Consider the following 143,049-nt stretch of genomic DNA (forward strand, 5'->3'; position numbering starts at 1 on the left):
CACGCAAAGGGAAACCTGATTCTGAAAAATCTGTTCTTCCTTCTGTTTTGCCAGAGTGGAGCTGAAGCTGGGAAGTAATCAAATACTGAACCAACCAACACTTTTGTATGCCAGTGTGCCAGGTGCAGACATCACCCAGAGGGCGCATGTTTCCTGGCAATGTCTATTCTCTGAGAGTGCAGTCTGCACCCCCACTTTCCTGCCCACTTCTAAGGGGGAGGTGCCCCTCACACCAGCACACGACAGTCCCTGGCAGGGGCCACCCAGCATGCCGGAATCATGGGCCTAGGAAGTGTGTCCTTTGAAGGAAACCCAGATGATTCTGTCTCTGAAAATCCCTGCTAATTTTTTTTAATGCAATGTCTACTTCATGTATATTTTGAGGGTAGAAAATTGCAGAGGTTCTGTTCACTGTTCTCATTTCTGTTCCTCCTCCTCCCCTGGCAAATGCATAATCGCTGTTTGGAAACTTTTATAAAGGAAGCGGTTGACTTTGCAGCCCATACAAGTGCAGGTGACAAGAGCTTCTGGTCAAAATGATTCAGCAAGAAACCATCCCGACCCGCACCTCCCCCATCAACCCACCCCACCCCCGCCCCCAAGCAGCACCCAGCCCCAGCGCGGCCGGCCCCTCCCGGCTCTCCAGCGCAGCCCTGGCCGCAGGCCCCAGCAGGCCCCAGCAGGCCCCAGCACCGACCCGTGGGCCCTCCGCTCCCTCCGCTCCCTCGGCTCGCAGCCATGCGGCAGGACGGGCAGCTGCTGCTAGCCGTGTGCGGCCTGCTTTGGAGCACCACCACCGGGGGCCCTCCTGCAGGTAAGAGCAGGCTCTCCCTGGGGCGCTCCACGCGGCGCTCCCAAGGCAACGTCCCCAGGTTGCCAGTGGTGGGGAGTGGCCTGAGCCTCCTGCCTGGGTCCCCAAGGCACACTGCTGGCTGGCCTGCCCCAGGTGACCTCGCTGTGGCAGGGGCAGTTGCCTGTGCGGGGCCCAGGGAAGGGGCTCTGGGACCTGCCTGGTGGCAGGGGCGACAGAAGCCTACTTTCTCCCCACCCCAGCCCTGTTCCCGAGGCTTACACAGGGCCCGGGAACCTTCGGTCCCAGGAAGGCTCCCCTGTGGCCCCCCATGCCGAGGGCTCTGGGAGGCCCGCGGTTTGTCCGTCTCTATCTGACGTCTGCCCTTCCTGCCCACAGACGGCTGTCCTGTGACTTAGGCTAAGTCCCCAGAGCCTAAGGATCAGATGCTTCCTGCCCACCCACCCAAAGCTGGGGGACAAGAGGAGGGAGGGTGCTGTGGCTGTGCTCCAGGAAACTGAGGCACAAGGACACTGGGTGTCCTGCCCAAGTTAGACAACCCAGGAACACCTGTCCTCACTAGAGCACAGAGGGGCAAGTGATGCCCTCCCATCACTGGGATCACAGGTGGTGGTTGCTGGTGGAGATGTAGAGAACCCCACCCCACCTCCTTGAACCTCTCAGCTGCTGGAGGGGTCACATGCTCTCATGGAGACACTTGCCTCTGGCCCCTGGATTGTCCCGAGTGGGTGCTGCACTTGGCCATCACAGGGAAAGGACACCCTGCCTCCTCTCTCTCCCCAACCCTCATTCTTTACTCTCATAGTGAAGATACCCCTGCCCTGCCTCATGGAGGCCTCTCTTCAGGATACCACTGTCTTCCTGTGCCCACCCCCATACCCATCCCAGGGGGACAAGTCAGGGGAAGAAGCTGGATGTTCAGAACAGAAAAGCACACTCCTCAAAACCTTAGTGAAGGCTCTCCTGGACACATGTGGAGCCTGCCATCATAACGGCACGGAATTTAATTATTAACACTCACTGTCAACTACTTTGCCAAGTTCCTTCTGTTTGTCTCCGTTTCCTCACCAGAGTGGGAACTGCATGGGGAATACAGAGACAGGTGGCACTGGACAATGGTTAGTGTCCTCTCAAGGGCAGGGCTGCCTCCCTCTGCGGCCACCTACTTCTGGACCAAACCCTCTCCAGTCCATGCCCACATCAGAGCACCTGCCCCATCGGAAGGTGGCGGAGACAGGCTCTCCCCGAGGCAGCAGCCCTCCCCTGCTGCTCTCAGACCTGCTCTCTGCCACTGAGAACCAGCTACAGAGTCCAGGGCCCACATTCACATGCAGAGACCCTTGGGGTACCACAGACTCCTCAAATCTACTAGCTGTGGAACCTGCAGCCTCCCTTAGCTGCAGGGTCCTCATCCATGAGATGATGGACGGTCCTCAGCACCCTTGGGCCTTGAAGAGGTCTGCCGGCAGTGGCCTATAGAAAGCATTCTCGCTGGGCTTGGGGTGCTTGGGAGCCACTTGCCCACATCCCTGCTCCAAGTATCTGCCACACTGGTAGCCTTCCCCCACACCCTACCTCTGCCCCTCCGAGGCAATCCCTTCTGGTGCTTCCTTCATTTGACAGATGCGGACCCCAGCAAGGGCCTGAGAAAGAGGGGCTTGGAGGCCCCTCTGGTGGTTGAAAAGAGATGGGAGCTCAGCCCAGAGCCAACTCTGTCCCCATGGCTCCCACAGCCTTTCCCTTCCCTCCTCTGAGAAGAGACCCCAGTGCCTTCCCGTGGTAGGGGGGCAACAGAGCCCCTGATAGTGGTGCCCTCTGGGCATATGAACCTCCCCATGCCCAGATGCTAAACTGCACTCATCTAAATGCAGAGCCCCGTGGCATCTTCCCTCCCTAAGCCCGTCAGGATTTCGGAAGTTGCCACATCAGTGTCCTCAGCCCTTTTATGTTCGTTGAAACCTTAAAGTCCTTCTTTCTCAACCTGTTACCTTCCCTGGGAAGCTCCACTGGGCTGTCCTGTCACACCCTGCCCCCTTCCCCTGCCCCCAGCCAATCTTGCAGTGGCCCATCTTCTCATTACAGGCCTTTACAATTAGTTGAACCTGGTTTAAACTCACCCTGCACTCTTCTGGGGTCCCAGTGTCTCCCCTGTAGAATGGGGATGCACACTTCCCCAAGAGTAGTGACAAGAAAGGAACAGCTCTAACTGTCCTGCTCCCCAGACTTCCACTGTGCAGCACATGCCCCAGACCACTCCCTCCATCCCTGAGGACAGCCCACGCCCCCCTAGTGGGGTTGGGACTGACCCCTGGCAGGGTCCCTGGGCCAACCAGCCCATGGTGTCTACTCAGCACCCACTTGGTGGCTTCCATTCTTTCCTGAAGGAGCTTCTTTGGGATGTTTATTCTCCAGGAGAAGGGTTTCCCTGCTGATTTCTCTTGAAGAATCCTAAAAGTAGATTTCACTTCCAACTTTTTAAAAAAAATTAACAGTGGAGCTTTTATTGTTTGTTTAGACAACTGCACTGATGAAGCTTTACTGACATGAAGCCCCATTTTAGGAAAACATGTAGTCAGATAAAAATAAACCAACTTAAGTACTTTCCCTAAACTTTTGGTAACATTATTAAAATCCTTAGGAAGTGACATGGGTTCCAACGAGATACGCATCTGAGATTCAGCCTCACCTACTTTCACTTCATTTTTTTTAAAGATTTTATTTATTTATCATGAGACACACAGAGAGAGGTAGAGACACAGACAGGGGGAGAAGTGGGCTCCCTGCAGGGAGCCCGATGTGGGACTCGATCTCAGGACCCTGGGGTCATGCCCTAAGTCCAAGGCAGACGCTCAACCACTGAGTCACCCAGGTGCCCCCCTTTTTTGAAAGAGAGACTGTGAGAGGGGCTGAGGGAGAGCAAGAGAACCCCAAGCAGAATCCCCCTTCAGCAGGGAGCCCAAGTTGGGGCTCCTTCTCATGACCTGAGCTGAAACCAAGAGTCAAACGCTTAACCAACTGAGCCACCCAGGCTCCCCTTTCATTTCATTTTTAATCTTGTTCAATTCAAGCTAAATTACATTTAATACATTTTATTTTAAAAGTCATTAACAGTGGTTACTAAGAGTGATTTCTAATTTGGGATACTAAGAGTGATAACTAATTTTGTTATACTTTTCTGTATTTCTCAGATCTCCTACCAAAACAGGTAAGCTTGTAATCAGAAAAACCAATAAAGGTAATTTATACAAAGCAAAAAATAAAAGCTATCTTGATCCCCAGTAGGGAAAGGAGGGGATCCTCTACTCTGACAGCAGGAATACACTAGAGGTCCCATCGCCTTCTGTGAAGGTGGCTTCTTTCTTCTCTGCCATCACTACAGTGAGGAGCAGAAACCAAGCTTGCAGTTGTTTGTCCAGATGGTTTTTTTTTTTTTCAACTATAAATCACACTCATCTTGGTGTGGCAAGCCGGCACAGGTGCTGGAGGAGCAGCCCTTGGGCCAGCCCCTCACTCCTCATGTTAAGGCATCTGTGCACCAAGGCCAGGAGACCCCCGTGCCCCCACTTACAACAGAGCCACGTGGGTAGTTGGGGAAATGCAGGTTCCAGGGCCCAACCCATCCCAAGAGCCCAGCTGCTAGCACTCAAGGAACACAAGCAGCTTTCCTTGTTTCCATCTCTGGAGACTCTAAGCAAAGACTCTCCTAGGGAGGGCTGGACTCTCACACAGGAGAATCCCAGTGCTGGTCAGGGACAGAGCTGTGAGGGAAACCAGCAGATAGCCATGACTGCCCATGTTGAAAAGGGTACGAACAATATGCTGTTTTCATTGGGGACAGAGGACCAGGTCGTGGGGCTGTTGAAGCTGAGGGAGGCTTGCCGAAGAATCATGAGCTTAGTCTTGATGTTTTGGCTTTGAGCCCAAGGAACCAGCTGGGGGAGACCCATTTGCCACGTAGGGCCCTGCTGGGTCAGGCTGGCCCTCCCCAGACCGCAGGACACCCTCCAGGGTCACAGAACGCACACAGACCCATGCCTTCTCTGCCCACTCTCAGTGCTCCGTCTGCTGTACCACACACAGGGGACACAAGACCACCCAGCCAGGTGCCCCCAGCCCTGTCCTGGTTCTCACCATCGCAGGGGCACGGCACACAAGGCGCCACCCTGCTAGGCAGTTCCCTAGCCTTGCCAGTCCACTGGCCCTATCTGACCCTACCCCCCATATCAGTGACGGGTATTTCCCTCAGCCCCCTCTGTCAGCCCCCATGAGTGGGGGATTCCTTGTCCCCAGTGGGACATCCCAGTGCAGGTTCTGTTAAAGCTCCCATGTCCTGTTGAATTCATGCTGCCAGCTTCCTCCCCTAAAGTGGAGATTTCTTCCCCAGGAACAGCTGGTATCTTGCCTCCTCCAAAGCCTGCATGCTTGTCACCTTTACTTTCCACCCCCCAGACAGACTGGGGTGTCTCTCAGGAGGGGACAGGGCAGGGTGGGCACAAGTCAGCACCAATATTCTCCCCTTACATATGCTCAGCCCGGAAGCCAGGTTACCACTGCCACTACCCACACACCCCGAGTCTCCACTTCCTGCTGCCTCAGCACCTCTGCCTTGTGCTAAACCCAGACTGAACACTAATGCATGCATAAAAGTATACCCTCACAGCAGAGAGAAGTCCCAGGGCAGTGCAGTCCCATGGGGCCCTCTGCAAGGACAAGGCGTCCCTACCTGCACTGGCCGCCACGACCACGAGTGGCTCCCAAGCACCTGGGATGGGCCGTGCCAGTGAAGACCTTGCCCTTCACATTGTTTTAGTTAATGAAATAAAGCGGCTCAGCTCTGGATCAACTCTGGCACGCTAACGTTTCAGGAACATCTGGGAGAATGTCTTCATCAAGAGAAGCAGTTTACAAATCTAAAAACCCTCTTCCCCTTCTCTCTCCCCCCAGTTTAATTCCTCCCTCCAAAACTTTGACTTTTTGTTATTTTTTAAAAGATTTTATTTATTTATTTGAGACAGAGACAGAGCACAAGCAGGGAGAGGAGGAGAGGGAGGAGCAGGGCTCGAAAACAGGACTCTGGGATCATAAGCTAAAGGCATACGCCTAATGGGCTGAGCCATCCAGGTGCCCCTCTTTTTATGTTAATACATCAGTTGTCTACTGTAGAAAAACTGACCGAAACATAAATTCACCATGAGTCTCCAACCAGAGAAGGCCATCATTCACTTGTTGCTATGTGGGAAAGTGGGGCTTTTCGCATTCCTGTTTTCTTACTTCATCTGCTGCTCTGGGGTTTCTCTGGCCTATTTCTTTACTGGAACATGAGCTCCAGCGAACATAGGCCTCTACACCCCCTGAGCCTGCAGGATGAGGGGGGCTCCCGAAGTGCCAGTGAGTGAGCTGGACAGAGGAATGAAGTCAGGTTCTCCTTCAGGGGGCCTTGGGGTGTGGCCAGACTCTGCTTCTCTGGGGCCTGGGAGCAGAGTGTAGAGGGAAGAGGAAGGGTATGAGGAACCCTGGTTCTGCCTGGCTCTGTCAGACACCGGAGGACCCAAGTGCTGGGGAAGAGGGCCCTCATGTTGCTGACCCAGCTTTTATCCAAATATGGGCCTCCTCCGAATAGGGAGAGCATGGAAGGATGAAAGAGAACCACTCATCCCTCTGTCCACCACGTGCCAGCTCTGCCATGGAGCTGTGCGGGGTGAAGTTGCCCAGGCCTGACCCCCATCCTCATACTTGCACCCAGAACAGCATGGAGTCAGCACGTGAGGGGCATTAGGTGCTTTACTGCTGCCAGGTGCTGGGGCCTCCTGCAAGGGTGTCCCTGGGAGCTGGGGCCCCCTGGCAGGCCAACCTAGAGCCTGGAAGCTGGGCGGATTCTGACAAGAACCACTGAAGCAGAGGACGGCACCAGCATGCTCACAGTGAGAGGGCAGGATGGGCCTCTGGGCACTTCTGCATGGCCCACTCATTGAGGCCACACTGATGGGCTGGGTCCGGATGACAGCGGCCTCAAAGGCCAACCGGGATGCCTTCCTCCAACCCTTGGAGCCGCATCCTATCCAGAGGCTCCACCACCTGAAGACATGTTCAGGTTTTCTTTAACACGTTAGAAATGACCCTGGGTTCCGAAAAAGACTATGTGGTAGGCACAGTAAGATGGGACTACGCAATTCATCACTGTACCACCCACTGTGCCTTGTCCTCAGCTCTTAGTAGGGAGCAACCATGGGGAGGCACAACAAAGACACTGCGGGGTGTGGGGCATGGGTGGCTGGTTGAGAGGTAGGGCGATGGCCAGGGGCCATACCGGGAGCAGGAGAACCAAGGTGTGAGGTGCAACCTACTAAAAGCAATGTTCTTGTCTGGTTCTGTGCTTCTCTGTTTCAGAGTTTTGTTCCCAGATCCTTAGCTCTGATGTGAAGCCAGGATTTCCCAAAACAATAAACCCTCATGATCCCGGAGTCCTCCAAGCAGCCAGACACAGCGTTGAAAGGTTCAACAACTGTACAAATGACATCTTCTTGTTCAAGGAGTCCCACATCAGCAGGGCCCTGGTCCAGGTGAGGGCCAGGGACACCCCTAGAGGCCAGGCTGCAGTGGCTCCCATCTTACCAGGGACCAACCCACTTAGTGCCCATCCACCTAGGACTCAGGCCCAGGCTGGGATGGGGACAGCAGCGGCCACAAACAGTCCATGAGTGGCCAGAGCCAGAGGCACCCAGGGCACATCTAGAAGGTCCAGAGCCACCTCTTAGGAAAGCATGCCTCTCCCGGGCCATCAGCACACCTGGAACTGAACCCAGGAGGGCAGGGCAGGAGAGGGCCTCTGCAGCTGGGTGAGCTGTGGGCGGGGGTGGGGGTGGGAGTGGGGTGGGGAAGCAGCATGCTGGCCCACAGGAACCCCTGGCACCGCCTGTCAGAGTCCCCACCCTGCACCGCAGCCACGGAGGACCTCTTGTCGTTCTCCGTCTGGGCCCCATCATCAGAGCTTTGCCCAGACCTCTCCCCCTTCCCCACATAACTCCCTCAGGAAAGATGGGTGAGGTGTCCCATTCTAATGCTAATAATTTTTACACATACTGATATTGGTTACCTCTGTGTAACAGGATTATTGGAAATTCTTATAATCCTTATTCTTTTCAAAAACTGCAAACTTTTTTTAAGAGCAGCCTATTTTTATGATTAGGCAGCATGTTGTAGAAAGGCAGGTTGGTGTGTGTGAGCTTGAAAAGCCTATTTCCCATGGAAATCGCCAGTGTCCTGTCTCCAGGGACTCGGCCCCAGGGGCCGTGGGATGATCCAGAGCCAGGTTTGCACCTCCTACAGGAACACAAGCCCCTGATGCTGTGCCAGGGCTCAAGGGCCAATGAGCGGGGGGGTAGGGTGTTACCCCTCAGTGATACTGGGGATTACTTTATTTCATCTGGTACTTGTACAGTCGAGGCTTTATTGAGAGACCACAAATGACAATCAACCAGGTTGCTGGTTCCACATGCAAGTGGAAAAGGTCTATTCTGAAACTGGGAGAAAAACAACCGACCACCGTTGGGGGGTAGGGTGGGGCAAGGGAGCAGGGCAGGGGGTACAGCAGGGCAGCACAAGCCACAGGTGGATGTTGGGCCTGGAGGGAACATCACCTCACCCTGGTGAGGCACAGGGGTCGGCCCTGCTCATGGAGAATTCTGGGTGGGAAGGAAATGTCCTGAGGACAGACACAGAGCCCCAGGCTCACCTGGGGACCAAGAACTGGAGCCATGAGCAGGAAGGACATGAGTGGGTAAGAAAGGAAGGGGGGACCGGGGACCCAGCAGCGGCTTCCCTCCCGGTTCTCTAAGTCCCAGACAGGCCTCCACACCCTCGGCCCATCAGGGGGGATATCCCAGCATCTCTGCCCCCTGCCTCCATGCCTCCTCCTGCTGGTGGAGGAGCAGCCACCCTAGCCACCCTGCTGTCCTGGACCAAGTAACACAGGTAGGGCCCTTTCTCCCCTTAGATCGTGAAGGGCCTGAGGTACATGCTGGACATGAAGATTGGCAGAACTTCTTGCAAGAAGACCCAGCACCCTAGTCTAGACAACTGTGACTTCCAGACCAACCAAACTTTAAAACAGGTAAAGCAAAGGGGTCTCACCTCCCTACACCCACTCCCCAGGGCTTTAGGAGACATCCCGTTATCACCTCCCTGCCTGCAAGGTTCCAGGTCTCACCGACAGCATCCGTGCAGTACCCACGGACCAGGGGCACACCCCACATGCTGGGATGGGGCAGGGGACGTTAGAACAAAAACAGCTTCCAGAGAGTTCACAAGCTACAGACACACTCAGGGAGAGAGCAATGCGACAAAGCTTAGTTTGCAAATGAAAGTGAAAAGCATATATTCCCAGATCTCTCTCTCTCAACTTCTCTATAGAGGTGAAATTTTCCAAAATACCAACTTGGGGTGGGAGGGCCATCATCAGGAAGAGGTGCATGCACACAGGCCCCAGCAGCGGCTCAGGGGACTCAGCCCCTGCAGAGCGGGGCAGGAGGGCCCCAGCAACAGAAGAGTCTTAGCGTGCCCCTCTTTGTTTCAGACTTTCAGTTGCTACACTGAAGTGTGGGTCATCCCCTGGCTCCAGAGGTTCGAGGTGCCCCTGCTCCACTGTCACTGACTCCTGCCTCTCAGCCAGGGGCACCTGTGCTCTGGACCATGCTCCGTCATAGCTCCGCCCTGGCTGTCACAGGCCCTCGGACTTTCTGGAAGTGGTATCTCCCCAGGGAGCAGAATGGAAGTGCCCATGGATACACTGCAGAACAGCTGGGGTGGAAGACCGACACTGCCTGGGATTATGTTATGTATTTCACATTTTCTTCTAAATCTAATTTCACTAATGCTCTGATGGGAATTTATCAGATTCCGGACCCCTGAGGGAGGCGTTTTCCTGTGCCCTCCCACCTGACTACCCGGTGGTCCCACATACAGCAGTGAAAGCCCAGAGATCTACAGCACTGGGCACGGGGATCAGGTCAGCTGTTATGCATCTGGACTTTTGAGGATGAATAAAATTATGAATAAATATGAAGAACTGACCAATCTCAAAGCAACAGCTATTGCTTTTGCCTGTTAAAGGGACAGTCGGGAAGGCAAGGTGAGTGTTGTGAGGGATCCCCCTCACTGAGTGGTCTAATGACTCCCATAAAGCCCCTTGGAGGCTTTTCCAGCCTTTCACTGCTAGCTAAAAGATACTAAAGACAGAACAGCCAGAAATAGGCCAGCCTGTGTTCACATCATGAACTGGTGGGGCAGGGAGCACCCCACCCAGAAGGCACTCACCTCCAGCTAGGCTTTCTTCTCACCAGGAGCCATACACCCAAGTTCTCTCCACTGCCTTTGAGGCTCAGCACGTGCAGAGATGTCCCCAGGCAGATGGGGTAAAGCAGAGTGCTAGGACCCCCCACACACACACAGCCCCTCAGGAAGGAGGGGCCCAGGTTTCAGGTGTACGTGCCGTGCCTGGGAAGAGGACGAGGAGACTACTGTGGGCTGGCAGGCACTAGCATCCTTGTAAAAGACAGCGCTCGAGCTGGTATTGTTAACAGTGCAAGGCTGGGCCACGGACATGCCCAGGAACCTACAGACAGAGATGGGCTTCACTCAGAGAAGACACTCGGCCTGCTACTGCTCCAGTAGGCCTGGGTTTGAATGCGGAGCCTCTCACTTTGGACTTCTTCCTCTCCAGGCCTCTTCAAACTATAGATTAGTACAAAATCCACTGTTACCTTTTAAAAATGTATGGACTTGGGGCACCTGGGTGGCTCAGTCGGTTAAGCCTCTGACTCTTGATTTCGGCTCAGGTCATGATCTTAGGGTCGTGAGATGGAGCCCAGCTCCACACTCAGCAGGGACTCTGCTTCAGATTCTCTCTCTCCCTTTCTCCCTCCTCCCTTCCTCTTTCTGTCTCTCTAAAATAAATAAGTCTTTAAAAAATATGGTCTTGATAATTCATAGGAAACAAAATCAGTATTAATATGTATAACAATTTAGTATGCAGTTGTAAACTTGATCAGTATGTACAAGCCAAAATGAATTACCCTTTGGCTTCCTTCAGGGAAGAGAGAGCTTTAATTCCAAATATATTCATTCATTTTTGCTGGCTCGAAAAATTTCCTCGTCATTTAATTCAGGGACATTGGTGACAACTATGCCAACTAGGCCACAAGAACTTTATTTGATGATTCTAAAGGCCATCCTTTCATTACGATAAATGAGTTCACCCAGCACTGTTGATCCCATACACACATACACAAGGTGACAGGAGCACCAGGAGTTAGAGCTTCAGAGTCAGATGGGCCTGGGACACAGCTGAAGAGGCAAGACTATGCAGCCAATGAAGGTTGGAACCCATGCTAACTCCCAGTCAGTGCTCATTAACATTTCAATACAGCCCAGAGCACAGGAAGGCCAGGCCTCTCCTTAAAACTTACTTAGGCCTCCAGGCCTGTGAGGCCCATTTGGCCTCACCTGGCCTCAAGGTCAGAAATGAGAATGCACACACAGGTGTGGGGGAGGGTAGCCTCACCGCATTTCTGCTCTGAGCTGAGTTGCATATGAACTCCCCCTTTGCCCAGCCAGGAGCTAGGGCTGACCTTCCCTCTGGGGACAGAGAGGGAAACCTCAATATGAATCTCAAAACTCTCAGTTTTCAACCGTAAATTATGCCCACAATATTCAAAACATCATTTGGGGTCAGGTATCTAAAATCTCTTCCTATAAAGTAAACAGAAATCTTAGAACTAAGGCTAACCAGCTACTGCAGAAGCCAGTTGACCATGTGTCCCCCAATCTCAGGCTTCTGCAAACCTTCTGCAAATCTTCTCTACATGGGGGCCTCGGGCCCTGAACTCTACTTTAAAATACATCAGCTGCTTTATTATTCCCTATCTGCTTTATGTACTATACCTCACAGATGACAATGCTGGACTTTAAATAACTCTTATACCAACCAGTGACACCAGAAGGAAAGGAGCTGAGCCAGTGAGCAAGGGTGGGGCTACTCTGATTTGTGGAAGCCAACAGCTGATGTGCCCTGTCCTCCACCGAGACACATCTACCAACCACACTACCACAGACGTTTTGCTACAGCTTCCTATAGAGCAGGTCCTGTGGGCACGCTGCTTGTTCTATCTATGTTAACTTTGCTCCCCATGAAAGACTGCTCTCCAGACTGAGCACACCAAAATCCAATCTGGGAAGAGACTGGCCAGAGAGCCACCTTGTAGGATTCAAACAGATGAAACAAAATGCCCACATGGTGATGGTATAACTTACCTAGGTAGCAGATATCAACCAGTGACATGAAGTCTAGCATTGCCAACCCAATTTTACCTATTTTAAACTTAGAGCTTCACCCGGACTCAGAGGGAAAGACTCTGACCCAGAGGGAAGCTGTGACATCACCTAATGTTAGTCTCACTGAGAAAATGTAAAAGTTAAGTACCCAGGATTCTAAGACCTACCAGAATCAGGACTGAAGAGAAAAAATAATAAAGGTCTCAAAAACTGAGCAAAACCAGTCAAAATTCTAACAGTCTTGCCCAGAGTGTTCTAGAGCTTTCCCTGGCCATGTCCCATACCTCCTCAGTAGCTATACACAGACCCTCAGGGATTCAGCTCTACTGGCCCTCCTCCAGGTATCCACCCAGCTTAGCCCCTCTTTAGGGTACAAGTGGGCCCCAACAGTGATGAGTGCCCCACCACTGCCACAGGGACCGCTTGTGAAGCTTAAAACCACAATGATGCCAGGCCACTCCAGAAGACTGGGAACCCCAGAGGACTTTTTTTTTTTTTTAAGATTTTATTTATTTATTCATGAGAGACACAGATTGTGAGGCAGAGACATAGGCAGAGGGAGAAGCAGGCTCCCTGCAGGGAGCCCAATGCAGGACTCAATCCCAGGACCCAAGGATTGTGCCCTGAGCCGAATGCAGAGCTCAACTGCTAGCCAGCCAGGTGTCCCACTCCAGGGGACTTGGATGTGTAGCCAAGGTCCAACCCCTGGGCTGGGCAGTGATCATCACAGAGCCGGGTCCTGGGAACACCACCCTGCCTCATCTCCCAGCTTCCCCAGCAGATTCTGAAGTCAGAGTATGGGTCCTGACTCAGCAGTGTGCTGGCACTGTGTGCCCAGGGAGTCTGGGCAAGTCACCCTCACCCCCAGCCTCAGTTCCCCCCTGTAAAACAAGTTTATCTCCTCCCATCAGTAAGAGGTCAGTGTCTGTGAAAACACTTTCTAAACTACAGACCACTCTGCTAATGTATGTTGATGATAAACATCTTAAAACGCAGTACCTGAGTCCCAATGGAGTTTTTGTAATAGATAATAAAGAAGCACACAATGAATGAATCACTTGATTTAATTTTAAAAGCATGTTAGTAATTCACATTAGAACAAATCTGCATGATGTTTACAACAAAAGCATATCACATATTTAAACCTAATAAGGCTATACTTTGCACCTCACCATGGCAAATTACCAGATAAAACATAGGAAATGACACTGAGACAGAAAATCAACATCTTAGTAAAAATCAAGACTCCTTTGCTGAACACTGTGAAAAGCAACTTACCAGCTTCTTTGCATTGGTAAAAAGCAAGCACTAAAAGCAAAGCCCTTTGTTCTCAATCAAAAAGTCAACTTATATATGCTCCACACACTTTAAATCGTTTTTTATGACAAAATGATCAGGTTTTACCTTATTCCTGGACAGCTGATATATGGGTTGCACCATTATCTATTAAAAAGTATTTAATAATCTATATTCAACTTTTTTTCCTCTAAAGTAACATAAGTAACATTGAGTCATCCACCTAATACATTCTGGGTCACATCAACTGGACTGAAGCTGATCTGAGTCTGTCCTACTGCTACTGCAAAATAAAGGCATCCCTGAGCAGGCAAAACAACAAAATGAGCCAACTTCCAGATCCCAACTCTTTCCCCTAAAATGAGGCCAGATCAGCATGGGGGAGGGGGATGGCCACTGTTGGGAAAGGAAGCAGAGGGGATGCTGCCAGCCAGTGCAACCTGACACACACAATGCAGATGTTACCACAGCTATCAATCTTCTCCCAACTGTAGTATCATTACCTACATAAAATATTTCCTTATCAAGTAACTGAAAACCATTCCAGACACGCTGTCTTCTGGGCTCTCACAAACACCCAGGACAGAGAGGAACAGATACCAGCCCCATTCTGTAGGCTGGAACAGGAACGCAATATAGTATCAACTTGCCCAAGGGCGAGCACTGCCAGGAGGTGATGGCCAGAGGTGGCTGCCCTGTGAGGGACCCTGAGCAAGCCAGATGGACTGAACTGCTTGTCCCTAAGCAAGGTCCTGGTCAAAATGATCCTCTCATATCAGCCCTCAATGGAATCAAACTCCAGTCACAATTCATATAATTACATTACAGGCAACACCATCCAAAGAGGGTAATGAGCAAAGTCAATTTAATTATCATTATTATATGAGTCCCCTGACAAAATCAGGACCAGTGTGTAGACATACTTATCAGAAAATACAGCAACTTCAAGCTTGTGACACTCTAGCAAACGACATTAACATGTGCATCGTTCACCTGTTGGTCTAGAGGTAAAGAGCAAAGGTGTGTCAACAGGACTCCCCTAGATTCTGCCCTGTAGTACCCAGCTGCTGGGTGGTAGATTGTTCAACAGAGAGAAGTCCGGCAGGTCCTCTCTGAGCTGATGGGATCAACATGCTTCTTTGTTTTTTTTTAAGATTTTATTTATTTATTTATTTATTTATTTATTTATTCATTCATTCATTCATTCATTCATTCATTCATGAGAGACACAGAGAGAGAGACAGAGACACAGGCAGAGGGAGAAGCAGGCTCCATGCAGGGAGCCCAAAGCAGGACTCGATCCAGGACCCTGGGATCACACCCTGAGCAGAAGGCAAACACTCAATCACCCAGGCGTCCTGATCAACATGCTTCTATGCACTTACTCAGGTCCTTGCCTTTAAATGGTTGATAGGGACTCAGGAGTCCTGAAAACCCTCTGGTTCAAAGTGGGGCTGAACTGGAGTAAGCTGGAGGGTATGAGCTACGGAAGGGAATGTCCATGTCCCACATAACTCTGGAGAATACAGCTCTATCACTTGCACAGCTCCACCCACTGGCCTAGACACATTTCTGCACTGAGCTCTCCTTGCCCTTACTGTGCCACTCCCCCCAAAGACCAGTATTACCCCATTTTATAGTAAAGATACTGAGGATGGCAGGACAGGCCAGTAGCAAAAACAAAATCCCTGGACATCTCATCTACTGCTCTATTTACCAAACCCTGAGGCCTATTATAAGTGCATGGAGTCTCCTAAGTCCTAGAGAATCACTGTACTTAGAAAGGTTTTTTTTTAAGGGAAAATGGTTTAACATGGACTTATTATCCTTGTGGCATATTATGCTTCCATCTAAATGCAATATCCAACCCAAGTGAGGGATATCCTATAGGAGCCCAGATATCCACAGGGTCTCACCATCCACTTCCAAGGACCAGCAGGTGCAGGTAGAAAGGGCTGTGTGCATGGTATCTCCTGGACCAGGAGTGGTGCCCAGTGTGAGGACTCCTGGCACAGCCACGGTCAAGGCTGCTAGACAGACTTGAGGCTGAGTCTGCAGAGGAAGGGGGCCCTGAAGGAGCCCAGGTATAGGTGCCCGTTGTACTCGTGCACTTCGCTGACGTAGGAGGCCACCTGCCCAGTGGGATCGTGCAAGCTTCTCCGGAAGGCCCCGCTGTTGCTGAGTTCTAGTACGAGGCTGTACCGTGGTACAAACTTCATCACAGTCTCCTGACTAAACAGCTGGGAGGGAAGCACAGTGTGAGGAGAGGTTAATTTCTGACCAAGAGAGCAGCGTGAGCAGATCAGGCCTTTACTCAGTTGAATTTTGTTTTTCACAGATGCCATATCCCCTCACCATCTTGTTAAGGACCCAGCTCCTCCAGTGACAGGAAAGCCGCACAGAACAGAGCCAGGTTAAACCAGCTCCCTGCCCCTGGCAGAGGGCCTGTTGCTCTGCAGGCCTCTCCCACTTCTGCCCCCAGGCAGAGCAGGCCAAGGAGACTCCTGTCACCTGCATCCAGAGCAAGGCAAGCCCAGCACAAACTTTCCAACAGTCCTCTCCATGGTGCCTACCAGACCCAGTGCAGATGCCACTCTGGATGACCTGGCTGAACTGAGAGAAGGATTTAGGGCTCCTCACATCCAAGGAAAACATAACATTGAAGCCAGGGCCACAGTGACGTGGACCCCAGAATGCCAGGTTAAAACCAGCACAGCCTAACCAGAATAAACGCCAAGCCCTCAGGCTAGATATAGAATATTTCATATGTGCAAGGTACAAATGATGGAGATTGTGAGAGTGGTTCATGTTAAAGAGAAAAGACCTGGACAGGTTAAATGAATGTGTCCTTGCCCTCCACCGCTTCCCTGCCGCTGATCCCTGGCAGCTCTACCTGAAGCCAATGTAGAGATAGATGGAGGGAAACACCTCCATGCTGAGCGAGGCACCCTCTAGGAGACCTGTGGCTCAGCTGGGTCAAGGGACACACAGGGCTACTGAAGGGTTTTAAGGAGAGAAACCGGAGAGTGAGATATGTAATTTCCGACAGAGCAGGACACCCGGGAGGAAATGATGACAGTATGCTACTGCATAAGGCCAATGAGTGAAAATTAATAGGCAGATGTCTACCTTTTAATGTAAGAGGAAACAGCCAAACAACTGTAAATATCCAATGAATAATGTCTCCTAATCATTGGAAAGGTCTAAACAGTCATACAAGTTGATTATGTTCTAGAAAGTTCTATGGCAATCAAAGTTGATTATAGCTTAAAATACCCCATAAGGCTTCCCATAGCCCATGAAATGCCACCTATTTCAGTGCTAGGTCCTCTCTTCTCTGCTCTCCCCATCTTATCCCCTAAGACATCACACCCTTTCTCCTAGGTTTAAGCTGCTTTCCCAGAAAGCTCTCAAATCTCCACCCCAATTTCCAACCCCTGGTACTGACCCATCTTCACTGGGACTTTCTAACAGCTCTTCAAACTTGTCAGATACCTTGGCTAGGGAGACAGGGCCCCTGACATCATCTGCTGATGCTGAGAACCCAGCCCTCATGCCTGATCCCTTCTCTCCAGAACCTGCCAGCCCGGCACCACAGGGTCTTGTCATGTGCTATGTATGTACCACCCCGCACTCCAGGCTCTGCCTCACCACCTTTCCTGGCTGCTGCAGCCTCCTCCACACCAGGCTCTTCATAGCCAGAGAAGCCATGCTATAGGCTGCCCTTCACATACTGGTCTCTTTAAAACTTTGTGCTACATAATGCCCTGAAGTGGCTTACAGGGCCCAGCAAGGTAGGTATGTGCAGAGGCTGGAACCACTTATGGCCCAGACCACAAGTCAGTCCAAGCAGGGTTAGGGAGAGTACACACTGGGGGAAGGGAGAGGGCAGTAGGGCAGTGGCACAGAATAGGGCCACAGTGGGGTGGCCTGGCACAGGCTGGCAGAGCCCAGACAGTGTAAGGAGGGTGTTTACCTGGTGCCCGTCAACGCAGCCATCAATGGCCTCATGTGGTTGAGAAGAAAGGCCCAGCAGGGGATGCTAGAGTCCTAGCAGGGGCCTGTGATGGGGGACAATGGCCACAGATAGGTGACGTTCAGGAAATCTGATCAAGCAGGTATGAAGGATAATAGGATCTAGATGTTTCACTATCAGAGAAGGGAAGTACTAATATGGAAGTGAAGAAAACTAGAATCCCGTAGTATGGAACTGGAAGCCAAAATAGCATCTATTATAGTTTTCAATTAAAATAAACAGATGATGAATAAATGAACATGTATAAACATGTGTATGTACACCATATATATATTTGACCCTTGAACAACACTGGTCTGAACTGCAGCAGATCTACCTATATGTAGATTTTTTGGATAAATACAGTGCCATAAATGTATTTTCTCTTCCTTATAATTTTTTAATAATATTCTTTCTCTAGCTTACTTTATTGTAAGAATACAATATATAATACACATAACATACAAATTATGTATTAATCAAGTGTCTGTTATTGGTGAGGCTTCTGGTCTACAGTAGGCTGTTAGTAATTAGGTCTTCGAGGAGTCAAAGATTATATGCAGATTTCTGACTGCACAGGGGCCAAATCCCCTAACCCTCATGTTGTTCAAGGGTCAAATGTATTTTTATATCTATGAATATATGTGCATATGTTCCCGGTTTTTCTGTTGAGGGGGGCTGGGGGCAGCAATACACCAAAAGCAGTGTGCACGTGTAGCACTAGATCCCTCTAGAAGGAACCAGGACTCCTGCAGAAGTGGTCAACTACAGAGCTGAGGCATGATAAGCCTGAACAATGAATGGTGCCAGAGACTAAGGAACCACTCCAAAACTGGTAGGGACATGTGCAAAGCTCAAGGACCACCCTGAAGAGACTCCCACTGGCCACAGCCAGACAATTTGAGCCTCAAAATAAATAATGGCAATAACAGCTTATAACCCACTGAAAAAAGGATAGGCAATCATGAGATTATACTGATATTTACTTATTTAAAAAGTACCTCCCCACAAAATACTTTTTAATTACAAGTGCAAAAAGAATGACTTCACAATGGGGAAGCCCGGTGGCATTCAGCACTGAATCAGGTGGCCAACACTGCCACCACCAGTATGGGACAAGCTGACATCACATGCCTCCTGACAGGACATACTGAGAACACACATCACTTCTGTAGTCTTGCCACCACAGATGTAGAACCTAAATCTAATCATGAGACATGCCAGATGACCCAAATGGAGGAACATTGTACCACATAACTGACCTGTAATTTTGAAAAAGATCAAGACTGAGGAGCTGTCCAGACTGAAGCAGAATAAAGAGACATGACAACTGAAGGCCACACCTCATCCAGGTCAAATGCTCTGTTATAAAGGATATCACTAGAGCAAGTACTTGCCCAAACCCTAATGATGACAGGGCACCAGGTTAGCAACTTATTTGCAAATACTTCAAGGAAAGAAGTTCTTTGTATCCTCTTGCTACTTTTCTAAGTCTGATACTGTCTCAAAACTAAAAACAAACACAAATCCTCAATAATTTCAATTACATTTAGGGTAAGATCCCACAACTGGCCTGGCCTTCTTCAAAATCCCTGTCCTAAAACAAACAACAACAAAAAACAACAACAACAAATCTGAAAAAACTCAAAAAAGAAAATCACCTCACCATTCTGCCTCCTTCCAGGTCCCAGTGGGAACAGATGCTGGCTCTCAAGCCAACGAGGCAAAAAGAAAGGATGAATTATTTTTGAACAGATGGGGATTTTCCACAGTGACTCACGGAACTTGAAACAAAAAGGAAAGCCATGGGCCAGCCTGACAGAGCAGGTGCCTGCAGCCCCTCCACAGGGCCTAGACACAGGGCCCAGCACTATACAGACTCAGTAATTGCTGCCTGGTACCTTCAAGGGCCTTAACTTACAATTATTTTAATATCTACTCAATATTCAATATCCAATACCAATTTCACACATCTATTCAGCCTGTGAAACGGAGCTTGTTGGAAATGAAGATTTCTGGATAATGGAAGTACCTATACTGAGAGGCTCCTCATCCACAGTGTAAAATGTGGAGTTACACTGGAAGTCACTGGGGGAAAGGCTGTGTTAAAGGGTCTGAGTGGCTGGCCATTTGTGAGGGTGGGTGATTTTTTTTTTTTTTTTTAATGAAAACGAGTTTGGTGTGCTAAGAAGTAAAAGGTCAAGATCCTATGGGGGTGGGGGTGTATGGCTGACATGAAGGTTTCAGAAAGCAGGAGGAGCCAGGGTGGGTTGGGGGCCAAGGACAGTGGTCTCCATGTGAGGCCGCAGGAAGGCATGCTTGGTAACATTTGAGGAGCACAGCAGTGTGGTGTGCAGGGCCCCATTTGAAGGCCAAGTTGCAGGGTATATGCAGAGGGGAGAAGGCCTGTGATAGCCATCACAGAGGGGCACGTGTGATTGACAGGACATGACGGTAAGGGTGATGGTAAAAATATCCAAAGAAACCAGAAGGGCAACATCAAAGAGTTCAAGTGTTTCCATTTACATCTCAGGCTGAATCATAAAATGTGTTTTAAAGAAGTCACTAAAAGTGGGGTGCCTGGGGCTCAAACGGTTGAGCTTCCAACCCTTGACTCTGGATTTCAGGGTGAGGCATGATCTCAGGGTCTTGAGACTGAGCCCTGCATCAGGCTTCTTGCTGGGTGTGGAGCCTGTAAGATTTTCTCTCCTCCTCTCTCCCTCGCCCCTCCCCACTGCTTGCTCACACACATGCTTGCTCATTCTCTATATTAAAAAAAAGTCACTAAAGTACAAAATATAAGCAGCACAAAAATTTTTTAGAGCTACAAAGTTCAAAAAAGACGTAATCAGATGCATTTTTATTTTGTGTTTTAGAATTATAGTTTTCATAGTTACCTTAAAAATCATTCTTTTAATATAGGGTCTCTCAGATAAGAAATCCAACATAGAAAACCCAGGGTTGGAGCGAATGGTTGCCATGCCGACCCAGTACCCTCCAGAGCTGCTGGGTCTGATGTTGTCTGGAAATCCAGGCAGGTTCTCCAGGAACAGATCAGCCCCTCCCTTCATCAGGCCTGACACGTAGAATCTGAAAAATTCACCCAAGCAAGTGGTGAGCAGTGGCCCCCCAACTTAAGGAAAAATTTTAGTCAAGCATCAAAATGGTCTTGGTTTCCAATTGATTTACAACTGTAAATGTGTCCACCCTGAAGGAAGGTACAGGATGCTGAAAGAGGCCCTTACCAGCCTGGGGCACAGCTAGAAGCAGTAGCAGGGAGACAGTCCACCCCATAGGGAAAGGGACCAGGATGTGTGGTCAGCATTAAATCGAGACTCTCCCAGGCTACAACTTTCAAGCAGGCTGAGATGGGAGAGAAAGAAAAGCCATCCCTGAATTTTACTGCCTCCATTGCCACACAAAGAAGGTGCCCTGCCCCATTTCCCATCAAGTAGCTCAACATCTCCTAGCCCAAAACCTGGCCGGGCCAGGGCAAGCAAGCTCTGGCACGCTCCCACAGCTCGGCAGGTGCCGCACGCACCTTCTTATCCTCGCCATTGTCGTCTCAGCCACCAGGACAAAGTCCTCCTCAGGAGAAAGCTGCACTCCGTTAGGGAACCGCAACTGGTCCAGTAAAACCTTCACTTCCTTGGTCTCCATGTCATACTCTAGCAGACTGTGGGGTGCCAACAGCAAACACTCAGGCGGGAGAGTCCAGGACCCCTGCCAAGTTGGAGCCTCGCTCCCCTCTGAGCCACAGGCAGTGTGCCTGTGAAGGGGATCCTCACAACCCAGTGACAAGGCCTCTGGTGCTCCTCTGCCCAGACCTGACTCCAGGCTGCCCCCTGGAGGCCTCTCCCATGCAGAGCAGACCCTAAGCATCCTCTTCCAGAGACATGCCCCCCCTTCTCCGGGCCCCAGTCCTTTTCCTCGCTGAGATGGGAGCTGGCTTAGCACCAGGGACGGCCCTCATGGCTCCAGCCTCAAATATGTCCCCCTTGGGAGAGATGCCCTGAAACCGAGGCCAGCCTGGGAGGTGTCACCCAGAGTGCCTAGACCACATGCTCAGATGCACTGGCCTGTTTTAATTTCATTTTTTCAAAGGAAAGTGAGAGCATCTTGCTCTGTTGTGTTGCATCCATCACCTCTTTCCAGAAGTCATGAAAGTCCTACCTCAAAAGCTGCAATATCATGCTCAGAAATACTCCAATGACTCCCACAAATAAGCTGTGCCGAAGTCACCCTGCCTGATGATCTCACTGAGTAGAAGATCTAAAATGAACACTCACCGCCCATCATCCGTTCCCTCCATAACCAGAAGCAGATAATCTCGTCTCTGCCATTTGCTGCTAGAATCCGTAAAATAAATCTTCTTCCCATCCTGAGTGATTGTAAGATCATTCACAAAGGACATTTTCCTCCCCTCAATGGGTGTCTCAGAGGAGATGAGCAGTTTCACTTCACCTGAAGTAGGAAGAAAGGAAAGGAGAGGAGAGAGGAAGTGTGGGAGGAGCAAAGAAGAAAAGAAAGAATGAAATAATGGAAGAAAGAAGGAAAGGAGGGAGGAAAAGACCCGTTTTCATTCTAAGAACCTGTATGTCAATAATTTCAAAGTCTCAATCAGCCTACCTGATTTAAAAGGAAAAACTAAAATGAGCTTCTTCCCCATGTCATATGCCAGTAGATTTATTCCCTCTCCCAGTAACAAAGTGTCTTTCTTTCTTTCAGCTGTTAAGTGATGAATGTTTTTACATTGACTTCATTAAGGGCAGAATCCTTCCTGTAAAGATGAGGCCCTCTTTCTTTTATTGAGACCAACTGATTTTCAAAAATCTATTAAAAATCTTAGGTGAAAAAAAAAAATCTTAGGTGAAAGGCAACTGACTATCTTTTGGTTTGCTTGAAGGAAATACAAATTGTTCCATTTACCTGGTTTTAAATACAGAAATAGTGACAGCTTTTAAAAATAGGAGAATAAGAGATCCCTGGGTGGCGCAGCAGTTTAGCGCCTGCCTTTGGCCCAGGGCACGATCCTGGAGACCCGGGATTGAATCCCACGTCGGGCTCCCGGTGCATGGAGTCTGCTTCTCCCTCTGCCTGTGTCTCTGCCTCTCTCTCTCTCTCTCTGTGTGACTATCATAAATAAATAATAAATTTAAAAAAAAAAAAAGGAGAATAACCATGTATGGAGTGCTGCGCTATCTCTATACACAATCTCATTTACACCCTCACAGAATCCCACAAGGCAGGCACTACCATTAGCCCTGTTTCATGGATAAGTAACCTGTGCACAGAGAGGTTAAAGCATCTCCAGGGTCACACAGCCAACAAATCACAGAGCGGTGCTACCCAGAGCCCCAGGCACCCCCCAAGATAACAAATTCTCCTGCTGAAGCATGTACAGAGAGAAAACTAGGAGGACGTGGACAAAGAACAAAGGAAAAGACAGACACAGAAAAGAAACAAGAAGACAAGACAGAGAGAGACACCGAAAAATAAAGACACGAAGAGGAGTTCTAACCAAACATTTTGAGGAATAGACCCTGTGGCTAAAAAAACAGGAAATTAGGATATTGACCAAATGCAGTCATGAATTCCATGGCCGCTGATATGTGCAGACAACACTTCCGGTACTATTCAATGGATTAAAAAATATTAGAGAGTCTCCAGTAGTCTGAACAAATTCCATTGGATCCACTTATGCACTTATCGTTTAAAACATCTGAAATCATCACAGAAGAAAATAAGGCATTGTTACATACGTTTCCAAGGATTTACTTCAAATAGTCCCTTATATGCATCAGCCACAAACAGGGTTCCATTGGGTCCCACCCGGATACCCAGGGGCCTCCCACAAGCAGGCTCATCATCTCGGGTTTCTAGGGAAACAAACGGGTAGGAATCAGTGGCTGGTCCCAGATTCTACCTATGCCTCCAAGTATTTCATCGATCCCTTCCCAAATACACATAGTGCTATTCAAAACAAAAAAGCCCATGACATTAGACACAGACCCACCCCCTAGTATTCCAGCCCCCTCAGAACTCATGACAACTGCCTGATGGATCCAGAGGGACCACCTGAGAATATGGATCTGAACATATGAACGACAGCTGGTACCCAAGAATCGCATTCCCAAGACTTGAACAGTTAACTCAGGGACTTCACCAGGAGCCAGGGCCCAACTCTAGAATTCCCCCAGGGCCTCAAGAAATGGTGAGTTTATTTTTTTTTTTTTTATTTTTTTAGAAATGGTGAGTTTAATCCCAATAGTCTGATCTGAACACTGTGCTCATTTAGGGTCTTAGCAGTTTTCCCTCCACCTGGCTTCAAGGGAGAACTACTATTTTATCTCTCAAATTACTATCTATACCCTTTTAAACCTGTGGCAATACGAATTTATTATAGGTGTGTTTACTGCAGGGCTCTATATGCAAGGGTGCTTATGTAAGCTGCAGGGTACTTTCTGTGGGGCACTTACTACAGAGTTGCTTACTGCAGGGTGTTCAGTCCAGGGTGCTTTCTACAGAGGTGCTTACTGCAGAGTGCTTTCTATGGGGTGCTCACTGCAGAGTGATCTAGTGCAGAGTGCTCTAGTGCAGGGTGCTTACTGCACAGGTGCTTACTACAGGGTGCTTACTGCAGAGGTGCTCAGTGTAGCATGCTTAACTGCAGGGTGCTTTCTACAGAGGTGCTTTCTATGGGGTGCTTACTACAGAGTGCTCTAGTGTAGGGTGCTTTCTGCAAGGTGCTGACTGCAGAGTGCTCAATGAAGGGTGCTTTCTGCAGGGGCACTTACTGCAGAGGTGCTTACTACGGAATCCTTACTGCAGGACATTTATAGGATCGGTAAACTCCCAAAATAGAGTTGAAAAGGCAGCTTGAAAAAACGAATATAGAGTATGATTCCACCACAAAACCACAGTACTCATGAACAAAAAGAGATCTGAAAAGCTATGCACTAAAATGAAGACTCTGAGGTGACTTTTAACTTTCTTCTTTGTACAGTGAAAATGCATCAGGAACAATGTTTCCGCATGCAAGTAATAACATAGCCAACTAGCCAACTACTCTTCCATAGCAGCACTCTGACAATAGCTATTAATCTTCAAAGTTACCTCAAGTGTGTACACAGGCCACTATGGAATGGAGGGGAGGAGGGGGTCCATAAAGTAACCAGCAGGTGTGGGCCACTGCCTGGCTGGCAAACTGTACCTGCACAGTCACAATCAGGTACCATGAGGTCCAGGGACCACATGGCAAATGAAGAGCTGGTGGTAATGCCCAGGTCAGACTCTATCTGCTAGGTGGTCAGGAGCTCTATTTCTCCAAGGGTGAACCTGACTTCTAGCTCCGCACAACCATTCAGCACCTTTCTCAGTGATGGCAGACATACATGGGGGAGGGTTGGCAGTCACTGACTTACTGCATGGGCCCGAACCAAACCGGGCGATGGTCTCTACTTCACCATTTTCAAGTTTTACAATCCGGCCATCTGCCGTACCAGTAAACATCACATCTGTTTTAAAAAATAAAAAGGAATAAGAGAGTTACTAGATTTGCCTAAGAACTGTGATCATACTGCCTTCTACAACAGAGGTGGCTTGTTTGTATTTTTCGTCTCTAAAAGAAAATGGCAGCTCTGAAGATGAAGGAAAAGTGATGCCTGAGTCCTTAAAGCACACAGTGATAAAGCCATGGGGGCCTGGGGCACTGGCATGTGGATTTGAACCTGACACTCGAGCAAGGGTACAGAGATGCCAGTCTGAAGAAAACTGTGAGGATTTTCCACTCTCAAAAGAGCATGGACTCTCAGGGTGACACTCAGCACTCAGGGAAATGTGTTCATGTCTGCCTCAGGCTGATGTCTGCTGCTGATGCTGATTATATACAACTAAAGGGGAAGAACTGCTAAGAAGTCCCTTGGGATAAAACTAAAGCACAGTAAGTGCTCAGTTTATCAATACATATACTAGAACTGGAACAATATAGATATTAGCATGTCCCTGCATAAAGATGACATGCAAATTCATGGAACATTCCATTGTTTTTGAATGTATATGGGCAAATTCTATGGCAACTAGTAAAACAATTTTTTAGAAAAAAGTATAATTGATATGCTAAACAAGAAGGCAAAATGGGATCATAAAATGGTCAATTAAAACTATAAAAGTTAGGGCAGCCTGGGTGGTTCAGTGGTTTAGCGCCGCCTTCAGCCCAGGGCGTGATCCTGGAGACCCGGGATCGAGTCCCACGTTGGGCTCCCTGCATGGAGCCTGCTTCTCCCTCTGCCTCTCTTTCTCGCTCTCTGTGTCTCTCATGAATAAATAAATAAAACCTTTAAAAAAAAACTATAAAAGTTAGCTATACTTGTGAATACAGCATCATGTCCAAACTTGTCAAGTCACTAAGTTGTACATGACACAATGTAACACTCTGTGTCAACTATACTAAACAACTATAAAAGGCAGAATGTGAAGACAAAAGTAGGAACAAAAAACAAAGGAATAGAAAATGGTAATAATTATGGTAAATGTTAATCCAACTGTATCAATTATCACTTTAAACATCAGTGGTCTAGGGACACCTGGGTGGCTCAGCAGTTGAGCCTCTGCCTTTGGCCCGGGGCATCATCCTGGAGTCCCAGGATCAGGCTCCCTGCTTCTCTCTCTGCCTATGTCTCTGTCTCTGTCTCTCTCTCTCTCTCTCTCTCTCTCTCTGTCTCTCCCATGAATAAAAAATCAAATATTTTTTTTAAAAATCTATAAACATCAATAACCAATTAAAAAACAGAGACCGGGATCCCTGGGTGGCGCAGCGGTTTGGCGCCTGCCTTTGGCCCAGGGCGCGATCCTGGAGACCCAGGATCGAATCCCACGTCGGGCTCCCGGTGCATGGAGCCTGCTTCTCCCTCTGCCTGTGTCTCTGCCTCTCTCTCTCATTCTGTGTGACTATCATAAATAAATAAAAAAAAAATTAAAAAAAAAAAAAACAGAGACCCTCAGAGTACATCAAAAAACAAGACCCAATTACATATCATCCACAGGAAACCCACTTTAAATGTAAGGACACACTTAGATTAAAAATAAAGATAGAGTAAGATATGCCATGCCAATACTAATCAAAGGAAAGGGAGTAGCTGTATTAATCTTAGACAGATCCAACTTCAGAGAAAAGAACATCATCAGAGATAAAGAAGAACATGACACACAATAAAGGGTCAATCTTCCTAAAAGATATAATAAGCTTTAACATGTATGTGCCTGATAACCAATCATCAAAATCCATGAAGCAACGCTGATAGAAATGCAAGCAGCAACAGATAAATACACTATGAGAGTTGAAGATTTCAGCATCTCTCAATCAGAAATGGACAAGTTCTATAGACATAAAATCAGTATGTACGTAGTTGAACGCAACAGCATCATTGAACTAGATACAATTGACCTCTATCTCCTACTCATCCAAATACAGCAGAATACACATTGTTCTTAAGCTCACATGCAACATTCAGCAAGACAGACCACAATCTGAGCCATAAAACACAACCTTAACAAATTTAATAGAATAGATATCATACATTGCTCTCAGAATATAACAGAATTAAAATACAAATTAATACAGAAAGATGGCTGGAAGCTAAAATACTTGAAGATTAAACAACACACTTCTAAATAATTCACAGTTCAAAGAAGAAATCTCAAGATACATTGCAGAACATTTTGAACTAAATGAAAATGAAAATACAACTTAGCCAAACCTGTAGGATGCAGTGAAAGCAGTGCTTAGGGAGAAATTTATGCAGCATTGAATGCATATACTAGGAAATAAGTAAGACCTAAAATCGATCACCTAAGTATCCATCTTAGGAAACCAGGAAAAGAAAAATAAACCCAAGATAAGCAGAAGAAAGAAATAATAAATAAAAACTAGAGCAGATATCAATGAAATTGAAAACAGGAAATCAAAAGAGAAAAATCAACAAAACCAAAAGGTGGTTCTTTGAAAAAAATCAATAAATGATCATCTTTTTGCTAGGCTAAGTTAAAAGGAGAAAAGATACAAATTACTAACAACAAAAATGAAAAAGGGAACATACTTACAGACCCTGTGGACATAAAAGTATAATAAAGGAATATCATAAATAGTTTTATGCTCACAAATTTGGTAACCTAGATGAAATAAACCAGTATTTTGAAAAACACAATCAACCAAAACTCAAACAGGAAGAAACAGACTATTTGACCAGGCCTGTATCTATTGAAGAAATGAGTCAGTAACTAATAACCTTCCAAAAGAGAAAGCACAAGGCTTTCACCAATGAATTCTACCAAACAATTAAGGAAAAAATGACACCAATTCTCTACAATCTCTTCCAGAAAATAAATGGGAATACTTCCTAACTCATTCTATGAAACCAACATTATCCTAATGCCAAAACCAGACAGTCATTACAAAACACTACGACCATAAATGGGTGTTGAATTTTGTCAAATGATTTTCTGCAGCTGTAGATATGATCATGTGACTTTTCTTTAACCTGTTGATATTATGGATTTTAAGTGATTTTCAAATGCTGAACTAGCCTTGCATGTCTGGGATAAATCCCACTTGACTGAGGTATACTTTTCATATATTGTTAGATTTGATTTGCTAATATTTTGGTGAGGATTTTACATTTTTTATTAAGATTTTATTTATTTATTTGAGAGAGAACATGAGCATGAGCAGCAAGGAGGGGCAGAGGGAGAGGGAGAGGGAGAGGCAAACTCCCTGCTGAGCAGGGAGCAGAGTGTGGGGCTCAATTCCAGACCTGGGATCATGACCTGAGCCAAGGCAGACACTGAACAAACTGAGCCATCCAGGTGTCCCAGATTTTTGCATTTGTGTTTATGAGATATCTTGGTCTGTAGTTTTTCAGCAAATTAGAAATAGAAGGGCACTTCCTCAACTTGACAAAGAACATCTACAAAATACCTACAGCTAACATCATAATTATTGGTGACAAACTTGGAAGCTTTCCCACTAAGATGAGGAGCAAAACCAAGTATGTCCTTCCTCACCACTCCTTTATAATATTACGCTAGAAGTCCTGGCTAATGCAATAAGAGAAGGAAGAAATAAATCTGTCTTTGTTCACAGATAATGACTGTTTATGTAGAAAATCACAAAAAGTCTACAACAAACAACAACAAAACTAGAATAAGTGATTATTATAGCAAAGTTTCAGGACACAAGGATAATATGCAAAAGTCAATTTTTTCCTATATACCAGCAACAAACAAGTAGAATTTAAAATTAAAAACAGAATAGGGCAGCCTGGGGGGCTCAGCAGTTTAGCACCACCTTCAGCCCAGGGTGTGACCCTGGAGACCCGGGATCAAGTCCCACATCAGGCTCCCTGCGAGGAGCCTGCTTCTCCCTCTGCCTGTGTCTCTGCCTCTCTTTCTCTCTGTGTCTCTCATGAATAAATAAAATCTTTTTAAAAAATAAAATAACATAAAAAATAAAAACAGAATAGCATTTACATCAGCACCCAAAAGAATAAAATATTTAGGTCTAAATACAGCAAAATATATATAAGATCTGTATGAAGAAAACTATAAAACTCTGATGAAAGAAATCAAAAAACTAAAATGGAAAGATATTCCATTTCACGGATAGGATGATTTAATATTATGAAAAGGTTAGTTCTTCCCAACTTGATTTATAGATTCAAATCAATCCCAATCAAGGTCCAGTAAATTATTTTGTATACATCCTAAAACTGATTCTAATGTGTTTATATGGAGAAGCAAAAGATCCAGAATGGCCAACACAATACTAAAGAAGAACAAAGTCAGAGGACTGACAGTACTTGACCTCTGGACTTATTATGCTACAGTAACCAAGACATTGTGGTAATGGCAAAAGAATTAGAATAGTTCAATGTAACAGAATAGAGTCCAGAAATAGACCTACATAATCAGCTGATCTCTCAAAATACAATCTTACACAATATACTGCAATACAATGGAGCCATTTTCCACAAATAGTGTTGAAACAACTGAACATCCACATGCAAAAAAATGAATCTGGACACAGACATTACACCCTTCACAACAGTTAACTCAAAATAGATCAGAGACCTGAATGTAAAACATGAAAGTATAAAACTCCTAAAGGATAACACAGGAGAAAATTTAGGTGACTTTGGGTATGGTGATGACTTTTTAGATACAACAGTAAAGGTATAATCGATGAAGAAGTAATTGTTAATTTCATTAAAACAAAACAAAAAAAACTGCTCTGTGAAAGACACTCTCAAGAGAATTAGAAAACAAGCCACAGACTGGGAGAAAATATTTGCAAAATATATAAACAAAATAATACAAAAAACTCTTAAAATAAACAATAAGAAAAGGAAACCAATTTTTAAAATGGCCAAAAGCCTTAGATACTTCACCACAAAAGATATGCAAACGGAAATTAAGCATATGAAAAAGATGCTCAGGGCAGCCCCAGCCTGGTGGCGCAGCGGTTTAGCGCCGCCTGCAGCCTGGGGTGTGATCCTGGAGACCAGGATGGAGTCCGACGTTGGGCTTCCTGCATGGAGCCTGTTTCTCCCTCTGCCTGTGTCTCTGCCTCTCTCTTCGCTCCCTCTGAATGAATAAATAAATAAATCTTTAAAAAAAAAAAAAAAAGAAAAGAAAAAGACGCTCAACATCCTACGTCCATTAGGGAACTGCAAACTGAAACAATGAAATATCACTATACACCTATTAGAATGGCCAAAAAATTTTAAAACACAGACAATACCAAATGCTGATGAAGATGTAGAGCAACAGGAACTCTGATTCACTGCTGGTCAGAATGTAAAATGGTGCAGCCATTTTGGAAGACAGTTTGACAGTTTCTTACAAAACTAAACAGTTTTACAATCCAGCAATTGTGTTCCTTGGTATCTACCCAAATGAGGTGAAAACATAAATCCACACAGAAACCTGCATGTGGATGTTTATAGCAGCCTTATCCATAATTGCCAAAATTTGGAAGTAAACCAAGATGTCCTTCAGTAGGAGAATGGATAAATTGGTACATCCACACATGGAGTATTACTCAGCAATAAAAAAGGAATGAGCTATGAAAGCCAGAAAAAGACATGGAGGAACCTTAAATTCATATTACTAAGTGAAGGAAGCCAATCTGAAAAGGCTACATGCTACATGATTCCAATTATATGACATTCTGGAAAAGGCAAAACTATGGAGACAATAACAAGATCAGTAGTGGCAGAGGTTGCAGGATGGATAAGGTTAAACATGTGGAGCACACAGGATTTTTGAGGATTTTTAGGGCAGTGAAACTACTCTATATGATATTATAACAGCAGATACGTATCATTTGTACGTTTGTCCAAACCTATAGAATATACAACACCAAAAGTGAACCCTAAGGTAACCTATGGACTCCAGATCATAACAACATGTCACTGTAGGTTCATCAATTATAACACATGTTCCCCTCTGGTGCAGGGTGTTGATAATGGAAGAGGCTGTATATAGTGCTCAGAGGAAGTCTTGAGAGAATAAATGATAAATCTCTGTACCTTTCCCTCAATTTTGCTATGAATCTACAATGCTCTAAGAAATAAAATTTATGGCGTACCTAGGTGGCTCAGTTGGTTAAGCATCTGCCTTCAGCTCAGGTCATGATCTCAGGGTCCTAGGATCAAGCCCCAAGTTGGGCTCCCTACTCAGTGGGGAGGGGAGCCTACTTCTTTCTTCCCCTGTGCTTCTCTCCCTGCTGGTGCTCTATCTTTCTCTCTCTCTCTCTCTCAATAAATAAATAAAATCTTAAAAAAAAATGTTAAAGAAATTAAAGCATGTTAATTGGTGATTACTTTCTCCTCATACCTTCCTGAGGCTCCAATGTCAGCAACATGCCAGCCATCCTCCAGGACAACTTCCAAGTGAGAAGTTGAAAGCAGCAGCCCCCTGGGGCTTCCCTATGGTTCTATGCAGGGGGCATAAGAGGCCCCCACTGTGCCTAATCAGAAATGTCACAGAGAGAATAACCAGTTCCTTTAAGGGAAAAAAGGCAAGCCGTGATGCCATGGAGCAATAAGGTGTCAGCCCAAGGGGAAAGGGAAAGGACAAGGAAAACATTCTCTTTGATAGATAACAAAAAATATTACTGTAACTCCTTGAAGTTCTAATTTTAAATACCAGTATTTGTTCTTTACCAAAAGAACAAAATTTGCAAAATTTATTAATAAATGTCAAAGTCAGGGCACCTGGGTGGCTCAGTCGGTTAAGCGTCTGTCTTCAGCTCAGGTCAAGATCCCAGGGTCCTGGGACTGAGCCCCATGTCAGGCTCCCTGCACAGCGGGATCCTGCTCCTCCTCTCCCTCTGCCGCTCACCTTGCTTATGCTCTTTTGCTCTCTCTCCTGCCCTCTCTCAAATAAATAAACAAGTCTTAAAAAAATAAAATAAAATAAACATCAATGTCTTTTGAAGTGAAACTTGAAGTTCTATCATGAAGTGCCTATCCCTCTTACAGTAATTTTGACTCTGCCAGCCCAACAAACCAACTGCCAAAGAATGCACCAGATTTGGTTCCACATCCAACAGGAGGGGAAAGAGAAGTGGTCTGTGCCACTGGGGGACCACCTGCCCTGCCCAAAGTGAAAGAGCACACAGGACACAAAGTCCACCACCGCTTCACAGAAGCACACCATACTCCAGGATGAGGGTGGCCTGCCACAGTAAGCTGCTCAGAAATCCTCACACCATTTTCAGTCCTTCAACTTCTCATTAACTATGTCTTTTGATCCCTGAGGTTCATCTTCATTCTAATAGGCAGAAAATGCCTATTGGCTAGAGACTTAAGAATTAGAATCAGACCCATGTCTAATTCTCAGATTTGGGCAAGTCTGAAGCAGACAGTTAAGTTACCCTTAAACATACCCATCAAGGTCAGCTTCAAACAAAACAACAGTGGAAATACTGAGAATCATTTGTGTTCTTTTCAAAAATGGAACCTACACAAAGACAAACTGAAAGACAATATCTTATCAAGTAATACTTGCCTTTCATAAATGATCTAAACAACATGTTTTTCCTTTCAATTTAATGGGTCCAACACTTTGAGCAGAATCAAGTGCTTCACAGACAAGAACTCAAAACCACCCAGTACTGAAATAACCTATAACTCAGAAAGCTGAGGGTTGTCTGCTCGATAAGCACGGCGCATCTGCAGCTGAGGACATCCAGGGCCCCCCACCCAAGAGCAGGGTACATCATGGCTGCTCCAGCAGAGTTCCCCCTCAGGGAGCCTTGAAGTTCCAAGGGTTTACTTACCCCCAATATTTGCTATGGACTCTGGTCCAATAAGTTGATTTTCAAATAGCCTTTCCGCCTGTTGTAACTTCGTATTTGGTTGGAGAACACCAAGCAAGAGAGGGGGTTCTTTGAAGCTGTAAAATAATGCAATTATAGGGATTTGTCTATAAGAAATACATAAAGAGGGAATCCCTGGGTGGCTCAGCGGTTTAGCGCCCACCTTGGGCCCAGGGCATGATCCTGGAGACCCAGGATCGAGTCCCACATCGGGCTCCCTGCGTGGAGCCTGCCTCTCCCTCTGCCTGTGTCTCTGACTCTCTGACTCTCTCTCTCTCTCTCTCTCTGTCTTTCATGAACAAATAAATAAAATCTTAAAAAAAAAAAAATACATGAAGAAAGTGTTTACTGAGGACCTTCATGCATAACTCCCCATTCTTTGACAAAGAGGGCATGTTGCAATAACATCTTCAGTTGCCAGAAACGTGAAGGTTAAAGAAAAAAACCATTCTAGGATATCAGAAAAGGTCATAGTATAAAAACAATCAAAATATGATTAAGACTAAGACAAAAACTTTGGTAATCACTTAAGAGCATGTGGGGCCTCCACTTACCATGCTCCAGTCACAGCCCAATGCTCCAAGACAGGTTAAACCTCCTCTCACTCTGATTCACATGCCCTGGCATTTATTGTCCCAGTGTCTGTCCAGTCACTAAAATCTAACTGAGACAAAGGAGAGTGGTGTTGATATTTCATAGCTGACAGCCTTGCTTCCTGCTTCACAGAGAAGACAGGAGAAATGAAGGAGTCCATCCTGGGGCTGGCACCACCAGCCCATCATCCAGTACAGGTGTGGCTCTGCCTCCCACCCTGTCCCTCTTAGGGCCCAGCCTGACTTCTCTCTGAAGCCAGCTTCCACTGGGCCCTGGAACCTTGTCCTGACAACAGACTCAGCTCAGAGATCGTCCATCTCTGCTGGTCCTTCCCATCTACACCTGCTTCTCCCAACCCATCAAATCCTGCTGGTCACACCCTCAGAAGACAGACATGGTTAAAACCCTTCTCCCCATGTCCTCTGCTGGTCCAGGCCACCATCTTCCCACACCCACTCCCTCCCTTGTTTTCTACAGTGTATCCTCAACTCAGCACCATGCACCTTGCGAAATACAATCAGATCACAGCATTTGCCTCTCACAGCCCTGCAATGGCCCCATCTCAGCCAGAGCCCATGACCTTGCAGGGATGCCCCTTCCCCTGCAGTCTGGCCAGTCACCTCTCTCTGCTCCTCTCCCCCTGTTCACTCTGCCCTTCACAGGCCCCTCCCTGTTGGTTCCTGACCTAAGAGGCACCTCTCACCTTAAATCCTTGGCACCAGCTCCTCTGTGCTCTGCCTTCACCTTCTCAGGGAGGCCTCCTCTGACCATACAATGTAATACTCCAGACATCCCCCAAAAGCCCAACTCGCTACCCTACTCTGCTTTTTCTATAGCACTTGCCAGTTTCTCATTTCTCTATTACCTATATTGTCTATCCATCCCCACTAGAACACAAGGCCCATGGGATCAGGAATTTGTTTGTGTTTTTCACTGCTGTATCTCAAGCACCTGACATGCAGGAAGCTCTCAGCAAACACTGTGGGAGGGAGGAAAGGAAGGGGGAGGAGAGAGGGAAAATATTTCCCAATTCCCTCCCTACCTTGCCCTCAAGCAGGACAGTTTCCTAGCCAGCCTACCAGAGTAGGAGAGCCAAGAGGGAGGGGATGGCTGAGGCTATGAAATGATGATGAATCTTCGCTACCTTGTCCAGCAGAGCACTTCACTTCCTATTGCTTCCTCTGAGTCAGGCATGTACTTAGGACATAGCACAATTTCCTCTGAATTAAACACTGCCCCCACCCACCTCCTCACTGCTTCACTCTGCCCTGCCTCCCAATTATGGCCTTCTGCCTGCTTTAAAAATATATTATTGATTTAAGAGTTTTATTTCCGGGATCCCTGGGTGGCGCAGAGGTTTAGCGCCTGCCTTTGGCCCAGGGCGTGATCCTGGAGATCCGGGATCGAATCCCACGTCGGGCTTCCGGTGCATGGAGCCTGCTTCTCCCTCTGCCTGTGTCTCTGCTTCTCTCTCTCTCTCTCTGTGACTATCATAAAAAAAATTAAAAAAAAAAAATTTTTTTAAAAAGAGTTTTATTTCCAATGGAACAGAGCAGGACTGCAAACCTGCATACTTTGGTGAGAAAAGCCTGGGATATGGAGATGGACGACACAGCTGGGTTGGAACTCTGACCTCGGGAAGGTCAGCCCTCCCAAGGTGCATGTGAAAACCGAATGACACACAAGCATATACAGCCCAGGGATAGAGGACAGCACACCCTCTGCCCCTCCTGCCCAGTCCTTAAACCTTGTCTAATTCCCTACACAAAGGAAGTCCTCAAGAAATATTTGTAGCTTCAACCTAATCGGTACATCATGCACTGTCCCTGCCAACAAGAAGCCTGAGTATGATCTCAATAGGGAGCCAAGAAGAAAACTCATATGAGAAAATGCAAGAAAGGGACCACATTCCTGAAGCCTAGGCAGCAGAAGCATCAAGGAAGAATGGACTCAGAAAGTCAAGCCAGGCCACATGGACCCTTGCGAAAGCCTATGACCTTGTAAACTCTTATTAACTCCCTGTTAACTCCTAAGTCCTGCTACCTCATATTAAGTCCCATTAACTCTATGTGTCAAATGTATCCTGAAAGAACTGACCAACATTCTCCAGAAATCAGAATGTCATGTATGTCATATCTACCACAATCATCCCAATTTCCAAATAAGGAAGAAGAGGTTGCATTGTATGGCAGGTTTTTGACAAAGCCGTGTGACCTTCCTGGTAACCGCTCCCTAGAACTGAAAGCAACTGATTAATACTCCATTCTGGAAGGATGTCTTTATCTTTGTGATTTCCTGGTGATTTCTAAGTGTGGTCTGAGCTCTCACAGGAGGTCAAGTACACCCGAGGGAGACTCTCTGAGGCACTTCCATCAGTGGTCCTCCCACCGAGCCAGTTGGCCTTCCTGTTCTGCACCGCACCTGCTGGCGGAAAAAAGAGAGGTGCAGCCAAAGCTAGTAGCTCTGCTTTCCTATCATAGTCAATACTACAACCACTTACTTACTCCAGACAGCACATTTCCTCCTTCCTTGCTCTTTTTGCTCTGAACAGTTTGAAAGAAGCCCTTTTTGCTGTTGTCCCTAGCATTTTCCTCCAAACCTCAGGTCATTTCTGTTCTTAGACCAGTCTTCTGCTCTTGTTCTGCATTTTGGGGTTGCCCCTTCCAATTCTCAAGTCTGAGCATGGCAGAGATCTCTGTCAGCCACCCTGATTTCACTGGGCTTCTCCTCATGAGGCTCATTTACTCTGTAGACAGACACACTTTGTATAACTTCAGATACTTAATGGGTCACATTCCCTTTCAGTTTCTGGTTAGGAGCACACACTTATTTTTCCTTTGAATTACTTCAAGCTTTCCACACATAAATTCACTTTTACTGAGATCAAAGGTCTCCAGTCACTGAAGCTCCATGTTCCTCTGCTCTTTCCACTTTCCTGCTCTTCGCCAAGGCTAAACTCCCCAGCCCAGGTTTTGATCCCCAGCTGTGGACACAGTTCACACTCCCACCTTAGCCAACTAGATTATCCAGGAAGTCCAAGGTCAGTTTCTATGTGGGGTGGGCTGAGCCACATCCTTCTGCATGTTGGCAGGGGTTGGCAAGAAAGAACCGCTTTACCCCCCAACTGTGTCCTGGGGGCCCCACCACCCCCAACAGGACACCCAGTATGCTCTTGGGCCCAGCTCAGCCAGAAAGACATGCAAGGGTCCACTGACACACCAGGAATAAGAAGCCAACACTCGCATGAGCCCAGAATGCCAAGGCCTTCACCCAATCTCAATCTTATGCAAGCTAATTATTTTTAACAGCACCTTGTATCTTTACTAATTCTAAATCCAAAAACAAAAGGTTGACTCTTGTATATAAATGTCAATTTAAAGTAAGAACTATGTCCTCTTTGTATCTTTGTAACCAGCTGGGTACCTACCTCAAGCATTCTAGATGCTGAACACATTCTCAGTGAATTGAGTCCAATATAAAGCCCTAATTTTCATTTATAAAACACCAAAACATTATTCAATGTTATATTCACTTATAATGGGACATAGTTTTGTTTGAAGTTTTTTAAATCACTTAAAATAAACTTCCAAAAGCTTCACCTCTCTGGAAAGTTTCAAGAGGAAAGGGGAATCTACTTATTGAATCAGACTGCACAACCCTTTCGGCATAAGCTGAACATCAGTGTCACAGATCATCACACCAGTAAGAGCCTGGCTCTGCATTACTATAATTATAAATGTGAATACATTTCATGGGGTCCCTAGGTATGCATTACTATAGATGCCCGCTGATGAAAGGTAACTTAGGAAAAATAGAATCCTCTTTACAAGGCTTCTGAAAAATCTGTACTTATAAAATTTAAACAAGGTAATTTAACCTTTGTTAACCTTTTGTCACTTCAAATGAATTCATGCTAATTAACACATAAGCTTCTCTTATTTGTGATTTTCTGGTTTTTATATATGATCTGTACAGTTTTGTTTTTGAAACCGTATCATGAACAGTATCATTCACATATTGTGTCAACATCTGATTCCACACAAAGCTGAAGCACTAAAGAAACCACAAATCTCTCTCTCTCCTAGTAACTTACCTTTCAGAAAAATTTGTTACCCGAGACACCATCCCACCTACCCTATTTGCCAAGCAAGCCCTCCCAAGAATGGCCAGGATAGCTCACCTGAGAGGCTGTGGGTCTATGGGAGAATCCAGCAGCAGCATGGCTCCGAGCAGGGGAACGGTGAGAGAGACAGCCAGCATCAAGAAGGTCACTCGGAACACACGGCCACTAAAGGAGCTGCCAGAGATGGAATATACAAAGGCGATCAGCAGAGGCTCAGCCAGGACAAGTTCAGCTGGTCTCAAAATGGTCTCACCATGAGACTGCTGACCTCTGTGGCTTGTGATGAAACTTCAGGAATCCTAGCAAACATGCTTTGTTCTTTTTAATCTTCCAGCTGTATGGGAGATGCTTATCAGTTATTTGCCAGATTGTATTATAAGCTGTACCTTCAATCATCTAGCGGAGTCTCAAAAAGGGCAAATCAAAGAATTAATAAACACAAAAATGGAAGAAAAGAGGTGCAATGAGGTAATGGAGACATACTCATCTACAGAGATGATGTGTTTCCCAAAAGCCACTATTTCCCGGTACATGGATTCAAAGCAGCACCACTCAGTCCCTAGGATTCCCAGCTTTGGTGGATAAAAGACAGAGACAAGTTCATGAAGCAAAGGGAACACAGAACAACTTGCTGAGTGTCCAATTCTCCAATCATTTTGCCAATAGCACCACACCTTCAAGAACTCAAAAGCAAATCCCAGCTCTCTACCTGGTAGAAGTCTGACAGACACTGACAGTTACTTACAAAGAATCTATACAATCATAATTCCAAGTTATCACTACTAAAGCCTTGGGAAGATCTAAAAACTGTCTTGGGAATCTTGTATGACATTTTTGGACAAATGGCCAACGGTAACTAAAATATCTCTCAAGTGATCCTCACATACATTACTCATCTGATAAATAAATGAGCATATTTAGCCTCTTGCTACATCATAGGATCATTACTTGCTTTAAGTGCATTCAAATTTACTAAATACATCAAGATTAACTTAAAGAAAATAAAATCATGAGCTCCTAATGTAGAGAATCCTTTTCTATCCAAAAAAAGCTGACTTAAAGAAAAAAAAAATCAAGACTCATACTTAACAAACACTTCATTGAAGGGCAGTGTTTTGTTTGACTTTGGACAGGCTAGTCTTCTGCGGTATAAACCTGATTCCAGGTATAGTACAGAAATGTGGGGGACTAAGGGCCAGTCTTAACTTTCCCAAGTCAGCTACGCCACTTCAGCCAGGTTTCTTCACACGCCTGGGTTCCCCACTATGAAATGGTGTTTGGGGTAGAATAACCTCAAAATCCTACCCAATTTGAATATACATGACTTCAATAAATCAATATAGCAGAAAATGCCTGTTTCTACTGGGTGGAAATAAAAGGCAAAGGGAAAGAAAAAGAGGAAAGGGAGGGAGAGAGAGCAAGCAAGCTTTCATTGCAGACATCTGGACATCTTGCAGACACCTTGCAGACAACGGGACAACACAACTGAAGAGTGTTTGACTTCCGCCAGCAATGTGAATGGAAGGAAATAGATTCTCCCCTAGTGTCTCCAGAAAGGAACTTGGTCAACTTGATTTCAGCACAGTGAGACCTGTCTGGGACTACAGATATCCAATACTGCAAGTTAATCCAATTGTGTTATTTAAGCCACAAAGTGCATGGTCATTTGTCATGGCAACCATGGAAAACTAATCCAGTTTTCTAATTAAACTATTTTTGTTGCCTGGAAGTAGGGTATTGCTGTAACAAATACCTAAACATGTAGAAGTAGCTTTGGAATTGGGCAGCAGGTAGAGGAAGGAAAAATATTGAGAAGGAGGATAGAAAATTTTGTCCAGATTTCCTTAAACAGTCTTAGTAGAAAACCAGATGTTAAAGACTCTGCTAGCAAGGGCTCAGAAAAGAGCATGGTAGAGAATGCCTAAATTGTTGGGAACAGATGGACACTGAAGTTGCTGCTGGTAAGGGCTCAGAAGGATGTCCAGAACAAGTTACTGGAAACTGGAGGAGAGCAGATCCTTATCATACTGTGTCCTGTAGCAGTGTAGAAAGCAGAGCTTGTAAATGAGCCAGGACACTGAGCTAAGCCCTTTCCAAGCAGAGTGAAAACCTCTACCTCCCAGCCCTGTCTCCAAACCCCAGGGCCACACAGTCTTCTAATGCAGCTGACTGATGCCAGTCAAGGGTGCAAGAGCACAGTACATGAAAATGCAGGTGCGACACAGATCAGCTATGAACCTGACATGACAACAGGCCAATGCAACCTGCTGAGAGGTCTGAAGCAGGGGAAGGAGTAAGGGCCATGAGAACAAGAATGATAAAAGCAGTGACAATAAGAACATGCCATGAAATGTGCTTTACACATGGGTAGCTAGGTAGAACTATGTATCTCTCAACTTTCCAAAGGGAAAGTGGTCAGAGAAAGACAAGTGGGCCCACAACCCACTGCCAGAAGTGGAAGAGCAAAACAAAGGGCCAGGTCTGATTCTACGGCTGCAGTCACCATTAACAATACCACCTGCCAAGAACAAGCAGAAGGGGAGAGAAGTCCAGACCTAGAGCCCCTAGAGCTAGGGTTTGAAAAACACGGCGCAACTTAATCGTGACATTATTTTGGATATTTCATATATATGGGATCATATGATAAGTGACTTTTCATGAATGGCTCCTTGCACTCAGCATATGTTTTGAAGTTCATCCAGGCTGCAGTACATATCAGTACTTTGTTCCTTTCCATGGCTCAATATTCCACTATAAATATATAAATATATATATATACACACACACACACACACATATATATATTTACAATATATATATTTATATACTTAAGCTTACTTCATTTTACTATGTTTCACACATGTGGCTTTTTTTTTTTTAATAGGCTAATGGTTCAATACTTCAATGGAGGAGGTCACTGCTGATGTGGAAATTAGAATCAGAAGTGGGACCTGGAGATGGGGCTGAAATGTTGCAATCTCAGGATAGAACTTTCACAGATAAAGAGTTGCTTCTTATAGATGAGCCAAGAAAATGATTTCTTGAGATGGGATCTACTCCTGGTGAAGAAGCTGTGAAGACTATTGGAATGACAACAGAGAATTTCAAATAGTACATAAACCTAGTTGATAAAGCAGTAGCAGGTTTTGAGGGGATTGATTCCAATTCTGAAAGTTCTGTGCGTAAAGTGCTATCAAACAGAAATCATTGTGAGAGGAAGAGCCAATTGGTGTGTCAAATTTGACTTATTTTAAGAAATTGCCACAGGCACCCCAGCCTTCAGCAACCACCACCCTGATCCGTCAGCAGCCACCACCATCAAGGCAAGACCAGTAGAAAGATTAAGTCTTGCTAAGAGCTCAGATAATGGTTAGTATTTTTAGGCAATAAATTATTTTTTTAACTTAATGGTATATGTACATTGTTTTTCCAGACATAGAAAACCATTGCACAGTTAATAGAATATAGTATAAACATAATTTTTCTATACACTGGGAAACCAAAAACTTCATCTGATGCACTTTATTGAGATAAAAGTAGTCTGGAACTGAACACACAATTTCTCAGATATATGCCTATATCACAATTTGTTTATCCACTAATCCACTGATGGACATTTGGGTGAAAGAGAGAAATAAGGAGTGACAACTTAATAGGTACAAGATGTTCTTATGGAGTGATGAAAAAGTTTTGAAACTAGAAAGTGCTGCCCAACACTATAGGTCACTAAACTGTATATACTCTAAAGCAGTTAAGTTTATATTATGTGAATTTCACCTCAATTTTAAAGAATATTAACAGTGATGAAAGTGTTCTAAACTTAGATTGTGGTGATTGTTGCAAAACTCTGAATACCCTAAAAACCACTGAATTTAACATTTTAAAATGGGTGAATTTTGTGGTGTGTGAATTTTATCTTGTCAATGACTCAACTATGCAAACTGCCACTGAGGCTAGAACTCAGTTACTCAAGTGATTTCTTTTAAGTGTCCTGAAATCCCAATACAATAGAAATAAATCCCAATACAATAGAAACAACAAAGTATCTATATGGTAAAGCAAGGCTGTTTACAGGTGTAAATGACAGAAATGACTAATTGTGTGGTTTTTTTAAAAGCAAAATCCCAAAGAGAGAGAAATGCAAAGGCGGATGGTGAAAATATGTGGCTGGACTGCACAAATCATTTGGGTAAGGTCCAACAAGGAAGTCCCTGTCCTTAAAAGGAGGCTGATGTAATCACTCCTCTCCCATCTCCTCCAGTAGAGAAGCAGTCCCTTAGGGGAAACCATACTGTAAAATCTTTCACCACAGAGCTGTCCTCAATACAAGTGGTGACACTCTGGCCACCGTGCTACCTTACCTTTTCCTTACCTAACATGATTCTACATAAACACAGCCTCCTCATTTGTCTACTGTAAACTCTCCTATACCACACACTGTTGCATATGTTTTTTAAATCTCAATTTAGTCATCCAACTCACAGATGGTGACACCCCGCTTGAATACCTGGCTGCCCCTTCCCCACAAGAGTAAAGGCTCACTGGTCCCCAGAGGAAGTAGCCCAGCCAGAACTGAAAGCGGGTGCTTCTGGCTAGAAAGGCAGCCAGAAATTGGGAGCCCATCCCTGCCAGGGTTCCAATGAATACCCTCTTGCAATCAGTCTAAAAAACTGAAGAAAAATTCAGAGGCCAACCAGTCCACGGCTCCCAAAGGTGGCCAGTCCCTGGACCACCTATACCAGATGAATGGGGCAACTTCAAACAAGGCCCAGAAATTCTGACTGGCCAGGCCAGCGTGGACCTGAGGACACTTTATCTTCTCTAGTGCTCCCCTGCTGTCCCTGATGTGCAGCTGGATAACTATCCAACTCCCTGCCCAGTGATGGATGTCCATCAACAAACCCCCACCACCACCCCGCCCCAGCTGATCATGAGACACAGCCTCTACTGGAAAGTTCTGTGGTAGGTTTTATAAACAACCACTTAAACTCCTTGAGCAGTGCTGTCCAACAGAACTCTCAGCAATGCTAGCAATGCAGCAGCCGCTAACTCTGTCTGGTAGCTGAGCACTTTGGAACAGGACTAGCATGTTACATAAATGAGTCAAAGGTGGCCTCCATGTATTGGCCCTATATAGTCTCTTCCCTGCAGGCTGAAACCCATTACCTCCAAAGGCCCACCAGCACCAAACTCAAACTTTCACATACCTGGTTATTTAAAAAATAGTCAAATAAGCACATTTTCAGCCATTTAGATGAACTGTCTGCTTTGCATATTCTGTAAACCTCACCAACAATAGTTACCCATCGGTAAGTTTCAAGGCCTTGAGCTGTTGCTGCTGCTGCCCCAGAGGTTCACCTGGATAGAGGCTCTTCTCCTTCCCCCCCCCCCACTCCCCTCCCCTCCTGGGCTGTGGCCCCCTCTCCTGCCACGAGAGACTGCTCCAACATGCAAACCTGTCCAAGTGTTGCCCGATAAAGCTCGTGTGTGCCACTGCCATCTCACAGGCATCTTTTTCCTTGATCTGCCCCCAAATCCCTCAAACCCCCTACATAGTACAAATGGGAAACTGAATTTTTAATATTAGTCCAGTTACTTTAAATAGCTAAGTATTGGCAAGTAGCTATATCAGACAACACAGCAACAGTTCATTTAATAGTCCTTCGCACACAGCACTTAGTAGTCAAGTATATACATGTGCCAGGTACTATCCAAGACCTTAGGAGGATAGCAATAAAAAAAGTTTCCTGCCTTCTGTATATTCTAGTAAATAAGCAGATACCAGAAAGTGACACATGCAATCAACCACCCTTCTAGATCAAAGAATCTCCAGTCCTACAGGTGTCCCTCAGACGGTGGTGGGGCTTGCAGAACTTTCCTGGTTGTTTCAGTTTGTCAAAATTTCCCATAAAATGTGGTGCCCAAAACTCAAAGCAAATCTCTAGTCTAAACCATAACTGTCACTCCACAAAATGGCTTTAATCATCATAACTGAAAAATATGATGGAGTTTTCACATAAAAACCTGGGTATCCAGCTTCTCTTGAAAAAGCAGAGATCCATAAAACCTAAGGTTGCAGGGCAGATGTTCATGGCTTTCTACTCTTCAGACAGATACACAGGTCCTCTTTTCCCAGTCCCACACCTGCCATAGGCCTTTACCACAGCAAGATTTTATAAGAACTAAACAAAGTGACCAATGTACGTGCAATGCTAAGACCAGGGCCTGGAACATCAGAAGTGCTCCATAAACAATAAGTAGCAGGAATGCTGCTCTCCTGGGAGGCATCTGAATCTGTGACTGCCTGGCAACGGGACTTCTGTACCCAAGCTCTGGGCAAATTTATTTTGGCTCAAGGTTCATTCCTGCAGACTCACAGTCACTTATAATTCTGCCTTTCCTGCCTGTTTGTCCCCAGCCTCTGCACACCTGCCTTACATTATCTTTAAAAAAAGGACACTCCATGTATCCCTATCTATTTTCACAAAGTGCTGCACATTCTCGTCATAGTCTCTTTCCAATCTGTGCTGACACATCCAGGAAGGTTGGCAACTTCCCTTCCAAATGCAGTTTTGCAAATCAAGTTGTTTGCTCCAATCTCTTGAAAGTGCCCTAAGCAATGCCCTCCTTGAGGACATCTGCACCCTGAAATTTCCTACATTTCTAAGAGCAAGAGAGCAATCATGGTGACTCAACAGGATTTGGCAACTACTATTGGCTCAGCCATGTTTTGCAAAATCCTCTGTAACTTCACCAGGCAAACCTAAAAGGTGTTCTCCATCCCCTTCTGCACACAGGACATCAGGGTCTTGAGTTGTAGACTGAAGACTCTATGAGATCAAAAACAATCTGTGATTTTGTGGGAAAACCTATGGACCAGAGCCCCAGGTATCAAGGTGACCCTTGGAACCTAAGGAGGTCAAACAGCACCAAGCCCGGTCTTTCAACTGATTGCACCTTGAATTTGTTGGTTTCTCACTGGGGCTCCCTGACTGTAGATGTCTTCATTTTAGCAATGAAAACAAGTTAAAAGAGCCATTTGAAACACACACCTTGGGGGAGGGCTGAGAAGAAAACATTGATTCCTGACTCCTCATTACCACAACTTTATGATGGTCCCATCTGTCTCTCCATCCTGCCTTCCTTACTTTTCGGTCTTAAAAAGTGAAAAGGAAAATGAACATAGTACAGACTTTTAATTAGCTTAAAATCCTTCAGAAGTTTATTGAAAAAGTAGCTTCTATATTTTCAATGTATTCACTCGTCAATCCTTAACATTTATATAGAGACATTAAACAGCCATTCTCTCTTCCTAGACTGAATTATTCCAAAGGAGAAGGAGTATCAGTGTTATTATAATCATGCTGATAGAGTTTATAAAGCATTTGGAGAAATTGATGCCAAATAATAAGCTTGCACTAGTATGTTAAAGTGCTTAGCTCATCTATATTCCACACTGAATAAAGGGATTTAATGACCACATTCCCCATTATAGCTTAAACACAAAAATTCAAGAGCTTTGCCATAAAAACTTGTTTCCAAAGCATAATTTTAAGAATATGCTTCTCAGTCATTGCCCAGCTGCCAATGCTATCCTTATTCATTCATTTCTGCTTGTCTTTTGACTCCATTACTCTAACTTTATATAAACCACTTCACTCACATAGACCTCAGTGACTTCAGCAGCCAAGCAGAGCTAACATCACATTTCATGGCAAGAGTCAGGAGACAACCTAAAGTATCACTAGGTGTCTCTTCCACTAAAATCTACTGACCTACTTCTGTTCTCTTGATTGAATAACTTATCATCCAAGTTCATGGCGGTTTTTTCCTGCTTAGCTCATCTAAAGTTTATTCTATACTTCAGATTGCTTTACTTCACCCACTATACACAATGCTTTCCTGGCTTAAGGTGAACCCTCAACTTTTAAGGTAAATCTAGAAGACAATGAGGTAATAAATGATCACAAGAGAAATGAAAAATAGAAAAGAATCACATCAGAAAAAAGAAAAACAACTACAGTGTCACAATAATAAAAGTAGAAAAGGCGAGAACTCACTTTGAAAAAAGAGACCATTAACAGATACATAGAAACGGGATCAAATACATAAGAAGAGAAAGAGTTTAGTTAACACAGGAAAATAAGAACAATGTTCATCGACAGGGAAGTCAAGAAAATGTCTTATGTAAACACAGTTTTTTATAAAAGGCAAAGTGGAAAAGATCAGCAGCAGATGATGATTCTGAAACATCCAATTAGTCCTGCCATTAAGTCAGAAATCCCACAGAGGAACTGAAAAAATAATGTACTTAAGTCTGCCCCTGTGCCGTGCAGCCAGGAGTTGGGCCCACCCAAGTGTCCTCAGGTGCTGTATGCCCTGATTTTCAACACCCTGCACCTCAGGGTGAACTCACAACCAGTTGCTCTTTCATTTCTCAGAAGCGTAGGAGAAAGCCTTGTTTTCATGGTTTCTGTGGTAAAGCACTGCCAGTCCTTACATATTCATTCTAAAAGATTCCTCAGTCATCAGCAGACCATGACTTCACAGTATCCACAACCAGTAAAGTGACCAACTTGTCCTGGTTTGCCCACGGTGAGCACTGAAGGTCCTCCGTCCCTGGAAACCTCTGAGTTTATTCAGTATATTCCTTACCTTTCCACTGGCCCAAGGAGTCAAATATTACCAAAATCTCTTCTCTGCAAATTGCCTTTCTGAAGTCAAAGTGCTCCTCTTTGCGACAGCCTTCCTTCAAATGTGGTCCTCTTTTTTTTTTTTTTTTTAAGATTTTATTTATTTATTCATGAGAGACACTGAGAGACACAGAGAGAGAGAGAGAGGCAGAGACACAGGCAGAGGGAGAAGCAGGCTCCATGCACCGGGAGCCCGACGTGGGATTCGATCCCGGGTCTCCAGGATCGCGCCCTGGGCCAAAGGCAGGCGCCAAACCGCTACGCCACCCAGGGATCCCTGGTCCTCTTATTATCATTAGTGAATATTCAGTCTGTTCCTACAAAAACTAGGCCTTATTATGTACCACACCCCTAGGCACACCAATAAATATTTCCAGTATTTCTATCAACTTGTAAGTCAACCAGTTCCATAACTTTGAGGCTGGTCTACATGGGGCCTCTTGGTCCTTCCTAAAAATTCTCAGGAGACAAAATTAAAGAGAGAAACTTAAGTACATAAGTATATTTTTTAAATGTATGTTTAAGGATCCTGTTTCGGACTGTTGGGGATTTACCCCAATGATTCAGATGCAATGAAACGCCGGGACACCTGCTCCCCGATGTTTCTAGCAGCAATGTCCACAATAGCCAAACTGTGGAAGGAGCCTCGGTGTCCATCGAAAGATGAATGGATAAAGAAGATGTGGTTTATGTATACAATGGAATATTACTCAGCCATTAGAAACGACAAATACCCACCATTTGCTTCAACGTGGATGGAACTGGAGGGTATTATGCTGAGTGAAGTAAGTCATTCGGAGAAGGACAGACATTATATGGTCTCATTCATTTGGGGAATATAAATAATAGTGAAAGGGAATATAAGGGAAGGGAGAAGAAATGTGTGGGAAATATCAGAAAGGGACACAGAACATGAAGACTCCTAACTCTGGGAAACGAACTAGGGGTGGTGGAAGGGGAGGAGGGCGAGGGGTGGGGGTGAATGGGTGACGGGCACTGAGGGGGACACTTGACGGGATGAGCACTGGGTGTTATTCTGTATGTTGGCAAATAGAACACCAATAAAAAATGAATCCATTTAAAAAAAAAAAAGATCCTGCTTCGGTTTTTAGCTAACAAAACATGGTATATTTAAATTCTGGAAGGTTGGGAGAAGCGAAGGCCAAAAATCTGAGATTTCTTTTTTTTTTTTTTTATTTTATTTTTTTATAAATTAATTTTTATTGGTGTTCAATTTACCAACATACAGAATAACACCCAGTGCTCATCCCGTCAAGTGTCCCCCTCCGTGCCCGTCACCCTTTATTTTTTTTTTATTTTTTTTTTTATAAATTAATTTTTATTGGTGCTGAGATTTCTTTATCAACTAGTTTCCTATGCTTCTTCGTCCCTATCAGGAAAAATCTGCAAGCCTGAATTCCCACAAAAGTTGCTTAACGATGACACTTTTGCTCCTTACTTTTTCCCGAAAACCATTGTGGACTCCGGCCGCGAGCGATGCGCAGGTGCGGGGCAGCGCTTCCCGGAGCACCAGGCGCTTTCGCAAGAGGCCGCGAGCGCGGGACCGGGAGGCCCTGGGACCCTGGCCAGGTGGCTGACCCCGGGATCCGGTAATCCAGCAGGAAGGTCGGGACAGAAGGGGCGAGGAGCTGGGGACAGGCGAAGGAGCAGCTGCTCTGTACACTGGGAGGAGCAGGGGCGGGAGGAGACGGACTCTGAACCCGGGAGCGAGAAGGAACTAAAACGCGGCGCAGGGTGCATACGGCCGCGCTGAGTCTGTTTCCTCCTCCACTAGAGGAGTTCCGCCGGGGGGCTTCGGGGATGGCGCCTGCAGCGCGTCCCCGGGGACAGAGAGTGGGGCCGGCCACCCGCCGCCCGCGTCCAGGCCCCGGCCCCGGCCTACCTGCCGTCCTTGGCCGCGGGGGCCTGGCCGTCGTCGGTGACGATCTGCGGCCGCAGCGGCCGGCGCTGCCGCAGCCCGTCCCCCTCGCTCATGGCGTGAGGAGCAGTGCGGACCCCACGGCCGACCCCGGAGAGCAGAGCGAGAGCCGCGCGGGCCCAGCGGATCGCCGCCCCCCGCGGATCCCCGCCCCCCGCGGATCCCCGCCCCTCGCGGATCGCCGCCCCCCGCGGATCGCCGCCCCCCGCCGCGCGCGGAAGTGACGTCGCTGCCCCGCCCTTTCCGGCGGCCGGCTGGGTGGGCCCCCGGAACCGCTCCGGGCTCTTCCCCGCGAGGTAGGGGCTGCCGAGGCCGGGTCCCTGGCCGGGCGCGGGGCTCAGAAGCGATCCCCGAGCCGGTGCGGACGCCTCCGAGGCCCCGGAACGTGCGGCCCCTGCGCTCCTGTCGGCGCTGGCGCTGGCGCTGGGGCCAGAGGGGTCGTTGAAGAACTCCGGTGCGGGCTGCCTGTTACAGGACAGAGGCCCCGGGTCGCCCCCCGGGCGGGCGAAAAATACCGAGCTCGTGTTCCCGGAGGCCTGCGACGGCGGTAACACCCACCCGAACAGCGGCGCTCTTTTGTGAGCAGGTCCCGTGAAGGGGAAAACGCGGGACCTGTGCTGCCCTTTGCATTAAGGCCATTGAGTATTAGGTCTTTTTGTTGAAACAGAACTTTCATAAGGCTTGTGAAAGGGTTACCCCCAGAAGTAAAAGCTACGGTCAGTCACCACAAGCACGGCCTAAGGAAGCGCGGAGCACGTCCGGCCGCTGGGAAGTGGTGCTGAGCAAGCCACGGACAGGCTCCCGCTGGAACCAGTGAGAGGTCATTTTAAAAAGGTCGTCGTCTATCATGAAGGTAAGTGTGGACGTGAAATATGACATTAGAGGGGAGTCGCACGGTCTTGTGAGAGCGTTTGTCAGATTAAGGACCTGAGACGCGCCTGGGACTTTGAGAAGAAACAGGATTTCCAGGGGGAGGAGACCAAATGCAGTGACCGTGCGTCGTCCTCCGGAAAGGCATGTTCGAAATGAAGTATTAAGAATCGATTTCCTTACTGCACTTAGAGGCGTCCCTTACCACACAAGCCACTCATTGCCTTTCTTAGTGTCAGATGGCACTAGAATTGCACAGGACTGTTTTTTTTTTTTTTAAGATTTTATTTATTCATTCATTCATGATAGAGAGAGAGAGAGAGAGAGAGAGGCAGAGACACAGGCAGAGGGAGAAGCAGGCTCTGTGTCAGGAGCCCGATGCGGGACTCGATCCTGGGACCCCAGCATCGCGCCCCGGGCCAAAGGCAGGCGCCAAACCGCTGAGCCACCCAGGGATTCCCCACAGGACTGTTTTCGATGAGACATGAAGAACCAGCATGAGGGCAGTGAAGGGTTCTGCAGGAATTCCAGGCCTGGCCCAGATGCGGTTAAGGCCTCGGCAGTATTTTCTTTCATTCCCTGTCTAATGCCACCAGTATGGCTGTTAAATCCGGGATTGTTCAGACAGCACTGCATGACCTGGCCCCTCCCTGCCTATCTGGACCAGCCTCCTGCCCTGTGGTTCCGATGCCCAGTCAGCATCGCTTGCTATTCCTGATTCTGTGCCTTCCTGCCTGTGTCTGTATTACTCATTCTTGTGAAAGTGCTTTCCTTCACCACGTGGCCAAAATGACTTTTTTCATTCAGGACCCACTTCAGGTATCCTTGCTGAAAACTCTTCCCCTAATTTCTCAAGCAGAACATCTTTGAGTCTAAACCACTTTGAACATGCCCCAATTATAGGACTTAGCTCATTGCATTGGAATTATTTGTATTCCGTGCCCAGTTTTAAAGCCCACCAACCAAAAAGCCAGGAACATACCTGTAAAAAGTTGAGTAATGGTAATAAAGTTAGGTTTATTGAGCTTGTTGCAGCAAAGAAATTCAGAGGACTTGTCAGGCTCCTCAGAAATGGGAGTTATGGATGGGTCCTTGAGTTAAACGTTTGTGACAGATGGTCTTGGCAGGGATGGGCCAGCATTTGTGATCAGGAGACTCATTGGAGGAGTCAGACCTGGGACACATGAGTCCGTATTGAGTTATTGGGAAATCAGCTTGTCTTATCTTGGTGCAAATGATCTGAATAAACTAAATGCAGGGGTCTGAGCTTACATTATTTCTGTGGAATGGCACAGTTTAGTACCATTTTTCACAGTGAGATCCACATTGCTGGTTGTGATTTATTTCAGTTCTCTCCCCAGGCTCCAGCCTCGCTGCCACCCAGTTCTTAGCAGGGAGATGGGACCTGTGTAATTGGTTAGACCAGATTTCTCAACCTCGGCACCACTGATATCTCGGGCCACATAATTCCTTGTTGGAGATGGCAGGGAGAAGCTCTCCTGGGTACTGCAGTATGTTTGGCTGCATCCCTGGCCTCCACCCACTAGATGCCAATAGCATCCCATCTAGTCATGATAATCAATAATGTCTCCAGACATTGCCTTGTGTCCCCTGGGAGACAAAATAGCCCCTGGTTGTGAGCCACTGGGCTACACTGACCAGAAGCCACCCCCCTGCACCCTGAGAGTAGGCATGGGGCCCACTTGCACTGAAACTCTGGCTCATGTTGAAGGCATTTATCTCAACAAGTCACAGTTCCTGCATGGAAAGAGAGGCACTGATGCTGAGCAAGCAGCCAGTAGTGTGCCTCACAGCTCAAGGTAGAAATACTCCCTATTTTCAGTCCAGTGCTTTTTCTCAGTCCCATGTTGTCTCCATTTCTTTTGCAGATATCTCCTGTCAGGTGCTCAACCAAGTGCGGTGACAAAGGTGAAATAAAGTGAGCCAATGTGCATACATATTATAATCTCGGAGATAAGCATGATTGCTATAAAACAGTGCAATGGAGGAACCACAGTGTATTGGGACCACAAAGAATAAGTCCCATCAGGTAGCAGTGCCCAGAGAAGGTTTCATGGAGGAAGTGACCTGTGAACCAGGCCTTGGATAAGTAAGATTATAATGGGCAGGTTGAGGGGATGGACAAGGACAAGAAACAGGCTAAGAGGGAAGCATGGGGTATCCATAGATTGGTCAGCACAGGGGTGACAAGGTAGACTGCAAGATTGTGAGTAGTCAAGAAGAATAAACTAAAAGGTGTTCTAAAGGGATCCCTGGGTGGCGCAGCGGTTTGGCGCCTGCCTTTGGCCCAGGGCGCGATCCTGGAGACCCGGGATCGAATCCCACGTCGGGCTCCTGGTGCATGGAGCCTGCTTCTCCCTCTGCCTGTGTCTCTGCCTCTCTCTCTCTCTCTCTGTATGACTATCGTAAATAAAATAAAAATAAAAAATAAAAAGGTGTTCTAAAGAGGTGAAGGAGAGCTGCAGTAGACAGAGCCCTTCTCCCTGCCCTGAATCCAGGAGAACAGGAGTGACCTGCTCCAGACAGGCTTCAAACGAAGTTGTTGTGTTGGGATGGGAAAGTCTGGTGTCAGCTCAGGTGGGACAGTGGAGAGTGTAAAGTGAGAGAACGTAGAGTAGCTTGTTCAGAGTAGAAAAAGTATCTTAGAGATCATCTAGTTGCCAGACACGGAGATCTACAAAAGCCCACTTAAGATGAAGGAGGGACTTACAGAAGGATATGAGGGTATCTCGTGGAACTCCAACACAGAAAATACAGCCTGGCCTCACAGGGACTGGTATGAGGACCTGGATAAACAGAAGCAGTCTTCCTCTCAGTATCCCTGGTACCTCGCTGTGTTTTTTTTTTTTTTTCTTCTCCTCTGTGATTCTGTGGCAAGCCTTTTTATGTCGCTGCCCATCTTCTTCTTTGCTGCCCTCTATTATAGCTGGATACAGTGTCACATTTCCAGCTGTTAAAGCTAAGGTTAGATTCTGGCCTTGAGTTAAAAGCAGAAATCTAGGGTTTCTTTTGGCCTCTAGGAAAAGTTCCTGGTTTTCCAATAAAAAGGAGAGAGAGGGTCCTGCCCTTTCTTCTGCTCTGAACCCCACAGTTATGCTTAGAATGGCAGTAGCATCTTATGACTGTAGGAAATCACCCTGAAGTCTAAAAGACAATACACCGAGAACAGAAAACCTAGGCTGCTGACCCATGCCAGCAACCACATACCCCTGGGCTTCTGGGTTACATGAGGAAAACAACCCCTTGGGCATCTAAGGTCTGGTCAGCTGAGCACTTTGTGCTTGTACCTGAATGTATCCCATCTGCTGTGTCAGCAGTGTCCACTTGGACATGCCCCCATGTCAGAAAATTGTTGCCTCAAGCCCAGTTAGTTCTCCATGACTTCCTGTTTTGGGTATCCCACCAGCTAACTACAGTCTCTTTGTCTTAAGTCCAGCTCCCTGGACTGAGACTCTGATACTTCCAACTTTGGTGAGGTGCTCAAGTCTGATTGCTGTGTTAGAAGACAGGATCCCACATTCCACTGCACGTACAGGGCAGGGAGGAACAAGAGCAGAGACCAGGCAGCATAGGCATGAGCAGGGCAGGCTGCCACTCTGTCTGCCCCAGTGAAAAGCAGGCAGGGGGAGAGGTAAAGATTATAAATAAGTTGACTGGAGAAAACTGCCTTAATTACCTAAATGAGGATGCTAAGGTCAACCCTGACTTGGTAAGAAAAGGTGCTCAGTAGGAGAGACATTGGCCAGTCAGCATCTGCATGGACACGGACATGAACATTCATTATTGTTACCTCTGTTGGGAAGTGAGCTCATCTGCTTCATTGCTTCCTTGGGAATGTTAGCACTGACATTTCCTGGTTGGCACAAGTCACTTGTCAATCACATTTCATTACACCCAGAAACCATTTCTTGAAAGCAACTAGTTATTTCCCTTCGGACAATTTCTGCTCTGCCTTTTTGAGCAAACGTATGCAAACTTATAAGAGTGAGGTGTTTCCTTGACTCAGGAATACAGAGATGTGTGGTTGGGCTGAGATGATGTCCTTTGGGAAAGAATCGGCCCAAAATGTCTGTGCATCCAGAAGGCTGCTCAACAGTTTAGTCTGCAGGAGCAAGGAGACTAGGCATAGTTACCTAGTTGGTGGCTCTTACCAAGAACATCCCAACCTGTCTGCAAAAGAAGTTGGCAGGCCACCTATTCCAACAGACTTTCTAAACTCCTCAGTACTTACCAGTTTGTTGATGATGTCCTAGGACAGCCAGCCCCAGGTTTCTTCCCCTTTGCTCTTTCTAGGTTTATTTAGAGTCAGATTTTTGCTCACTGGATTGTCACATCCTTGGCCATAGTTGGTACCCTTTGGTGCAGGTGCCAGGGGCACTAACCAGCTCCTTCTCTGCTGTTTGGAATAAAGGCTAGTACAGGCAGGAACTTCAGCTTCACACTTAGCAAAGGCCTCCTGTTGGTGCGCTTGGAGGGTCACAGCTTGCCTCTTGCATGGCTGATTGGGAACAAATTTCAGGGCATCCTTGTCCCTATATCCTTAAGGCCCGGAGAAGAGGAATCTGGGAAACTGAGCAAAAGAGTTTAAAAACAGGCTTTTTTTTTTTTTTTCTTCCCCTCTTTTCTCTCCAAAGAGTAAGGTAAGAGAACAAAAATGATACTCCAGTACTTCTAAGCCAGGGCAGCAGGTAGAAAGGGCTTTTTTTGGAGACAGGTTCAGGGAGCTGAACCCAGTGAAGAGACCCACTTTATCCTGAGTACATCTGCAGGTTCCAGAGGAGAAAGTTATGAGGCCATGCTACGTTTAAGACAGCTTGTTCTGAGTTGGGTCAGAGACCTCCTGATGAACATTCCTACTGAGTGATTCTATCATGTGAGATAGAGTGCTGGCTGACCCAGCACTGCGCCTGCTTGCTTGGTTTTCCTCCCGTATCACAGCTCCAATCCTCACACCTGTCCTTGGAGTCACATTCCTAAGCAAATCATCTGCATGCAAGCCCTCATCTCAGGTTCTGCTGTCAGGTGAGACCCTGGAGATGAATGAAAGCAGTAAGCAATTTAGAAAATAGAAGGTGAGAAGTTCCAACATATGGGAAGTTTGGGATCCTTAAAAAAGAAAACCAAATAGGCAAAAACTATATTTGAGGAGATAATGATTGAGGTATTTCCAAAACTGATTAAGATGGGTATCAAGCTACAGATCCAAGAAGCCTGGATGAATAAAGAGCCCAAACAGGATGAATAAAAACAAGTCAATAACAACAAAAAATAATAATACTGCAAAAGCCAAAGAAAGGTCGTATTCACAGACCCAGAAATTACATATTTGCTTGATTTAATCCTGTTTTGTAGCAAAATTCCCAAAGTGGTGAAGGGAAACTCCAGTGAGAGGTCACTAAAACTCAACTTGGCATCACCCATCACCACTCCTCCAAAAACACTGTCTCAGGAAAGCTTCCTCTTGGCCTAGCCAGGATACCAGTTCATAGACCTACTCAGAGGTCAACAGTAAAGTACCTTAAAAAAATAATAATAAAAATAAAATGCCACTGATATTCTTCAAAGCTCTTGGAAAAGGGGCCACACCTTTGGTTTGAGCGCAGGGATCAAGAGTGGAGCCAGAGAAGCTCCAGCCACACCCCAGCTGTGCCTCTCCCCACCTCTGCCTCAGAGGGCCATGCACAGAGGAGATGAGGGGATGGAATCCAGAACCTTCTCAGGGCTTCCTTACACACAGTGCCCAGCAGTGTGACCATTGCTGCTGCTCTTTTCATGTTGAGTGTCCTGAAGGTGGTTGGTGCAGTGGGTGCAAATCAGCCCTGCAAGGACTAAGAGCTCACATTAATTCCACAGCCAAATCTCTTCTCATCAGTCAGGCCCAGGAAACAGTGAGAATTCACACTCTTTTGTCTGCACCGTGAACTCACTGCTCTGGGTAAACTAGGGATGAGTGTGCACCTGAATCAGCTCATAACTCCTCTTTAGATAAACACTGTGCACTTATGTCATGAACATTAGCCATGATTTCTTTTTTCCGTTTTTAGATTTAATAGGGACATTTTCCCTTTAGGAATTATGTTGAAAAGCTGAATTTTCCCTTTGAGCACAACTTTTGTTTTCTTTTAGCTACTCTAAATGAGAGTTATTCTTCAAAGATACCCCATACTGCTTCTTTTCTGAATCTGAATAAAATTTGCCTCTGGGACTTATGGTTATTAACAAGTTCATGCTGGCCTGGAGACACAATGAACACTGAGATTAGCCGTCTCTGGATCCCAATCCAACCCTGTCTGTTTCCATGCCATCAGAGGTCTCCTCTTTGCTTTCACTGTAGCTGCCTGCTCTTCTGTCTGTTTCTCCATGGCCCTGACTTGGCCTTTGTCAGGATATCTCATTTATGACAGAAAATCCAGAGCAAAAAGTGATGTTGGGGTCAGGGCAGGCCTGATACAGCTTGACTAGCCTGTGCACCTCTCCCTCCAGGCTCCCATTTTTTTCTGTGCTATTCTGTTCTCAAATAGGCCCTGCCCCCAGGGCAGCCAAAAGCCTCCACATCCTGTCTTGTGGCTACAGACTATTCCTGTAAGAGAGTAATCATACCATGACACCCCACCACATCCTGGATGCAAAAACGTCTCTGCACAGTGAGTTGCCTTTCCATGCATTGGCTCAGGCCCCTGGATATCCCCCCAGTCTTCCTGCCACCATCTCCAGAGCACAAGAGCAGACCCTGTCCCTGGGCACAGCCATTCCCAGCTCGTTTTGTATGCAGCAGTTGGTCCAGTCTTTGGGAGCCACCCAGACTGGGTCCTCTCATATCCCACCTGCCACCACACCAGTTCAGTGCTATTCTCCTAAAATCATCTTTTCTGGTCAGTGAAGGACATAAACCTCATCTACCCACATCTAAAAAAAGGATAACTCTGTATCATGGGATGTCTCTCAGGCAAGCCTATGCTGCTCACGGATGCAGTCTGTGACACCAAGATTGTTTCTGCTTCCTCGTTCTTGTCGGTGTTCCAGACTAGCACCCGCCACCAGAACTCTGTGATGGGAATGCTGTTGTCCAATCTGTTAGCTTTTGGCCATGTGCTACTGAGCATATGAACTGGGGCTTCTGGCACTGTGGAACAGAATATTTTATTCCATTCTATATATATATTTTTTACTTACACTTAAAGTGCTACATATAACTAATGTATTGGATGCACAGCAATCTAGACACAGGTAGGTTTACCAAGTAATAATCTGAGATAAGTGAGTTCTGAGTGTATATTTCTTCCCTGTAATGAATTTCCTCCCCAGTGGATTTTTTAGTGTTCTCTTTTGAATGAATAAGCCCCTTCCAGTTTTGTCCTTAGGATCATATTCAGCAACAACAGGAGCATTATTTGATCAAAACATCACCACAGAAAGAAGAGAGTGAACCAAATAAAACTTTATTTGTACTGCCCTGGTGACTGTCCAAGTTTATGTCCAAGCCATTTCATAGTGTCATAACCACAGTCAACCAGGTCCACCACATATGCAGTAGGTCCAAATGCATGATTCTGTGTTGCTAAGCACTGCTTATTGCTTCGCAACAGAGAGCAGATCATCACTCTCTATATCTGTGGGCTACAGCTAATAGCCATCCTGTTGGTCACAGGCATACTCACCTAATCAGAGAAGCAAGCACAGCTATGACCCACAATAGGTGTTCAGTACCCCAGACACCCCGTGAACACCTACACAGCTGCAAGGCACCATATAATATGGGGTATAGATAAGGACAACCTTTTCCTGTTCCCAAGGACCCAGCTCAGTAGGCTGCCTTCACCTGTACTTCATGCCATTGGCCCCTGCATGCTTGGCTAGTAAAGAAACACTTTGCAACCTAATGATTTATGTCCACTTGCTAAGGTTCAGATGACTTAAGGCATACTTTAAAAAGCCTTGATTCAGAGTTCCAAGTCTCATCCTTGAACATCTGTGGTTCTTCCCACACCAACCACAGAATGAAGGACAGGCAGTTTTGAAAGACCCATTTCTACCCAAATTAGTGCCCTAACAAGGAGTCGCTTGAGTTTTCATAAGCTTCCCCTTAACATCCCCACATATGTGGAGCGTGTTGACCTCCAAGGTATCCAAGATGGAGAGGGAAATCTTTCCACATCTTAGCTTGGAGAAACAATACATGAATGGTTCTAGAGCTAAAATCAGAGCTCATTCATACCTTCACTTTTAAGAGTTAGGTTTCATTACACATAAACCAAAGGAAATAGAAATATGTATCAAAAAAAGGATACTACAAGCTTGAAAGTCGTCAAGATAGCTATATTTAGACAGAGATACAGACATTTCCAATACAGATTCCTCAGTATGCCAAACAGTAAAAATTCATCCTCTGACCTCCACATTTCCCCATAAGCAAAGGCACAAAAGGAGATTTTCATAACACTAAATGTTACAAAGAACATGTACATATAAATCTACACACTACATGTGTGTATTTGCACATTCTTCCAAAATTATAAAAGTATAAAAATAAAATTTCTGCCTTTTTGTATCTAGAAACATCCAGAAAAAAACATGATTGCTTCTAGTTCTGTGATCTAAGCAGACATGCTTTACCAGGCTTTTCACCTTCCTGTGCTGTCCGGAGGCAACAGAAATGGAGATGACCATGGCTTTTCATTCCAGGAAACCAAATTTGGGACAAGGGGAACAAATTGCTAATAAGAATGTCTAATAGTACCTCTTCATGGTTCTCAGCAGAAAGAAGGCAAGGCTTAGCATAAGCTTCACATTGGGGCAGTATGGGTTATGCTCTGGAGAGTACTGCTTCTAAGACAGCAGGAAATAAGCAAATCTGAGAGCTACATTCTGTTAGGGGTGTGGACACTGGGTCTTGACCAGAGCTCGTCACTGAGAGGCAGCTTGCTTGTCTTTGTGTTTCTGGTAGGCACTCAGGATTTCTGTGATGACACTGGGGTCCTCCAGGGTGGTGATGTCCCCCAGATCTTGAGTTCTGCCTGTGATTATCTTCCTCAGGAGCCTCCGCATGACTTTTCCAGACCGAGTCTTTGGAAGACGCTTCACTACCTGGAAAGGAAGGGGTGCACTTTCAAGTTTGGGTGGTGCCCAGACTCCCTGCAGCATCCAAGTGTATTGGGATAAGAAGGGCTCTGCCCAGGGGATGACACCCTCACTAAGGACTCAGGAATGAATGACTGAGGTGCCGGACTCACCCCAGAGATGATGGGGGTCCGTGATTTCTGGTTTTATCTTCCCACAATCTGGACATAAACTGAAATCTACCTGAAGGTCAGAATCAACCATATGTCCGATTTTGCTGAAGCCCTCATTCAGGCAGGGTCTGCCCATACCGTGGTTACCTCACTGCCGATACCTCTGTCTTCCGTTTGCTACATTGCTGAGGGCTCCCAGGTAGCAACAGAACCAAACAACAGGCCATGGCAACTTGTCTCCGCCTACGGGCCTGGACCAACACTGCTTTTTGCTGACATAAGAGATAAGAGCTACTTTAGAGAAAAACGTCTTGTTCAGCGTTTGAACAGTTTACATTTAACATTTTCATACAACCACAGCCCCTTTTATGTCAAGAGCAATATGCTAAGAGCGGTGTTTGGGGCTTATTGAACAGTTACTCATCTTTTGAAAGGGTTGATTCACCTAGGGGAGCTCAAGTCTCCCTGAAACTCTGGTCCAGGCCAACAGCTTGACTTTCTATCACACCAGGTAAGGCTGAGGCTGCTCCCACCTCAGAGGGCCACCTCTGAACCAAGGAAGGCTGTGGGGGAAGTGTTAACAAAGATGAATGGAAACCTAATGGGGCTAGAAAGGTGGCCCCATTCTTCCCCAGACCCAACTCCAACACAGATTCCCTCAGATAGGAGTCTGGCAGTATCTCCTGCACTGACATCAGGAGATGTGTTCAGAAACCACACGGGCTGGGGAAAGCTGGTACTTTCCACATGTTTCTCTAGTTAAAATCTCTAATTTTTAGAAGATAGAGACTTACACAAATGAGAGGATGGAAGAATTTATCCCAAATGAAATAAGATAAGGCCACAGCCAGAAATCTAAATGAAACAGATATAAGTAATGTGTGATGTAGATTTTAAAGAGACAATCATAAGGATACTCACTAGATTTGAGAAAGAATAGAAGATTTCAATGAGAACTTTACCACAGAGATAAAAGAGTTAAAAAAGAATCCTAGATGAAGAATGCAATACACAAGATTGGAAAGGCATGATACAATTAACAGCAGACTGGAAGAAGCAAAGTAACCAAATCAGTGACCTAGAAGACAAAATAGTGGAAAATAAGCTGAACAAAAGAAAATATTAAGAAACGAGAACAGACTTCAGGAACTCAGTGACACCAACAAATGTAATAACATTTGTATTATAGGAGTCCCAGAAGAAGAGAGAAAAAAGGGGGCAGAAAATTTGTTTGAAGAAATAATAGCAAAAAACTTCCCTAATCTAGAGAAGGAAACAAACATCCAGATCAGGAGGCACAGAGAACTCCCAACAAATTCAACAAAAACAGGCCAGCACTAACATGCTATAATTAAACCAGCAAAATATAGTGGTAGAGAAAAATCTTAAAAGCATCAAGAAAAAAAGTCTTTCATTTACAAGGGAAGAGCCATAAGGCTCGCTGGAGATTACTCCATAGAAACTTGGCAAGCCAGAAGAAAGTGGCATGATATGTTCATAGTGCTGAATGGGAACAATCTGCAGCCAAGTATACTCTGTCCAGCAAGGCTGTCATTCTGAACAGAAAAAGAGATAGTTTACCAGACAAAAACTAAAGGAGTTTGTGAACACTAAACCAGCCATGCAAGAAATATTAAAAGGGACTCTTTTTTTCTTTTAATTATTTAAATTCAATTTAGTTAACATATACTATATTATTGGTTTACCAGGATAGAATTTAGTTGCATATAACACCCAGTGCTCATTATATATCAAGTGCTTTCTTTAATGCCCATCACCCAGTTACTACCCCTTCCCCCCATCCACATCCCCTCCAGCAACCCTCAGTTTGTTTCCTTGGGTTCAGTGTTTCTTGTGGTTTGCCTCCCTATCTTCATCTTATTTTTCCTTCCCTTCCCCTAAGTTCATCTGTTTTGTTTCTTAAATTCCACATGAGTGAAATCAATGTCTTTCTCTGACTTCTTTCTTAGCCTAATACCTTCCAGTTCCATCCACATCATTGCAAATGGCAAGATTTCATTCTTTTTCATGGCTGAGTAATATCTCATTGTGTATATATACCACATCTTTATCCATTCATCTGTCAGTGGACTTCTGGGCTCTTTCCATATTTTGGCTATTGTGGACATGGCTGCTATAAAGAATTGGGGTGTATGTTCCCCTTCAAATCACTGTTTGTATCCTTTGGATAAATATCTAGTAGTGCAATTGCTGGGTTGTAAGGTAGCTCTATTTTTAACTTTAAAAGGGACTCCTTAAGTGCAAAGGTGAGACCAAACATGACAAAAATCAAAGAATCAGAAAATCTCCAGATAAATGACAAAACAAGTAATAAAATAGCAATAAATATATATCTATCAATAATTACTCTGAATTGGGGCACCTAGGTGGCTCAGTCAGTTAAGCATCTGACTTTGGCTTAGGTCATGATCTCAGGGTCCTGGGATCCAGCCCTACTTTGGGCTCTCTGCTCAGGGAGGAGAGTCTGCTTCTCCCTCTTCTGCCTCTGCTCCTCTCCCCTGCTTATGCATGTGCTCTCGCTCAAATAAAATCTTTAAAAAATAATAATTACCCCAAATTTAAACAACTAAAACACTCTGATCAAACGCCATATGGTGTCAGAATGGATAAACAAGACCCACCTATATACTGCCAACAAGAGACTCACTTTAGACCTAAAGACACCTGCAGACTGAAAGAGGGTGCAGAGAAACATCTATCATGCAAATGGATGTCAAAAAAAAGCTGGAGTAGCAATACTTATTTGGACAAAATAGATTTTAAAACAAAGACTGACAAGTGACAAAGAAGGACACTATAATCACAGAGGGGAGTATCCAACAAGAAGATATAACAATTGTAAATATTTATGCCCACAACATGGGAGCACCCAACTATATTTTTAAAAATTAGTAATAAACATAACCTAATTGATAAAAATCCAATAATAGTGGGTGACTTTAACATCCCACTTACACCAATGTACGGGTCATCTAAACAAAATCAATAAGAAAACCATGGCTTTGAATGACACTGAACCAGAGGGACTTAACAAATATATTCAGAACATTCCATCCTAAAACAGAATACACATTCTTTCAAGTGCACATGGAACATTCTCCAGAATAGATCACAAATTAGGTCACAAAACAAGCCTCAACAAGTACAAAAAACTGAAATCATACCACGTACATTTTTTTACCACAACAGTATAAAACTAGAGATCAATCGCAAGAAAAATTTTGGAAAAATCACAAATACATGGAGGTTAAACAACACTATGAAACAACGAATGGGTCAACTAGGAAATCAAAGAAGAAATTTTTTAAAAACCATGGGGAACAAATGAAAACAAAAACATGAACAGTCCAAAACCTTTGGGATACAGCAAAGGCAGTCCTAAGAAATAAGTATCTAACAATATAGGCCTACCTTAAGAAACAGTAAAAGTCCCAAATAAAGCACCTAACCTTAAACCCAAAGAAGCTAGAAAAAGAAGAACAAATTAAGCCTAAAACCAGCAAAAGGAAGAAAATAATAAAGGTTAGAACACAAAGAAATGATATAGAAACTAAAAAAAATACTAGAACAGGTCAATGAAACCAGGAGCTGGCTTTTGGAAAAAATTAATAAAATCAATAAACCTCTAGCCAGCCTAAAAAAAAAGGACCCAAATAAATAAAATCACAAATAAGGATAAATAATAACCAACACCACAGAAATACAAACAACATTATAAGAATATCATGAAAAACTTATATGCAAACGAATTGGACAACCAGAAAATTGGATAAATTCCTAAAAACATATGTTACCAAAACTGATACAGTAGAAAAAAAAAAATTGAACAGACTGATAACCAGCAAACAAATTCAATCAATAATCAAAAACCTCTCAACAAACAAAAGTCCAGGCCCAGATGGCTTCACAGGTGAATGTTACCAAACATTTAAAGAAGAGTTAGTGCTATTCTCAAATTATTCCAAAAAATAGAAAAGGAAGGAAAACTTCCAAATCCTCTGAGGTTAGCATTACCCTGATACCAAAGGACAACAAGAAAAAAGATGGTGGAAAGTCAGCCAAAAAAGACGAAAGACGGGATCCCTGGGTGGCGCAACGGTTTGGCGCCTGCCTTTGGCCCAGGGCGCGATCCTGGAGACCCGGGATCGAATCCCACGTCAGGCTCCCGGTGCATGGAGCCTGCTTCTCCCTCTGCCTATGTCTCTGCCTTGTCTCTGCCTCTCTCTCTCTCTGTATGACTATCATAAATAAATAATTTTTAAAAAATTAAAAAAAAAGACAAAAGACCTAGTGAACAACTCTGGAAGTAAGGCCAAAAAGAAGTAGTAGTCCAAAGGCAAAGTTCAGAACAAGCTCAATAACCTGGTATTGTTTGAAAATAAGACATATGACAATCTCTGTAAGGAAGTTCCCAACTATAGCTTATTAACTCTAGCTATTGTCTCAGAGACTCAAGATTTGAGGTTCCCTGGCCAGGGCAGTCCTTCAAAAGCTTCTTAGTAAAGGACTCATTAAAAACTGGTTACAAAGTACAGAGCTCAAGGAATTTACACCAGAAACACCAAGGGTGCAGATACCCCAGCTGCTGGTAAAGAGACATGAACAGATCCCACCAACTGTATATTTTGGAAAATAAAACTATTAAACCCAGAAAGATGGGACACCTGGGTGGCTCAGCAGTTGAGCACCTGCCTTCAGCCCAGGGCGTGATCCTGGGGTCCCAGGATCGAATCCCACATCAGGCTCCCTGCATGGAGCCTGCTTCTACCTCTGCCTGCGTCTCTGCCTCTCTCTCAGTGTGCCTCTCATGAATAAATAAATAAAATCTTTAAAAAAAAAAAGATTCCACTAAAAAAGAGAACTAAAGGTCAATATCCCTGATGATCTTGGATGCAAAAATTGTCAATAAAATACATTTTAAAAAATTGTTCACCAAGTTCAAGTGGAATTTATTCCTGGGTTGCAAGAGTGGTTCAATATTTGCAAGTCAGTCAAGGTGATACACCATATTTTTTTGATACACCATATTAATAAAGGATAAAATACAAATGATTTCAACAGGTGGAGAAAAAGTATCTGATAAAGTACAGTACATTCATGATAAAAACCCTCAACAAAGTAGGTTTAGCGGGAACATACTTCAGTATTATAAAGGCCACTTACAAAAAACCCACAGCTAGTATCATTCTCAATGGGGGGGGGGGGGGGTAACTGAGAGTTTTTCCTCTACAGTCAAGAACAAGACAGGGATGTCCACTCTGACCAGTGTTATTTAACACAGTACTGCAAGTCCTAGCCATAGCAATCAGAAATAAAAAGAAATAAAAGATATCCAAATCAGCAAGAAGTAAAATGTTCATTATTTGCAGCTTACATGATACTCTATATAAAACCCAAAAGACTCCAACAAAAAGCTGCTAAAACTGATACATGAATTCAGTAAAGTTGCAGGATATAAAATCAATATAGACATTTCTATACACCAATAATTAAGCATCAGAAAGAGAAATCAAGCAATCATATTTACAATTGCACTAAAAACAGTAAGATATCTATTTATAAACCTAACCAAAGAAGTAAAAGATCTGTACTATGAAAACTATAAAACACTGATGAAAGAAACTGAACATGACACACAAATGGAATGACCTTCTATGCTCATGGATTGAAAGAACAAATATTGTTCAAATGTCTGTACTACCCAAAGCAACTACACACATTTAATGCAATTTCTACCAAAATACCAACATTTTTCGCAAGAACTAGAACAAATAATTCTAAAATTTATATGAAACCACAAAAGACCCCAATAACCAAAGAAACCTTCAAAAAGAAAAGCAGAGCTGGAAGCATCACAGTTCTGGACTTGAAGTTATATTACAAAGCTGTAGTGATCAAACCAGTAAGGCACTGGCACAAAAATACACAGATCAATGGAACAGAATCAAAAATTTCAAAGTGAACTCACAACCATATGGTCAGTTAGTCTTTGACAAGCAATCTTGGACAAATATCCAGTGGGGAAAAAGACCATTTCTACAACAAATAGTGTTGGGAAAACTGGACAGCAACATGCAAAAGAATGAAACCGTACCACTTCCTTACACCAGACCCAAAAATAAATTAAAATGGATTAAAAACCTAAATGGGAGACCTGAAACTATAAAAATCCAAGAAGAGAACACAGACAGTAGCCTCTTTGACATCAGCCATAGAACTTCTGTCTAGATAGGTCTCCTGAGGCAAGGGAAACAAAAGCAAAAATAAACTATTGGGACTTAAAAGCTTCTGCACCGTGGAGGAAACAACAAAACTAAAAGGCAACCTACAGAATGGGAGAAGATATTTGCAGATGAATTGATAAAGGGCTAGTATCCAAAATCTATAAAGAGCTTATTAAACTCAACACCCAAAAAACAATCCAATTAAATGGGCAGAAGACATGAATAGACATTTTTGCAAAGAAGACAGTACTGATTGATGGTCAACAGACACATGAAAAGATGCTCAACATCACTCATCATCAGGGAAATACAAATCAAAATTACAATGAGGTATCACCTCAAACCTGTCAGAATGACCAAACTCAAGAACACAGGAAGCAACAGATGTCGGTGAGGATATGGAGAAAGGGGAACCCTCTTATACTGTTGGTGGGAATGCAAACTGGTACAGCCTCTCTGGAAAACTGTGGAGGTTCCTCAAAAGTTAAAAATAGAGCTACCCTACAATGTAGCAGTCACACACACTACTAGGTATTTATCCAAAGAAGCCAAAAACACTAATTCAAAGGAGTACATACACCCTGATATTTAGAACAGCATTATCTACAATAGCCAAATATGGAAGCAGCCCAAGTGTCCATCAACTGATGAATGGATAAAGAAAATGTGATATATATATATATATATATATATATATATATATATCCAATGGAGTATTACCCAGCCATAAAAAAGAATGAAATCTTACCACTGGCAACAACATGCATGGAGCTAGACAATATTATGCTAAACAAATCAGAAAGACAAAACCATATGATTTCACTCATATGTTGAATTTAAGAAACAATACATGAGCAAAGGGGGAAAAAAGAGAGATAAACCAAGAAACAGTCTCTTAATTATAGAAAACAAACTGCTGATTACCAGAAGGGAGGTGCAGAGGGGTGGGGGGGTGGGTAGATGAAATAGATGATAGAGATGAAGGAGTGCACTGGTTATGATGAACACCAGACACCAGGTGATGTATGGAAGTGTTGAATCACTATATTGTACACCTAAAACTAATATTATATGGTATCTTAACTGGATTTAAATAAAAACTTTTTAAAAAGTAAATAAAATCTCTAATTTTCTTCACTACCTAGCCCTGCTCCTATAACTGGCCTCCACATGCCAAAGGGAGCACCTACTCCTGTCCAGCATGATCCTCTTAACAGGTGAGTTGTGCAAATGTTTGCTGTGAGGCCTTCTGGCCACCCCCTCCTCCCATCTGAGGATACAGCAGCTCACCATCCCCACCTACATCCCAGGAAACCTAATAGCTAATATCCATTTTGCTGCTGATGGAAGAGATCACTATTGTTTGTTAATTGTGGGAAATAGAGGAGGCGGCTTATAACAAGCAGCGCCATCACACCTAGGAGCAGGTGCCACTCACCAGAATCTGATCAGGCACGGCATACTTGGCAATCTTGGTGGCCACTGCTGACTTGAGCTCCTTCACCACTGCATCCGTGTCACCTGTGTTGTCCTTCAACACGATGAAGGCAAATGCACCTGAAAGGAATCAAACTTTCAGGGTGTGTTCCACACCGAACCATCTCCCAAAGCAGAGCATTGTAGACAGTTATAAAAAATCTTAAGGATCTTTAAATCATATGTTGGCAACTTGTAGCAGTTGCCACTTCTAGTGGCAGCCCTAAAGATGAATTTGTTTCATTCAAAGTGGAAAGTCATTCTTTTCTCTAAATGGAAACAATTCTAACAGCTCTCTGAACATCCCAGTGAAGCCCACATGTAGATAAGAACTCCTTTTGGCTCTGGTGTTGACTGCATGGGAACATCACCTTGGAGGCATGACTCAACCTCTCCTGCTATCCCTGTATCTGTGAAGTAGCCCATAATGTGGGCTGACAGGAGATGTACTATCCAGGCCTGTGACATGGTACATGGAAACATAGCACATGGCAACTAATTTTGTGGGTATGTGTCCAACATGGTGGGTACTAGCCACAGTAGCTCTTTAAATGTAAATGAAATTAAGGTTAAAATGTAGTTCTTTGATCACATAAGCCAGCTGGACCTGGACAGCACAGATGAAGAGCAAACTCCATCTTGGCAGGAAGTTCTGTTGGGCAGTGCTGGCCAATTATTTTAGCATAAACATTAAATTTTGTTTGTCAGTATCCCACCATGTTCCAGAAAGGATTAACAGTGGTTCCCACAGGTATCTACATTCCTTTTCAATCCACCTGGGATCACCTTGCAAATGTGGGACATAGAGATCCAATTCTATTGTCTCCCCACATGAGTGATCCCAGCACCACCATGGTCAGTCTGTCTTCCCTCATGGCCTGCAGTACCCCTCATACACAAAGCTCCTATGTATGTGCAGCCTGAGTATACTTCCTCCGATCCCACCCCATCTTCATTACTTCTCCCATGGCACATGCTGCCTAACCCACTACGTAGTTTCCTCATTACTTGTATTTATTGCTTATTGTCTGTCTCTCCCCTCTACCCCCTGACCCTCCAGCATGTAAGCTCTATGAGGCAGGACTTTTGCTCACCAAGTTTGGGTTGTAATCAGACAAGACCCAGGGGCTCCCCTCAGTCCAAGTGCAAACACAGGAAATGGGAACAAAGAGGTACCAAATAGCTTTTGCTGTTGTTCATGTATTACCAACGAATAGAGGCTCAAAGTTGTTAGAAATCAGAAACGTCTTTCATCATACCCATGATGCACACATTCTTCCCAGCAACATGATGGGTACTAAAAGGCCTACTGATCCCAGAGTTACTTCAGCTGCAGTTTCTGCTAATGGGGGTGCAAGGTGTCACACAAGAGGACCTGTTCCCATCTCTGTCCCCTTCCTATCCCTGAAGGGTCCCATGCATTTTCCAGTCTCCTGCCAAGGAAGGGGCAACAGCCTCATGGACGACACATGCTTCTCACAGCAACTGAAAATGCCTTTTCAAAAGTGTTTAAATAAATGTTAAATTTTACAATGGGTCAATCTGGATTAAGTGTTTGAGTAAATACTGGAACTATGGCACACAATGTGGCAGGAAGGCAGATGACATTGGAGGACACTGAAACAGGATGTCCTGACAGTAAGAGGGCAAGCACCCAATCCCAGGCTGCTTGGCCAGGCAGTGAAGGACAGTCTTCCCCAGCAGTGCAGTATAGAGTCAGTGAGTGTCCAAGTCACACAGGCCAAGTGAGTGTGGCCACACTGCACTGGGCACTACAATACTCAGGTGACCCTGCCCCTTTCCCAGACCCACCCGCTTAGAAACTGGCAGGCCTTGGAACAACATGTGTCTTCCAATAAAGACTATCCTGAGGGACACCTGGGTGAGCTCAGCAGTTGAGCTTCTGCCTTTGGCTCAGGTTGTGATCCTGGGGTCCTAGGATCAAGTCCTGCATCAGGCTCCCCACAGGGAGCCTGCTTCTCCCTCTGTCTGTGTCTCTGCCTCTCCCTCTTTGTCTCTCATGAATAAGTAAAATATTTTTTTAAAAAAAAAGATTATTTTGATTATCAATCAGCATTCCCCTGGCCTGTCAGCCTGCAGTGGAAACCACAGGTCAAATTCCTACAAAAACATGGGACACCTGGGTGGCTCAGCAGTTGAGCGTCTGCCTTTGGCTTAGGGCATGATCCCGGGGTCCCAGGATAGAGTCCCATGTCGGGCTCCCTGCATGGAGCCTGCTTCTCCCTCTGCCTGTGTCTCTGCCTCTCTCTCTGTCTCTCATGAATAAATAAAGTCTTTTAAAAAAAAAAAAAAAACATACACACAAATTCCTACAAAAGTAATCCCAGAGCGACAAGAGGGCCCACTCCGAGGCACTCCTGTCTGCCAGACGCTGTGAGCAGGACAGGGTGTTTCATGTGAACCCTCCATAACTGGGCTGCCACACAAATGTGGACAGAGGAGGAAATGCCTAAGCTCAGCAGGGGCCAAATAGGTCCTGGCTGCTTGTGGATGTGTGTCTTTAAAAGACATCAGAGCTAGGACATTGCAGAAATATGACCCTCATCTAACATACAAGCTATCGAGTCTCCTTACCCAAAATCTCTACATGGGACAGAAAAAAGCAACAGCTTGACCCATAAAAACCCCTACCACCCACACCCAGGTCCATTCCTTTTACAAAGTGCCACAGTGTGCATGAGACCAGGAATGAAGAACACCTTTTGTGGGCACTCACCCTCTCCTTTGATGTCATGCGGGTAGCCAATGACAGCGGTCTCTGGCACAGCAGGGTGGTTAGCCTGTGCAGAACACAAAACAAAACATGCAAATGAACCACCTAAGTCAGCACGCAAGGAGATACAAGGCGTCGGGGACGTACCCAAGCAAAGGAGGCCCAGCTGCTCACCATTGCATCCTCGATCTCTGCGGTCCCCAGCCTGTGGCCACTGATGTTGATGACGTCATCCATCCGCCCTGTGATCTGGTAGTAGCCGTCCTCTGTCCGGTATGCCCCATCACCAGTGAAGTAGTAGCCTGCACCACAGCAGAGGAATTAAGCACCAAAACCTCTGAACCAGGACCTGGCAGGGCCCCTATCCGTCCAGGAGGGACACAGCAGGACACACACCAGGGCCTTGCTCAACAGAAGAAAGCTCCGAAGCCCCAGCTCTGCGGACTTCCTGCCTGTCTGCCCTCCTGTCAACCTCTCAGGGAAACGCTTCTCTAGACTGTGCCATCTGGCTGTGTGCTAGGGAAAGGGCAGTGGCTCCAAATCAGCAAAATTCTGACATCACAACTGCAAACATCTGGGGAGTAGATGATATACAAGGAGCGCACCCAAGCATCCCCAAAAGTGACTCTCATTCACAAGCTTAATAATAAAGAGGATGGGTTCCAATAGGCAAACTGTGTATATAATCTAACCCAATGACATAAAGCAAACCAGGAAAGAGATAAAAAGCCAGAAGAAAATTCGCAGCCAGCCATCATGCCAGTGTTCCACAGTGATTTCTTCACTCTTCTTTCCTAGTAACCTAAGACATGCAGACCAAGGGCCAGGCACTTCAGGCTCTGCATGCACCCCCACTTATACCCCAGGGACTCTTCTCATTCCAGAGACCAGGAGGGTCAGGGAGGGAGAGGAAGCAGGACTCTAACTCCATAGTGTTGCTACACTACACTCACTCATTGTGACCTTAAAAACATTTTCTGTGCCTATGATTCCCAGTGTATGCAAATGCAATCCACTTTATCTGGCTCACCTGGGTAAGGCTTGAAGTAGGCCTCCATGAATCTCTGGTGGTCTCCATAGATGGTCCTGGCCATGCCTGGCCAGGCCTGGGACAGGCACAGAGCCCCGGAGATGTTACCACCCTCCACGACCTTTCCCTATAGACCCAAAGACACATGTGTGAGAGAACGCACAGATTCTGCTTGAGAAGCAAAGAACCAATGTTCTGAGAAATGACAGAGGGAAGCATCAAAGAAATACATGAAAAACAGAAGTGTGAAAAATGACAAGCATGCCTCCAAAGGAACTGCCTTTCTCCACTGCAAGGAACCAGCCTGTGAGGGCTTCCAGGAGGACCCTGGGCTCACCTCATGCAGTGATTTCAATTATGTGTCCCTGAGGAGATGCTGCAGTGAATGCTCCACCTTCTGCCCCCTACCACAGCCAGGCACGTGTGATGTGAGTCAGCGGGAAGAGGAGGCCAGAAGGACAGACAGTGCCAGGAGCTCTCCAGGGCACATGTGCAGGAAGGGCATGCCTCTGCAAGGCCCTTACCTTCTCGTCCATGAGCACTGGGACAATGCCAAAAAAAGGCCTCATCGCCATGCCAGGGAGGATCTCTGCCCCTTCTTCTGAGGGCCGTGGTGCAATGCAGATGCCACCCGTTTCTGCAGGGAGAATGGGGAAGAAATGCAGGCTGGGCCTAAGGGCTAGAGATGTTAATCTAGACCATGCCATCAAAGGGTCCATGGAAGACACACAAGTGCTCTTTCAGGGTGGGAGGTAGATATTTATCCCTGTTTGGCCCCCAGTGACATAAAGATATCTTTCTGAGGCAAGACCAGACTTAGGTTCTGGTCCTTTCATCTGCAGAAACAAGATGCAGGCCCACGGCAGAGGAGCCAGTCCTAGGAGCTGCAGTACTCCACGGAGGCAGGTGCTGCCTCCCCTCATCCTTGGCTCTGCAGCGAAGGACAGAGCCCACCTACTTGCATAGGAAGACAGGAAATGAGTTGCTTCTGGGCGCACGCACGCGCACGCATACACACACACACACACACACACACACACACACACACACATACACAAACTATGTAAAGCAATACCCACAATTATTCTCAAGTATTTCTTTGGCACTTCCCTCTATCAGCCTGTATGTAAATGCCTCACAAGACTCACTTGTAGAGTCTCCATCCTGGGCCTTCCCAAATAGAGGACAGAGCTATTTGCAACCTCACTTTATGACTTCTTGAAGAACAAGATCCCAGTTGGCTACATTTATTACATCAGTGGTGGTCTATTGCCCTGAACATCTTAATAAGTCAGATATCCCAGAGGAGAGGGGGCAAAGCAAAACAAAATGGCACAGGAAAAAGAAAATGGCCTTTCTCACTAAAATCTAAATTTAGAGTCTGGTCCTTTACAGTAGGGCCCATTTGCATCAGACATACTTGTGTTGGGCATGTGGCCCCTACAGGGAAAAAGAACATTTAGCTAATCACCTACTACCTTTCAGGCCTTGGACAATATACAGCACTTGTATCACCTCTTTCTATACTTTCTATGCTGTAGTGGAGCATCCTCATTTCACAAATGAGGAACCCAAGGCTCAGAGAAATCACTACACATCCTTGAGTCTTACAGCTACAAGCCAGCAGCCAGGCTCTGACTCTCTTTCCAGACACTGGGTTTTCCAACCACCACATAAGCATGGGGCTGAGGCATTAGTGGTGTTGGATGGCAATCACAGAGCCTCACTCACACTCGACCTTCCAAAACTCAGGCTCAGCCACAGGTCCTCATGTGCTGTCTGCACAGCAAGCAAGCCTGGCACCAGGTTCCAAAGTCATGCCCGGACCCCTTCTCCTCAGGGATTCTCACCTGTCTGCCACCAGGTGTCCACCAGCGTGCATCTGCCATCCCCCACCACTTTGTGGAGCCACTCCCAAGCCTCGAAGTTGATTGGCTCTCCCACTGAAATCACACACAAAAGGAAAAACAATATAATAGATCTCAATAAATCTGAAACCAAAAAGGATAGGTTTTTATAGGGAAAACAGCTCTGTAATTTCCCTAAAGGACATAAAAGGAAACTAAAAAGGCAGTGAGAGTCATCACATTTACGGCTGCCAACGAAAACAAACTGCAAGATATTTTCACCATCAGGTCAAAAATTAAAAAGTTGGCAAGAATGTAGGAGAAACTATCACATACACTACAGAAGTATAATTTGATATGCAATTGGGGAGCAACTGGATGTTTCTCTTGATATTAAAGTGCATACACTTGATACAACTCCTTAGAAAACTGTGGTTGAATCTACTAAAGCTAAATCTACATTTATCCTATTATTAAAAGCATCCCTCCTGGTTAAAAACCTACAGAAAAGGGGGATCCCTGGGTGGCTCAGCGGTTTAGTGCCTGCATTTGGCCCAGGGCGTGATCCTGGAGTCCCGGGATCGAGTCCCGCATCAGGCTCCCTGCATGGAGCCTGTGTCTCTGTGTCTCTCATGAATAAATAAATAAAACACTAAAAAAAAAAAAAAAAAAACTACAGAAAAGAATACATATGTGCTCACATACAGAGATGATCACAGCAGTTAAAAACAAAAACTACCATCAAGAGGGGAATGGAGAAATAAACTGTGGTATATTCATGTGATATACAGCACAAGAACACACAAACCACTGCAAACACACAGCAGGGCTGACCTGACAGTCATGCCCCTATAGGCACAAGAGTGGCACATGCCACATGAGCCCATGTGTACAAAGTTCAAGAACAAGTAAATCAATCTATGCTGACAGTGGTCAAACAGTGGTTGTGACTGGGGGTGACTGACCTTCTGGGGTCTGGAAATTTCTACAGCTTGATCTGGGTAATTTTATATACATGTACACAGTCAATGGTTGGACCACACAGGGGTTAGAGGCACCAGCGTCCCATGTAGTCAAAATTCTGAGTATAACTTTGACCCCTCTAAACTACTAATCACCTACTGTTGACCAGAAGCCTCACCAATACCATAGCCACTTACCCTGTATTTTATATGTTGTATGTGTTACATACTGTATTCTTACAAGAAAGTAAGCTAAAGATAAGAAAATATTAAGAAAATAATAAAACACATTTATAGTCCTGCACTGCATTTATTGAAAAAAATCCATGTGTAAATAGGCCACACAATTCAAACCCATGTTGTTCAAAGGTCAACCATATGTATAGGTAACAAATGTTACATGTATACATATATATGTATACACACACACATACACACGCACTTGTACCCTATGACTACCCCCCAATTTCCCAGTGTCTACCTACCATGACCTCAACATCTGTGTCCCCCTAAGATTTCATACGTTGAAATCCTAACCCCCAAAGATGATAGTATTAGGAGGTAAGGCCTTTGGGAGGTCATGAAGCCCTGAGGAATGGGATTAGTGCTCTTATAAAACAGACCACACCAAGCTCCCTCCTCCCTTCAACCATGTGAGGACACAGAGAGAAGGCATCTATGAACCCAGGAAGGGGGGCCCTCACCAGAAAGCAACCATGCTGGCACCTTGACCTTGGGACTTCCAGGCCTCCACAACTGTGAGAAAGAAGTTCCTGTTGTTTATAAGCCACCCAGTCGAAAGATGAATGGATAAAGAAGATGTGGTCTATGTACACAATGGAATATTATTCAGCCATTAGAAAGGACAAATACCCACCATTTGCTTCGACATGGATGGAACTGGAGGGTATTATGCTGAGTAAAATAAGTCAGTCGGAGAAGGACAAACATTATATGGTCTCATTCATTTGGGGAATATAAAAAAAATAGTGAAAGGGAATAAAGGGGAAAAGAGAAAAAATGAGTGGGAAATATCAGAAAGGGAGACAGAATATGAGAGACTCCTAACTCTGGGAAACGAACTAGGGGTGGTAGAAGGGGAGGTGGGCGGGGTGGGGTGGGGGGGGTGACGGGCACTGAGATGGACACTTGATGGAATGAGCACTGGGTGTTATTCTATATGTTGGCAAATTGAACACCAATAAAAAATAAATTTAAATCAAAAGAAAAAAAAAGCCACCCAGTCAGTTATTTTGTTATAGCAACCCCAATGGCTAAACTACTACCCTAACGAAACAGCCATACAAGACTGGCACTCAGCCAGAACTTGCCAGCTTAGACATACTGCTGCTTAAACAGTGAAATACTCTCATGCCGGTTGCCTCTTGCTCAGGACCACCCACAAGGCAGCAACTAGAGGAGGCCTGACCTGGTGGGGGCCTCCCATGCTGGTCACATGGGCACTGGGTGTTGTGTGCACTACCCCTGCACTCACCCACACCCACGCCCACAAGGAGGTAAGAAGAAGCCATGAGATAAGCTGAAAACTTCCAACAGCCCGGATCTCCAACCACATGGTCAACACTACCAGACCACACCCACGGCAACCACCACTCGAGGATAAAATTAAGTTCTCAAACCACAGAGCAGGGCCATATGGAAAACTACATGCTGCTAAGGTCAAATAAACACTAGGATGATAGCACAGTGTGATCATGTTCACATTAAAGACATCTTGGAACCATGATGTATCTGTCTCAGGAACGTAACTGTGCCGAAGGCCTCATGAAGGTGCACAAGTAGCAGGGTCACCTGGAGCAGCACTCACAGGGGACGTCAGCTTTCGTGACCATGTTCCAATTTTTTTCTTCCTAACAAGAGAATAGCTGTGTGTTGCTTATGAAATTAAAAAGTTAAAAAATAAATCTTAACACAAATCTTGGGGCTAAAGTCCTGAGTAAGCTGGATTCTGCTGGCTAGTAGGATTAAATGAAGTCAATGCTCCCACAGCCTGGTGTGCTGTGAGGACTAATCCAGCCACCTGGAGGTAGCTCAAGCTGTGGAAGCATAGTGAGAGACCAGCACCACACTGGCCCTGGCCAAGGCACTAAGCTTATTGGTTCATGGTCTCCTCCGTTTCCCCCATGCAAGGAGATGCCAGGTGCTGTTTACCTGCCTGTCAGCACTGCTTCTTGATAGCCAGGCCCCAGGAAAAGCCCTGTAGGACTCTGAAGTTGGGGCTGGTTATTTGGCAGGAATGTGCCTCCAAGACCAACAAAATACAGAGTCCAGGGAGGGCTCTAGGTGTGCTCCCTGGTGGTGAGCTGTGCCACACCTGCTCTAAGAGAGCAAGTTGATCTGGTTACATATGGCCTGGCTGGCAGAGGGGATGCCTGGCTGGGACAGCTTCAGATAGGACATGCACCCCCACTCTAATGCAGCTGCTGGGAACCTCCTTCTGAAGCACTCAGAGCACATGCCCTATCATTGGGGTCATTGGGGTCCTTGTGAAAGTCTTCCTTAGTAGCCGATTCTCGTGAGTGCAGCTGGAAAACCAAACCTCCCTTAACCCCTACCCTGACCTAACTCCTGGGCCCACTCAGGTGGCCTGCAGATGGCATCTGGAGGATCTGAATTTCTGTGGCCCTCTACTTGCCCTCCGTCCCCAAGCTTTGCCTGGCCCAGAGTGCAGGGGCACATCACAGCCCCTATGGTATGGAGGGAAGGTCTTCTCCATCCACATGGCTCCCTTCAGGACATGCAGGCTTCACCCTCCACAGCTTAAATGTGCCAAGAGATGCATCTCAGACTCAGCATATAGAAAAGGGCCCCAAACTCTGCTGACCCCACCTGGAAAATTCAAAAGTACTTGGTCATCTGGATACCAGGTGACCCTAACCAGAAGGCAGACCCTGAGGACAGGGGAGCTAGGCACCTGAAAACATGTCTCCCAGGCAAGGATACAGGCCATCCTGGACAGAAGGCAGCACTGCTGGGTAGCATCTGCCCTGGAGATGCCAGCATCTGGGTGTCGGGCCCTCAGTGCACCACCTAGGCCTCCTGCTCATGGGCCTGCCTCTCAGCTTCAAGGTGAGCAGCCAACCCTCACTGACCCTCACTGCCCCACACTGGGGTGCTGAGGACACAGATGGCTGGGACTTGGAGAGCCCACCACCCAGTGAAACAGTCAGCATGAGAACAGATATCTCAGAAGAGCATATAGATATGTCTGAGAGCAGAGAGCCTGAGGTCCAGAGCAGCCAGGGAACTCCACCGGAGAAGGTGCACAGAGAAGGGCCCTGAAGAAGGATGGAGTCCTCAGAAGTGGGGAGGGGCAGCAAGGCACTGCAGGCAAGGGAACAGAGTGAACCAGAGCACTAAGACCTGTTATAGCGCTGCACACGAGCGTCACTGAGGAGTGACATGTACATGTGGACCTGAGCTCCCTTCCTCATGGCTGCATTTGGCAAGACACATCCCTGGTAGCACCTGCCCCACATGCTTCCTTTGTGAAAAACCACCAAACAGATCCAAGTATCCACCCAAGGAGCACAGAGGGTTTCCCCACCCTTGTTTTCCCTACTGACAACATGTGTAGGGGCAGAAATGAAATGAATCAGGAAAAAAGAGAGAGAGAAGGCATGGGTACCTTCCACCCCGCCCGTATCATCTGAACTAACCCCACATCACCTTTCCAAAATGCCTTTGTATGACTTGGCGACATCTATCAAAATCATAAGTGGAGACAATTTTTGGTCTCACAACCCTCTGCCTCAGAAATATCTACAGCCAGAACAGCACACAAACACAGAATGGTGTTTACTACAGTCCTTGGGACCAGTCGGCACCCGGCATAGGGAAACACCTTTGTGAACCATGCTCAATTCCCACACTGCAATCCTAGGCAGCCACTAACAAAGACTGGGGCCACTTTACCAGATTTTCATAATAAAGATGAAGCACAGAATTCAGGCACAGAAACATCCAGAATGTTGTGCCCCAGACTATTATCAGCTGGGGCCTCCAGGAAGCTTCTTACGGGCAGGGACGTCTGCTTCCTATTCAGTCTGGCACTGTTTGAATTCACCACAGACACAGCCACACAGCTGTCACGATCAAAGCCATGTACAAGCCTGCACTGACTCTGCCACATGGCACGCACCCTCTCCTGCAGCATGGCAGGCCACTCACCTGACCCCAGAGTCCTCAGAGAAGAGCGGTCATACTTCTTCACCCAGGAGTCGCCGTATTTCAACAACAGCCGGACAGCCGTCGGGGCCCCATAGAACTGATTGATCTTTAATCTCTGCACCATCTCCCAGTATCGACCTACAGAAGGGCCCAAGTTCAGTCAGTCTGAGCCCACCGGATATTATCTAACTTATTTAGATATCAGTCAACAGTTACTGGGCACTGGATACATGCAAACACCTATGTTCACAGAAATGGAACCCCAATACCCATCAATGGGATGGGAACAGAGCCCTCTGAGAGGGAGTTCCCTTTGGCAACCATTTCCTAGCACACCCCACATTTGGAAGGCTGGCACATTTGGAAACAGCCTTCACCTGGCTCTAGGCACTTGTATTCACATGGTGTATCCCAGAAGATATAGCAAGGATCAGTTCAAAGGGATATCACTGTGAATTTTTAAAATAACCCGTGTAGCACTAACATAGAACTTGTGTTCAGTCACACTTAAATGATCTCTAAGGGGGTGATTTATAATAATGCTTCCCCTGGAACAGTGGCAGCTGCCACTGAGTGAGCCCTGGGGCACAGGGCAATTATCCAGCATACACACAAACTCCTGGTTTCCCACAAACCCCCACAACTTGCTACCGTGGCTCTTACACACAGAATGAATTGAGCTTTGAGGGGTGGAAGTGACGTACATGAGATCATACATTCTTCCTAGAGTGCATCTAGCCCATCAGGAGGCTGGAGAGGCATAGGGGAGGTGTCAAAGAAGTTGCACAAACATCACTGTTCAAGCTGTGGAATGCCTGGCAAGAGCCTCCTGGCAGGGCCACCACCATTTGACTGCATTACAGCAAACACTTAGGGTTTTGTGCTGTCTTGGAGGAAGATGCCAAGGTGAGATGTGGGTCCTCAAAGTGACCTCAACTCATGGAGGTTGCTCCAGGCCACAGGCAACACTCTCTGACAGATGGCCCTGAAGGCATAGGCAGCAGAGCTGGAGAAAGTCCCCTCTGTCTGGGATAACAGGAGGTTGGCAGCTGGCCTGGGTGTTTAAAAAGGGCTGGATCTGATCAGGTGGCCAGAGACATGAGAGGAACAGTTCTAAAGGGATGGCCCAAGGCACCCAGTTTGCTAGAAGGACAGGAATGCTGGAGTGGGTTGTCCTGAGATGCCTTCCAGTGACAAATCAGACTGCCATCTATTGCTCATCTGATCTCAGTGCAGACATTGCCCCTGGTCCCAGGCCACGTGGTAGGGCAAGGCTCAGCAGCTATGCCACAGGACCACTAGGACCATAGCCAGACCAGACCAAGGGCCTCTACTCCACCCTCCTGTGAACATCTCCTCCTTCCTCAAGCTCCCTCCTGGAGACCCTCTATGGGTCCCCAGTCCTCACCAGCATCGGGGTAAACCGGGGTGCTCTCAAAAAGGACGCTGGTTGCTCCATTGCACAGAGGTCCGTACACCACATAGCTGTGTCCTGTGATCCAGCCAATATCAGCCACACAGCCAAAGACGTCACCTGGCCGGTAGTCAAACACAAGCTGCAGAAACAGGAGAGGCCATCAGGAGCATGTCACTCCACGTCCCCACATGTCTGTAAATGCAAAACACAGCTGCTCCTAAGGCCACCAAGAGCAGAAAGAATAAGTGCACTTCCAGGGTTCCATGTAGCCACAGCAGTGACAAGACAGAGTTACTGCTACACACAGCACTCTCTCACAGACCACAGTGAAAGAAGCCAGACCCCAGGTGTATACCGCATGAGCCCCCGCCAAGCAAAGTGGATCTGTAAGCTGGAGGTCGTGCTTGTACCAGCCCTGCTCAGGGACTGCCTGCCAGGGCCCTGCCAGTGCCTCCAGGAGCTGGAGATACACCACATCCTGATGCAGGTGGTGGCCACATGTGTACCACTGGTAAAACCTCATCCCGTTGTATGTCTAAAGTAAGGGCAGCTTTCTGCATTAAGTTATACCACAATCTTTTCAGATCCCTTAAAAATTGCAAAAGAAGAAAGCCAAAAAGACCAAGAAACGCTTCAAGCAGCATCAGCTTCTGAGAGCCTGAGCAGAGAGCCATATATATATATATATATATATATATATATATATATATATATATATATATATATATCTCCTGCATTCTTATCACAAAGTCCAACCTGAGCCCCACCCGCCTCTGGATCCAAATGCCCTATGCAGGAAACACAGAGGATAGAGGGACAAACCGCCGGGTGCCACAAAAAAGTTTAAGGAAACGGAAGGGATGGAGGAGGAGGACCAACAGGTTAAAAAAGGCTTAAAAGACTTCTCAAAAAACCATCAGTGGGCAAGAGTAAGCTACAGTATCAGGGGATGTATGTTGGGCAACAAAGCTAGAAGTGCAGAAACCCGGGACAGTGACGCTATCAAAGTCAGGATATGGGCAGGGGGTATGGTCAGACAGGCAGGGAAGGGCTTCTATGACTGAAGTGGGGTTTGCCTTCTAATAATTCATTAAGCCACACATTTGATTTGGATGGTTTTCTGGTTTCTATTCTGTATTGTTCTATTTTGCAATAAAAAAAATCTTTTAAATCTCTGGATGAGTGGCCCAGTTTCTTGCTACGAAGATGAACCCTGAGATTCTCCGGAGTCCCCATACAGCACAGTGATCTTGAGACAGCCAGGGCCCGGTGCAGGTGTGTCCCACGGAGGAGGGAGGATTCTTTCAGGGAGGACTGTGCTTTCACTGACTGGAGAATTGGGACACCAATACCCAAAGCTCCACAGCATTCTGGGACTGAAAGGATTTTCAGTACAACTTGAACCCAAATTGCCAACTCTTTCATGGGGCTAGAGACTTCTCTCCCCACAGTTCTAGAAAGGGGAGCAAGTGCCTGGGGCCAGCCAGGCTCCAAAGGGCCCAGCAGGCAGCCAGTGCCCTGACCCTCTGCACATCTCCAAACTCTGCTCACATCCGCCATCCTTTCAGAGCCCACTGTCCTTCTCCCTGAAGAACCCACAATCCTAATGTCCTCTACATGTGTGCATACTTTTATCTTACAGAAGGCTGAAAGTTTCTATTCCTAATGCTTCAAAAAAAAAAAATCTCTTATTGCAATGAGAAATTCAAAAGACACCTATACCCTGACTTCTTTTGCTCATGTAGACTGGGTCCTGGTAACCCTTTGACATACAAAAACTAATCTCTAACCCTATTATAGCTTAGCTTCCCTAACGTTAACTTCATTGTAAACCAGTGGGAAAATTTTGGTCTACTCTGTTGAAGTTCTTGGTATTTGGTCTCAGTAGTTATATTTCCCAAGGTATTTTCACTTGATGCCACTTGATGTTGTTCTTTGCAACACTGCCACCAAGAGCTGAGGAAGGATGGGGTTTTCCAGAGAACACTGAGGTCAAGAAAGGTTCTGTGGCATGCTCAAGGTCATCCAGTGAGAAGGTAACTGCTATAATATGGATTTGGGTTCAGGTAATACCTTGTCTGTTCAGCTTGAATCTATACCATATGTCTTTCTGGCTCACTTTCAACATTTTTCATCCTGGGTATGAGTGGCTGCCAGTGGAATGGGTGTATCGCCACTCAGACTATGTCATGTGTAGTGTGCATGCCTACGTGCCTCCTAGCACCTGCTGCTTGCCACACTCATTCATGAGCTCACCTCCTATGTGACCATGCCTGGCCAATCAGCACCACCTCCACCCCCAGCCACAGTGACTGGGTCAGAATGGGGCCCTGGACTGCAACCAGGCCAGTGATTTTGCTGGGATTGTGAGGCTCTCTCTAGCCCCTGGGGAGGGATGTGGTCAGCACAGAGGAAGGAGGCCAAGGCAGGAAAGACAGCACCACCCAGGACCAATGTCTGAGCCCTTCCTGGATAACCCTGGGATGGCTGGTTACCTGGCCAGTCAGTTCCCTTTGTCGCTGGCACCAGCTAGAGCAGAGTTTCGCTTTTTGTGACAGTCAGGTCCATAAACTCTATCTTAAAACCAAATCTTACCTGGGAAGTGAAACTATTCCCCAAGTGACCAGGGATGCCAATTAAACCACAACCGCCCACAATTCCCCCCACATTCAAATAAGTGCTGATTTTTAAATGCATTTATTAGAAAATATGCCATACCATCTGCTTTATAGGCCCTAGAGGGTAGTCCACTATTTTCCATATACTGAACTTGAGTCCTTAGAAAAATAAATATTTTTCTAATTTTACTTTTAAAATGTGGCCCTAATGAGCAAACCCCACATTACCTGTGGGGGTGTACCAAACTGTTATACTTTCTTTTTTTTTAATACCAAGAGAGGAAAAAAAGATCTTTTAAGTAGCAGTAAGCATTTTAACATGTAAAAGCAACCTATTCATTTCTACACAATTGAGTTGTAAATTAAAATTGTAACATTTTTCATGGAGGAAGGGGGCCAGGAAGGCCTAAGCTCCTAGGCCCTGGAGTGTCACAATGCAGCTGTACCAGGTTGTGCATCCAACCTGGGGAAGGGCTCTGGTCCTTCAGAGGAGATACCGGTGCCGAGGGGCTAAAGGCCAGCAGTGAGCTACAGACCAGAAACCTAGATGAGCACAGAAACTCAGTCCCCACACCAACTTACTCACTGTGTCAGTGCCACAACTCACAGCATTAGGAGATGCATTAGCCCCTCACACAGAAGGGCACCAGGTTATAATAGGAGTTCTAGGCTCATCCAGCCTCTGGCTCCCTACTCAGAGCCCTGCACAGAGGCACAGCACCTGTCACCCCAACACACCAAGGAGCATACCTTATGTGTTAGGGCAGCATACAGCAGGTAGCCTGCCTGGGTGTGGACGAGTCCCTTGGGCGTCCCAGTGCTCCCTGAAGTGTATAGCAAGAAAAGCATGTCCTCACTGCCCATGCTCTCTGGGGCACACACAGGATCCTCCTTGGCCATCTCCTGTAAGGAGGAAGACATAAACGGCCCCATCCAAGGCAGTTACCCTCTGCCCCCATTTACCCTTTCTGAGAACCCCTCTTACCTGGCCGCTACAGGACCTGGCAGACTGGGTTTAGTTCACCTTCTCTACCCTACCCTAGTTCAACTCCAGATGCAGAGAGAGCACAAAATAAAAGGATCTGATCATTTCTGTTATATTAAGTGTCTCGGTATGTTTGTGGTATTTGAGTTCCATCTTCCCAACCACGATGTAAGTCCATCAGTTACCACTAGGGAACCCTGAGCGCCTCTAGGGGACCCAGGTTGAGGACCACAGTCTGACAAAACTCAGACCCAGTTAACCCAATAATTACCTCTCCTCCTCCAACTGTACAAAGTGAGGCAAACCCACCTGCTCGAGAGGGATGTCCAGATGCCCCATGTGGACCTTGTTGTCCGTCCTGTGAGCCACCAGGACATGCTGGACGGTCGGGCAGTGCTTCACGGCTTCATCCACGATCTTCTTCAGCTCCACCACGCGCCCTCCCCGGAGTCCTTGGTTGAAGGTGATGACCACCTTGCACTTGGCTAATGGAGACAAACAGGTATGCTGACATCTGCCCTGGGCACTTTCCCAGAGGAGAGGCCGTCACACCATCCTAGGCCACAGCCACCGTGGTGGCAGAGCATCACCAAGATGCTGAGACCAAGCCCCAACGTGTCCCATGTGCCCCAGCCCTGTGCAGGGTCAAGAAGCTTCAGTGTCCAGAAAACAGAGGCCACACCCCCAGGGGGTACCAGGAGTGACAAGCCCCGACCCTCGCCTTTAGCAGAAGGCCCTGCAGGTCCACACCTGCTCTGCAATGACCAGGCAAGGCTTGGCCAGGCCCAGGACAAGGCTGGGGAGGCCCAAGCTCCCACAGCTAACTGATGGTGAGGACCTGAGCAGGGAACTGAGTACAGACGCAAACTGGGCCTCAGAACCATAGGCAAAGGAAGGACCCTCCACGGGATGCCTGGGTGGCTCAGCACTTCAGTGTCTGCCTTCAGTTCAGGTGGTGATCCCAGGGTCCTGGGATCGAGTCCTGCGTCGGACTCCCCGCAGGAAGCCTGCTTCTCCCTCGGTCTGTCTCTGCCCTGTGTGTGTCTCTGCCTCTGTGTGTGTGTGTGTGTGTGTGTGTGTGTGTGTGTGTGATGAATAAATTAAATCTTAAAAAAAAATAAAAAAGGAATGCCCCTCCATATTGTGCCCCAACCTGGGATGACCCAGAGGAATCAAGGCTGCAGTGCACTGTTCTATAACTGGCCCATAAGGAAGAGCCCGGAACAAATACCCAGGTACAGTAGTGACTGGCAGGGCTCCACACACAGCCTCAGAGCTTTTATCACTCTTCACCAAGGACTTCTTCCAAAGTCACAGGCAGAAGTGCCAATGGAATGCCCAGCCCCAGTAGCCCTCCACAATGAGTCAAGGGTTGGAATGTAAATAACCCCACTCCCCCCACCCCAGGAGCCTATCCTGACACATGTGTCTCCATCACCCCAGGGTTCCCTGGAGGACTGAGCTCCAGGAACCATCTGTGGAACCTGGTCTGGTGGATTCCCCTTGCCCAGCCCCACTCCCCACCACCCTATAGCAGTTCCCAGGACCACCTCCCAAATGAACTGGCTACCCCTGACCTTTCATTTCAGGGTCTGCTTCTGTGGGAGCCCTGACTGAGGCACCCATCTCCTTCAGCTTTTCAGTTGGAAAAGTACCCTCTAGCAACATACTCATTCTTTCTTCATCCCAAGGGACCTAGAGATGACATGCCCTCAAAGGCCACCTAAGAATTCTCTCAGCCCTTGGCTGGGTCATCTAAGGGTCAGAGGCGTACTCTAGAGTGCTTGGAGCACCCAGGGAAGTGTCATCGAGCTCTGTATGCCAGGGGACCTCAGCTGTACACTCTGCTCCTCAGCTTTGGCCATCGGTCACCCTGGGGAAACGAAATCAGTTGGGCAGAGTCTGTCGGAGACCATCGTGGCCTACATCCCAGGTGCCGACATTGGTCCAGGTAAACTCCCTATGGGGCAGGAAGGGAGATGATTCATCAGGTAGAAAGAGCCCAGCCTCAAGGGGATGAGAGACAAAGAAAGCTCAGGACCCTCCAGGAGAAAGCAGTGGCCCCAGCCCATACTGCATGTTAGAACTGCATTCTGTGGACTATAGCCCTCTGCAGCTTCCCATGGCACATGTCTAGCTTTTGGCACTCATTTGTCTGAGGCTTTCCACCCAAGCAGTTGTCCAGGGCAGGAACCTCTGTGTATATACCTAGTTCCTAGGAGGTGCTTGGAAGCATGTCTCACTCTGTGGTTCTCCCTGAAGCTGGGGGATGGGTATAGGGTGTGTGCACAGCATCAGGGCACAGGCCAGATCAGCATGACACTTTATCTGGGAAGCTCTGATTTTACCAACCTGGTTTTTGAGCTGGTATTAGCATCTGCCTTCATTTTTTATTGCTCCCATAGCCAATTACCACAAACTTAGGATCTCGAAAAACCCATATTTTAGTGCACAGTTCTCTAGTCCAGGTGAGCTTGGTAGGGTTCTTTTCTTGGAGTTTCATGTTTAAAATCAAGGTGTGAGGGAGCAGAGCTCTTATCTGGAGGCTCTGGAGAAGAGTCTGCTTCCGAGCTATTCAGGGTTGGCAGAACTCAGCTCCATATTACTTTAGGACTAAAGTCCCCATTTCCTCATTTCCCTTGCTGTTAGCCAAGGGTCATTCTCAGCCTTTAGAGCCACCTACATCCCCTAGCTTGTGACCCCCTTTATCATCAAAGCCAGTAAAGGCAGATCAAGTCCTTCTCATGCTCTGATCTCTCATTCTGCCACATGTCCTCTGCATCCAGCCAAAGTTCTTTGCTTTCCAGGGCTTACATAATTAGATATCCAGGGCTCACCTGGATAATCTCCCCCATTTTAGGGCTCGTCCCATTCACCAAGCCCTTATGCTGTGTAAGGTAACATAGTCCCAGATTTGGGGGGATTAGGGTTTGGACATCCGTGGGGGCCACTCTTTGCACCCACCCCCAAGCCTCTCAGAATCATTCTCTGGCCCTCCACCCTCCCCCACCATATTGCCCTCTCTCTTCACTTCTCACACACCCTAAAGCAAGAGAGAAGATAAAAGTAAGAGGAGTGGTCAGAGACTGAAAGCCAGGCCAGGGGACAGAAACTCTAGAATAGAATATATTGACTGAGGTGGCTGCCTAGCTCATGAGACCGTGGTGGCCATGCTCACACTCCCCTCCTCCCCCTCCCAATGACGGATCAAAGAGTTGCAAATTCTTTCATCTAGTCTCATACTACTTCTTAAGGAGAAGTAGGGTCTTGATCTCCTCCCCTTGAATTTAGAATGATCAGACTGGTTGGACCAACGGAGTATGGCAAAAATGACACTGTGTATTCTGGACCTGGACTTTAGGACAAATGGCAGTTTCTACTTCCATCCTTTTGGAACCATAAGCCACTCATGTAATGAGTCTGACTGCCTGAGGCTGTTCGAGCTAGTCATGTGAAAAGACCAGATGAAAAGAGGTGCTTGGCAGTCTCCAACCATGCAAGCCAACCCAGCTTATATCCCAGATATCATGGAGCAGTGAAAAAACATTCCCACTAAGCCCATCCAATTCCTACCCCCACAGAATCATGATATATAACAATAAAATTTATTGTTTTAAATACTAAGTTTTAGAGTAGTTTGTTACACGATATTAAAAAGCCAAAACACTCCCTTTGTTGACCCAAGAGAATGTAAACACCTGTCCCAACAGAGCCTAGTCCCCAGAAACTGACATCTGAATAGCTGGATGTAGAGGGCTGTCAGGGTGGGTAAGAACCTCTTAATTGCAAAGTTCTAGAGAAAAGTTATAGAAGTTTCCCCTGCTGAGGGCCTCAGCACTGACCTGGCCCCTGCCCTTCTGTGGCCTTGTTGTTTAGGGTTCCTGAAGTTCTGGGATCTGCTCTAGCACCCAGCTACTAAATATCCAGGGCCCACTGCTTTTGCTTGTTTTAAAGAATCTTAACAGAAAAACTTGGCAACCATGACCAATGTCATCAAGAGAAGAAAGCATCAGCCTAGCATAATGTTAAAAGCATGAACTCTGATGGCAGAATGGGTTCAAATGCTGATTCTGTCAGTAACTAGCAATGTGACCTTAGGCAAGTCACTTAACTGGTTGCTCTGTGCCTTGGTTTCCTCATCTTCAAAAACAGTAGCCTCCCAAAGAAGAAAAGCCCAGAAGTAGGTGGTATCACTGGTGAATTCTACCAAACATTTAAAGACAAATTAACATCAATCCTCAAACTCTGTCCAAACACTGCAGAGGAGGAAACACTTTCTAACCAATTCTGCATCGCCAGTATTACCCTGATACCAAAGCCAGACAAACATATCACAGGAAAAAAAAAAAAAAAACTACAAAACCAATACCCCTTATGAACACTGATGTAAAAATCCTCAACAAAATGCTAACAAACTATATCCAGCAGCATAATAGCAGGATTACACATCATGACCAAGTGGGATTTATTCCTGGAATGCAAGAGTGGTCTGGCACATGAAAATCAAGGACAGATATACAGAGCATAGGAATGGAATAGAGAACTCAGAAATAAGCCCTCACATATATGGCAAATTAGTCTTGACAAAGTGCCAAGGGTAACAGGCTCTTTAACAAATGGTGCTGGTACCACTGGATACCCACAGGCAGAAGAATGATGTTGAACCTCACACCATATACAAAAATTAACTCAAAGTGGATCAAAGACCTAAAAAGTTTAAGACTATGAAATTCTCAGAAGAAAACACAGAGACAAATCTTCATGACACTGGAACTGGCAATATATTCCAAAACCACAAGCAACAGAAGAAAAAATGGATGACCCAGACTTCAACATTAAAAACTTTTCTGCATCAAAGAACACTACTGAGAGAGTGAAAAGACAGCAAGAGAATGGGAGAGATAATTCCAAATTATAAATCTGGTAAAATTCTAGCATCCAGAATACAGAGAGAACACTTACAACTCAACAACAAAAAAGACAAACAACCAATTTAAAAATGGACAAAGGACATTTTTCCATAGATAGACATTTTTCCAAAGAAGACGTACAAAAGGAGAAGCACATGAAAAGATGCTCAATATTAGTCATTAGAAAGGCAAATCAAACCCACAATGAAATAGCACTTCATACCTACTAGGATGGCTATAATTTTTCTTTTAAAAGTGAGATAATAAGCATTGATGAGGGCAGCCCAGGTGGCTCAGAGGTCTAGCGCCCCCTTCAGCCCAGGGTGTGATCCAGGAGAGCAGGGATCAAGTCCCATGTCGGGCTCCCTGCATGGAGCCTGCTTCTCCCTCTGTCTGTGTGTGTGTCTCTGCCTTTCTCTCTCTCTCTCTCTCTCTCTCTGTCCTCATGAATAAATAAAATCTTTAAAAAAAAAAAAAAACAAGCGTTGATGAAGATTTAAAGAAACTGTAACCCATCATACATTGCTGGCGGGAATGTAAAACAGAGCAACTTGGGAAAACAGTTTTGCAGTTTCTCACTAACTTAAATATAGATTTACCGTGTGTGCCAGCAATTCCAAGCCAAAGTATATGCATGAAAAATTGAAAGCAAGTGTTCTCATGAATGTTCACAGCAACTCTATTCAGAAGAGCCAAGAAGTATTAACAAGTCAAACGTCTATCAACAGATGAATGGATAAACAAAACATGGTATACCTAACACAATAAAATTTTATTTACAGAAAATGAAATGAAGCAATGATACATTGTAAGTAGTCAAAAAAGTCATATACAAAGGGCAACATACTGTATGAGTTCATTTATATGAAATATCCAGAATATGCAAACCACTTCACATAGAAAGCAAATCAGTGGTTGCCAGAAGCTAGGTGGAGGGGGAAATGGGGAATACCTGCTTAATGGGTATGAGATGTCTATTTGGAGTGATGAGAAAGTTCCAGAATAGAGAGTGATGATGATTGCACAACATTGTGAATGTGCTTAATGCCACTGAACTATACACTTTAAGATGATTATAGCTGTCAGAAAAAGTGGGGGAAGAGAGATATGGAGTACTATCTCCTATCATACTTAGGAAGACTAGCTTAGTTAAGTTAAAAGGGATGATTTGGCAAAGTGCTTAGAACAGTGCCTGGCACATAGTAAGTTTTACAAAGTTGAGAGAGAGAGAAAGAGAAATGAGTGAGAGCACCAACCCTTGAAAGTGGAGGGAGAGATATAGAAAGGGAGTGGAAAGAAGGTGGTCAGCCGGGGTCTGAGAACTCTGCCCTTTAGCTCTGTTCACTACCCAAAGGCAAGTCTTCAGTGAGACACAAAAAATTCCCAATGGCCCCTATAAGCACCCTTTTTGGTGATGCAGCTCAGGGGACTCTCTAATATCTCAGTGAGCAGGGGTCAGACCTCGAAGACATGGGGTCACCATCTAGACACTCAGCCCTCCCACATCAAAGAAAGGAAGGAGACAATATTGTTCTGGACACTGTCCAGGAAATTCTCACCTACCTGCAGACAGAAATCCATAAGGATGCACCATAAGCCCCCATACCTGACTCCAGGCCTCCAGGAATGGTCCACCCCACCCTTCCTCATGATGGAAGGCTTCTAGCTGTTGACCTGTGAGACCTTCCCCATACATTCCCAGCCTCATCTCCTCCCACACATTTCTTCCCTCCACCACAGCCATGCCAGCCTCCTCCCACCAATCAGCGGGCACCTATGCTGTTCCCTCCACCTGGAATCTTCCTTTCCTTCTTCACCTAGTTAATCCAGTGCCATCAGATCTCAGTTTACAAAAAAAAAAAAAAAAAAAAAAAATCTCAGTTCACAGAACAAATGCTCATTCAGCCATGTCCCTGTCCCTGGTGGTATCTGTCATTTGTCTGTGTGATGTGTCTTAATGTCTGTCTCCACCCTAAATCCCTGATGGCCAGGCCCAAGGAACAAAGGCCAAGGGCCTCCAGGGGTCTCCGTCCCTCCCAAAGGCTCACCATCATTGATCCTCCCAGCCAAGGACTCTGCACTGAAGCCAGCAAAGACAACGGTGTGGACGGCTCCAATCCTGGCACAGGCCAGCATTGCAGCCACCGCCAGTGGGGCAACAGGCATGTAGATGGCCACACGGTCCCCTCGACGGATTCCATGTCTCTTCAGCGTGTTGGCCAGGCGGCATGTGGTCTCCAGCAGTTCCCTGAAGTATGCGGAAAGAGGCTGTCAGAGATGGGAGAGGGCCAAAACGCAGAGTAGCTCCAGGCGGCATAATTCTGCAGGCAGCAAGTCCGTACCCCAGCCAGGGCCTGGAATGAAGCAGGTACTCAGTGCTTGTTGCAAGGCGAGTTCTTTTCCAGAAAATAATGTTTTCAAGCTCGCAGGCTGGCAGTGACGAGATTCACGGCCACGTTACTTTGGTAACTGGCCAGGCTTCTCGGGACACGTGTCCAAAGCCTCAACCATCACAGCCCTCGGACTCCGGGAAGTGTCCGCCCTCAAGAGTGACCTAAGACCACGTGACACAGAAAGTCAAGTGGGGAAGGAGGGTCACGGGGAAGTAAGGCCCCAGTTTTCTGAGCCAGCGCGACCCAGTGGCACCAAGGAGGCTGCAGCTGCGGGGTCCTGGCTTATGCCACAGATTTCTCGAGTCTGAGCGGCCAGGGAGTCGGAGGGAAGACCCGCTGCGCGACGGCCACCGTCCCCGCAGCGCCGAGGCGGGCGGGCAGCGAGGGACCCACCCGGGCGGGGGCGGGGCGGAAGGCGCGGCGGCTGTTGGACGGCCACGCCCCAGGCCCCAGGCCCACCCGCCCCGCCTCTCCGGTCCCCCCACCCCTCCTCCACGCCACGGCTCCCAGCCCGGGAAGCGGATTGGCTTCCGGATTGGCACGTGACCCAACCCAGCCCAATCGGAGCCAACGACAGTCCACGGCGGACCCTGGAAGGGCTGAGGGGAGGCGGCCCCGTGCCCCGCCCGTGCCCCGCCCCGTGCCCCGCCCCGTGCCCCGCCCTGCCCCGCCCCGTGCCCCGCCCCGTGCCCCGCCCGTGCCCCGCCCCGTGCCCCGCCCCGTGCCCCGTGCCCCGTGCCCCGCCCGTGCCCCGCCCCGTGCCCCGAGCAGAGCCGACGTGAGGGCGGGCGCCCCGGGGAGCGCGACGCCCGGTTCTGCGTCCTCACGGCTGACCCGGGGCTGTGCAGGTAACCAGTCGTTTCCCCTTGTTTGCGGCAATTCGGTTTTGATGTGTTATCTGATGACGGAACCACCGTGCGAAGACCGACTACGGGGAGGTCGACCGAGCGGAGAGGTCGGGCTTGAGCAGCCCGGCGGCCTGACCGCCCCCACCCCACCCCCGAGCCGACCGCGCGCCGGCGTCGCTCCGCTTCGATCCGCTCCGCTCCGCTCCGCTCCGCTCCGGGGAACGGGCCCCAGAGGGCGGCCACGCTCAGCAGGAGTCGCCCGGAGGCCCCGGCGAGCCGGAACCCAGCACTACCCGCCCCCGGCGGAGCCTTCGCGCGGCCTGTGCCCCTGCCCCAAGCCGCCCTGCGAGGAGACCTGTGGCCTGCCTGCGCCTGGCCTCCGACCCCCGCGCGCTGGTCCCCGCAGGCCTCTTCTGCGGGGTGTCCCCTCCTCCTCAAAGCTTTCAGGCGCCGCCCGGTGGAGCCCCACGCACCGCGCCCTGCGTGCACGGTGAAGGAGCACAGCCCCAGCACCGAAGTCCCCAGAATTCAGAGCCCAGAGACACCCGCAGTACCCCAGGGAAGGAGGTTGGGGCAGCCCGTGACCGCACTGAGGTCGCAGCACTGGTCGATGGCTCAGGCCCAGGGCAGGCCCAGTCTCCGTAGCTGAGGATGTAATAAGCCTCGGCAGTGTCCTGGGAGATGGAGGCTTGAGTGTGTGTTGCTCAGCGCTGACGGGATTCAGTGCCTATTCTTAGACCAAAGGCAGCAGTCAGAAGTCAAGGAACAAACAGGAACTGTCTAGACAGAGCATCCTGGGTGAGTTTTCTATAGCAGCTGCATTAAATGCGGCAGCTGGCCTTTCTCGACAGCCATGTGATCATCTGAGGCAGCAGGTGCCACGCGTCTTGTGTACCTGTCTCAGATGTTCAGGAGAAGCATCACCTACCCAAGACGCTGCCAAACATTCAGTAGGTATTAACTTTCCCAACAGATCTCTTTGTCATCGTTTTCTAGAATTATAAAAATCATTTCTGAAATCACATAGCTGACTGGTAGGTTCCTAAGATGTTAAAGATTCCCTTCCAGACACCATGGAGATGAGAGGGAACATAGCCTCCAGGGCCACAGCTCCAGCTACAGAAATGAAGGCACATGCACAAAAGTGTGAAGGGGATTTATTACCTCAGCTTGGTGTTGAAGGCAGCAGGGAGAACTTTCTGGACAGGTTGGTTGCAGTGAGGAGTAGCAAAGGAGCAGGGGGGAAGGAATGGTGATTTTCCCCACAGTGGCAGTATTTGCCCCACTATTGTAGGGCAGTTGAGTAATTGCCCTGGAGCAGGGTCTGGTAACCAAGCTGAGGCAGCCCATGAGTTCCCTGGAGGATCGAGAGGTGTCAGCATGTGCTGGACCTGGAGCTGTGTCCAGTGGGTCCCATACTCTTGCTGCTACATGCGGTGGAGTGATTTCTGATAAAGAATTTGATCTGGGTAAATCTCCAAGCACACTCCCCTTGCTATCCACTCTGCCAAAGCCATAAACCTCAAAATCAAAGGGCTCCTTGAGGGTCAGGTCGTGCAGTCTCCCTTGAGGTCAAGAAATCTTGTTGCCACGCTCTTGCCCACAGTGGTCCAACCTCTACTTAAGCATCATACTGCTGAAAGTCACCACCTCACAGGGCTGACTCTTGCTTTGTCATTTTAGCCCTAGCTCAGTCCTTTAAAGCTGGATAAATCAAATTTATCATTCAATGACAGTCCTTCGAATTTCTCAAGACCCCGTCACACCCCAAGAAGCCTTTCTTCTCCCAGTTCTCTCATCCAGCCATCCGTGACCCCACTTATTCTATGCGTTACTAAATGTGCCCCCACAACCCCATGGTGTTTGTCTAGAGCAGGATATGGGTAACCAGGCCCTTGACCTCAACTGTACATTTAATAACGTAAATTAAGAACACATTGATTCCTCCACACTTTTGCCATTGGAAAATATGGTCAGCAAACCTAGGTCTTCAACTCATTGAAAAATAAATGTTACTTGAGCAATCCTATCATTCCACATAATCAAAAACTGTTCAAAAGCATGTTCTTGGATACTTGTGACTTCTCAGTGACTCCCCACAAAAAAAAAGACTCCCACAAACTGAAACGCTACTATTTCTGTATCAAAAAGATAATGCAGCCGCTCGGAGACTAGTGCTTTGGGCTGTCACTACAGGAAATATTGGCTTCCTCCTGCCTACAGGGTCTTCCCAAGGGACGGTAACTTGCAGCTTTCTGAGAAATGATCTTACTGAAGTGGGTTAGAGTCGTATTTTAAAGTGCAAAGAAAAAAGTAACATTTGTTAGTCTAGGACTGAGTAAGATACCTAAGTTTGCATTGTAGACTCCTCAGGGCCAGACTTTCAGTATGGACATATGCAGGTAATGTACACAAATACAGAAGTTTGGCATGGTGTTAATGATGCTTCACAAAATGCTGACTGGCCTTGGGTGAAGGGAAAAGACTTTCTATAGCCAACTATCAGCATCGGCAGGGAAGAATGTTTATCCAATGCTGAAGACATAATCTGACCTCAAGTATTTGTAACCAGACACTTGTCAATGTCTCATCAGTATAAAGGCCTCTGGCCCTGCTCAGTCCAAAACAGGACATAGCTGGAAATAGAGTTCAGAAGAAAGACAGGAAGATATACACTGGCATTTATTTATCTGTACTCTAATCAAAACTTTTTGCATGGTTATCGTTCAAAAGTATCTTTCCCTCCTAGCCATTTCCCAATGACCGCCCAGGGAAGTAAGATAAGCCACATGTGCATCGTGTGTGCATGTGTGTTTGTGTGTGAATTCTATTTAAGAAATAAATTGGAGGATCCCTGGGTGGCTCAGCGGTCTAGCGCCTGCCTTCAGCTTAGGGCATGATCCTGGTCTCCCGGGATCAAGTCCTACATCGGGCTCCCTGCAAGGAGCCTGCTTCTCTCTCTCCCTGTGTCTCTGTCTCTCTGTATCTCTCATGAATAAAAAATAAAATCTTAAAAAAAAGAAAGAAAGAAATTGGGAATACATGATTTGTTCACTTTCTACAATTACTCTGGCTCTTAGTTTTCATTAAATAAATACCACCTTCATTGTCCAGATATCTACTCTGCTAAGCACAAGATCTTCTTGGGCAGGGATTTGGGGGTTATTGCCTTCTTCCTAGGGCCTGCAGCTGAGCCTAATTCATAGAAGGCTTGATGAATATTTGTTGAATGAATGGGAATAGCAGATAAGCGAGCAATGACAAGAACTCTGGCAGGCACAGGACTCCTCAGGCCCGTGCTCTCACCGTGAGCGCCTGTCCACTCTACAGACACCTTTTTCTCCCTGCACTGAGAGAGGCAGAGAGGGCGAGGCTGACGATCATAGCAGCATCACACAGGCAGGAAAATGTCCTACCCCTTTGACAGCAGATGAGAGGGACCACTCCTACTGATAAACCACCCACAGCTACTTTTCTCCTAGTTTCTTGTGCCAATGAGGGAAATAAACCCATGTGATCATGTTGATATTGTGACTGTAAGGCCTGTGACAGACACAAAGCATTTGAGTCCCTGCTTTCTCCAAGCTTGAGTGCTGACAGAAAAGGGGTTAACTCCAGGACCTAGATGCAGAACCTGAAAGGCCACTCATCTTGCTTCTATGCAGTCCATTATTTTCTTCAGCAAGCCACTTCTGGAAGATGGGGTAGTACAGAGGAAGCAGAACAAAGCAGGAAGGCCCCTTTCTCACACGGGGCTTGCATGGAGGGTCAGGCAGGGCACATCGAAGTAGCAGTCACACGGAGCCTTTCTTGTAATCAGGATGGAGGAGAACAGGAGAGAGGATGGGGCTGGGCATGGCCTCTCCCCTCATGATTCCATGTTTGGCTCCACATTGAGGACCACCTGCCCAAGAATACACCTCACTAGGCATATTCAGGTTGAACGACTCCTCCTAAGGCTTTCTCTCCTGCTCTGACAAAACGCTATGCAGTTGACCTCTAGACAAACCCCTGAGGAATTGAAGTAAGATCAGACTTGAAAAAAGTCCTGTCCTGATTAATGTCTGATTTCCCCTCAGACCTCAGCCTTGGCCTCCCACCCAAGTCTTGTCTCCAGAAAAGTTCTTCCTTTCCAGGCCCAGAGCCCAGCTCACAACACTGAGGGAGCCAGATGCCAGGCTGGCAGCACTGGACAAGACTCTGGTCCTGGACACCAGCCCAGAAAACAGCTGGTGCCCTGGCAGGACATTCACCCACTAGCCGGCCAGGCTTGTTTACTTCCCAGGGAAAGCCACAGAAGTGATGTCCTTCCCCTGGTGGATTCCGGAACAGGGTGTAGATTTTAACTTTCTAAAAACATTCCCTTTTCCCTAGTTAAAAAAAAAAAGCCACTGCATGTTTTTCAGGTCCCACTCCACGTTGACACGTCCCATGTGGCCCAGCAGGTCCTTCTACACTGCTCCACACAAACCCACTGGGCAGCAGGGGAAACAGCAGGACTTGGGGCAACAGAGCTCACATGGAGACTTTCAAACCAGACACGAGCTAGAGGTTGTTCAATTTCCAAACTTTACTGTGAATCCACAGAACATTCCAAATTTGCACACAGAGGCAAGTAAGCAAGGAGACACAGCCACCCAGTGAGAATCCAGAGGCTACAAGAATTTGGTGCAATTGCCTCAGGCCAAAGTGGTTTCCTGGTCTCTTGATAGCAGCTTAGAGAAACTGCTAAAAAGAAAAGGAGGTCCTGCCAAATGTTTAACAACCAATTTTCCCGGGGGAAAAAAGCCCTGATTTACGGCATTTGCCAATTATTGTAGTATGAATATTCCCTCTGTGGAGGATTTCCAGCTACCAACATGACTTACTGACCAAGTGAGCAAGGGACTGAGAGGACAAGCCCCTTTGACAGCAGAACCAACCCTCATGAGCCCTCAACACCCTAAAAGCTGCCTGTGACCCCCATTAAGGCTGTCCTTAAAGGTTAGTCACCTGTTTCCTTCGTAAAACTGTTGATGGGATGTGCACTGGGTGTTATATGTTGACAAATTGAATTTAAATGTTAAAAAATGTTTAAAAACTTATTTAATTAACTCAATAATTGTGCATTCAATAAACAAATGATTGCTAATAGAAATTTAAATTGTTTGGAAGGAGGAGACTAGCAAAATGCACACCCCTTTCATGCCACCCAAGCTTTCTCCTTTTCCAAGGCCTTGGTCCCCCTGACCCTGGGTTTAAGGCGGAGCGCTCTGTATGAATTCGGCAATTGGACTTCCTGAGGCTCTCCCCACAGGTGCATGTGCTCCCTGGCAGCCCTGTCACTGGGGCAACTGCAGTTGGCACAGTGCAGCCCCTCTCGAAGGCACCTGCCCCAGGACACTGTACTACATTCCAGGTTTCCTACCCCTTCTGAAGGACGCCTTCTGGCAGTTCCACAAAAGCACCCCCGTTTGCACCAGCTCCTAACATGCCAAAGACCTCCTCATGTAGAACTTTGGGCTGGATAACTATCCCACAAATAGTAGGCATTAGTCCTAAAGCCCAGCAAATGAACAGGCTTATGATGTGAAGTTAGGAAAGTGCTTTTGGAAAATAGCCTGGCCTGCAATGACTCCACATCTGGTTGGGCCGACCTGGGTGGAAGGACTGAGTGACGGAGGAGAGATCAGAGCCTACTATTTAGAGTAGACCTTGAGCAGCCGTGGTGCACATGGGAGTGACTGCTGCACCAGGAGGAAGGACTATGAGCCCACCCCTCACACATACATACATACACACACACACACACACACACACACACAACCCACCCCAAGTGCCTGGGACCCGGGTAGTAACAGGCCCCGTACTCACACTGCTCCAGTCAACTGCCCAGGAGTGGAGCAGAATCTGGTCTGCAAACCCACCCTGCATAGACCTGCCTGAGGTCGCCATGCCCTTCTCTCACTCAGCATCTGTTTGAGCCTCCTGGGAACACACCCACCACCTTGGACGCCTCACACCTGGGCTGCTGCGTGCGACTCAGCTTGTGCCAGGTAGCTGCACTTGAGGAGCAGGTGCAAGGTGGGCTGTGTGTTGCTGCAGCTTAGGAGGGCTGGGGTTACCTGGAGAGATTCCACTTGCTGCAAAGATGTCAAGAGAAAGCCGAGCACCTGAACCAGCAAAACAGTGGTTTCCTGGCAGAGGCCCTGCACACCCTGTTCTGAGAACTCCGCAGTGCTGCGGGGTTTCTTGAGTCCATATCGATTGTGACAGAGTAGGTGCGGGGAGTCCACCCAAAGGCTCTGTAAGCACTCTGTGTAAGCTTCCTTTCTGCTTAAAAGAGTGTCTCTGACTTCCCTTTTCTATAGCTGAATCCTGCAGACACATTCCCCCTGACAGGGCAGGCAGCTGTGTTCCTGGAGATGTGTTTTCAAACCAAGTTCCCAGAATGCCCGCGGAGGTCTTGACTTAGCGCTGAGCTTACTGTTGCAAACCTCCCCAGGAGACTCGGGCTCCCCGGAGCTGGCAATCACTGTGTTAGCTGCTTCCTGAGCCACGCATCACTGATGTGTGGAGAGCACACAGAATTTCTGAAGTTGCCTGCATCCCTGTCTGCCCTCTTCCAAATTCCATGTCCTTGTCACCTCATTCACTCAGTCAAAGCTCCTTTCCCCGAAACCTCATCTAAGCAGAACCAGCAGGGATAATGGGCAGGTATTGGATCAAGTGAGTGTCACCTTATTTGCCAAAGGCTCAGAAACCTCACTCCAGGCCAAGTGGAAGTTTATCTGGACTTGTTGATGGGAAATTGTCAAGTCTCTCACCCAACCTAACCCGCTGCTATTACCACATTCCAATCAAGCAAGACAGGCCTGGGGGGAACAGGCAGGACAAAGAATAAAGGATGAGGGAGTGCCAGGCCAAGATTCCCCTTCTGAGAAGCAGTCAGCACCCTTCTGGCACCCCTTCCTCTGGCACCCACGGTGTCCCCCACCCTGGCCTCTAAGGTGCTCCAATGCCCAGACCGCCTGGTAAGTACTCTGCTTCCTGCTCCTCACTGTCCCACAGTCCCAGCACGACTCCACAGCTCTCAGCCCCACCTTCTTCTGCAGCTGACCCTTGTCCCTCTTCAAGGCCACCTAGAGCCTGCCAGCACTGACGAGCCGCCTCCTCCCTGGCTGAGGTTAGCACTTCATGTGTGTCTGCTTATGCAGAGGGTGGGAGCAGACAACTAAACACAGCGTCCTGGTTAGTGAAGGACTGTTGTCTGCACACAGCAGAGTTTACCCTCTCCACACAGCACCAGGAAGCACCAGGAGCCACTAGGAGCTACCGGGTATCCGGCCTTTCACCAAGTTAATGCTGCAGAGCACTTACACTGTCACCTCCGCCCTCCCGGGATGGGAAGGGAAGACTCAGGTTCCTCGGTACACTGACTAGAGTCACACAAACCTGAACTCAAACCACATTTCTGACCTTTCCAACTGGGTGAGCTTGAGGACCCCAGAAGTTTGCTGGGCATCGGGTCCTGGGCTTTAAAGCCAAGTATGACCATGAACGTGAGCTGCGAGCATCAGTGTCAGCTCCTGGCCAGTGGGCTAGCAGCTGCCCCCAGACAGCAGGCTCAGGTCCGGCTCCTGGAGGAGAGGGTTGGGACACCCTATTATGCAGGATGGTCACCAGGAATCTTCCCAGAAGTTGTTGCTGGTGCCCTTTCTTCTAGGTAGGCAGTGGACAGAGGGGTCCAGCCTGGCCAGCCCTGGAGGCTGGTGCTGTGCTGAGCACAGGAAGGGGCCACCTGGGGCACATCCACATGCCTCTTCTCAGCCCTGCAGGGACAGGGTGCCCAGACACCAGCACTATCGGGGCTGCCTTGCTGGGGACTGCCATGGGCAAGGGCATGCGTGCCTGCCAGCCAGGAGCCAGGCATCCTCAACCTCCCCAGGGACCCAGCCTGCTGGAGGCCCGCTCCCATCTAGCTGGGCATAGATTTTCAGCTCTGTGTCAGACAGCATGTTTAACCTCATGGTGACATTTCCCTTCTGTGTCTACCTAGCATAATAAGAGGAGGAAATGGGTACTTGCAGGGAGACGGGGCAGGTACGAAGGTGCACCCAACCCCCAGCCTGGGCCTGATGAGCACTTCTGGACAGGTAAGGACATCCAACTGTTGCCCTCTGTGCCCACAGCATTGCCCTGCTGAGAACCATGTAGGGTAGGCCACGGGACACAGCACTACCACAGTGAAGCTATGTGTCAGGTTTTTCCCACTGTCTTGAGCCTCCAGCAACAGAAAGTTAAAAAACAGGACCACAGGGAATCCCTGGGTGGCTCAGCGGTTTGGCGCCTGCCTTTGGCTCAGGGCATGATCCTGGAGTCCCGGGATCGAGTCCCACGTTGGGTTCCCAGCATGGAGCCTGCTCCTCCCTCTGCCTGTATATCGCCTCTCTCTCTCTCTCTCTCTCTGTGTGTGTGTGTGTGTGTATGTGTGTGTGTGTGTGTGTGTCTCATGAACAAATAAATAAATCTAAAAAAAAAAAAAAAAAAAAAAAAAAACAGGACCACAGGACCACAACGCCTAGTCCTAGAAGACTCTTCTAGCTGTGGCAGGAAAGTTATCCCCAGTCCTCAGGAGCAGGCACCGAGCCCCTCCCAGCCTACCCCTCAGCTCCCCTCCCTCTCCTACCCCAGGGCCCACACTGTGCCGTCACCAGGCAATGCCCCTCCATCTCCCACAGTGCAGCCAGCCCCCAGATAACCCCTGTACAGCAGGAGAGAGTGCACAGAAGCAGGGATCCAGCTCCAAGGGAGGCGTTTGCTTACATGCTTGCTGGGGGTAAACTTCTGCCACTGTTTGTCCCCAAAAAACTATCGGAAGGGTCCCCATCAGGGAAGTTTCCCTGGCCCTAGACACTCTTGAGGTGAGTCATTCCTTTTTTTTTTTTTTTTTTTTTTTTTTTTTTGAGGTGAGTCATTCCTGCTGCAGTCCCAAGATTTGGCCATTCTAAAATATAAAATTCCAAGAGAGTTATCTGATCCAAAAGAAGGACAAGAAGGATAAGCAATCATATATAGAAAGATTCAAAACACTTCCCAGTTTCACCACCTGGAGCCAAAGTCTTAAGGAAAGGTAAGTGTACAATCCAAATGACCCAAGGTTTCCACAATTCCTGGCAGTCAGCACACCGATTCCCAACCAAGTTTTGCAATCACAGTTACTCACAGGTCAGCAGGGGGAAGAGTATATCTGGGCACCTCCCTCCTCTTAGTCAGGGAAGCCAGGACATAGCACATGAGCCCACGGCCTCTGGCCTCTCCTCCTCCACCCCGAGGAGCCCACTGAGCAAACTGACTTTGCCCTGTGTGATGAATGGCTCTTGCCACAGGAAACCTCACTGATCACGGGGCTGTGTCATCCCAGAGCACCCCACTCAACCACCTCATTATGCCCATTAAGGACCCTTCCCTTCAATTACCAATTATTTTAATGAAGGAGTTGCTCATTAAAATAATTAATTTGAGGATGAGGAGAAGAGCAAAGAACAAGGATCAGGCCCACGAGAAGGAGGAGGGGCTGCTTTTTAGCTGACTAGAGATTGTTCTCCAAAGGTAAAGTCCCTGCTCTGAAAACAGCACCCCCAGCCTCGCAGCCCCAGCAGCCACAGAGCCACTCCATACCCTTCCCTCATCAGATCTGGAATCCTTGTCTTCCCAGGCCCTGTTCTGGGCTCTCATCCCCCATGTGCTTTTCCACACTCAGCCATCCAGCAGAGGAGAAGCATGTTTCCATTTTGCAATGAGGAAACAGAGGGTCAGTAAGGTAGAGCAACTTGCTCAAGGTCACACACCGTCAGAACACAGAGCAGGCATAGAGCAAAGCTTCCACCTCCACCACCCCCCCACCCCCCACCACTTTACCCACAGTGCACTCACCTACCATTGCTCTGCTGTCTTCATCATCCACACACACCCCTTCCTGTGCCTCTCAAAATCCAACCCTCCTCAGAACTTGCCAAAGCCTTCTCCAACTGGGTGCTCATGTGGAGACTTCCTGTTGCTGGGGCCCACAGGGACCCTCCTTTCTATGACACTCAGGGCCAAGGACACAAAAAAGGCTCTGTGGGAGGTGCCTCTAGGCTGCAGGTCTACCCCAGTTCCATGTGTGTTGGTCAAGCTGCCCCAGAGGGAGAGGTACCCCAAAAGGCAGATCCCTCTTGTATTCTCTGAGAGCCCTCCACATTAGGCACCAGGCCATGTAGAGTCTCAGTAATACCCAGGGCCTGACCCAACATGTCCAGAAAGAAAGCTGTCCCCTCTATGCCCACCCAGGGGTTCTGAGGCAGGCAGGGTAGAAGGAGGCCTGACATCCCCTCTGCTCCTCTGGACAGGAGTTCCTCGCTGTATACATCCCACCAGAAAGAAACCACCCCTTCCAGGGGCTTGACCCACACTGAAAACTATACTCAGTTCACATTGTGGGCACACCCGAGACTCCTGTCCTTTATGGTATGGCCTGTATGCCAGGCCCTATTGTACTATGTTGGTTGTGACTACCACACTGAGCCATGCCCGCTCCTGCTGGAACAGTGTTGATCTTAGCACTATTGAGGGACCATCATTTTATAGCTGGGGACTGTGAGGCCCAGAGTGACAGGCCTCAAGTCACAGAGCTGACCAGGGCTAAAATTTGGTCTTAAGCTTAATTTCTGGGATCAAGTTCAAGTTCAGACCTCTTTTTGGAGCACTCAGACAAAAGATGAGCGGAGCCTTGGTAAATACCCCAAGGAAGACACCCACAACCTACCGTCAGCTCTGTTTCAGGGCACCCACAGACAAACCAGCCATGGGGCCTCCATCGGCTCCATGCCATGTCCAGTGTCCATCCCCAGCTTGAAAATCCCTACCTCCAGGCTCCAGAGAGACAGGAGTCTGCCGCATAATCTACCTAGTACCCCACCACCAACTTCCCAAAGACAAGAATTTGTGTTTCTCTGCATCCCCACCTCGAAGGGCCCCTAGAATCTATTTGAACTAGAGGTGAAGCATAATCTTCTAAAAAGGCACCACTGGAAGAGCACATGTGCACAGCTGGAAGGAGCAGCACCCAGGGTGCTATTGAGCCGCACAGCCTTGGGGAGCCACCCAGGTTATCTGTGCCCTGCGTGGCCTCTGCAGCCCCTGCCCTTGGAGGCCTCAGACCCGTAGGCCCAGCCTCAGGGGATGTAGGAGGGGCCCAGGGTTTGCAGTGTGCTTGCTCACGAGGCTAAAACAGCTTCCTCGGGCAAGCTCTGAACATACCTCTCTGGGCAGAGGCAGCCCTCTGGCCCCGGCTCCAGCCTCAGTTCACAGGCTGCCCTCTGCTCAACAGTTGATTGAGCAACAGCCTCAGCTCAATAGGCTGCCCTCTGCTCACAGTCCTCCTCCCAGAGCCCTGTGGCCAGCACTGGGCCCACCTTCGAGCTAAGTGCACTCCCCCAGCTTCCAGGCCTGTCTGGCAGGGTGCTCCTTGGAACCCATGCCAAGTGATAGCACAGAGGGAAGGAATTAGTGGGGCAGGCCATGGGGCTTCCCCGAATTCCCAAATCCTGCCAGGCCTCCCCTTCCCAGTATTCAGAAGAGTGGAGTCTACTCACAGGCAACACGAGCCACAGTCCCAGAACAGGGGTCAGAGCCCTCACCACCATCCAAGAGCTTGTTTCCAAGGATGGACCCTAAACACAATGAGCAAGTTGTAGAAATGTGCCTTGAAAACGAGCACACTGGGCAGCCCTGGTGGCGGAACGGTTTAGCGCCGCCTTCAGCCCAAGGTGTGATCCTGGAGACCCGGGATCGAGTCCCACGTCGGGCTCCCTGCATGGAGCCTGCTCCTCCCTCTGCCTGTGTCTCTGCCTCTCTCTCTCTCTCTCTCTCTGTCTCTCATGAATGAATAAATAAAATCTTAAAAAAAAAACGAGCACACTTAAAACGTATGTGTATGAGTGTACATGGTGCCTTCATATACGCACCCACACATGTGTATGTGCACGAGTATGCCTGTGTCCACTTAGACATGTGGTAAGTGGTAGAGATTCTGGTGAGCAGGATAGAGGGCTCACTAAGGGTTGCTGGGCAGGAGCTGCTGGTCCCCACTATAAGCTCTACAATGATTCTCCAGAAACATACCTCCTCAAAAAAATGCAGCAGCCCCAGGTGGGAGAGACCTAGGCCCCTGAGGAATGAGACACATCGTAACCATTCCCTAAGAGCTGCAGAGGCCCATGTGGTCAGTTTGAAAGGCTGCATCATCAGGCCCCAGTGGGGCTACTGATCGTGACTGCAGTAGGTGATGGTGCCCGCTGGGGATGAGGATCCACTCTGACCTTGCTGTCCCTAGACAGATCTGCTCCTCTCTCTGAGTCCCCTCCTTATCTCTATTCTGTATCTCGAGAGGCATTTTGAGTTACACAGTTGTACACATCGATCAAAACTCAGCAAATGTACATGTGTGCATTTCATTGTATATAAATCTCACATCAAAAGAGAGAAAATAAACACACAATGAACTCCAGTTAATGCCATGCTGTCAATGGGATGCCTGGGTGGCTCAGTGGTGGAGCGTCTGCCTTTGGCTCAGGGCATATCCCGGGGTCCTGGGGTCGAGTCCCACATCGGGCTCCCAGCATGGAGCCTGCTTTTCCCTCTGCCTGTGTCTCTGCTTCTCTCTGTGTCTCTCATGAATAAATAAATAAATAACATCTTTAAAAAAAATGCTATGCTGCTGAAATGCACCCGAAAAATAAGATGGACTGACCCATGGAAAGATGGATACATAAATCACATGTGATAAAAAAAAAAAAGGCATTGTAAACAGTAAGGGTAGAACCTAGGTGCTAGATACACAGTAGGTACACTGCTTGAAATTTTTCGAGTTATGAAATTTTTCAAAATAAAGTGCTGGAAATAACAATAAAAACAATAGTAATTCCTATCTAATCAGGCCGTGGTATTTAAATAAAGTAACTCCGGCACAATGCTTAAGACAGTCCTGTACTCACTTGCAGAAAGTACTGGATAAAGTCACTGCTGTTGTAATCATCACTGTTATTTAGGGCTACCTTCACCTCCAACACCTCCTATCACAGCCCTGTGCCTATGGGTGGAATCACTTTGGTTATCACAATTACCCCACTCTACAGATGGAGGACTACAGGCCTTCCCTGAGGCCACTTTCCACCAGCAGAAAGTAGCCTCAGGTCAGCAGAATGCAAAGTCCTCCATGTCCATGTCCAGGGCAAAGGCCACAGTGCTTGTCCCAGGGGTGAGTCCTAGACTTGCCAACATGCCACCTGCCTTTTCTTTTCTTTTATTTATTTATTTATTTATTTATTTATTTATTTATTTATTTATTATTTATTATTTATTTATTAGAGAGAGAGTACACAGCACATGAGCAGGAGGAAGGGGAGGGGGAGGGAGGAGCAGGCTTCCCACTGAGCAGGCCACCCCTGTCCTGGGGCTTGATCCTGAGGCTGAAGATAGCTGCTCCTTTAGCCAAGCCACCACGTGCCCCCAACCTGCCACCTTCTGTGCCTGACAGCATATAGTGGAGGAGGAGTCGGGAGTGGCTCCCCCGACCTCCAAACAGACAAGGTAGCTGTGGTCCCCAGCACCCCAGGCTCTGAAAACCACAGCCCCACAGAGTGTCTTGAAAGGGCTCAGGCTCCAAATCCAGAACATGGTCTTCAGGCCGACAAAGGCAGCTTGGCAGCCACCATGTGAGACACCTGGCAGGAAGCTCTTTATTTTATTGGCAGTTTATATGCTGGCAGCACATCCAGCACCAACAACTAGGTGGCTCTCCTTTAAGCGAAGAGAATGAAAATCTCATGTCAAAAACCTAAAATGACCAGGACAACAAACCCAGGTCTCTCAAAAACTATCTGTGGTTTCAGATGACCATACACACACGTCTCTTCTTACTCCAACAGCAGCTAGAAACAGGCATCTGGCATTGCACCCAGCTAAGGTTTGTAAAACCATTTCAGGCTAAGGCTGCTCAGTTATAGAGGGAATAATAGACCCTTTGCCTGTGTTCACGAGCACATCCCTGCTTTGGTACAAAGAAACTGAAAGTGTTGTAAGCTACAGCCCTAAAAGCTCCCCTGCGGCTTATGTTCAACCCTGCAACCCTAAAGAATCAAACATAAATCAAGTTGGGCCAATAATAGTGACAAATGGTGAAGCCCATCTGTCTGTCAGAGCAGTGCTCCCCAAACTCCAGTGTGCACAGAGCCTGGGGATCTGCCTCAGCTGTCAGGGTGGCCCAAGGCTCCCAGGGCCAGTGCTGGGTTGGTGGGCTACGTGGAGGCCAGGCGGCAGGGAGACAGGTCAGCAAACCATGCAGAGGCAGGGAAAGGGCATGACAGGTGAGGGTTGTTGAAACAGGATCAGGGGGAATGGTAAGATGGTGCCCACGAGGAGCTGCAGCAGATCATCAAACATCAGCTGGCTGTATCCAAAAGTCACACTGAGTACAATTTTACCAGGTTTGGTGAATTTGGTCTGTGATAAAACCTGAGTCTGAGAAACAAACAGAAACCTAGAGGTGCCCAATGGCCCCCAAGTCACCTGAGTGGCGGGGGAGTCACTGCTGCTCCCAGGCCCCTGAACAGCCTTCCTACCACCCCCGCATTCCCAGTGCCCCAGCCACGTGCACCCCCTCTCTGTTCCCAGGACACTGTCACTGATTCACAGTCCTGCATGGGCCTGGGAGTTCTTCCTCCAGTTTTGGCTACAAGACCTCAGTTCTGATGTCACCTCCTTGGAGAGGACTCCCTGACTATTCAGTCTAAAATGACCACCCAACCACCCCCCACCATGCACCTGGGGACTGTTTGATACTATGACACACCCCAACCTGTCCTGACGGATACAGTAGCACTCCATGAAACCTGTTGAATGATCGGGCAAGAAAAGTCACAAGCTCCCCACCAGGGAGCAAGCATCACCAGATGGGGAGGGGTGGTGCTGGTGATAACGGACCCACCTCAGGTTCACAGTGGCTCTGAGATAGCACTGGAAAGGGACATTCATGTTTAACTGAAGTGGGTTTTATCCCCTGAGAAGGAAAACCAACAGCCTGCAGTGACAAACGTTAGAGATCCCTGGGCACAGGCTGTGCCTTGGAAAGCCAGGTTACTATGCCTGGGTGCTGGGTTCCTTCAAACACCCAACATGCGGGCAGCTTCCAAAAAAGTGCTTGACATTCAGAATGTGTGAAGAACTTATCTAAAGACTCAGAGAACACAAATGTCAGGAGGACCCCTCTTTAGATGGCTTGACCTTATTCATGCTCCCCCTCTCAGCACAGAGAGAAAGAGGCTGAGTAGGCTCAGTTGCTTATCCCACCCAGCAAGTATTTTATACAGTTTGCATTCATGTTTACTTTCCTGGGACCAGAGAACATTTCCAAAGCTGAAACATGCCCCTTGACATACAGATGACCTCTGCCTAGAACCAGACAGAAGCACACAGGACTGTGCCAAAAGCCTCCCCATGCCTTGAACACTCATCATATTTGTGCCCAAAGACCCAGATGCTTCTGTGGGATCCGAAAGGCACCAAGTATTGCCAAGGTGAACAAGAGGGGCAGCCCTCCTCCATGCTGGGCAATCTTGCTCCTGTTAACAACCCAGCAGAGGTGTTTGGTGCTGCTGTCTCCCACAGAGACATAAATTCCCAGGAGATCCACTGGGCACTGAGATGTTGTCAGGGGACACACAGTACCTGTATGTGATCCTCACTTCAGTTCCAGGCTCATCCCGCTCCCAGATCAAAGCGACACTCTCCGGGGACTTCTGAACATGCTGATCCAAGCAGTTGACTGCAAAAAAACAGGTTTTACAGATGTTACACTGGTGGGGTTTTTTGGGGGGGGATTTTATTTTTTATTTATTTATTTATTTATTTATTTATTTATTTATTTATTTATTTATTTCATTCATTCATTCATGAGAGAGGCAGAGACATAGGGAGAGAGAGAAGCAGGCTCCATGCAGGGAGCCCGATGCAGGACTCGATCCAAGGACCCTGGGATCATGTCCTGAGCTGAAGGCAGCAGGAGAAACGCTCAACCACTGAGCCACCAGGTGCCCCATACCTGGTGCTTTTAAATTTGGGGAAGGGGTAGGTTTGGTTTGCCATGGCTTGTGATACTCTCTACTGACGTAAACCCTACCTTCCTCAAAGACAAAGGTTCTACATCCTTGCAAGGAGAGTGATCATCAGAGCCTGCCGAACAAGACAACCAGTACAGAAATAGCATCTCACAGGTGCAGGGTGATCCCTTGGGAATACTCTGAAGCAGTGCTCCACACTTGTCATCCCAACCCTGGCCACACGTCGGCATCACCAGGGCCACCCCCAGGGACAATGGCCCCAATTGGCCCTGTGGTTTTCAAGGCTCCCTGGGTGGTTCTAACAGGCAGCTATTGCTGAGCGCTGTAACCTGAGATCTTGGAAAGAATGCTAATGCAAACAGGCTGCCTCTGATTAGGTACACAGTTCATGCAGCAGTCTCTCGAGTCCACGGGAGGTGCCATCTAGGGCAAGGATTCATATCCCCTCTCAGATGTCCAGCCAGCACCCTACAAACCAGCCTCTGCTCCAACAAGTGATGAAATGTTGGGGAAATGCCATGATAGATTTCCGGAAGACTCTGCTTCCCGCCCCCTCTGTTACCCAAGCTCAGACCACATGAATGCCTGCAAAAACAGAAGGTCAGTTCTGACAATTTACTGTAAACCTGAAGATTAGTAGGATCAGGCTCATTTGCTACTATCCTGTTCATTCCTCTTGATTTCAAGGTGAGCTTCAATCTGGTTCGTGTTGGTGCCCCTTCCTGTCAGCCTTCACGGCCACATTTCGTGACTCACTTTTCCTTCAGCAGGAGAAACCAAGACTGCAAATAGCTTTTGGGGCCAGCAGCCCTCTGTCCACCTGGTCTTCAGAGTCACCCCCCAATGTCTAGGTATATAATTTTTTTTCTTTTTTCTTTTCTTTGAATGCAGTCACTTATTTTCTCCAATTCAATCTCCTCCCATACAAATAGGAGGTGAATTATCTACCGTGTCTAATCACAAGACTATGACAGGAATCTAAAAGACCAAAGTTGAAGTGCTATTGTATGACTGCAGGGTACTGTTATCAACTGATAATGAGCTACAGGGCCCTGAATATTTCTTGATGGGGTAACTGTCCTGACAAAAGTTATGGGAGATCATACCCATAAAAGATCATGTGACTCCCATAATTCTTTTTTTTTTATTTATTTATTTATGATAGTCACAGAGAGAGAGAGGGGGGCAGAGACACAGGCAGAGGGAGAAGCAGGCTCCATGCACCGGGAGCCCGACGTGGGATTCGATCCCGGGTCTCCAGGATCGCGCCCTGGGCCAAAGGCAGGCGCCAAACCGCTGCGCCACCCAGGGATCCCGACTCCCATAATTCTTGAAAGTATGAACCCACATGAAAATATTTACATAGTCTAGCTGTGTATGTGTGTGTGTGTGTGAATTACATTTCTTTTCCTCTTGGGATATTTTATCTATCATTTACTCTTACCGTAAAAAAAAGGAAATCATTTGAACTTTCTGGCTCCTAACAAATATGTAAGTCATACCTCAAAAAATCTACTAAACAGGGACCCCTGGGTGGCTCAGCAGTTGAGCGCCTGCCTTCAGCCCAGGGTGTGATCCCGGTGTCCCAGGATCGAGTCCCACATCGGGCTCCCTGCATGGAGCCTTCTTCTCCCTCTGCCAGTGTCTCTGCCTCTCTCTCTCTCTCTGTCTTTCATGAATGAATAAATAAAATCTTTTTTTAAAAATCTACTAAACAAAGAAGATGTGTCATCAGGAAGAATCATTAACACTATAGGCGAGGTCTTTGAATTACTAGAAAAATGGAAAAGAAGAAATGCCATAAAAGTAGAAGATAGAAAATTCTAGAAGTCAAACTTAGAAGGAGGTTGGTGGCAAAATCTGGATTTACACTAGAAACCTGATTGTGTTTGTGTGTGTGTGTGTGAGAGAGAGACAGAGAGAGAGAATCAGCCCAAAATTTAGAAATGAAGAGTTTTCACGCTAAAACCACAGATTTCTGGCTTCTCTTGAGCAACTAGCAGATGAGGCCACATCCTTGCCTGGGCCTTGAAGCACTGACCATCCCCCAATAGGGCTCCCCCCCCCTTCTCCACTTCCTGACTCCCAGCACCAGCCCACCACCCCAGCCACACCACTCCTGCTGCCTGGCCCTGGTGGATCTAAGTGATGGATCAGGAAGAAGTGACCCTGGGCAGGTCACAACAAGCCAGGGAGGTGTACAGCTATGCACTGAGTGGGGGCGGGTGGTCCAGCCGGAGGAGGGAGCTGCTCCCACCTGCGCATGAGTGCTTACGGGCCCCTGGCTGCTCCAGGCATCACAGGTGAGCTGATTACAGGAGCAAACACTCAGCCTCACCCCAAACCTGCTTCTATCCAAGAAGCCTGCTCTAAAATACCTTCTCCCACTCTGAGTTTGATCCTTGGAGTCACCCTGAAAAGTGGGCAGCTCAGATGTACCCTGGGAAACAGTCTCCAGGTGCTCCTGGTGGTCCAGTGACACCCCCCCCCCCACCGCCCTGACCAAGGCCACAGCCAGAAAGCAGTAGGAAGGGCTTCAAACCGCACATAACACCTCACCCAGAGTTCAGCTCCCTGCATTGCCTGTTCCCACAGCAGCCAGGGCACCAGGACATACTTCTTACCCCATGAATGACCGCCCAGCTTGGAGCCTTGGACCCCAGCAGGGCATCCTGCACCTGGTTTACACCAAGCAGGAAGGCAGAGCTGCAGAAAGTAGCAGAGGGACACCTGCCACAGGATGGACACTGGGTATCCAGGGTGCGGATGGGTGGTCAGTGAGACCAGCCATGTATCTCTGTCTTCCTGGGGCTGAGGGACGGCAGGAATTCAGGCAAGTCAGCACTGAGCCTCAGGTACCCTGTCCCCTATGCGCCTTCCCAGCACACAGGAAGTGCTCAACAAGCAGCCAATAGGCTCAATGTGATCCACCTCCCTCCACTGATCATGTTGAGTCCAGTGAGCTCCTTCCTGCCTCAGGGCCTTTGCACTGTTTCTTCTTATGTGGGGGACACTGTCCTACTGTCCACACTGCTGCCTTTCACCTGGTGTCCATACTCCTGAAGAGTGGCCTACACATTCCCACTCTGAGCACTTTACAACCCGTGGACCTCATGCCTCCCTCTAACTTTCCCTGAGATATTATACTTGCCGCCCCTCTAAGGACAGGGATCTGATGCCCTGTCCATATTTGTACATGTGCAGTCTAACCTGTAGCACAGAGCAAAGAAGCACCACAGCTCTGAATGATGGATGGACCACTCAAGTCCTCAAGCTGGAGGGCAAAAGTGCAATCTGAATGATAGATATCAGGTTGGCTCCATGCCCAGGGAGGGAACAGGCCTCTTCTTGTCTTACTGGGTTTATCCCTCAAGGTCTCTTTCTAGTCTAAATTAGCGTTTCTGAATCCCCCAGAATCCCCAGAGGGGTTGTTAGCACAGAGATGGCGAGGCTGCACCCTGAGTTCCTGAAGGACCCGGTCCAAGTGGGCATGTGCATCTTCACCTCTAGTAAGATCCCATGTACTGCTGCTGCTGCCGGCCCAGGACGCCGCTCGGCAGACAAACCTGTGTGCTTACATCTACACATATTCTATTTCAGATTCAGGGTTGGGGGTGTGTGGCTTTCTTTTTCCTCTGGGGACAAGAGTAAGTAAAGACTCCGTAAGACATCTGGCCAGATCTTTGCTGGATAGCAGCCTGGAGTCAAAGGGAAAACCCAGGCTCTGGAGTCTGGACCTTGTCCAACCAGTCTTGAAGCACAGACAGTGCATTGCTTATCTAATTTAAATCTCATTTTCCTCAACTATGTGGGGGTGATGGCTCCTGATTCACAGACATGCTAGGAATTAGATGCTTTTCCAGTTTCCTGGATGAGGTCAGATGGTGCTGCTGTGTTCCCAAGAGAAACACTCTCCACAGTTGCCACAGCTGACACTCAGATGACACCAGCATGTACACAAGGCACAGTGCAGGACCTGGGGTGACAGTAGCCCTAAAACGCTGTGGATGTGTTAGCTTTTAACACCTACTATTGCCTCAACTGCAGGGAGGAAAAGAAAGAAGGGAGGGAGGGTAGAAGGAAGAAAATTCTTCCTCTTCCACATTTAAAAACAAACCCTCCACCCAAAGACACACCATCTAATGCTTACTTACCTGCTCAGTGGTCCCCACTCTGGGACACAATGCTGGCTTTGCTAAGTCCTCCTCATCTAGGTTACAAGTCCCTGAGGACAAGGACCATGTCCCTAAGATTCCTTTATCATGGGGTTGGGGTGGGGGGGATAATTCTCTCCTTAGCAGCTACATAACCTTGAGCAAGTTACCCCAATGTGGATTCACTTGTCACTGATGTGTGGTTCATCTAGATAGAATGCAGGCCCCGGGGCACTGGGCATCTTCTGTAGTGTTCATCGCTATACACGAATTGGAGCCTTCACTTCCACATCTGTGCAGTGGGACCACCAACCACTTCACATCAGTGTCACAAGGATGAAGTGAGATGAGGCTCCATCGTGTTCCTAAGAACAAGTCTGCACCCTCCCTAACGCAACTCTGCAAACAGTTAAGCAAATGCCTACTGGTGGCTCATGGGTTTTGAGGGTTTTTTTTTTTTAAGATTTGATTTATTTGGGAGAAAGAGAGAGCACAATCGGGAGGAGAGGCAGAGGGACAAGAAGACTCCCTGCTGAGCATGGAGCCAGACCTGCGCCAAGACTCTGAGGTGAGGACCTGAACCGAAATCAAGAGTCAGATGCTTAACTGACTGAGCCACCTGGGTGCCCCTGAGTTTTGCTTTTAAAAAAGGATTACAATAGGATTATCATTTCCATTATAAAGATGGCACACACTTATGTAGGAATTTTCAAAAAATTCTTGTCATTTGTTTAAACACATCTCTTCCCCTCCCTGACTCTAAGTGAACCCACGTATGGAAATTCAATTTTATTTTTTTTTTATTTATTTATGATAGTCACAGAGAGAGAGAGAGAGAGAGGCAGAGACACAGGCAGAGGGAGAAGCAGGCTCCATGCACCGGGAGCCCAACGTGGGATTCGATCCCGGGTCTCCAGGATCGCACCCTGGGCCAAAGGCAGGCACCAAACCGCTGTGCCACCCAGGGATCCCGGAAATTCAATTTTAATCAAAAGAAATGAAGGAGTTAATATTCACAAAAGGATTCACAATGTACTTTCTTTAAATAGAAATTCTCCCTGGCACATTTTAAGAAATTACATCAGTCACAAATTGTATTTGCCAACTTTTCCAGAAGCATCTGCTATTTAAGGTAAGTCATGCATCTAACAACTGGGAAGAATCCAGTCTCCTCAGGAAGACCCACCCCCTAGGGCCAGGAGTCACACTTTCATTTAAACTTCCGCAAAAATAAAAAAATAAAAATAAATAAACTTCCGCAAAAACAAAAGTTCATCCCTGAGAGAAAAATGAAGCACAGAAATGCAGCATCTTGCCAATCTCAGTGTGTCTACCTTCTGCATTATGAGAGGTACAGTCATAAAGAGGAGAAAAAGCACAGCAAATGGTTTCCATAGCTTCAACTCATGCTCCAAAAAGAATCCAGAAATCTCTGTATTCAATGGCCAATTAAAAATAGTTTTTCTACACCCTTGCTTAGAAGTAAGAAAACCCTTATTAAAAAAAAAAAATCTGACTCTGAATTTGGTCCTTATAAAAACAGAACTTAGGGGCACCTGGTAGCTCAGTCAGTTAAGTGTCTGGCTTCAGCCCAGGTCACAATCCCAGGGTCCTGGAATCAAGCCTCGAGTCAGGCTCCCTGCTCAGAGGAGAGTCTGTTTCTGCTTCTCCCTCTGTCCCACCCCCTGCTCATGCTCTGTTTCTCAAATAAATAAATAAAATCTTTAAAAATAAGAAAGAAAGAAAACCTAATTTAGCTGTGTGCTTTGAAAGCAACACACGTGATTACTCTCCAGTTCTACATTTGCAACTTCCTGACATCCTGACTTTATGTGCCACAGAGCACAAACTTTTACCTGCTGAGGGCTGCAAAAGACAAAGCCAAATTTTAAAGACTGGTAAGAACTCTTTTTAGATACTAACCCTTTATCAGCTATGTCATTTGCAAATATCAGGGGGGAGGTGGGTGAAGGGAATAGGTGAAATAGGTGAAGGGGATTAAGGGTACATTTATCTTGATGGGCATTGAATAATGTATAGAATTGTTGAATCACACTATATTGTACCCCTGGAACTGATATAACACGATATGTTAACTCTACAGGAATTAAAATCAAAAACTTAATTTTAAAAAATGTATCCTTTTTAGATCTTGGCTTTCCAAAGAACCTTCTGCAAAGTAGTTTACATAAATGTAATAGAAGCAACTGGAGGCTGTCCTTGCCCTGCCCAGGAGGCCTCTGACACCATGGCCCCACCTGGTGACCTGCCTATTCCAGAGACCCAGGATGAATTTTGAGAGTCATGTTGGCCACCTGCATGCCTTCCCTAGCCTGCTTCCCACTTATCCCAGACTGATCACATGCAAACACATGTGGTTCTGTTCAGAGGAAGCAGCATTCCAGTAATACTGCTGAAGGCCAAGTTCAAGGTTGCAGTCTTCCCCATGATTCATTAATAAATAACAAAAGCCAGGGGTTGGGTGCAAGGAATGCTTTACAAGCGTTTTCTCCTTTGCTGCTAACAACAGTCCCAGATGTCCCCAGGTGGTACATCGCTGGTCAGAAGAAGCCTAGCAGCTTGGCTCTGAGTATTGGTCTCTGAGACCTCTGGTCACCCATCCTGTGACAAGCCCTGTGGAGGTGCTTCCGGCCACAGTTCCAGCTCGGCGCAGCCTGCAGTCATCTCAGGCCAGGCCTCAGATTTGGGAGTGAGAAGCAGAGCAGCTGCAACAACCCCACACAGCCTTCAGAAGCGAAAATAAGCCAACCCCTAGAGCTTACCCATCATGCCCTGTCCAAAGTCCTGACCCACAAAATCCGGGAGAATAATAAGACGGTTGCTGCTCTATGTCACTAAGCTTGGGGTGGTCGGATAGGCAACAACAGTAACTAGAACAGAGTTTAGTTGCACACTATCTTTACGGATGAGGAGATGCATGCAAAGAACACTAAGGGGAAAGCAAGGATTCAAACCTAGGTGTGACGCTAGATATATCCCGGACCATTATACCCATTCGTCACCCATATACCATTTTTGTTTGCTTCAAGGAGTCATCTCCAGGACACTAATCCCAATCCTGACTATTTCAGAAGTACCTTCATTTGCACTGGTCTGGGGGTATAGAGAGATCAGTGGTTCTACACCTTGAATGTGCATCAGGAGCACCTAGAGAGCTTGTTAAGAACACAGATGGGGGCACCTGGGTGGCTGAGTTGGCTATTTAGCTCAGTTCATGATCTCAAGGTCATAAGGTCAAGCCCTGCATTAAGCTCCATGCTCAGTGTGGAGTCTGCTTGTCCCTCTTCCTCTCATGCTGGCTCTCTTTCCAAATAAATAAATAAATAAATAAATAAATAAATAAATAAATAAATAAATAAATAAAATCTTTAAGCACACAAACACACAGATGGCAGGAGCCCACTCCCAAGGTTTCTGATTTTGATAGTCTCGGATGGGGTCTGAGAACTCGTGTTTCTAGATGATATTAATGCTACTAGTCTGGGGACCCCACCTTGAGAACTGCCAGCACAGACCCTCCTGAAGGGGCTAATGGCAATTTTGAGAGCAATGCTTCTTTGGAACAAACCATCATTGTTTTGACTAAAGATCAGGCCAACAACTTTTTAGGTGCTTCCCAGGTCCCAGGGCAGCTACAGCCTAGCCCTTTACCATACTGTCACCTGTGTGGTTTGCAGACACTAGCAAAGGGCAGAGGTATTCCTGACAAATGAGTGGGCAAGCATATGCCCTAGAGGTAGGAAGTTGCGAAAAGCTGTCTTTCAACACAACAGTTTCTGAAGCTCAGCTGCTTTCTTTTGTAGCCGTAAAGGAAGGAGAAGCAGAATTGCTTGCTGACCACACCCAGTCCTGACTGAGTGAGGTTCACAAGGGCCTTGCGCCTGCCCCGTGATGTCCATCCCCACTGTCTTATCAAAGAGTGAGAGGCTACAAGTGGACACAAGCCAGCCGTGAACGTTCACAGTGGCCTCAGGCCTCCCGTTCCAGAAGCGGCCTCAAGGAGCTGCACTTTCTGTGCATTTCTGCGGTGGGTTGCTCTCCTTCCCTTCAGAGGCACATTCCACCAACTCTGCAAACCTAAGGGTTTACTTTTTTTTCTCACTAGTTCAAGGACACTTGCTGCTGACTCAATTTTAGAGAAAACACTTATCTAGTAAGTGGCTCATTTTGATTAAACCAGCAAAGCAATACAATATGGAAAAAAAAAAAAAACATAGATCTGGTTCAAAGTTCCCTTAAGTTTCTTTGTTTGGAAGTTAACTGGAACACACTACCCATAATTTTATAGCTATTTCTGAATATAATAACTTGAATTCACTACTGCTTACTGATGACCAAGAAATGCTGGGCTGTTGCACACCTTCTAGCACTGTGTTCTCACAACCAGACTAGCAGGTGGGCATGACTGCCCAGTTTATATGGGTAAGGGCGGGGGGTGGGGGTGGGGGTGGGGGGACGGACCAAAGTTCAGAGGAGTAGGAAAACTGGGCCAGTGCATGGCGGCGTTACGCCAGACACCAGATCCTACCTAGGAGTTCAGGCCCAGTCACTGCCCTGCCATGAAGATGGGCAGGTCCTTCCCTTAGGCAGCTCCCAGCCTCCATCCAGCTCCGTGGTCCGGGGCATCAGGCAGCCCTCTGGCTACTGCAGGTGGCTGCAACTCCCGTCCTGCCCTGGGAGCCTAACCCCACCCCCTCCTCCCGGCCTGGCCACGACCACCCCCAGCCCCAGGGCCTTCTCCTTCTGTGGCCCGGGAGTACAGTGCGCCCACCCGCTCCTGCGGATCTTAAGGGAACACTAGTGGAGTCGGTCCTCGCAGGTACCGGAAGGCGGACTGGCTGCTGGAGCGGGCTCGGGGTCTCCGCCGCCGCGAGGCTTCGCGAGCACGGCTCGGCCGGGGGTCGGGGGACGCGCACTCCCTCCCGCCCGCGGTCCAGGGCCAGGACAGCGCGGGTTCCCACTGCCGGCGGGGCCTTCTTCCTGCCCCCGCTCCTGCGGCACCTTCTCCCCACGCAGGTCGCCGGGAACCGCAGTGGCGGGGCCGAGCCAGGCGCGGGACAGGGGCGGGGGTCCCGCCGCCCTGCGGGCCCGCGCCCTTCGCCGCAGCCGCAGCCGCGAGCCCCCCGCCCCGCCCCCCCCGCCCCGGAGCGCACGGAGCCCCGCGCCCAGCTCTGCGGGCGGTGGACCGAGGGGCGCGGGCGGGGGGGGGGCGCGGGGCTCGGGCTGGCGGCGGCCGCGAGGGCTGCAGGAGGGGCCTCCCGGGGGCCGGCCCGGGGCTTCCGTTCGGGACCGGGACGCGAGCCGGGCGCCCCGGACCCCGCGGCCCACTCACCGGACACGTTCAACTGGCCCCCCAGGAACCAGCCGATCCTGCCGCTGCCGAAGTCACAGTCCCAGACGGTGTGGTACGGGGTGTCCCACACCAGCGCGTCGCGCGCCAGCGGCCCCCAGAAGGCGGGGGGCTCCCGGGCGGCCAGGGCGCTCCGGGCCTCGTACGAGCCGGGCTGCGCGGCGGCGGCGGCGGCGGCGGCGGCGGCGGGGGAGGCGCTGAGCCCGCGCGCAGGCCGCCCCGGCCCCCCCGGCCCCCCCGGGCCCCCCGGCCGCCCGCACAGGCCGCGCACCAGCCGCCCCAGGCCGCGCCCCAGGCCGCGCGCCGCCATCTCGCCCGACGCCCGCGGCGCTCCGAGCCCCGAGCGCGAGCCACGAGCAGGGGGCGCCCCGACAGGCTCCGCCGCCCCGCCCCGCCCGCCCCGCCCCGCCCCCCGCGGTCTCCCAGCCCCGCGCGGGCCGCGGCGGGAGGCTCCCGGTGGCGGGCGGGTCCTGACGCCGGGCGTCGGGCTGTTTCGGTTTCAGTTCGTGGCTCTTGGGGACCCACCGCGCAAAACAAAACAAAAAAGACCCAAAGACACACCAGCGACACGTGCGTCGCAGGCCCGGCCCGGCCCCGGCCCCGGCCCAGAGCGGCAGCGACTGGTGGAGCGAAGCGAGCGCTCAGTGGGCCTGAGGCCCCCGCGGTGACGTCCCTGCAGCATCTCAGAGGCCGAGGTCACAGTATCGACCCTTTTGCGCGCCCCGGAGAGTGAGCCCGTCAGCGAGCCAGGCCAACCTGTCCCCCACCCTCCAGAACACACCTGAGCCGCCCCCTTGGGCCAAACGAGGAGCTCGGTACCGTGGCTGCAGCATCTGCGGCCTGGGTTAAGACCTTGACTCTTCTAGCTCTGTGACCTTGGGCAAGTTTCCTGAACTCCCTGTGTCTCCTTTTCCTTTCCTAGGAAACAGGACTAACATCTCTTTCCCCTGGGCCGCCGTCAAGACTAAACGCAATAGGATCTGTGGACGTCTAGCCTGCCACGGGCACACAAGAAGCCCAGTACTGGAGACCCTGTTTTTGTTGTCACGCCAAGGAAGACAGAAGGAAACTCATAGAAGGTTGCCTCAACCCGATTCTTAAATATTTCAACACCCAAGCCATAAAGGCCTAATAAAGAAGGCAAATCGAGGAGAAAGGGGATTTGGAAAACTGGTTGGTTGAGTTCTTTGGGCCTAGGAAAGATTCCTTCCTGTTAGCTATAAAACCTGCAGAGGGAAAGACCTGGCAGGGGAGAATATCTCAGAAGAGCTTCCACTGGAAGTTCAAGTCCACACCCTGCTGTGTGTGTGTGTGTGTGTGTGTGTGTGTGTGTGTGTGTGTGTCTGCTATGCCTGTCTCCTGCCAGAGAATAGAGGATTTTAAGGCTGCAGAAGAGTCACAATAGCTAGCATTAGACATGTGCCTCGCTCTGTGCCAAATGCATTGTTTACTTAGTTTAAAGATTATCTACAGCTATCAAGTCCCACCAATTACCAGTGCCCTGGTGGAACAAATGAGAAAAGGGATCCCAAAGAAATAAACAGGCTTACTAAAGAGCACACGGTGTTCAGGTAGAAAAGCAGCACTCACCCAGCATTCCTGCTCCCACCACAGTATCTGTGTCACCATTTGACCTGAATCCTCATTTTTAATAGAAGATTTAAAAATTGTTGGGGCCCCTGGGTGGCTCAGTCAGTTAAGCATTTACCTACACCTCAGGTCATGATCCCAGGGTCCTAGGATGAAGCCCCATATCGGGCTCCCTGCTCAGCGGGAAGTCTGCTTCTCCCTCTCCCTCTGGCCCTCTCCCCGCTACTCTCCCTCTCTCTCTCAAATAAATAAATAAAATCTTCTTTTTTAAAAAAAAGGAAAATATAAAATTGTCAGTGAAGATTATAACTGTGGCAGGCAGTCCCAAAGACTGCCACTAACACTTTATCCTGTGTGTGTAAGTGATAGTGGGCTGCTCCATTAGGAGGAGGAACCTGCCCGCCACATCTCTCAAATTCAGGCTGGTGGGTTGCTCTGATGCTGGAAGGTGGGAGGCGTTCCTCCCTACAGACCCAGATCTAGGCCCTGTGAGGGCCCAGCTGCAGCAATGGCTTTCTTGGAAGTCAGCAGTGATGCCATAAGGGAGCCCATGTAGCCTTCCAGAGGAAGAGATCCCATGAGAATGATGAGAAAAGTGCATAGAACTGACTCAACTTTAAAATAAAGAAGAACAAGGGCACCTAGGTAGAACAGTTGGTTAAGCGTCCAACTTTTGGTTTCAGCTCAGGTTGTGATCTTAGGGTTATGAGATGGAGCCCCACATCGGGCTTCAAGCTCAGTGGGGAGTTTGCTTAGGACTCTTTCTCCTTCTCTCTCTGCCCCTCCCCCACCAAATAAATAAACCTTTTTTAAAAATCAAGAAGTACACAATTCTTGTTTCCTTCAGGTTGGGTAAAGAGAAGTGATTATGTGTACATAAAACATTTCAGAATTCAGGTGGTATAGAATTGCACTTCCTGCAGCCCATTACCCAAGAGAGGACCTGGGGACCTTCCTTCTGAGTGTCACAGCCCTGGGGGCCCCTGAGGTCAAGGCTATCCTTTCTGCGGCCAAGAAGCACATGTCCCAGAACTAGAACAAAGTAGAGCCACTGACCGCCTGGCCCCGCCATATCCACAGGACTGCTTCCATGGGCCCCCAGTGGTGCTAAGAGAGCAGCAGACCATCCAGGCAGTGCTTGTCACGTTTTCTCCCCAAGAGGCCCAGAGCAAAGCCCTTGGAGCTAAAAGCTGTACATTGGTAGATGCAGAAGTAGAGAGGCCTGGGAGGTTTCCCATGAGTAGCTAGGGCTTACTTTACATCTTAGGCCTGATGTTCATTTTGGAGAGAATAGCCCACCAACAGCCCCTTTGCCGTTTGCCTTCTTAGGTCCAACCACCTATATTACCCGGAGCACTTGGATTTCCTGAGAAACAGTTTTGTTAATAATGGGCCTGGGAGACCTGCCTGTTCCTAGCCAGCAAGACCTAGCACTGATTCACCAAATCTTCACCATAAAGTCAGGTGCCCCCCAAAAACCTTCACACCTCTCTGCTTACCCACCTTGCATCTCTTCCTTTCCTGTTCTCTTCACTCCACACTTCTCTTCAATGACGTGCAAAGGATATCTGTGGAGCCCCTCCTGTGTGCAGGGCCCAGGGCTAAGGGCTGACAGGGATGAACCAAGCACAGCCCTTGAGTTTAGGGTTGCCACTAGGGGGGAAAGAGGCGATGAGAAAGACACTGGCTCAGGTGACTGAAATACAAAGTAAAACCAAAACAAAAATTCAATAATAAAAGCCTGAAGCAGGTCAGAAGAAGGAGAACACCTGGTTGGCTGGAAGTCTGGGAGTGGTTTCCCAAGGGTGTCAGGGAAACCTTCCCCCCCCCCCCCCGCCCAGGCTCCCCTTTCCCAATGTTCCCATGACCTCAGTGGTAATAACAACGTGTGGGGAGGTTTGTATCCATCCACTTCAGCAGTGGGGACTCAATGATTCCCATACAGCTGCAGCACAACCTTTGTCTCCCATCCTGTAACCCGGTGCACCAGATCCCTGTGGATAAGCTGCCCAACCCTACGGCCTGCGGGGTTCACCCAACAATGCACAGCAACCACAGAGTGGGAGGGTTCACCACCAAAAAGCAAGACAGGATCTGAAAACCAGGACCAACACCAAGTGGCACTGGGCTGGCAGCCAAACGTCCCCGTGGAGCTGGGGGATCTCCTATCTGAGGGCAGTGCTGCATGAACAGCAGCCAGACTTTGTGGTGGGGTCTGTTCTCTGTCAGTTCTAGTAATACGCTAACTCAATTTCATCAACACCAAGTTCTGGAAACTGAGCTTCCCCTAGCTCTCCATGAGTATGAAAAGCTAGGGGTGTCATTTATCCACAAACCTACAGAAAGGACTTCCATTCCTGGGTTCACCTCCATGAGTCCCCCACCCCACCCCATACACGAGCATCGTCAGTCAAGACAGTGGCATCTTGTGTGACTGGTAGTTGTTGACAGCTGGAAGAACCAATCCTCTAACTGCTGGGGTCCACAGGGCCACAGGAAGGCAGAGCAAGGCCCCCCCAGGCCCACGTCCCCTCTCTTCAGTATCTGAGCTGCTTCTCCTGAGTGGACAATCTTACTGTGCCGACAGCACCTGCCGCTCTCACCCAATGCCAGGCTGGTGATTATTAGTGGTAATCACACAGACACATGAGGGTCCCTCCGAGGGCCAAGCTGTAAGAACTTTGAGCCATGGCCACCATCACCCATAGTTCAAACCCTGGCTTCCTCCTTCATCAGCCCTTGAGGAAGCCAAGTAGACAGACAGCATTAGACAGGGAGCTAGGAGATGGGACCAGACCCTCTGCTCTACCCCCAGCCCACCATGTGGCAAGTCCCCTGATGTCTCCAGGACTCAGTTTTCTTTCTCTTCTTTCCCCTATAGGCCTCAGTTTTCTTATCTACAAAAAGAACAATTGTAGCCAAATTCTTAATCCTTTAGCTCTAAAATTCCAAGTGGTATATTCATCCCCATAAAAATATGCCAGATTTAATATCCAAAGGTTTCCTTTTTCAGTTTTTATAAAAAAAATCACAGCTTTTGCCAGTGTGGGAGACTCCATGATATATTTGATGGCTGCACTTCAGCTTTGGAGATTTCATGCCCTGCCTTCTCCCTATTCCTTGTCTTTCTTTGGCTTTGCACTCAGTAGACTGCCTCACCTCAGCTCAATGGACACTGCCTCTGCCAGATGAAGACAACCACTGTTCCTCACACTACTTTAGGGCTTCAACAGAGACATCACATCTGCCCCAGCTCACACCTGACTGATGCAGTCAGGAGCACAGTTTGTGGTTTTCTTTAAAGCTGGCCCAACTAGAAGTGGCTTCATCTTGGACAGAAGTGCAACCAGGGATTGGTGGCCAGGCGGGTTTCTAGTCCAGCAGCTTCTGAGAATGGCAGCCGGTTTTGCCTGGGAAGGTTTGTATTTCAACTTGAATAAAATAAAATTGAGGGAGTGGACAGCTAGGGAAAAGTATTCTCATCTCAATCTTGGAGTTCCCTCTGAGCTCAAATGGTGACTTGGCGGGGAGGTAACAGGAGAAGGAGGCTTATATTCCAGAAGGCAAAGTGGACGAGACAGCCAGGTCAGAGAAACCAACTCCCAAACTAGGACAGTCATCCTGAGCACTGTGTGGATTTCCCACATGTGCCAGGATGGCCAGGAGTAACTTGACCTCATAGTTCATCTGGTGATCTGTGTTCATCTGGCAGAGGTCTGCAGAGTCCACTCACTCCTAATCAAAGGCCCACCAGCAGCCTACCCTGTCCCCTTCATGATCTCAGTGCAGTGAGTATCCTTGCTCAGACACTTGCCTGGCAGTGATCATTCTGGACGCTTGGATCCTCCACTGTGAGAGTCTACAAGGGAGGAAGGGAAACAAAGGAGCAGTCTTTGGGCAGGTATGAGTTATCAGGCCCCCTTTTCCTGCCCCAAGACGGCAAAGGCAGCTGAAACCACTCTTCCTATCTCTGCTTCCTATCTCTGCCAATGGCCTCAGGAATGCTTCTATGGGCTCCCCAGCTTCTCAACTCAATCAACCCAAATGTGAGGGTCTACATACAAGCACAACTTTGAGACAAAGACCATGGCAGGAAAGAGATCACCTGGAGTGGGACACTGCTTTCTTTGGGGCCAGTCCCTGGGGGTCCCAAAGACAGATTAAACAGGATCCCCAACCCTGAAAGCTCAGCTGAGAATCCAGGAGGATGTATACACATCAGTTGGATCAGAAAATCAGTGATAGAAAATATAAATCTAGTATCAAATTTCTGACAGCACGGAGTTTTGATAAATTTAAAGCTGGCCAACACTGCCACCTAGTGATGAATTCTGCATTTAACTTTATTTCATCATAAATCTAGTTTTTATTCCCTATCCCCCCATTTCACCCACTCCCCCCACCTCTCCTCTGGTAACCATCAGTTTGTTCTCTATAATTAAGAGTCTGTTTCTTAGTTTTTCTCTATTTCTCTCTCTCTGTGTTTCCCCTTTGCTCATTTGTTTTTCTTAAGTTCTACATATGAAAAAGAAATTCCATATGAGTGAAATTATGTGGTATTTGTCTTTCTCTGACATAATTTACCTAGCATTATACTCTCCAGATCCATCTATGTTGTTGCAAATGGCAAGATTTCATTCTTTTTTATGAGACATCTACATTTAATCTTAAAATTGCTTCCTCTCCTGTCTGGGAAACCTAATGTTTGTACTACAGGACAGGTCAACCAGAACACAATACATTCCTTGAGACCATGATACCATCAAAGGAAGTCCAGGAGCATTTTCTGAATAATGAGACCCCTGAAACAGTCTTTGTCTCTTTAGTGAGTTCATAAACAAAAAATTGATTGTGTCCAGGGCAGTGTGGCAGTCCTGAACTCAAGGGACAGATACTTTGGTTAAGGAGATGAGACGTCTGTTACAACAGAGAGGAGGAGGAGGGGGAGAGAGAGAGAGAGACCCTGGTAGACCAGGGACATGAAATAATTTATTTAAAATCCTGATAAATTGGGGAAAGATAGGCTTCATGTCTTAGTCTATTTGGGCTGCTATAACAAGTTCTACCAATTGGGTAACTTCAACACAGAAGTTAATTTCTCATCGTTCTGGAGGCAAGGCAGTCCAAGACGAGGTGCCAGCAGATTCAGTGTCTGGTGGGGAGAACCCTCTTCTTCGCTCACAGTCATCAGTTCACTGTGTCTTCACACGGTGGAAGGGGCGAGCAAGCACTCTGGGGTCTTTTCACAAGGGCACTAAACCCAGTCATGGAGGCTCCACCCTCATGACCTCAGCATCGCCCAAAGGTGCCAGCTCCTAATGCCAGCACACTGGGGTTAGGATCTCAACACACTAGTTTTGGAGGCACACAAACATTTGGTCCATAACACCATGGTTGAGAGAAATCCTGAGGAGAGCCCCTGGCAGATGGAAGGCAAATGGTGGAATTTGGGGAAGAAACTACAGCCCAAAACACAAATAGAGTGTGTTCTTAGAAATTAGAAATAATTCTAGAAAACTAGAAATGGAGAATGTACCATTGGTGAAGGAAATGAAACAAAAGTTGGTCAATCAGAAAAAAAAAAAGCTGGAATGAGTAGGATAAGAAAGGAACAAGCAAGGATGGTAAATAAGAAAATAAAACAGGGTCAAGAGATATGTGTCCAAACATCACATCAGTAATAGCTATAATTAAGTAATCAAATTTCCCCCATTAAAGAGAAATTGTAGCACAAAGTCAAAAGTTTAGGAAATTTGCAAAAGAAGATGCAAGACTGTGCTGTGGAACACACACAGCTGAAGTTCCAGAGGAAACAATGGGAAGAGACAATATTCAGTGCATTAAAAGCTGCACATTTCCCAGAATTAATGAAAGACATACTCAGCCTCTGAAGTGCACAAGTTCTAAGCCAATTAAATAAAATGAAATCAACACCTATACAGATCATAGTTATACTGTCACTAACCAAACACGAGACAAGCTGCAGGTCATAAAAACAGAAACAAAACGTGGATCACCCACGCAGGTGATTAGATTGACAGCTGGCATAGGTGAGATATCTTTAAACTATTGCAGGAAAATAATTGTCAGCTGTGAATAGTGTGGTTAGTGAAGTCACTTTTCAAGAACAAGCACAAAGTACAAAACAAAAACTAATCAAGTTCTCCACTCTACTCCCTCACTAATGAATTACTTCAGGAGGAGAAGTAATTAGCCCCAAGGGAAAACCTGAAATGCAAGAGGAGGGTGAACAAGGAAACTGTTACACTTGTGGGTAAATGGAAACAAGCATTTGCAATATAATTGTAACAAAAATATCTACTAGGTGAAGTTAATAATCAAGATGGAGACAAAATCCTGAACAACAGGGGTACAGAAGTGGATGGGAGTAGCATCCTATAATCCTTCCAGGGGTTAAGAGTTTTAAATTTAAATAAATAGGACTGTTAGAATTTCTAGATTAACCACAAATAGAAACAGAATCTATAATTTTTAGTCTAGTTGCAGAGAAAATGGAATAAGAAAGTCGAAGCAATCTGAGATATGGAAAGAAAGGAGAAACAAGTTTAAAAGAAAAGAAAGAAAAGGTGGGAAATATTCTTTTTTTTATAAATTAATTTTTATTGGTGTTCAATTTACCAACATACAGAATAACACCCAGTGCTCATCCCGTCAAGTGTCCCCCTCCGTGCCCGTCACCCATTCACCCCCACCCCCCGCCCTCCTCCCCTTCCACCACCCCTAGTTCATTTCCCAGAGTTAGGAGTCTCTGATGTTCTGTCTCCCTTTCTGATGTCGGTGGGAAATATTCTTAAACACACATAAAAATAAATTAGTGAAGATAAATTCAAAAAGGTCAATAAATTTATTCTATGTAAATGGAGTAAATTCTCTTGTTAAAGACAAAGATTGTTGGAATGGATAAAAAAATCCCAACTGGATACTTTTTCAAGAGATATACCTTAATGTAAAAGTATAAATATATGGAAAATTGATAGTGAAAGCACGGAAAATATTTACCAAATAAATATGAATTAAATATCAGACAAATGGACAATAATTCAAAATAAGACAGGAGATAAAGATGGAAACTACATATGGTAAATGGTCACCAGGAAGATCCAGAAATTCGTAACTTGTACACACTGGAAAATACAACTCCAAAAGCATAAAGTAAAAATTGACAGAAATACAAGGAGAAACGAACAAATAGACCCTCATAATTTTCAGACCATGTGTACGCAATACCAAAACCATCTCCTTTCCTAACAATTGGGACAGTGACTAGATATCATTTAGACTTACAAAAATGGCTGTTTGATCAGATTCAAGCTTTGTTTACTGGATTCAGTAAAGCCAGTTTGGGTGCGCAGATGGAATTTTAGATCATAAGAGTTCTTTCAGATTCTACTATACTTTCGTCACCACTGCAATATGGCCCATCCTACCCCACCTGAGACCCTTGGGAGCTTGTGAGCACATGGCTTGGCTTGGGAGGAGATCTAGGGAAAGGAGAGGAGTGGTGTGGTCAAAGAGCAGGAGAGGGAAAAAGAAGAAGGGAATGCCACAGCAAGGTCCTTTCTCCAGCTTGTCACCCCTGTGGGTCACTCGCTGGGTCCCACCAAGACTTCAAGTTGTTTTGTAGAATGCATGTTAGAGTTGCTCATCACAGAGGTGGAGAGGGGAACATTCATTCACAAGGTCTCCATCCCCCACTGGTCATAAGTTGTCACTTTTTGCACTTCCAAGTCTCACAGGTGAAAGTACCAGGTAGGCTTCCAGAAGAATCCATACCTCAATGTCTGAGAAGCCCAGGTGGCAAGCAAGAGACATTCCATGCAGCAGCCAGACTTGCAAAGCCAGATTAAGAGATGTTCAGGATGTGCAGTGGGTTACAGGAGTATCTCAATCAGAAATTTCTTTTTTTTTTTTAAAGATTTTATTTACTTATTCATGACAGACACAGAGAGAGAGGCAGAGACACAGGCAGAGGGAGAAGCAGGCTCCATGCAGGGAACCTGACATGGGACTCAATCCCAGGTCTCCAGGATCACACCCTGGGCTGGTGACCCTAAACTGTTGAGCTACCCGGGCTGCCTTCAATCAGAAATTTCTTGAAAGCCTCTTCATTGTATTACTTGATAAAAGAAGTGGATTTCTGCCCCACTACACACATGAACACACACTTCCTTGCAAAATGGGCTTGCACTGGTCATTTTTATGGAATTCCAACCCCTCTACAGGTTCCCTACACGTATTTAAAAAGTATCCCAGATCCCCACTTCCCACATTCAGCTGCATCCATAATCCCTTTGCTCAGGATTTAATCCAACGTTACTCATTGTACAAAACTGACAGTATGTTGAAGAGGGAAAGAGGCAGTATAGGTGGCCTTGGGTGGAAAGGAGTGGAAGAGAAATCCCAAAATAGTAAATGAGGCTGAACCACAGGCTAGCAAGGTGGCTAAGGAGACAATTGTGTGAACAGAAACATTTCAAAGGTAAGCAATCAACAAGGAGATTGCCACAGATGGTGAGTTAGAGGGTGAGTTGGAAGATGAAGGTAGAAAAACAGAAATTCCTTCATGTTCCAGAGGTGAATTTAGATGGATACCAAGCTACAAGCAAGTTTATCAATGTGCTTGCCAACAGGTGGCACCAGTGTGTAAACTTGTGATGCCTAACTGGCTTTAGTGCTTTCCTGTCTTCCTTCCTTCCTTCCTTCCTTCCTTCCTTCCTTCCTTCCTTCCTTCCTTCCTTTCTTTCTTTTTCTTTCTTTCTTTCAATGGAAGGAAGAGGGGGAAAAGGCAGCCAGCCTAGGATGAACTTCCAAGGAAAGAGGTGTCCAAAAAAGTCCGAATAGTGCCATGGGTACCTACGAGTTTCCTCCTGACAGATAACTGATGTGGAAGTATTTCAGAGTGATGGACAAAGCCCTTTAATATGGAGAAGGGTTTCTGAAAGGGCAGCTTTCTTTCTTTCTTTTTTTTTTTTTGTATATTTTTTTATTGGAGTTCAATTTGCCAACATATAGCATAACATCCAGTGCTCATCCTGTCAAGTGCCCACCTCAGTGCCCGTCACCCAGTCACCCCAACCCCCCACCCACCTCCCTTTCCACCACCCCTTGTTTTTTTCCCAGAGTTATAAGTCTCTCGTGTTCTGTCTCCTTCACTGGTATTTCCCACTTATTTTCTCTCCTTTCCCCTTTATACCCTGAAAGGGCAGCTTTCCACATCTCTACATTAGACATAGATGTCATGAATATCATTTTACTGTCATCCAACAGGTACCAGATGTGGGAAAGAATACAGCAAACCTGGGAGAGGTGGATGCTTTCATTCTAAGGCTGTTGAACCTTTGCATATCTGAGAGGTCCTCAAGTGGAGAGTCTGGAAGGGGGATCATCAGTGATGACAAAGGGACATTGGCATGCTTATTTGGACAGCACAAAGCTGCATGAGAAATTTCCCAAAGGAGGAAAATTCGGCAGCCTTAGAGGGTGTAGCTAAAGGTGAACATGCACCAAAACAGGGTTTGAAGCAGCTTGTGTGTTATCTCATAAAATCCTATAAATAGGGGCCATCTATGAGCCCAAGTTAAAATGGGGAAATAGAGTATCTCACAACAATTCTTGGGGAGGCTTATGTTCCTAGAGCTACTAGAGAAATCACTACACCCATTATAAACTCTTGTGATCACTACACTCTTCACATTCCCAAGATTCTGAAACACTTTGCAGCCCCTACTCAGTGTCCAAAGTGAGGCCAAAGAATCTCAAAAGCAATTTCAAGATGAATGGCCCAGAGTTCATTCGCTTCCATTGTATGCCCAGCATGAGCTCATCAATATGGAAATACAGAGCAGAAAGTCTAACTCTTTCAAACTTTAAAGCACTTAAGTTTTGAATTCCTAGGACATCACCTGCCAAGAGTTTCTAAATGCCTGAGTAGATGGGAAGTGATTTATTCTCTTCCTTCCCAGATCATACATTGCCTTGTCCACAAATTTAACCTCCTCAAAGGATGTGAAAAACAGCATACTCACCTACCTCCAAAATACGTGCCTTCCAACATAAGTTTCCTTTATTTTAAAAAATTGTTGGGTCATCTGGCTGGTTCAGTTGGTGGAGCATGAGGCTCTTGATCTCAGGGTTGTTAGTTTGAGACCCATGTGAGATATAGAGATTACTTAAAAATAAAATCTCAAAAAACATTGTTATCAAATAATTATATATCCTTGTTTAAAAATTCAAATAATGGAGGAGGATGTATAACAGGTAGCAGGCACCCCTGCCTCCTCTCTCCCACCCTCCGCCTTTCTATTCAGTCACCCTTCTAATCCTTTCAGCTGCTCATATCAGGGATATTCCTGTATAACCTGAAATCTGATCACAAAGATACATTAAACACACCCAAACTGAGAGAGCATCTTATAAAATAATGGATCTGTGTGCTTCAAAAATATCAATGTCATGAAAGACAAAGAAAGACTGAGGAATGTTCCAGATTGGAGGTACATGACAACTAAATGTAATTTGTGATTCTAGATGGATTCTGTACGGAAAAAGGAAATTGCTGTAAAAGACATTATTGAACCAATTGTCAAAATTGAAATGTGGCTGGGGGATTAGATAAGAGGCTTGTGTCCAGATTTAGAATTCTGGTTTTTTTTTTTTTTTCAGATTTAGCATATTATAACCATACAGCCTTGTATTAGAAAAAAATGTCATATTCACATTAGAATATTGTATTTAATATTGTATCTAATTGATACTATATTGTATTAGAACTACTGTATTCTATTCAGGTTTAGAATATTGTGTTCATTTTCAAAGTGTTGAATCAGATTTTCTGAAGTTTGTATCTACTCAAGTATGTAAAAGAATGTTCTTATTCTTAGGAAATACACACAACTTTAAGAAATAAAGAAGCAGGTACAGCTACAGTGGAAAAGAGTATGAAAGTTCTTTAAAAGACTAAAAATGTGTGGGAAATATCAGAAAGGGAGACAGAACATAAAGACTCTTAACTCTGGGAAACGAACTAGGGGTGATGGAAGGGGAGGAGGGCGGGGGGTTGGGGGTGAATGGGTTACGGGCACTGAGGGGGTCACTTGACGGGATGAGCACTGGGTGTTATTCTGTATGTTGGTAAATTGAACACCAATAAAAAATAAATTTATTATTTAAAAAAAAGACTAAAAATAAAAAATAATAATAATAAAATAAAATAAATAGAACTACCCTATGATCCAGCAATTCCACTTCTGGGGATAGATCCAAAGGAAATGAAATCAGCACCTTGAGATATCTGCACCCCTAGCTGTCTATTGACAGATGAATAGATAAACCCCTCGCTGTCTACTGACAGATGAATAAATAAAGAGAGATATATACATATAATAAATATATGAGATAAATATATAATATATATTTTTAATGAATACATAATGGTTATTATTCAGTCACAAAAAAAAAAAAAGGAAATCCTGCCATTTGCGACAACATGGATGGAACTTGAGGGTTTTACGCTAAATGAAGTAAGTCAGGCAGACTGTTGGGAGAGGGTCATCCAGGGGATGTGACCACCGGTTCACCCATGAGCTGGACCCTGGTAATCAGAGAATCTTCACCGCCTCCCCTGTTCTTAGAATGTGCATTCCACTTGCCTTTCCACTTCCAGAGGCTTCCCTAAGGATACAACCTTGAGAAAGTGAATGTAGTCCTGAAACCATCTGTACAGTATATGTCACTGAACCCACTTAAGACTTCTGTAAAAACTTTTAAGATCTGGCAGGCAGGTGCAGAGATCTACTTGTCTCACTGCCACCCAAGACAAGCCTCATACATAAATTTCTTTCAAGTATTAAGAACTGTCACCTCCCAACCTGGAGTCCCTGCCTCTTTTTTCCATCTCTCCCCATGCTCCGCATACAGTTGCCAGTTCCAGAGGTTTCAAATTTCCCCTAGGAAGCTCCCGAGGAGCTTGCAAACCAACACAGAGAAAGACAAATACTACATGATCTCACTTATGTGTGGAATCAGAAAACATGAAATCCATACAAACAGAGAGTAAAATGGTGATTGCCAGGGCAGAGGAGTGGAGGAAACTGGTAGGTATCAGTCTAAAGGTACAAACTGTCAGTTCTAAGATAAATTCTGGGGATCTAAGGTACAGCGGGGTGACCATAGTCATCAATACCATAGTGCATACTTGAGAGTAGCTACGAGAGTAGCATTTTAATATTCTCACCCTAACAACTACAAATGGTGAAGGATATGGTAACTCATCTATTGTAAACAATTTGCAATATGTACACGTGTCAAATCATCAGATTGTATACCTTACACAATGGCCTATGTCAAAGAATCTCAATGAGGCTTGAAAAAGAGAGACAAAAGGGCAGATTACATATGCAACTACCTCTTAAATGGCTCAGAAATATATACATTGTGTGTGGATAGTTTATTATGTTTATTCTGCTAAGCAAAAGGAAACAACACTGGTTTCTATATTTTGTTCTTCTGTCATTTCTGGAACTATCTCCTGAGTTCATGAACATTTCTCATGTGCTGCTGTACTGCCTCCTGTTGCTGAAAGCCAGCTGGGAGTGTGAATCTGGGAATGTGACATATTATGAATCCTTCCAAATTGGCCTTCTTAAAATTATAATTTTTAAAAATCTCCTTTTGAGCTTCTACAGCCACATTTCAGCCAGCAAACAATTTTGAAAGCTGGAAATGATTCAGTCCTGTTGTCATTCTGTGGTCAGATTTCATTTTGACCTCCTGTGTGATTTCAGGAAGGGTGTAAGAAGGTATGGGTAGACGCCTGCTTGTTTCTTTATTGTCATATTGGCACTTTGCAGAACCAAACAGGAGATGCAGGTAAAGTACAAATTTTTCATCATAAAAAGTTTCACACTGTGTTCTCAAAAGTCCAGGGCGAATTTAGATCTAAATTGAAAAAGAAGTATTACTATTTTAATAATGTTAGCAAATTTATCTTATTTTTACATATTAATTTTATGAAACTTAGAAAATATGAGAAAAGACCAAAAGTCTGTCCTACTTTGTTCCTGGAGCTCTTCCTGAATCTTACTTACAGAGCATTCCAGTAGGTTACTATTCCCTCCTGTACTTAGTCAATCCAATGTTGTTAAATAATGGTGTAAATATTCTCATTTAAGTCTTGATATTAATAAGAATGCCAATAGTAGTCATATAATAGGTAATATTTATTTTGATTTTTCTCTGCTATGTCAGAAGCCGAGGTGAGTACATTACTCATGTCCTCTTATCTAACCTTCTGGGAAATGAGAGTGTTCTATAATTATCCCCATTTTATGATTGAAAAAACTGAGAGATCAGAAAGGTTACATAACGCATCCACAGTTACAAAAGGTAACAGAGCCACCTCAAAGACTGTGCTTATATATGTATGTATATATATGTATATATATATACACTTTTACATATATATGCATTATAAAACATTAAGATGCTGTTTTTGAAATAAGTATCCTTCTAGTCCTACTTTTTAAGTTTTTTTAAAGAAATAGATATTTATATTTGTTGAATGAATGTTATGATTCATTGTTTGAGTCGTTAATAAAATGTTTAAATAATTTTCTTTCACAATATTAAATTAAATTCTCTTTGCATAACCAAAATCTCTTAGTCAGTAATTTTTCAAATTTTATGCTTATTCTGGAGTCAATGGTAGTAATATATATTTTTCCAGAAAATGTGTCCATCTGTGAGAGTTTTAAAACATACCGATCTACTTTCCAGTTATGAATAGTATTTTCTTACATATTTGAAATGTATACATTACTGGTTCTGGTCTCTTTCTCCTTTGCCTCTTCCTGTTTTCTTTTTTCTTTATAATATTGCACAGAAATTTGTCCACTGTATATATTTTTTAAGATTTTTTTTTTTTTATTTATGATAGTCACACAGAGAGAGAGAGAGAGAGAGGCAGAGACACAGGCAGAGGGAGAAGCAGGTTCCATGCAGGGAACCCGATGTGGGACTCGTCCCAGGTCTCCAGGATCACGCCCTGGGCTGAAGGCGGCACTAAACTGCTGAGCCACCCGGGCTGCCCTGTCCCCTTTACATTTTTGTATAAAGCAAGTTGTGTTTATTTTCATTCTGTTTAATATATTTGTTTATTTCTACTTCTATCTTTTTTTCCATTTACTTAAGGTTCTTTTTCTCACCAACATTTCATTAATACCTCACTACATAAGTAAATAAGTCTATTGTTACCAGTTTTAGCAGCTGGATAAATTTTATTTCATGAGTGTGTTGCATATAAGTTGCACAATTTACTATCTCCCTCCCCCAAATGCAACTCTGGATAAACTAAGCAAGAGAGATGGAAGCAAGAATCTTATAACCAGCTGTGAGGCAAAAGAACGTCCAGAACAAGCATGGCCACTTGGCTCAGGACCTGGTCTGCTGCCTCTAATCAGGAAAGGTAAAAATAGAATATAATTTCTAGAGTTGTTTACCAACAACACCTGCTCTTTGCCCTTTAGGCTCAGGATTCAGCAATGATCTCTATGAGCCAGAATGAATAAAAGAAGGTAATGCTTATGGCTCTGTTTCTATAGTAAATATAGATGAACTTTGGGGCACCTGGTGGCTCAGTCAGTTAGGCATCTGCCTTTTGCTCAGGTCATGATCCCGGAGTCCTAGGATTGAGCTCTGAGTCTGGCTCACTGTTTGGCAGGGAGTCTGCATCTTCCTCTGCCCCTCTCCTGCTCTCCCCCACTCATTCTCTCTGACATAAATAAATAAAATCTTTTTAAAAAGAGAAAATAATAGGTGACATTTACTTCTCACAATAGTGTGGAACTAGCTAGGATGAGATAGACTGAAGGAAGGAAGCCTCTGTTTTCTCATCTGGAGATATGGGAGGAGCAGGCCCAGCCTGACTGCACCAAGTTCTAGAGAAAGCCTCTCAAATGGGGGATCCCCACTTTCCTTCCCCCTTTGCCTTCTTCACGAAGGTTCACATTTCTGCCTTAACTGAATCTAATCTGAACTTGAACTGTAAAAGGTGAATTAGGGGAATCTGGGTGGCTCAGTTGGTTAAGCATCCAACTCTTGATTTCTACTCAGGTCGTAATCTCAGTATAATGAGATAATGGGATTCTCATTCTCCCTCTCCTTCTGCCCTTCACCTCCCTCATTCTTGGGTACATGCACACTCTCTATCTCTAAAAATAAAATAAAACAAAACAAAACAAAATAAAATAGGTGAATTAGACCTGGCTATCACCCAACGGTAGTTTACAAAGCTACACATGATATGTGCTACAGCCTGAAGATGTTCTGAGATTAAAAAGGGCCAAAGGCATGGGGAAGGAACTTCATTAGGGGATCAGTGATAGTAGAGTTGTATAAACATGTAACAGAAGGAGAACCCTGAGAAGCAAACACACAGCACAACATTTATTCTTAAATAACAAATAAATGGCAAACAATACAGGGAAGGAAACATTCATGAAATCCAATCACTAAAGTCCTTTCAAATATAAATTTTTTTTATTTATTTATGATAGTCACAGAGAGAGAGAGAGAGAGAGAGAGAGAGAGGCAGAGACACAGGCAGAGAGAGAAGCAGGCTCCATGCACCGGGAGCCCGACGTGGGATTCGATCCCGGGTCTCCAGGATCGCGCCCTGGGCCAAAGGCAGGCGCCAAACCGCTGCGCCACCCAGGGATCCCCAAATATAAATTTTAAAAGACCAAGAAGCCTCATCTGACCTTAAAACACTGCTTATAGGTATTGAACAATTATTTAAACATGGTCCCATGCTATTTCAGAAGGAAAGGGAAAGTATGGCTTTCTTTCTTGTTTATGAGTTCCAATATATACAGTCTATGAAATGACACTTGGGGTAATGCAAAAGTATTGCCTAACAAGAAAATTGAAATGTCCAAAGCCAACTTTTTTTTTTAATTTTTTAAAAATTTATTTATGATAGTCACAGAGAGAGAGAGAGAGAGAGGCAGAGACACAGGCAGAGGGAGAAGCAGGCTCCATGCACCGGGAGCCCGATGTGGGATTCGATCCTGGGTCCCCAGGACCGCGCCCTGGGTCAAAGGCAGGCGCCAAACCGCTGCGCCACCCAGGGATCCCTAAAGCCAACTTTTAAGATAAAAATACTATAATTCATCTATATGTCTGTATGGGGTCTTTGTTATTTATAAAGACATCTGATTCTCTGGAGGTTAAATAAATTTATATTTTCAAATTCAGAGTGAGGACATCAGACTTCACCTATTAATTTGCCCAGTATATTGAGCCAAATCGCAGATGAAGTCCAGCAGTAAACATGCCTTTTGAACTTTCAATCCTCCCTTCTCATGTTCTACAAAAGAAAAGTAAAATTTTACATGAAGTTAGCTGGTTCAGGTGACTTTAAGGAATGGTTTCCATTCTAGAGTGAGATGGTATTTTCTGTAAGTCACTACTTTGTCTTCTTAAAGCAAGTGGTATTGCATTGTATCCTGACCCTGGAAGAAGAAAATCCAGCTGAGAGTTCTGGTCTTAGACAACTTTTGTCTTGTGGAAAATGTCTTGAGGGATGAGTGCATTGCCAGCCTTTGAGGGTGGGTACTGTGGTCTCCTCAGGCTCCCACCTTTCCTGGCTGGAACCCCTCCAGCCCCAAGGAGTCTGAACATCCTTGGGCACTGGCAGCCTGGTGTGCTTTCTTGGTCTCCTGCCGGGCAGAGCTGGAGAGATCCATGGCCACATCTTCCAAGCTGTTCTCAGGGCTGGCTTCATCTGAGCCTTTCTGGGATCCTGCCTGTCCTGGGCTAGAACCTTCCTGGAAGTGCTCTGAGTCCCAGAGTCCTGCCAGCTTTTCTTCATTTCCTGATTTCCTTATCATCTCTGTGGATTTTTTATGCATCCCTTGCAAAAAATGAAAAGAAAAAATAAGAATAGGTATTTCCAAATTCAGCAATTTTGTAAATCTCTTCCTTGTCATTGTTCTCTAAATCCCATTAGAAGTATCTTCATCAGTGCCTGTTTCCAGGGCCTCTAGAGGAGCCAGGTAGGTAACTACCCCCACTTGGGGTTGAAATCTGATTATCTGCCTGTGGGGTGCAGCTTTCAAAGGTGCCTGGTTTGGGTATTGTAGTGATTTTTTAAATGTAATTGCTGCCAATGTTTTAAAATCAGGAAATCGCACATCAAAAGCCAGACTTCCAGCTTGTTTGAAAGTAAAAATGTCTGGCAGCACTGGGCCACAGGTCTGCAGATACCAGTAAGCACAGACATCTCACACCTAACCTGCGTGTGGAAGTTCAGAAGGGTAGGCTTGGTTCCCTGCCCAAAATTCTGTCTCTTCAGTCTCTGAGGGCAAAGTCAAGACCATATCCATAATTGGTATCTCTAGTGACTGCACAGCAAATGGCTGGTAGATTCTTAAAAATGTCTGCTAAACAAAAAAACCTCCCCCCACCAACCTATAAGCCCACTCACTCACACACACACACACACACACACACACACACACACACACCTAACTCTAATCTCTTACCCTACCCCAGGTGCTATCTTGGATTCATTCCTCCAAGATGTGATCCCTGCCCATTAGTCTCTAGTAACAGCAAACAGAAAATCCAGAATGTCCAGCCCCAAAGCTTAAGCCTCACCCATGTAGACTGTTCTAGCACCAAAAGTCTAAAAGACAGAAAATCAGGTTGTTAATGGCAGAACCAGGACCCAAACCCTGGATCTCCTGGCTCTAGTATGTAGGGGGTTAATCACCTACAAGTTTCACTGCTTAGCACTGTCCTCATTCTTATTATCATGAGCTCTAAATCATATGGTTCCCAAAAGTTGTAACCACACTCAACATTTTGGAAATATATTTCACATATTACAAGTATATCATTCCACTCTTAGAACCAAGGCCTGGTGTGACCTTTCCACACGCTGTCTACACAGTGCAAATAAAAAACAAGTCAACTGACCATAGTTCAATCCTTTTAATTAATTAAAATCAATGTGATATTTTGGGCCCAAATCTGAGTAAATTTATATTGATTAGATTTAGCAAATGGCCGCCCCTCATGGGAACCCTGGCCCCTCCCCCAGCAACTCTGGCCATTTTGCTGGCTGCAGGGCCCTCTTCCTTACCCAAGAGCCAGGGTGCACAGGAACCAATCAGGCCACCCTCAGTGGAGTTAAGGACGGAGTCTGGCAGTGGGATGCAGTGTCGCACCATGGCCCCATAAAGCCCATACTCGGCCATCACGCTGCTGCCACCCCAGCGCTTCTCCCGCTTCCGCCACTTGGCCCTCCGGTTTTGAAACCAGACCTGATGTGAGGCAGGACAGGAAGCAGAAGAGTATACAGGAGGAGACACAGTAAAGAGGAAGCTCCTAGGTGTCCCTGAGCAAGGAGTTCTAAGAACAGCCAACTATCCATTCAAGTCCCAGACCTTACAGAAGCTGTGTCTACCACTCAAAACCCACAGGGACTTATCATTGTGAAGATAATGTGCAATTGGTCTCCACTGAGGTTTTCCATAAAGCCAGAAAAAATGAAAATAAAATCAAAGCATTCTTTCCCACATTGTGTAAGAAAGTGGACTACTATGCTTCATGATTTTTCTCATTGATTGGAAAGAGTTCATACTGGCACTGGTCCCTTGTAATCTTAGGTTGTTGGTTTGTTAGTAATATTTCTCTTTGAAAATACTATCTTAATAAAGAAATAATGTGGAATATTGATTAGCTGTTAAAAAAGAGTTGGTGGGGGATCCCTGGGTGTCACAGCGGTTTAGTGCCTGCCTTTGGCCCAGGGCACGATCCTGGAGACCCGGGATTGAATCCCACGTCGGGCTCCCCCCGGTGCATGGAGCCTGCTTCTGTCTCTGCCTCTCTCTCTCTCTCTCTCTCTCTCTCTCTCTCTCTCTGTGTGTGTGTGTGTGTGACTATCATAAATTAAAAAAAAAAAGAGTTGGTGGCATTATCTTTTGACGTGGAGAAATGTCCAAGATGTCATGTCAAGCAAAGAGGCTAAGAAGCCTAACACAATACCTTCTTGTAAAAACAAAGAACAAAATTCTGTGTCAGTATACATATATCTATAGATATAGATAGATATATAGATATAAACATATTCAGGGCCAATTATATATGACATGGAGATGGTTACAACTTTAAACAATTAATTAACAAAGGAAAAAAGACATGCAGGGTACAGGGGATATCTTCTTGGAATAAACATACAGAATGAGTCTAGCATTGTGGTACCCTCAGCTAGGTGAGCCTCAGTTCATGTGTCAAGGGAAACATGCTGGACTGTTCAGAGGTAGCTGTGTGTATGTGAAAAAAAACACGTTCTCTGTGATGTCTTTGGGATAGAGAAAGGAGACCCCAGACACCTGTATTCGGTCTTCAGGGAGCTCAGTTTTCACAGCCAGCATTTCCCGGGCATACACATCAGGGTAGTGGGCCTCGCTGAATGCCTTCTCCAGCTCTTCCAGCTGGTGGGCAGTGAAAACAGTCCTGTAGGGAGACCCGAAGCACACACATGAGTGCATGTCCACAGGAGGCTGCCAGGCTTCCCAGACTTAGAAGACCCTGTGCCTGCCTTTCCACACCCTAAAAGTCCACCTCATGATAACTGGATATCTCACCTCTGAATGATTAGCCTCTGGAAAGTCCAGAAGTTTGCTTCAAACAAAACAGAGTTCTTTAGCATATTTTCCCTCCTTGATGAATTCTATCAACTAATTCTAAGAAGGTCTATTTTAAAGGTACACAAACCTGTGTCTCTAAAATGCTAGAAATAAAATTAAATTAAACTAAAAAATAAAATGCTAGAAAGATTATCCTGTAGCCTCCTGTGAATAGCAGAATTATGTTCCCAAATTGCTGCTGTGTGTCAGCCAGGAGGCCACAGGGCCTTGCCTTAATGCAGCACCATAGGTTCTCAGAGTCTGTGTCCTAAGCAAAGGGTCAGGAAAGACAATCTAGCTGTATACCTATGCCGCCTCTTCTTCCTCTTGCCACAAGATGGGGACACCTTCAGGCCACTCCTGTCTTCAGATGGGCTGTCCTCATCTGTTAGCACAGGGGAGAGAGAAGACTTTAAAGGTGACCATATTATCTTTTATTTTTTTAAAAAACTATTTTTAAAGGTGAGCATATTTTTCAGGGCACCTGGGTGGCACAGTCAGTTGAGCCCCTGATTCTTGGTTTAACCTCAGGTCATGATCCAAGGGTTGTGAGATCGAGCCCCATGTTGGGCTCTTGGGTCAATGTGGAGTCTGCCTGATATTCTCTCTTCCTCTCTTGCTTGTGTTCTTTCTCTCAAGTAAATAAATAAATCTTTTTAAAAAGTAAGCAGATTTTTCACTTTCTTCTCTGGATTTCAATATGAGGACTGAAGTTATGATGTGTTGGGGAATGTGACTATTCAATAATACATGCTAGCATTTTTAGCACTCAGTATATTCCAGGCATTCTGCTTAGCATTGTCCATGCATTATTGCAGTTATCCTTCATAAAATAAAAAGAACTCCACAGTAGCAGCTAGTATTATCCTATTTTTACAGATGAGGAAGTTAAGGTACAGAGGGATTAAGTAACTTGCCCAAGATCACACAGGTTGTATGTGGTGAGGTTGGGATCCAAACCTAGATTCCGTGAAGCTTCATAGCATTCTCTATCCCACTTAGCTTCCCGCTCCCAAATTCATTCACCTCCTTCCACCTGCAACCCCTCATGTTAACCAATACACCAACATTCCTCTAAGCAGGGTGGGAGTTGAGGTTTGACATCACAGCCCTTGTCAGAACTGCACTCCCTCCCCGGCTGTACCAATTCTGAGTCTCTGGGAGGGGATCCAGGAAACTCACTCTTGACAAGATCTAGTCATATTTTGCCTTTCATTTTATCAGTGCTCACAGAGGAAGGAACCCATCCTATGAGGGCAGTTTCTGCATTTTTAGTGAAATTACTAATAGAAGGGTTCATTTTCTCTTACACAGAGACTCCTGAATAAACATTTTTTTAAGTAGAGTAAAAGTTTGCTTGCCTGCTGATCCGACATGCTTACTTTTACGATCAGTGGAGACTCAGTATACTCTCTTTTTGCCTTAGGCTGCCTGGATGCTCAGCTCTAGGTTCTACAATATAGTTTCTCAGTCCACGTTTTCTTGTATAATTCTCCTTTTTCTTTCATCCACGAGCCCAAAACCTCTCAATTTCTTTGACTTTGCTCTTTGCAAAGTCTTCATGGCCTCCTTCTCTTTCCCCATAACCCGCCTCGACGTCTTTGAGGAAATAGCTGGGGTCGGAACGAAATGCTGAGCGAAGCGCAATGAGATTGGCGAGGCTGCTTCCTCTCTCACGTGTGTGGAGGAGGGAGGGCAGCGCGAAGGGGAAGCGCAGTACCGACTCCCCCTTTCAGCACCCCAGAAGGCGGACAGTTCCAGCCTCCGGCCGCCCGTGCTTTTCCACCTGTGGATCCAGCCTGGCTCTGAGCGCTGCGAGTTCCTGGATGCTGTGCTGGTGAGAAACGAGCACGCCCCGGCCTCCCCGACCTATGTCCTCAGGAGACCTGCTTGGTCGCCGAGACCCCCGGGGTAGGTCCAGACCTGCGGGGGGCGGGGGGTGATACTCGTTGTGCTCCGGTGAACCCGGAGGGGAGGCAGGGATTTGGGGAGAGACAAGGGGCAGGGAGCAAGGCCGAGAGAACACGCCTCCCTGGACGGGGCCACGCTCTGGGGTCCTGACGTCCCTTAGGTCCGGGGTGCTAGGAACCGGGGCTCAGTGAGTTACCCCTACACGGCCCCAAGCCGAGCAAACAGGAGCAAGACCCAGATGGGCTGGCCTGATTACCGGACGCCAAGACGCTCTCGCTTCTCTTCTGGCTGCTGAGCGTGGCGGGCAGGCGACCTGGAGCTTGCGGGGCAGCAGATTCGGGCGCCCCGGGCGGCAGGACCGGCACGTCGGCTAGGAGCAGGCAGGGCGCCCGAGCGGCCGCAGGAGGCTGCGCGCCGAAGCCGCAGAGAAGGCCGAGCCCCAGTGGGAGGGCCCCGCGCACCAGGCAGGCGCCCCCGAGACCTGGGCCCATGCAGGGGGCGGCAGCCGAGGCTTCGCAACCCGATCTTGCACCGGGGCCGGCAGGCGCGGGCACCTCAGCCTCCAGGCCCAGCAGGTCGGTGATGGCGAAGCCGCGGGGGCGCGAGCCGCTGGGGGAGCCGCCGGGCACTAGTGCCCTGCTCCTGGAGCGCCCGTCGGAAAGCGCGGCCCTGTAGGTCATTACTTCTCAGTCGGCGAGGCCGGACCTTCTCTAGGACACGTTTGCAGAGCAGCGCAGCTCAGAGGATGCTTTATACTCCTGGACCGGCCGTCGGGCGCGGAAGGCCCGGAGGGCTCCAATCAGTGGGGCTCGGACGCTGCGAGATGGGGACGCCACCAGTTTCCCTCCCCCAAGTCGCCGCCCTCCCAGCTGCAGTCCCCTCAATCACCTCCTTCTCTCTCCCATCCAGCTGTCCTCCTGCCCACTCCCCAGCCACCCTCCCCCGACACACACACCCTTCTCGATGAGAGGAAATGAGGAAGGGGACGACCCTGCTATCTGCAGGTTTCTCTAAAAGCCGCATATTACAGGCCGCCGTGTGGTCTTCCTTATCCTTCCAGATTGTCTAGAAGAAGTCCTGATCACAGCTGCTCCAGAGCCTCCTCCCAAGATCCAGTTACCCATTAAGCCTCCTGGCACCTGGCTGGTTCAATCAAGGGAGCATGCAACTCTTGATCTTGATTCCTCAGTTCATCCCCAGGTGGGGTGTGGACATTCCTTAAACAAATAAAACTTTAAAAATATATTTTTAAAAAAGGACTAGGACCTCATTCCCAGCCACACTACCACTAATGTGAGGCAGGCCAGCCCTCCAACTCCACCCCCAGAGCCAAGGCTTCCCTGAAAATCTCCAAGGGGAATGGAGTGGAAAATGTTTATTTAATCCATTCCCACTCTACCTGCAGCCAAAGTCACCCCCAGCTCCCTAACGGCTGAGCTGTAATGGGTGCAAAACTCACGAGAGCTGGGGGAAGGAGAAGTAGAGAGAGAGAGACAGATGTATAGCGGACCAGGCTAAGACTACTGGGAAGAGTGCTTGGCTTAGCAAACAAAAGTACTGGAGGTCCAGTGAAATTTGAATTTCAGATAAACAATGAATATATTTTTAGTATAAGAATGTATCAATATTTCATTTGGCAATTTTAAATCGTGTGGGAGTAAATTGGAACATAAGAACTGTCTACTGGGAGGCACCCCCTATTCACGGAGGCAAACAAATCACTGTCAGATTTTATGATTATTCAGAGAAAACCTGATTTTCCTGTGAAACTCCCTAATTTGTTAAAGTTGGCGCCAACAAAGCACATGAGTAAACCACTCCTGGCTCAGGCTCACACGCAGGAATTTTGAGTCCACCCAACCCGAATCGCTGGAAAACCTGAGCCCACCCTTCCCAAACAGAATCCTGGAAATAGAATCTCCTCAGTCCCTCCCCTTGAACCGGGCGGCTTGAGGTCACCTAGCGAGGGAGGTGGCAACTCCCAGCCCACCCGGACTCTGCTTGGCTCCCTGCGCGCGCTGGAGAGGAGCGCGAGCGCGGAAAAGTGGGTCTCCGCTCGCTGCACCTTTGCGTGGGTCCTCTGTTAAACATGCAGATTACAAGAGGGGCTTCCGCTAAAGATAATTGCAGCAGGCTGCGCATTAACTTTCCATTATTAAAGGAGGACCCAACTCTCCCCTCCCAACACAAGCTGTTTCTGGTATTAGCAAAACAATACGTTTCCTTTGGGATAATTGTCATTTGAATCGCTCGGGGTAGGGGGCGGCTTTACATGCCTGCGTCTTTCTTGGCTCCGCCGGGAATTTCTCCCCAAATCCATCTCTGGGTTTGAAGGACGTATTGGTGGTCCAGGACCCAGCCAAGGTGCTCTAGCTCTCTGTCCCGCAGAATAGTCGTTTGTAATTAAGAATTTGGGACCACAGTTTAGAAAGACACCTAACGATCCACACATTCCGCAGACCAAGCCCGGGGTAGACAGGCGGGACCATCTGCCCGAGCAGGGTCACTCGCAAGGAGAGGGTCGCACGGAAGCTGGAGCGGACGCTCGCGCCTGCAGCCTGCAGTGTCAGCGTCCCCTCGCCTACGCTAGGATCTTGAAGTCTCCGTCCCCTACCGCTGCCAGGGGAGGCAGGTGATCCCGAGAGGACCGGCCTCAAGTGGATGGCCTGGAATCCGGAGGAACCAAAAGGCCAGGCGGGAGGAGCCCAACTGCGGTCACTCCGCACGGGGACCGCCGCACAGAGCCAAGAGCACACTGGTTAACAACCGCTTCGGAAGGATCTTACAAAACCTCTTTTGCAGATGAGAAAACTGGGGTTTATTCCCCCCGGTCACACCAGACACGGATGGAGAAACCGGGAAAGCGAAGCTGAAAGAAAGCAGAAGGAGCCGGAATTGGAGCTCCAAGGGGAGCTTGCAATCCCTGCTCCGGAGCGTCCCTAACGCCTCCTCCGCTCCACCTGCAGGCAGGAAGGGGCCTGCGGGACCAGGTTGGACAGATGGATGGAACCAGGCCGTCCTCCTTTTTGCAGGGTGGCAGTGGCGGGAGCGCAGTGCCCGAGCACACTCTCCCTGTCTCCTCCCCAGAAGCGCCTCCGGTCCCCACCCCCTAGTCCCCACTCCCATGCCCAGCTGCGGCGGCGGACTCGACCTGCCGACCTGCGCGCGGAGCTCTGAGGAACCAGCCCGGAGGCCGGGCACCGGGGCTGGGAAAGCCGCCCAGCGAGCGGGACTGGCCGCCCAGTGCGGAGAGCGCTTCCCTAGTCTAGGAGACTGGAAAAGGTCCCCGAGCCGGTCCTCACTCTGCGAGTCCCCCGACGCCCAGACAGGCGGGTCTACGCGAGGCGCCAGCGTTGGGAGGACGCCTCCGCGCCCGGGCGGGGTGGAGGGTGCGCTCCTCCCAGGCCCCTCCCTCTGCAAGCCCTCCTAGCCCGGGGTCACCCCCGGGAGTGGTCCTGGCACCCCTAAATCTGTGAAGGGGTCCGGATATGTCTTCATCAGCCGGGATTATCCGGGATTTAACTAATCAGTAAAGATTTCTGCGCTCATTATTTTCCAGGGGAGGTTTCCGTCCCCGGTGGAGGGCCAAGCTGGAAGGTGCGCTCCCTTTCCTCCGGCCTCCTGCGCTTGCGGCTCCGCTCAGCGCCCTGCTGACACCGGACAGCGTGTGAGTGGCTCCACTGAGACGTGTCCGCGGCTTTGAGGAGGCGCCCCGGCCAGGCTGGCAGTGGAACGGGCACGGGTGAATAAAACGTGTCTCCATGTGAGCGCGCCAACAGCCCTATGGGTCTCTTCCTCTCCTGATTTTCTCCCTGCCTCTCTGGCTGCTCCTTCTCTGTTGCTTTTGTGTCCCCCCCCTTTAAAGGCTGCGAAGACACTGTCCTGCCCTGTCCACTATCTCGTGCCCTGCCTGACTATTCTGTCTGCAGGCCTGCCCAACCTCCAGTGCCAAATCACCCACGTCTTTGCCTGGGACCTTTCTTGGGTCTCCAGAGGCCACAAGGATTAAAACGCCATAAGAAGCTCTGGACCACCTAGGGTCATAACTCAAGCGTGCATTCTATTCTGCTTCCCAAGGTCCCCAGCAGGGATACTTGCTAATTATCATATCCCAAATTGCTTTCTTTCTAGGTGCTATGGGTGCCCCACCCAGACTCCCACTCTTGGGCCCTGGCACCTCCCTCCAGCTGCTGTGAATGTAGGCTAACAGCTTATCA

The 143,049-nt window shown here is 47.0% G+C and overlaps 4 protein-coding genes, 1 long non-coding RNA gene and 1 other non-coding gene across 9 annotated transcripts; 3 read left to right on the top strand and 3 right to left on the bottom strand.

Moving 5' to 3' along the window:
- The first annotated feature begins 625 nt into the window (after positions 1–625).
- Positions 626–13,111, top strand: CST7 (cystatin F). 2 transcript variants are annotated; one of them, XM_055321562.1, is made up of 4 exons: positions 626–814; positions 7,199–7,371; positions 8,805–8,921; positions 9,384–13,111. In XM_055321562.1, exons 1-4 carry the CDS (start codon positions 739–741, stop codon positions 9,459–9,461), a joined length of 444 nt encoding a protein of 147 aa, XP_055177537.1. In that variant the 5' UTR covers positions 626–738; the 3' UTR covers positions 9,462–13,111. The 2 variants fall into 2 exon arrangements, with proteins under 2 accessions (XP_055177537.1, XP_055177536.1); XM_055321561.1 differs by having other exon boundaries at positions 8,805–13,111.
- A 74-nt stretch (positions 13,112–13,185) lies between these two features.
- APMAP (adipocyte plasma membrane associated protein) lies at positions 13,186–48,330 on the bottom strand. The gene is made up of 9 exons (XM_055321560.1): positions 48,143–48,330; positions 37,604–37,720; positions 32,791–32,906; positions 24,875–24,967; positions 23,213–23,329; positions 21,740–21,914; positions 20,992–21,126; positions 20,348–20,540; positions 13,186–15,675 (listed from the first exon to the last, which is right to left on the bottom strand). Exons 1-9 carry the CDS (start codon positions 48,232–48,234, stop codon positions 15,466–15,468), a joined length of 1,248 nt encoding a protein of 415 aa, XP_055177535.1. The 5' UTR covers positions 48,235–48,330; the 3' UTR covers positions 13,186–15,465.
- LOC129507442 (U6 spliceosomal RNA) lies at positions 25,397–25,499 on the top strand. Its single transcript, XR_008664009.1, has one exon. It is a non-coding gene; the product is annotated as a U6 spliceosomal RNA (small nuclear RNA).
- Positions 48,331–57,364: 9,034 nt separating the features above from the next.
- On the bottom strand, positions 57,365–116,598 carry ACSS1 (acyl-CoA synthetase short chain family member 1). Of its 3 annotated transcripts, none has more exons than XM_055321559.1 (14): positions 116,401–116,598; positions 105,703–105,799; positions 88,763–88,962; positions 82,114–82,289; positions 81,570–81,722; positions 78,193–78,340; positions 76,785–76,922; positions 71,635–71,727; positions 70,309–70,421; positions 69,785–69,911; positions 68,929–69,056; positions 68,758–68,821; positions 65,983–66,101; positions 57,365–58,153 (listed from the first exon to the last, which is right to left on the bottom strand). In XM_055321559.1, exons 1-14 carry the CDS (start codon positions 116,450–116,452, stop codon positions 57,974–57,976), a joined length of 1,788 nt encoding a protein of 595 aa, XP_055177534.1. In that variant the 5' UTR covers positions 116,453–116,598; the 3' UTR covers positions 57,365–57,973. The 3 variants fall into 3 exon arrangements, with proteins under 3 accessions (XP_055177534.1, XP_055177532.1, XP_055177533.1); XM_055321557.1 differs by lacking the exon at positions 116,401–116,598 and adding an exon at positions 115,602–115,944; XM_055321558.1 differs by lacking the exon at positions 116,401–116,598 and adding an exon at positions 114,798–114,921.
- LOC129507241 (uncharacterized) lies at positions 114,983–116,666 on the top strand. The gene is made up of 3 exons (XR_008663954.1): positions 114,983–115,088; positions 116,123–116,434; positions 116,542–116,666. It is a non-coding gene; the product is annotated as an uncharacterized LOC129507241 (long non-coding RNA).
- A 17,186-nt stretch (positions 116,667–133,852) lies between these two features.
- VSX1 (visual system homeobox 1) lies at positions 133,853–139,512 on the bottom strand. Its single transcript, XM_055321777.1, has 5 exons — positions 139,089–139,512; positions 137,228–137,306; positions 136,625–136,748; positions 135,373–135,553; positions 133,853–134,139 (listed from the first exon to the last, which is right to left on the bottom strand). Exons 1-5 carry the CDS (start codon positions 139,510–139,512, stop codon positions 133,853–133,855), a joined length of 1,095 nt encoding a protein of 364 aa, XP_055177752.1.
- Between the last annotated feature and the right edge of the window lie 3,537 nt (positions 139,513–143,049).

This window comes from Nyctereutes procyonoides, unplaced genomic scaffold (genome assembly GCF_905146905.1).
Source record: "Nyctereutes procyonoides isolate TBG_1078 unplaced genomic scaffold, NYPRO_anot_genome, whole genome shotgun sequence".
NCBI lineage: Eukaryota > Metazoa > Chordata > Mammalia > Carnivora > Canidae > Nyctereutes > Nyctereutes procyonoides.

Bases quoted from the DNA above. Each gene is read 5' to 3' on its own strand.
- CST7 (XM_055321561.1), top strand. From the start codon at position 739: ATGCGGCAGGACGGGCAGCTGCTGCTAGCCGTGTGCGGCCTGCTTTGG. The intron at 815-7,198 runs GTAAGAGCAGGC...TCTCTGTTTCAG, and splicing joins CACCGGGGGCCCTCCTGCAG to AGTTTTGTTCCCAGATCCTT. The intron at 7,372-8,804 runs GTGAGGGCCAGG...TTCTCCCCTTAG, and splicing joins TCAGCAGGGCCCTGGTCCAG to ATCGTGAAGGGCCTGAGGTA.
- APMAP (XM_055321560.1), bottom strand. From the start codon at position 48,234: ATGAGCGAGGGGGACGGGCTGCGGCAGCGCCGGCCGCTGCGGCCGCAG. The intron at 37,721-48,142 runs GTAGGCCGGGGC...CATCTCTGGCAG, and splicing joins CCCGCGGCCAAGGACGGCAG to CTCCTTTAGTGGCCGTGTGT. The intron at 21,915-23,212 runs GTATGTAACAAT...TTCCTACTTCAG, and splicing joins TGAAGTAAATCCTTGGAAAC to GTGAAGTGAAACTGCTCATC.
- VSX1 (XM_055321777.1), bottom strand. From the start codon at position 139,512: ATGACCTACAGGGCCGCGCTTTCCGACGGGCGCTCCAGGAGCAGGGCA. The intron at 135,554-136,624 runs GTGTCTGGGGTC...GCCTCACATCAG, and splicing joins TCCCTGAAGACCGAATACAG to GTCTGGTTTCAAAACCGGAG. The intron at 134,140-135,372 runs GTAAGGAAGAGG...ATTTTTTGCAAG, and splicing joins CTGTGCACCCTGGCTCTTGG to GGATGCATAAAAAATCCACA.
- ACSS1 (XM_055321557.1), bottom strand. From the start codon at position 115,929: ATGGCGGCGCGCGGCCTGGGGCGCGGCCTGGGGCGGCTGGTGCGCGGC. The intron at 66,102-68,757 runs GTGAGTGCCCAC...GATTCCTTTCAG, and splicing joins GCATGACATCAAAGGAGAGG to GTGCATTTGCCTTCATCGTG. The intron at 58,154-65,982 runs GTGAGTGGCACC...CTTCCTTTCCAG, and splicing joins CCGTGCCTGATCAGATTCTG to GTAGTGAAGCGTCTTCCAAA.